Here is a 144,179-nt window from a genome sequence, read left to right on the forward strand (position 1 = left end):
GTTGGAGCATCAAAAGACTGCTATATATGATAAGTACTGCATCCAGATTTTTGGTGCAAACAGTGAATGGGGTGGAATGGCACAGCAAAAGCCCTACTTACTTAGCTGCCAGTATATCGGAGGAAATAAGGTCAAGGCAAATGAAAGTCAATTGGCATAAGCTGGTATGGCGCAAGCCACACATCCCAAAACATGCTATAATTGCTTGGATGGCCATGCAAAACAGGCTTCCAACTAAGGATAGGATGGCAAAGGGGGGTCCTAAACAGATGAGGTGTGTGTACTATGTAGGCAGGAGAAAGAAACCAGGGATCATATGTTTTTCTCTTGCAATTTTTCAAAGGAGGTTTAGAGGCAAGTATTGTGCCAATGCAACCTGCAGAGAAAAGTTGTTGGATGGGGCAATGAAATGCATTGGCTATAACTAGGCTCAAACGGAAGGCACTAATTTCTGTGGCAATGAAATGCATTGGCTATAACTAGGCTCAAACGGAAGGCACTAATTTCTGTAATCTTTCGATTGGCATGGGATTGGATATGGACAGAACAGAATAGGAAGATCTACGAGTCAGAGAAAACAGCAGAGAAGATGATACTGCGACAGATAAAAGATGTGGTCAGGTTACACTTAGTAGGACTTAAAAGTATTGTTTTGAATTATGTAAATCAAGAATTGTGCAAGATGGGAGCTAAGTAGGTATATGTTTGATCTGTAACTTGTTAGCAGGTTTACTGCTTCTTGTAACACTGTAGCAGGTTCCTCCTTTTTATATAATGAAAATGTTACTTATCCAAAAAAAAAAAAAAAACACTAATTCTGGTATAATACAACAACTTAATTAATAGTATTACTACTATGTAACACTGGCTTCAACTGACATAGATTGGGTATCAATGCAAGATGTTGTTAGAATCAAAACAATAGAGCATCTTCCATGAAAAAAATATGGTGAAATCGGCTGTCGCATGACTCGTATCTCAATCCCATGTGAGAACACCTTTTTTACAATACCAACGAAAACAACACCCAAAAAAACCTGGCAATGTCACGTTTCAAGATCCATCATTCAGGACCAGTTCTCCTGGCCAACAGGGTGGGAACTGAGAACTGAGAATCTTCATAAATACTCTGCTTTCACCCAAGTAAATTATACCCAGCAGGAGATGTTTTTCACATTTCTTCTATTTACCACTTGACCAAGGACCAGATGTCCAGATCTTTTCACACGTAATTGAGAAATAAAGATAATAAACCACGGAAACCTTTGTTTCAACACGTGATTGAGAAAGAAATTAAGATGACAAACCACGAAAACCTTTTGTTTCAACTGAATGAACGACGAAATTATTTAGCAAAAAGAAAAAAAAATTGAATGTCAAAATCATAATGATTAATTAATCAAAAAAACCTGTGCGCTGTGGCCTAAATACATAAACCGGGTATCTAGCTAGGCCTGGCGAAGAGTCTAAGTTCATGGTGTTGGGCTAAAAGCCTCCAATCCAATCACACTAACGGAAGCAAAATCAAACACACAAGAGATAATAATTTAACGTGGTTCAGTCCAACTGACTTACATCCACAGATGAGAAACAAGATCTACTAGTTGTAGAGAATTACAAACTTATATCAAATCATCAACCTCACTCAACAATCAATACTCATAAGACACTCCCAATCTCCTCTAGTCCTATGGAGTAATCTTAAATCCAAACAAACACAAACTCAAACCATTGTGCACCCTTTCAACATAACCAAACACATACCCATATGCTCCCATACACCATACCTATGTGGATCCTCTCAGTCTCCTCTAGTCCACTCACAAACAAACATACACACCCATAAGACGTAGAGTCCCAATACTCCTATAGGGTGTCTATCCCATAAAATCCTACAACTCTCTTACATCTTTTTTTCATACCTAACCCTGTAGAGACTTCACGTATTTATAACCATACAAACTTGTCCATTAAAAATCCCTCTCCTCTTAGAATTCTTCTCCTGTAAGTCAAACTTGCCTATTAAGAATCTCTTTTCTTTTAGAATTCTTCTCTTGCAAGTCAAACTTACCTATTAAAAATCTCCTTTCTCTTGGAATTCTTCTTTTGCAAGTCTTCTTGTCCATCAAGCAATATCTGACAAATCTCAAACAAATCTCTTATGGGATTTGAGTCAATATTCCCAACAATCTCCACCTTGACTCAAATTTCATCAATCATCTATCTTCATGCTAGACATGCTTGGCTCCACCTACAATGAAAGTCTCACAATCATCTTCTCTTCTCTTGTGTCTTCATGCTTCATACAAACTAATCCTCCAATCCTCAAAACACAAACTCAAACTTTTTTTTTGAATCACGCTCTTCTAAGCTTGCCTCTTCTCATGTCTCAAACCATGTTCTTCCCACATCTCAAACCTTCAGCTCTTCCCACGTCTTGAACTTTTGACTCTTCTCACGTTTCGAACCTTCAGCTCTTTTCATATCTTGAATCTTCAACTCTTCTCACGTTTCAAACCTTCAGCTCTGATACCACTTATTGGGGAACACCACAGCTCTGATACTATTTGTTGGGCTAAAAGCCTCCAATCCAATCATACCAGCGGAAGCGAAATCAAATAATAAATCAAACACACAAGAGATAATAATTTAACGTGGTTCAGTCCAACTGACCTACATCCACGGATGAGAAACAAGATCCACTAGTTGTAGAGAATTACAAACTTACATCAAATCATCAACCTCACTCAACAATCAATACTCATAAGACACTCTCAATCTCTTCTAGTCCTATAGAGTAATCTTAAACCCAAACAAACACAAACTCAAACCCTTGTGCACATTTTCAACATAACCAAATACATACCCATATGCTCCCATACACCATACCTATGTGGATCCTCTCAGTCTCCTCTAGTCCACTCACAAACAAACATACACACCCATAAGACGTAGAGCCCTAATACTCCTATAGGGTGTTTATCCCACAAAACCCTACAACTCTCTTACATCTTTTTCTCATACCTAACCTTGTAGAGACTTCACCTATTTATAATCATACAAACTTGCCCATTAAGAATCCCTCTCCTCTTAAAATTCTTCTCCTGTAAGTCAAACTTGCCTATTAAGAATTCTTTTTCTTTTAGAATTCTTCTCTTGCAAGTCAAACTTACCTATTAAAAATCTTCTTTCTTTTGGAATTCTTCTTTTGCAAGTCTTCTTGTCCATCAAGCAATATCTGACAAATCTCAAACAAATCTCTAACAAATCTCAAACAAATCTCTTATGGGATTTGAGTCAATATTTCTAACAATCTCCACCTTGACTCAAATTTCATCAATCATTTATCTTCATGCTAGACATGCTTGGCTCCACCTGCAATGAAAGTCTCACAATCATCTTCTCTTCTCTTGTGTCTTCACGCTTCATACAAACTAATCCTTCAATCCTCAAAACACAAACTCAAACTTTTTTTTGAATCACGCTCTTCTAAGCTTGCCTCTTCCCATGTCTCAAACCATGTTCTTCCCACATCTCGAACCTTCAGCTCTTCCCACGTCTTGAACTTTTGACTCTTCTCACGTTTCGAACCTTCAGCTCTTTCCATATCTTGAATCTTCAACTCTTCTTACGTTTCAAACCTTCAACTCTGATACCACTTGTTAGGGAACACCACAGCTCTGATACCATTTGTTGGGCTAAAAGCCTCTAATCCAATCACACTAGCGGAAGCGAAATCAAACAATAAATTAAACACACAAGAGACAATAATTTAACGTGGTTCAGTCCAACTGACCTACATCCACGAATGAGAAACAAGATCCACTAGTTGTAGAGAATTACAAACTTACATCAAATCATCAACCTCATTCAATAATCAATACTCATAAGACACTCTCAATCTCCTCTAGTCCTATGGAGTAATCTTAAACCCAAACAAACACAAACTCAAATCCTTGTGCACCCTTTCAACATAACCAAACACATACCCATATGCTCCCATACACCATACCTATGTGGATCCTCTCAGTCTCCTCTAGTCCACTCACAAACAAACATACACACCCATAAGACGTAGAGCCCCAATACTCTTATAGGGTGTCTATCCCACAAAATTCTACAACTCTTTTACATCTTTTTCTCATACCTAACCCTATAGAGACTTCAACTATTTATAACCATACAAATTTGCCCATTAAGAATCCCTCTCCTCTTAGAATTCTTCTCCTGTAAGTCAAACTTGCCTATTAAGAACCTTTTTTTTTTTAGAATCCTTCTCTTGCAAGTCAAACTTACCTATTAAGAATCTTCTTTCTCTTGAAATTCTTCTTTTGCAAGTCTTCTTGTCCATCAAGCAATATCTGACAAATCTCAAACAAATCTCAAACAAATCTCTTATGAGATTTGAGTCAATATTCTCAACACATAGACCCTCTAGCAGGGTTGCCCTGCCCTCGAGGCTGGGGCTCGAGCCTACCTCTGCAACGCTTGGTTATACTTCGGAACAAAAGGATAGAAAATTGCAAAAAAACCAAAAAAGAAAAAAAAAAGAGGGAAAAGACTGGAGCAATAAGAGAAGGAAGAGAAACACTTCAGCGCATAAAGTCTCCTACGTGACCGAGGAAACGGGAAGGACTAGAGATATTTCCCCGAAAAACAATTTAAGTGGATTTTACTTTTCTCCTCCTTTTCTTCGAAGAAGAAAACGAAAGGAGCTCTTTCTTTCCAAAAGGCTGCTTGTAGCTTGTAGTATATACTTCTAGCGTATCTTCCACGAACGTGACATTGCATTTATTGACCAAGAGGCAAAGACCAAATGCATCATTTAACTTATGTTGACTTGGCTCAATATATATTTCTGATGCTTCAGCTTACCAGCAAAGCCAAAGGTGTTAAAGAGTTCCTTGCAATTGTATTCCTCTCTTTTCCCCTTTGTTACCAATCTCATTTTCCCTTGTTTCTATTCTCAATTTTGTTACACAAGTATTCTCAAAGCTTGAAATGAAGGTTAGATTTTCATCTGTGCCGCTTGTTCTACTTTTGTTTTGTTTTTCAGCACAGCCAAACATAAAAGCATGATCTCTGATTTAGTTTTCTGAGCCTGCGTAGTGGTTTTAGCTAGAGTTCGGAGCCTTACTTTGATCTAAATATTAACAGTCAATGATTTTATTTTTGACAGAAAATTGTGCTGAAATTGGATTTACACGACAACGAATGCAAACAAAAAGCCATGCAGACAGCCGCTAGCCTTTCAGGTATTGTATTGAGTTGTAGTTTTCTGTTTTGACTCTGTTTAGTGGTAACAAACTTGGGGATTGAAATGAATTTTCCAAACATTATTAAAACAACCATAAAAAAAATGGATCCTAAAGCTAGCAAAATCTAACTTATTAATTTTACAGGGGTTGATTCAATTTCGTTTGACGCCAAGGACCAAAAATTGACAGTGACAGGAGACATTGATCCGGTGGTAGTGGTAATAGAACTAAGGAAGCTGTGTCACACAGATATAGTTACGGTTGGACCAGCAAAAGAGCCAGAGAAAAAGATACCGGAGATCAAGAAAGAGGAGCCGAAGAAGCCAGCAGAAGCCGAGAAAGATCCCCCGAAAGAACACCCCCATCCGTTGGCGTATCACCCTTCAACGTCCACAAACAATGATCCTCCAGTGCCTGAATATTACACCTGCGGTAAAACTGTTGAGTAAGATCCAGTTGGCTGCATAATCTGCTAATTGTTTTTTCATGGTGCTCCCATAAGATTTTCTGTTCGAGTTCAATTATATATAATTACATGTGATAATATTTTTAAGATGCTTTTCAGACGATGACATCTTATCAATTCATCATCACCTTTAGTCTACTTTACGTCAAGTTACCTTTATGTCTAGTTTACCTTTAATCAAAATCTATTTTATGTCATGAGTTATGTTTACTTTATATCATATAAGTGATGAGTCATCTTTACTTTATTAAAGTCACTTTAGCTTTATATAAAGTTGTTTGTAAAATTATAATCATGCTTTGTCTTATTAGGTTACTATTTATTTATTTTTTCATGTATAAATTATAAGTTTTTTCTCCTAGAAGGATCAAGTTTTAGTTTTCCTAAAAAGTCTTGTAAAAAATCTCTCTTTATAAAATATGTTTGGCTAAAAATCTCATTTTCTTTTGGTAATTCTTTTTTGCTTCTTTCATAGTTAAAGTTTTAGTTCCATGTTTCTTCAAGCTATCTATAATTTGTAGCGATACAAGTTAAATATGTTCTGTAGTTACCATAATATTATAGATTTTCTGCATAAAAAATTCTTATTAAGCTGTTAAACATACCATTGATCTACTTTCTTAGCTAAAGAAAAGTTATATTGAACCGAGATCATACTAAAAATAAGTTACTATAGTGAAAGACACATCTCCATAAAAGTCAAGCCACCAGCTCGACGTTAAGCCAAAATGGCGTCAAAGTTTTGAACACTAGCTAGAATATCTTAGTTACATGTCTGATCTACGGAACGTTTATGATTGGTATTATCTTGATAGGTTAATTGATACGCACGTTATTGAAAATAGTATCAAATAGTATTGTCACGACTCTACCACTCGGAGAGCTCGAAATTAAAGCCATCAGTTCCCAGAGCTTTGGCATTACTACCTGCCACTATGTTAGAAATGGTATCAGAGCTAGCTTGCCAGAATAGTGACAAAAAATTATGTTTCTAATTCTTGATTATTGAAGTTGGATAGGAAAAGCCAAAAGAGAATCTTACTTTTATGGATTTATCAAGTACTAGTAATTTTAGTCTCAACCTTCATTTTTTTAGATCTTGTTTTAGTTTGTCTTCTTTCCTTTTTCTTGTACTTAAAAAGTCTTTTTCTTCTAAGTTAAAATTTTTATATGAAGTAGATTATATCCCAAAAGAAACGAAAACCCAACAAACAGTTCTTCCCCTTGTAAATCCTTATACTATTTTCTCAAACTCCTCCATTTCTCTTAATAAATCTTTAAAAACACTTTTACAACTAAAATACCCAACTTCAAAAAAGTATGTTCAAGCCACAAACTTTGATCAATATATTCTTTCGGTAGGACCTTAAGAGCATTTTGTTACTCTTCAGATGTTAGAAGAATTTTTTTAATAGTGGTCAGAACAAGGATACACTTACATCCATTTTGGTGCTATCAGAATAGCCTTGACCTTCTACGGCAGAAATGGTATTCATGTATATACCAGAATGCCCTTGTTGGACACAAGATTAAAAAAATACAAGCATACAGTCCTTGGCATAGTCAAGACGACACTTAATGTAAGAACTATCTTCTTTACAGTCTTCCCAAATTATAACATGTCTCTTCATAATCCAACACAGTTAGATGCTTTAAAAGTTCAAGTCTAGATCGTAGGCATAAAGATAAAAGGACTCCAGGCAATCTTTCACTATCAGATGGTATATAGAGTTCAAGATCATGCCATTAACTTGCCTCTTTCTAACTTTAGTGATGCCGTTTTTGTAAAAATAGAAGCAACAGCAGGACTCTTAAACATGTTCACATTCCAAAGTAGATCTTCAATAAAGAACTTGTCACCTTTTTCCCAAGGACATGGACGATAAGTTATCAAAAGATTTGAAAGCAAAATGAACCAATTCAATATTTTGATCCAACTTACAAGACAAATTAGAATGGTACTGTCACAATTGAGTTTGATCATAGTAAAGAAAATGATGTTCCTTCTCAATAATCTTTTCAATACAATTCATGATGCAAAGATGTCAAGCTGATCCTTTTGATATTTTAGTTACACACTTTCAGTCCAATGAGAATCCCGTATATGCATACAGATCTCCATAAAGACATTGTTATTGGGACATAAATTGCCAATGCAAAGAATGTCAGATAAACATATACAGAAGCTTACTGGATAATGATGATAATGATATTCCAAATAAGCAAAAGAAGAAAAAGTTTTCCTAACAAAAACTCAAAGAATGATATGAGAATGGAGACCTTGAAGTTGATTTTCTTGGAAAGCTCGTAGGAAAATTTGACTATTATGTCATCTATCCTAGAAAAAAAAAATAATCCACCCAAATTTGCCCAAACCAAACCACACAAAAATCAAATTCTACCTAACCCTTACCTCAAATATCCAAGATGCAACCAAGCTACCCAAATTCATATTTTTTTTTTTCAAGAGTTTTACAAAGACTAATACAAACACATTTCAAAGATACTAAATCCCACTGATAGAAATGAATATGGGAACTAAAAATGTGTTTTTTGTGCTAAAGCAATTTTAAACTAGCAGATTGAGAATTCTCTCTAGCAGAATGCATACTTATATAGAATTAAACACAAGTTAGACCAAGTCAGTCATCACTTTGATCAGAGCTTTATTAATCTCTAAAATATTATTCTTGAAATTCAATCAAGGATAATAACTCTTGATCAAGAACTCAGATGCATGATTGAAACCAACACTAGATTCACTTATGTTTTCATTGAAATAGAGAAAAAAATGAAAAGCTTAAAGATTCAACTTGTAGATCTTCATAATCAGCTTCGTCAAAAATAACAATAATAATAAGCAGCTTCTAGCTACAATATCTTCACTCTACTCAACACTGGCATGCATGACACCCCTTACTAAGCCTATACCCCTCTTTCTCCTTTTCAACTATACAATCCTTCAACCTCACCCTCAAAACTTTTATTTACACCATCTCAGTATAAACCTCCCCTAACATTCATACCAACATCTTCACAATCAACACAATACTTTACTCCTATCTCAAATCAACCAGAATAACCCCCCTTTGGAATAATTGAATAATAGATTCACAGATTTTGATAAAAACAACCAGTTGATCCAAAATCAAAAAGAGTTGTAGAACAACCACTTCCTCAATCCCCAAAACCAAAACCAAGCTCAAGTTCTACACCTCCAAACCCTACACCTCAACTAGACCAAAAACTTGCACAACTCATGATCTCTCATACATAAACCTTTTCAAAAATACTTCATCAAATGTCATAAGACAATCTCCTTAAAGATATTTTTCTTGAAGATATTTTCCTTTTTATCTTTGAAATTGAATCTCATATGGAAAACTACCAAATCAGATGAAATAATTAAGTCAGATGATATTTATGATTCAGATGAGGTAGTGTTACCTCAGATCTTTATGATAGAATCAACTGTTGAAATTTCAGCTGATAATCCAGAAGTTCACAACCCTGATGTAATAGACACTAAACAACACCCTCCTCCACAACAATCATAAGTTTCTCTTTCGACATCAAAGTTTTCAGTCTTTGCTATCGATGATATTCCTCCTTCAAAATAGCCCTCGAGATTTTAAGAGTTTTTAGCATGGGGATTAGTTGAAATAAACTCCAATCCCACTGTTATGATGAACACGATCTTAATCATATTTATTTTTAGATTAGTTGAAACTCTGAAAAACTTTTAAGATAACATTGGTGAATACTGACAACTCCAATTTCTTCAATGCCCAACCATCACAGAAGTTGTATCTCAATTTACAACAATCTTTTGTAGCCAAGAAACTCACAGATTGAAAAAGATCATAAAACAATTCTTCAAACTAAAATGTTGTTCCTTCAATCCAAAGACCTTGACAGACACATCAGCAATTCTCTCAGTATTTCTATATACTTAGTGGATTTGATGATGTCAACTTGAAGTAAGCTTTTCTCAACTTTGTTCTAGAGAAACTTGCATAGTAAATAAAAACACAGTTGAATCTCAGATCTTTTGATGTTAGAACTATGAATTTTGGAGATATTTACAAGAAGATGTTGAAAGCTCTTGACAAGATTTACAAAGAGTACAGATACATCAAAACCTTGGTGAACAACTCTAAGAGGCTAGAGAAATCATGTTCTTATTCCTCAAGGCTCCAAATCAAATGTTCTTTCAAAGACTTCACATGTCTCTGAATCACGAGAAAAAAAAGTATTTCAAAAAGTTTAGACTTCCCAGAAACTCACATTTCTCTAGATCCAAAAAACTTTTCAGAAAAGCAAACAAGCCCGAAAGATTTCACAGATTCAAGTTTGCAAGAAAAAAAGAAAGATCTAAAGATCAAAAGTTTAAAATATTTTCTCTATGAAAAATCAAGACATTTTGTAAAGAATTACCTAAAGTTAGATAAAATATCAGTCAAGATGATACAAGATATTGCTAATATCTCTGGTATCAATCTCTCTGATGATGACTTAGAATTAATCTTCTCCTTTGATATTGAACATAATGAAATATCCCTGTTTATGATCAAGCAATTTAATAAAAAATCAAATTACTCATATGAATTCATAAATGATCAATGCTATGAGTACATGTCAATCCAAGAACTTAAAAAAATCCAAACCCTCTAACCTTTAAAATTGCCTTTAACTCCAGTTCAAATCCTCACTCACAAACATTCATCTCCCATAACAATCACAACTTTCTTTAACATTAGTGCAGCCCAAGCCATAGCGAATCCCCTTGTTTTACCCAAAAATCTTTAGACAAAACAAAAAACATTTTTCAAGATCGTTGATGAGAATGTATTCTCTACAAACTTTAAAAGCAACCATGTTACCATTCAAATTTTCTCAGGTTGTTAAATAACTCAAAAGATTTTAGGATCTTCACTTCCTTAGAAATACCTTGTTATTGATTTTGATCTCATAACCAGTATATCAGGCTTAAGACTTAGTGAAAAAGATGTAAAGTTTGAAAGTTATTTTAGACCTTGAAAAAACTTTCCCATTCTTTTTACCTTAACAGTTCAACAAGATGTTTTTCAGAAATTTAGATAGAAATTCATTCACTTATCCTGTACAGAAAATCATTCAAAATTCCTCTAGAAATGTGACCACCTTTTTTGGAAAAATCCTAAATTTTTCATTACCCTTCCCTTCAAAAAAGATGAAATGTCAATCCCATAAAAGCAAGTCATTCAGGCATGAACCCAGATCATTTCAAATTGACAACCCAAGAATGTTTCCTTCTCCAAGCTCAAGCATTAATTGAACCAACCTCTTCTCTATAGACATGTAAAGCGTTTTATGTCAACAAACGTTTAGAAGTTCGTGAAAAATTAAGATTAGTGATTAATTACAAGTCTCTTAACATTTTCCTTACAGATGATAAGTTGTCTCTTCCAGACAGAAAAACTGTGTTTGTAAATTTGGCAAATACAAAAGTCTTCTCCAAGTTTGACCTAAAAGTAAGATTTTGACAATTAAGTATACATCTACAAGATAAATATAAAACAATTTTTTGTATTTCTCAACACTATTTTCAGTGGACAGTTACACCTTTTGGATTAAAAGTTGCTTATTCACTATTCCAAAAAGTAGATATTTACTTTCATTCTTGATAATGCCTTGATTTACATTAATGATATCTTATTATTCTCTCCAGATGTCATATCTCATATTGTTTAACAATCTGTTGAAACTTATCCAATAGCTGTGTATGATATGTGACATTTGAAAAGAACAGTAAGATATCATTAATATAAATCAAAGCATTATCAAGAATGAAAATAAATATTCTCGTCATTGCTTTCTAGAACAGTGAAAGAGCAACTTTTATTTAAAAATATATTAATACATATTTATAAAAAATTATATAAATATACATGCTAAAAGTAAAAAAAATGAAAATAATTTTATTTTTATTATTTTAAAGTTATGGGTTTAGAATATTTATATTTATTAAATATTTTTAGAAATAAAAATAAATTTAAAATATTTATTAAATATAAATATAAAAATAAATATAATATACAAATTAATAAAAATTAAGAATCCTTTTTTCATTATGTACTTTATCTATTGACATCGCTGATATCATTTAATCTTGGCATCCTAGCATTTGATCTAATGACATAGATACCTACTAACCTTTCTTTAAAAAATTGAATTTAATTTCTCTTCCTTAATAAAAGGAAAACCGTTAAAATAATAAAAAATCTTAAAACTTTATCACTATTTTTAAAAAATTTATATGTTTATATTATATTCAAATAAATTTTTAAATTTTATTTTATATTTAAATACATTCTTTTTTAATTAAAAAATACATTCTTATTTTGTTTAAAAAAATAAATTCTTATTTCGGTTGAAAAGTTGACTTACTGACCGACATTATTAACTGATTTTTTTTTTGTTTATATGAAAATTGGCGTGACTTGATGATATAAAAAAAAATATCAGAACATATTTTTAACATAGATAAAAATTGAAAATTAAAAAATTCTTGAAAAATAAAAATATTTTAATTTTCATCCGTTCATCAACTTATATGTAAATAAAAAAAGCGAACTGATGTTGACAGTAATAAAAATACAAATTTCCTAATATACCGAAGGCTTATTCCTAATCCTCTTTGTTTTTATATATTCTTAATTTTATATGGGACCCTTCTCCTTATTCGATGAGAACTACTGCCGACAAGTTCAATGTATATTAAATATTTTGATTAAAATAACACTAATCATTTACATATGACAGATCCAATTTTTTTCTTGAATATTTATTTAATTTAATAATCTTAATAATGCAAGCTAAGTGTACGGCGGATAATAGGTAGTGGATTAAGTGCATTAAAAAAAGAAGAAGCGACATCATCAATAATGAAGATACTTAAATCTCAACAAAATAAAGTAGTTCCCAAAATACTTTTTTTGGACCCACATATTATTCAATGGAATGAGAAATTCCCATCTATAAATAAACAGTTACATGTTATTTTCAGAAACTCGTTATCATTGAAACCTACGAGCCATGTTTCAGCCTCTCACATGATTTTCTCGATACATGCTAGAATCAATTCACAGAAAAAAGGATCAGCTATATATACATTGATGAGAAAATGTTGAACGTATGAAGCCTGACAATATTGAAATTGTCGTGATGGAGTTAATTAAGTTCCACATTATTTTTATACCTGATGTGGGGATGGTGTAGGTTTGCCGGGGGAAGCACACAGAGTTGGGTTGGAGAGTGGTGACTGAACGTTTGATGAAATTGGTGAACAAAGTGCTGGAGAATGAGTCTTTGAAGAAAGTGAACTTCCATGACATGAAGAAATTGGGGATGGCATAGGACTTCTCCAGTGAAGTTGAGATGCTGTTGCTGCTCCGGGAGATCTTAATGGCGATCTTCGTGAAGGTTTCATGTTGATGGTGATTCTAAAGGGGAGATAAAGGAGTGTGAAAATTACATCCTGGAATTAATTATAACAAGTTAATGTCGATCAAATGAAATTAAAATTAGAAGCTTACTTGTTGTGAACGGCAACATACTCATCAGTTTCATCCAATATTTCCTCCTGCAAAAACCAAAAGTTGGTTTTAGAATATATTCCTGCAACTCTAATCGATAACAACAGCGAGCGATGAAACATATACTAAGAAAAACCTGCAGCAGTTCCTCCATAACATCCTCCAGTGTAATGATACCAAGAACTTCCTCATCTAAATTTGGAAATGATTCCAAATCTTCATTTGAGAGGGTTGTCTGTTCCCATTTCTTCATTCTCGGACGTAATTTCCTGCCTAGCTCCATGTTTAAAGTTGGACTTTGGATATCAATGACCGTAGATTTTGCAGAGGGTGAGCTTGAAGGAATACTAAGCTGCTCATTTCGATCATATTGATGCTGACCAATGCCTGAAAATAGGGTGATAATAAGCTTATATATATCATTTTTATTAGTATTGCATGGGTGAAAGTTTATCAAAAAAAAGAAATAAGTTTCTCCTGATCTATGAACTCTGAAATTATACCTTTCACCTCTGTCTTTCTCTTTTTAGAATTTGAGTGGATTTTTATATCGGGAATGCTAGATTTTGTTTTTGCAGTTTCTGCAGTCTCATTTATTATATCACTCTTGCACTTAACAACAACAGCCATGTGGCTGTGGCCTTCTTGAAATTGATTCAATATATCATAGAGAGGTAAGCGATCATGAACCCTGTAAAAGATTTAACAGTAAGAGAATTAGTTCATAGTAATGCCATCAGTTGTCACTTAAAGAACATTAGGAAAAAAACATACTGCAAACCAAATATCTCTTTAGCTTTTCTAGTTTTAATGTTGAGAAATCATAATAACCATATATAGTACAGCGAGCAGCAGAAAAAAATAAAGTAAAAAGTAACCTAGGAATGCTCCTAATAGAAAGATCCCTAATAGGGGTTTCATCTTCGGGACGGCACATGATCAGATTTTTCACCAGTATGAGGCCAATGATATTTGCTGGGCTCCCTGAGTAGATAGGTACACGACTATGCCCATTGCTTATTATTAGCCCCATCGTTTTCCTGTACCGTAGAAATACGTTGACAAGAGGGAAAAATAGATGGGATATCAGGGTAGAGAGATAGAAGATCATACTCGTGGAGTTTAAAATTTATGTCAAGTGAAAAAACGTCAGATAGGGGAGTCATAGCATCTTTGGCGGTTTTTTGTGTCATATCCAGAGCTCCAGAGATAATGGTTGTTTCATCATGCGTCAATTCTCCACCTCTCCCTGCCTAAAATAAGCATGAAATATTACCAATTAATTAGTTCTAGTTTTGGTAGCCTAAACCAATGTTTTCGGACATTAAAATTTGTGATCATTTGGAAGTTTTAATATAAGGAAACTAACCTCATTTCCAAGCATGTCTACCAGTGTCTTGAGCTCAGCTCGCCGAAGGAGTGCAGAATGCCTTTCCCCTAGCAGCAAATCTAGCAGCTGCTAGAACAGGGAAGCAAATATTTATTATTTTCATTAAAACTTCTTCATTCAGTTTCCAAAGGGTTTGAAAATTACCTTACTAATTGGGTAAGCTACAGGGAAGAGGACTAGTACAATGAACCGAACTAAAACTGAGAGTTTTGCTCCAACACTCAGACCATAGCGAGAACATACAGCTTGAGGAATGATCTGAACAAACATTTCTAGTATGTTATTTAAAGCTACCAACATAACAACTCACATTAATATTGTGCAGTAGACGGAAGGTTTACCTCACCAAACGCCAGTATGAGGGTAACTGATATCAATATAGCGCACCACTCGGATAGAAGGGAATCAAGGAAGATTGGAAGGGCCTTATTCAAGAACATAGAATTCAGAACTAATTAGTGTTTTGATAGACAGAAGAAATGTATAGGAGTAGATGGCGTAAACAAAATATATACCTCCATTGCCAAGGCATTGCCTATAAGGAGGGTGCATAAGAGTAGGTGCTGATTCTTAACGATAGGTAGAATTTTCTCTGCCATTTAAAATTATATATCTCTTTTGTTAGAAAAGTCAGGAGTGATTTGTGAGACTTAGGCAATGAATATGGAGATATATTAATTTCAGTAATTAATTAAAGAGTGGATTATAAATAACTTTAACCTGCATTCTTCCTGTCTCGAGGTTGACCTGCCTTGATGACAACCTCAAGATCAACAAGACTGAGGGACATGAGCCCCAGCGTAAGGCCAGACATTATGCCAGCAAATGATACAAGAACCATACAAATAACTAGATACACCCAGAACATAGACTCACAGCATGGCACATCATCTGCTGCCATTGTATTAAATGGATACCTTGATTTATAGATCAGGGTCGGATAACGGGGAGAAGACTATTAATATAACTGATCATTAGGAGAGCATAAATATGCTTAAACAGCGGCAATTAACCACAGTTGAATGTCCCAAAATTGGTTTAAATACAATGAGAAAGGCAGAAATGAAAGCGACTGCGGCGTCATGAGCTCCAAAACTCCGCCAACTGCCACATTACACGCGTACTCCACGCGAAGATGATTAATACTATATTAGAGACAGATGACGTACGATCAGTCTGCTATACAAAGTTAATTGTCAGATTAGTTAACCAATTAAGCCATAAAATTTGTACATAAATTCGTGGCTTATGACGCCACGACAACTTGAGCTCTCTCTAATTATTATTCTAAATGCAAAATAGGTGTAAGGGAGCAGGTGGACTAACAAGTAGTGCAAAAACGAAGAATACAAAACCTAGTTAAGAATGGATGATTTCAGCAAATGAACTGGCACTTAATATATAACACCCTTGATGTCGTAATGGAAACAAAAGAGCAGTTGAAAACCTTTGATAAAGAATTGGAAAAGTTATGGCGAAATGGCCTTTTCAATTCCATAAATGACCATGTTTGAATGTTTGCAATTTATAAGGGCTTCATGCTGTTGGTGTTGTTGCCCTTTCCATTCAAGGAAGGCTGCCTGTATTGCATTCTGCAGGTCCTGAAAATTTGTTCCTGCTTTTTTCTTGTTTTGGCTTGTCTTGCTGCTTTCATTGCAGCCAGAAGAAGCTACGGCAGAAACAACCATCGAAGTTTCCAAGGAATTTTATGCAAAATAAGTAGATAATTAAGGAGCTTACCGTTTTATAAGACTGAAGACAATTGTCAAAGTCACAAAGGAAAAGTTATGTTGTATAAAAATGTTATATCAGGTGGTGTGCTTTATATCTAGTTAGAAAGAAAAAAAAATCATAGATAAAATGAAGAATTGGCGATTCAAATTTGATGAAGAAAAGATAAACAAAATTTTATAAATTTACACATATTTGATCTGCAATGGCACATACAAGAATTGCTAGTCACTCGATTTTACTTGCTTAAAGTTCCTTTTATACTACAGAGGTTTAGGTCTTTAGTGATGTTTTTTTTCAACGTTTAACGGCTTTTATAAAAGCCACTAAATGACAGCATTTGCAAAAACACCATTAAGAGTGTTGGCTATACACTCGTCGAAAAAAATAGTAACGTTTTTTTATAAAATGCTACTATTTTAGTGACATTTGTATTTGAAAAATACCACTATTTTAATGACATTTATATCAGAAAAATATCGTTAATATGGTGGCGTTTGTATCATAAAACGTCACTAATATGCTAAATTATAATTTTGTCTTTTAACAACACAAAAGTCTTAAACAAACATAAACAATAAAAACATTTTGGCCTTTCACACATATTGATCATGAAAATCATTGATAGTCCATAATAAAGCAGCACTCGTATTGAAGTTTTTTTTTGTTTATGCATCATAGGTCTCAACTCCTTCCCATAATTGCTTTAACTCTTTAATAAGAGGTTGTAAGTGGGTGTCTATATCATTATCCGAACCTTTTTTTTCGAGAATTATCATAGACAAGATAAATGATTATTACTTCATGGCAATCCATGGTGGCAAATTTATGGAATCAATACAACTGGCCAAGTACTATAAGAAGTACTCATCATTTTAAACGGGTTGAATCCAACAGATGCTAGTTCAAGCATAACATTTCAAAAATCAGATACAAAGTCTGAAAACCTAAAATAAAATGATTTCCATGCCAAAGAATCTGTAGGATGCCTCAATGATCCATCATCCGTCCACTTCTCATGATGCCATCTCATAAAATCTGTAGTTTTTGAAGACATGAAGAGTTGTTGAAGTCTTGGTATTAATGAAAAATAGTGTAAAACCTTTACAGGCTTCTTTTTTACATAGATCTCTTCATTCTCATTCAACCTTTCATTGAGATTTTTATTCACCCAACGAGAAATACCACACAAATAACAAGATTTTTTATTTTTTCTATCACCCCAATAAAACATGCAATTATTGGGACAACTATGAATTTTTAATATCCAAAACCCAAACCTTTGATCATCTCTTTGATTCCTTACAAGATTAAGGGATTTTTGCAAAAGGAAACATTTTTTTCATAAACTCCAATAATAAAGTCAAAGAGTTTCTCCTCCATCCACATAAGCATTTCAAGTGAAAAAGATGAACACAGAAAGATAACCTTGAAAGCTTCGATCTCTCATAAAGTTTTTCATTCATATTCTCAGGTAACTAATAAAACTTTGATGCTTCTCCTCTAGGTTGTTGGTCACTTACACCTATCCAATGCTCACCATATTAATTCATTTCAACATTTGACTCATTAAATCCATAATTTTGGGGAGACGAATTAAGGAAATGTTGGTTATGAAAGTTAAAATCATCTCACAACATGCCTTCAATGGCATTTGCTATAAAGGACAAGTATGAATTTTTAATATCCAAAACTCAAACCTTTGATCATCTTCTTTGATTCCTTACAAGATTAAGGGATTTTTGTAAAAGGAAACACTTTTTTCATAAACTCCAATAATAAAGTCAAAGAGTTTTTTCCCTATCCACATAAGAATTTCAAGTGAAAAAGATGAACACAGAAAGATAACGTTGAGTGCTTTGATCTCTCATAAAGTTTTTCATTCATATTCTCAAGTAACTAATAAAACTTTGATGCTTCTTCTCTAGGTTGTTGGCCACTTACACCTATCCAATGCTCACCTATTCATTTCAACATTTGACTTATTAAATCCATAATTTTGGAGAGACGAATGAAGGAAATGTTGGTTATGAAAGTTAAAATCATCTCACAACATCCATTCAATGTCATTTGCTATAAAGGATCACGTTGGTGTTGGAGAGCCTTTGAAGTTGAAGAAAGTGAAAGATTTTGACGGTACAGACTCTCTATGAAAATATCAATTAATATATCTCGAGACAAATCTAATACAAATTAAATGTTTGAAAACAACTTCACTCATTTGCCAATCAATATTAGCACACTTCACACATAGGGATAATATCATATTATCTTCACTTGTATTTCAAATGCAAAATTAAAAAAAAATTTCACTCCATCTTGGTACTCTTGACTTAGTCTTAACTTTTGCATCCAACTCTTATCCATTTAGTATTTGCTGCATTATCAATTTACTGCATTATCAAACCAAATTTATATAAATAATTTATATGAAAATGAACATGTAAAATACTTAATTTTACTATGTTTTAAACTAAAAATAATAACAAGACCAATACTTACAGAAAATTAGAATTCCTTATTATAAAATGTTTTCTCAACTATCTAATATAAAGCACTTAAAACTCTATTGCTAACCCAGACATTAGCCTAGAGTATTTGTAGTTAGGGTTGAAATAAGGTAAAACTAGTTCAAATGAAACCCAGAAAAAAAAATGAAAGAGAAAGGGAAGTGGATAATGGGTTCCAAATGGGTATTTGAGGAATGTGGGTTTTGAAGAAAAATTTTAAACCAAAAAGAATATCACAAATTGCAAAAGCTGAAGGAATAGTAAAATGAAGTAAAAGCTAAAGTAAATAACTAAGGAATAGTCAAAATAGGGTTCCAAAAGACAAAGCTCGAATACAAAAAGGTGAAGAAAATGAAAAGTAAATTGTAGTTGGTTTGGAAAGAAAAATAGTAGATTAATGAAGATGAAGCTTGAAGTTAGGGATTGGATGCACTAAGTTTGGGGACAATTTTATTGGAGTTTGTAAGACACACACGTACACATCTAACAAATAGAGGTGTTTTCAACAAACAAATACCTTTAATAATCCATGCCTTCATTTAACCCCTCAAATTTTTTAAAGGAATTTATTGAAGGTATTTTTTTACAGAAAATACCTTCAATAATCCTTTATATTTTTATTAGGTAAATATCAGTGAAGGTAGTTTTCTACAAAAAATGCATTCAATAATCTTCTTAAATTTTGACAATGATATTATTATAGGCGTTTTTTACTAAAAACGTCTTCATTAATCCCTTAAAATTTTTTGAATAAATTTATTAAAGGTATTTTTTTGCAGAAAACACTTTCAATAATACCATCAATTTCTATAAGGAGAATATTAATGAAAGTGATTTTCTATCAAAAATACCTTTGATAATCCTCTTAAAATTTGATGAGTAGATTATTATAAGCATTTTTTACTACAAACACATTTACTAATTCCCTTAAATTTTTTGAAAAAATTTATTGAAGGTATTTTTTGCATAATATGCCTTCAATAATCCTATCTATTTTTATCAAAAAAATATCAGTGAAGGCAGTTTTCTACAAAAAAATGTTGTTTTCAATAATCCGTTAAAATTTTAACTATGAGATTATTATAGGCATTTTTTACTAAAAATGTCATCACTAATCCATTCAAATTTTTTAAAAAAATTTATTGAAGGCTTTTTTTGTATAGTACGCCTTCAATAATCCTCTTAAATTTTAATGAGGAGATTTTTGAAAGTATTTTTGATTAAAAACGCCTTCAATAATCTCCTCTTTAAAATTTTTTAAAAAAATTATTGAAGACATTTTTTTACAAAACGCCTTCAATAGTTTTCGTAATATTTTTTGACAGGATTATTGAAGGTGTTTTTTTGCATAAAATGCCTCTAATAAACAAGCTATTGAAAAAATGGATTGGATTATTGAATGTATTTTCTAAAAAAAAACACATTTAATAACTTCTTTTTAAAATTTTTTTGGAATTATTAAAGGCATCTTCTAGTAAAAATGCCTTTAATAAACTCATAGTCAAATTTTAAGGAGTTTATTGAAGGTATTTTTAGCAAAAAAAGCCTTCACTTATAATTTTTATATTCATTCCCCTGTCTTGAACTTCATAATCATAAATTATTATTATAGAGAACGATTAAAAGTTACATTAATCAACCAAATCAAACCCTCTAAATACTTTTAGTTTGACTTTTGGTTTCTTTGTCTCTATCATCGTCACCGACTTTCAACAACTCAATATCGCACACCTCTCAATTTAACAATATGTTTTTATTTTATTTGTTTATTATATTATTTATATTTTTCGATAGAGGTATTTTTTTTCAGTTTATTACTATTTACATCTGCATATATATTTTTATTCATTTCACCGTAACCTTAGTCATCCAAGCAACTTTCATTACATGTATAGTATTTTTGTGTAGCTTGGTTTAAATATTATGATTTGCTGAATGGTATTGTATTGGTTTGCTGAATGGTATTGTATGATATTGGTTTGCTGAATGATTTGCTGAATGGTGTTTCTAAACACATTACGAAATGGTGTTTCTGTAGTATGATATTGGTTGTATTTTATTACTTACAATGCGAAATTTAGAAAGATAATTTGGTGTATTTCGTATAATTATGATCAAAATTGCAAGTATTATGGACTTCGAACAACATACTTTTTCTTTTATTGAATATGCACAAGACACACCTGTAGGCCAAAAAAGAAAATGATGGGGATGAAATAAATAAATTAAAATGAGTGACACAAAAATCACATAAACTTCAATCAAAGTAGGTAGTTTGTATCTAATGGAGCTATCAAATTGGCTACTCATATTGGTGTTGTCATCTGTAGTAGCATTTCAATTATGTACCATAATTGATGATGAGTTCCTGATGATCTAAACTATGATATATGAGAGTCGATTGTGGTATATTTATTCAACTATTTCATAAAATTTGTTAAATGATCATTTAATTAAAATTAAATCTGTTCATACTAATTGTGTTAAATTATTAGGAACGGTTCGATGTCTCAATTGAGTGTAAAAAGCTTGTATTACAATCTACTGAGAAAGCATTTAGAGACTTTAAAAACATATTAACAACATAATATATTTTACAGCTCGCTAATCAAGGTGATGTATTAGCCGTTCTACCTACGTCATATGCAGATGTTATAAGTATTGAAGATTAAAGAATTTTTTTTCTAGATCGGCTATTGGAAGATTTTTCAATACGCAAACCCATTACAAAAAAAATTGTTTATAGGATTTTATGCAATATATTCAATATTTTCATATGTGATTTACGTAATTTCTTTTTTTTTGTAAAAAATAAAAGAAAACCAAAAGAACATTTAGGCCAAACAAATATATCACCATTGGACAACGAGAAAGGGACATGCAAATATCAAGTATGAGCTTGTAAGTATTCGCACATTTATTTTATACTCATAAATGAATATTTATGAACATTTATTTTATAGATTCTGATTTTTATATTGCGGTAATTTATTAGGAGTCAGCTAGCTTTGGCATCGAAGTTTTTAAATAGGATATGTGAAGACAAAGACATCTACAGAAGGATGGATCCTTTATAGATGAAACAACCGAAGAATTAGCTAAAAAGATTGTATGTATAACTGCTTATTAAATCACATATGATTGGTATTATGGTTAGATGCATAACTCTATACTAGCTTTTATAGATTTGTCGTTACGGCCCATCTTATTATTATCTTTTAGGATGATTATGCTGCTAAAGTTAAATTCGATGAACTGACAACCCAGTATGACGAAGATCCATTTTTTTAACATTAGGAGCTAAAGAAAGGCATGATCGAGTTCGTGGGGTTGGTAAATTTGTGTTGATGTTAAAGTTTTTCAGTAATTAACTCAAAATTCCTCGATGACAAATGCACAATATAAAACAATCATTGAGCAACAATAGCAATGACTTGATGACCAAGAGCAATGCCTCAATTAACAACAGTAACGACTTATTGCTTTAGAGGCGATGTTGGTAGCAATGCAACCTAGCATGCCTGTAAGCCAGTCGGATAGCATCCTCTACTTAAGACAAGCTTTCGTTGCAAGTCAGGCAAGGAACCCAACCTCCGCTACCAGCCATAAAGTATGATTTTGTTTATAAGTTTAATATTTATTTGTTTATTATATTTATTAATTTGGTTTTAATACTTATATATCATTATATATTATAGTAGGATGTTGAGACTCCGAGTATAACCCTTACTCAGGCTGCCATTGATGAGTTATCTAATTATTCGCTTGATCATTTATCTAGAGGAAACTGCATAACTGTTGAGTCCAAGGATGGGTTATTTGATCAACCATCATTTTTTTCCATTGGTGTGGATGAGTTTAACAAATTTTGTAACCTAGATGAAATATTAGCTACTGGTATTGTTGCTTATATGAGGTTAGCTTATAAATACAAATATGCAAACTCAATATATATTAATCTATATTACGGTGTATTACTAACTAGTTTTGTTTATTGTTATTATGTAAGCTTCCTATATAAAGAGGTCAAGGCAAGATAAACGACCTATAAATTCAGATTCGTTGACCTCAATGTCATTAGTGAGCAGAGTGGCACAGTCATTTTTCATACTAATCATGTGATTGAATGCATGAAAAAATGGGCTGATTATTATTTGCTCCTATATAATGATGCGTAAGTTATATTCATACAAATAATTATTCCAACCTTACTTGAATCTGAGATGATGCCCAATTTGAGTATATCATTCTTATTATTTTGTAGTCATCATTAGCAGCTTATTGTGATTGATACCAATTTCTTAATGCCATACTTACTTAATTTCACTCAACCAACGGTGATGCCTAACCCTGATATTAAAAATTTTATAAAGAGGTATTACATGTTATTATATTATATATCTTATGTTTCTTCATAAGTAATTTTATTTATGTATTAAGTAATTTATTTCTTTTTAATTTAAGGTAATATATGCATTTGATAAGAAGGCAAAGATAAAATGGGTGTCATTGTCGGTAAATATGAAATTTATTCTTTTATGTTGAGTTTGTGTAGATAAATGTTTCGTAAACCCACTAAATTTATTTTTTAGGTACTTCATCAACCTAGATATACTGAATGTGGATATTATGTCCTTCATTTTATAAGTGAGATATTTTTATATGATTTTATGACTATACTATTCAAGGTTAGTATAAATTTCATAAAGTCATTATATCTTTAAAAAAAAAGCTAAATTATGTTCTCGTTTATTAACATTTACTTTAGATATTTTTTTATTTTAGTGGAAGAGTAAAGAAAGTTTCATGGTAAATGAACTTGATGAAATTCATAAAGAGTGGTGTGAGTATATATTATCATTTATTGCTAAACCTTGAGGTTTTGTTGGTTGAGTGTAAATATATAAGGATCATTTGTTATAATGTTTTTAATATCCCATATTGAATGGATAATTTAAGTTTGTAGATTAACAACATTACCAGTTTTAAATTCGGATGTCTAGTCAATTTATTTAAATACTACAATGTTCTAATGTAAATTCTAAAATGTAATTCGTAGTATCACATATGTAAACCAAATATTTTCTAGGCATAAACCTACAACTGACTTCAAATGTTTTTTGAACATAAAACTACAATTGACTTCACATGTATAATTAAACCAAATATTTTTTTTGATGGGATTACTGAAGGCATTTTTAGCTAGAAAACGTCTTCAATAATCCCTCACAAAATGTTGAATGGGGTAATTGAATGCGTTTTTAGATAAAAACACCTACAATATTCCTAAGTTTATTGTAAGTATTTTTGACGAAAAATACCTTCAATAATCCTGAAACGAAATATTGAAGGCGATTTTGGCCATAAACGCCTTAAATAATGCTTTGAAAATTTTGGAAGGGAATATTGAAGGCATTTATGGCCAAAAATGCCTTTAATAAATCCTATCCAAATTTTGTTGAGGAGATTATTGAAAGTATTTTTGGACAAAAATACCTTCAATAATTCTCCTAAAATTTTTTTGTATGGAGTATTGAAGGTGTATTTAGACAAAAAAAATGCCTTCAATCATCCTTCAAAAATAATCCCTCGAAAAACCTAAAAAACACTAAAAGGAGAGACTGAACCTACGACTTTATGGTTAACAATCGTATACTTTAACCGACAACGCTACTCTAGTTTTGGCATATACATTGACGAGAAGATTTATTGAAGGCGTTTTTGGTAGAAAATGCCTTCAATAAGTGTCTTCATTTTTTTAGGGGATTATTCAAGATGTAGTTTACAAAAAAAAACACCTTCAATAATCACTTCAATTTTTTAGAGAGGATTATTCAAGGCGTTTTAATCAATAAAAGCCACTAATTTTTATCTTGGGTGACGTTTATAAGTACAAATGTTACTATTTGAATAGTTAGTGGTTTTTTGATAAAAAACGTTTTAAGTTTTATAAAAATACAAAAGCTAACGACGTTTGTAAGTGAAACGTCGCTATAAAATAGTCATTAATCTTCCATTTTCATGTAGTGTTAATAGTTGATAGGAGTCTCTCTCATCTTATTGTGGTTAAGTTTTATGACTAGAACTTATTGAAAAATTAAGTATTATTATTAGTAAATTTTTTAATTCTTGATTGGTATTTTAAATTTTGTTTAGGATGTTAGAGTTTGTTTAGTTTGTTAATGAATAAATTTAATTTGTGAAATAAATATACAATTCGTTAATAAATATTTCAATTTTAATAGTAGTGGAAGTTAATTTTTCCAAAAAAAAAAAAAGTTAAAAAAAAGATGATGAAATAGAGAATAATACTAAATTCTTGGCAAAAAAATGTACTGACTTAAGGTTAACATAATTTATTTTTAATGAAACAGGGGTAACATAATTAAAGAAACAAAAATTCTGAAACCAAAAATTTACTATAAATACGATAATAGTTGTAATAAATATTTTATTTACCTAGCATTTTTATAATTTTTAATTAAATATAACAATGCTAAATCATCAAAAAATTTTCATATCAATCCTAAGGTTTTACTATTTATACAACAAAAATGACATATAAAAGCGTATATATTAGTCTCTAAATGATTTAGAAACAATCTATTTATATGTTTTGAATACTTTAGTCACTAAATGTATTTAATAATTTATTAAAGATACACAAGGACATGCCTCTAATTGGACAAATTAAGATAAATATTATGTCTTTAAAATTTATTTATAGCTTCCATCTATTTTTCTCTAATTCAATCATTTGAAAACAAATTTATTGGCCTTTAATTATCACTTTTGGAAATATATACTTATATCTTTGGTTTTAGATTTGAAAGCAATTAAAATTGAATTTAAATTAGATATTTGAGGCAAAAAATTTTGTCAATAGTTATAAATAGCTACAACTATAATATTATTATACATATAATTTTGAGATTTCTACATTTGCCTCCAAATATATAGTTCTTTTTTTAATTATTATTGATTATATAAAAGATATTACATGATTTATACACACTCATATAGATATATAGATATATATATGTATATATTAATAGTTAAACATTTTGTTTTAAACACTAATCAAATAAAATTTAACCAAACTAAAAGATTGAAAAATAAACAACTAAAAAAGAAATTTAATTAATTAAAAAGACCCACCACAATGGATACATGGTACTTAAATTGTGATGTCAAATATTAAAAAAAAAAGTTACAAATAAAAAGTTTCAAGATATTGTTTATCCAAAGATTCTACCTCTCTAAACATACCAAATGCCCCATAACATAATACAACTATATTATTTCAAGCATTCAACTTGATTTCATGATCATAAGAGTTAATCTTTAATTTTAGTTACCTATTTTTAAAAGTATAAGCAAATAAAATTAGTATAAATCAAATTATAATTCTTTATAATATATTACATATATATAATTAATTTTCAAACCTCGATTACATTTTTTTAATCTAAAAAATAATAATAAACTATTTAGTTTACTAAACAAGAAGACCATGCAACAATTGTTCCAAGAGCATCTTTAACACTGTGTTTGGATTGAAGGGAGGGGAAAAAAAGGAAAGGAAAGGACAAAAGAAAAGTAATAGAAACAGAAAAAAAAAATTTTGTTTGGATAAATTTTTAATTTAAAGGAAAAAAAAAAGGTAAAAATCCAATAGCTTTTGATTTTCCTTATAATCCATACTTTTTTAATACCTCAATTTAAGAGAAAAGCTAGGAAAAAAAATTTTAAAAATTTTATTTTTATGAAAAGATTATTATATCTATATTTTTTATTAACACTACTTAAACCTAGCTATATTATGATCATCTAGCAATTTTTTAAATAAACTCAGTTAGCTCAGTTAGTGTAACAATGGTGAAACTGATATACAAGGTTGAGGCACATAAAAACCTAACAAGATCTTGTAGGTATACATTAATTTAGCAACAAAAAGCAACATAGGGAACACAATTGATTTCGTATCAAACACTAATATATAAAACTATTACATCCTCAATTCTCTCGACGAAGAGTTGGAGGCCCACCTCATACTTTTTCTTCATGTCATTTAATTACGACCCTTCCACAGGATCAATGGTGAAGGACCACTCGATCACACATCCATCTTGATGATCATGACCATCATCAACCCTAGGAACAATTTTTACCATCTCAACATATGAATTCAACCCAATATTTTAATAAGCTCAATTAAATTCTTCTTAGTGTAAAACAACAAAGGCATAAAATAGGGGATTTTTTAAATATCTTATAAAATGAGCTTATGGAACAACCAACTTTAACTTCTAATGCAAAATAATAAATGCAAATAGAATCACAAGTGACCTCAATATAAGACCCATCAATTCGCTTTAAATTTGGTGGTCAAACCATCAACTCATTTTAAATTTAGTGGTCAAACCATAAACAGATCATTTGTTTATACAAGATATATTTGTATATTATATACAACTTTATAGAAAGAAAGTTATAATTGAAAAAAATTATTATAATGAATTATTTCTTTTTCTTTTCACTATTATCTAAACAAAGGTTATTATGATTTTTTTCCTTTCTTTTTCTTTATTAATTTTAACAATCCAAACAAAGGGTATATATACCCTTCCTTTCTTATAAAAAACTTTCATTTCCTTTCCTTTATTAATATCTATCTAAATATAGCATAATGGTTTTGCAACTTCTATGGTTTTACTAAAGGTTCATCTTTATCTACAAGTACTTCAATATATATCTTAAAAAATTAGATCTTAATTGTTGCATTCTTACTTGACTAAACTAATATGACCTGTACCAACTAGTGTTTCTTTGACTACCTAATTGTGTGATTTTTAATGCCTTTCAATAAAACATATATTATTTCCTACAAAATAAAATTTTAATTCAAGTAAATAAGCTTATACTGTATTTGATGCACAAGATTATGATATGATAAGATGATATTATGAACATAATTAAATTAAATAATATTATTCTATTTTGTATTTAATATGTGCAAAGATTAAGATAGGATTTTATTTATTAGTCAAAATTATCCTTCTTCAAAATTTATACAATTTAAATTATTGATATAATGTTTAAATGTATAATGCTATCTTCACTTTGAGAAGATTTAATCATCTTATGCCAAAAGAATGACTAATCTTTTTGCAATTCTATCCCCTATTTTTCTAAATACAAACCAAATATGATATAAGATAATTATTATCTTATTAATCATCCTATGCACGAAACATGATCTTAGTGATTGATATAATTCTAATCACTTTTTTTAATGAAAGTGTTTGAAAATCATATAATTAAAAGTATAAGTGTAATAGTTACCTAACTTGATTCGTGAGTCATTGATGTTAAGTGATTATAATGCTATAGAATTGCAACGATAGTAAGAATTATGATGCCATATCAATAAAGAATAATATATGTATCAATTATTTAAGAAAATCAAACATACACAGTATAATTATTTATTGGTTACTTTACTTTGCTAAAACTAATCATACCTGAGATGACATAAAGGTATCCAAAATAAGAAAGGATAACAAGGTATAGGGAAAATGTGTTGGCAAAAATCTTATGGCTTCTCTAGTAGAGAATAATGAAGGAAATGAGTTTAAGAAAACTGTTAGGATCATGACAGCTTTGATACTAGTTGTTAGGCTAAAAAAACTCCAATCAATTAAACAATCAAGCGAACGGAAGTAAAATCAAATAATTAAGTAACCACACAAGAGATAATAATTAAATGTGGTTCAGCTCAACTGACCTATATCCCTGAATAAGAGAAAAAATTCACTAGTTGTAAAGAATTATAAACAAATATAAAATCAAACACTCACAATTAATACCAATTGACCCTTTAATTTTTTCTAGTCTTATAAAGTATTCTCAACCCAAATAAACATATACCCATGCGCACTTATGCATCTTATCTATATGGACCTTCTCATTCTCCTCTAGTCCACTCAAACATACACAATGATAAAGACCTTCTTAATTTTCTCTAAACTTATGAGGTGTCTACTTAATAAAACTCTATAATTTTTTTGCATCTTTTTCTCATACCTAACCCTATAGAGACCCCACTATTTATAAGCATAATAACTAGTCTATTAAGAATCTCTTTTTTCTTAAATTTTTTTTGCAAGCCTTCTTGTCCATCAAGTGATATCTAACAAATCACATCTTAAATAAATCTCTATCCAAATCTCTTATGGGATTTGAATCTTAACAATCTCCATTTTAACTCAAATTTCATCGATAATCAATTTTCATACTAGACGTGCTTGGCTCTATTTGTAATGAAAGTCTCGTAATAATTTCTCTTGTGTATCTTTAAACTTCACATAAATTGATTTATTAATACACGAACTCAAACTTTTTTCTTAAATCGAGTTCCTCTAGGTTTGTCTCTTCCCATATTTCAAACATATGTTTTGATACTAATTGTTAGGCCAAAAGGCTCCAATCTAATTAAATACTTAAGCCAATGAAAGCATAATCAAATAATCAATCAACCACACAAGAAAAAAAATTTAACGTGGTTAAGCCCAATCAACTTATGTCCACAAATAAGAAAAAAATCCATTAATTATAAAGAATGACAAATATACAAATCATAGTAATCAGCATTCACAATCAATACCTATGGACTCTCTTATTCTTCTCAATCCTATGAAGTATTTTTAACCTAAACAAACATATACCCACAAGCACCCATGCATCATACCTATGTAGATCCTTTCATTCTTTTTTAGTTCACTCAAACATATATACTTATAAAACCATTCTCAATCTCTTATAGTTTTATGAGGTGTCTATCTAATAAAATCTTACAACTCACTTACACATTTTTCTCATACTTAACCTTATAGAGACTTCACTATTTCTAAGCATAATAACTTACTTACTTATCAAGAATCTCTTTCTTTTTAAATTTTTTTTTACAGGTCTTCTTATACATCAAGTAATATCTAGCCAATCTCATGTCGAATAAATCTTTGTCCAACTCTCTTATGAGACTTGAGTCAATCCTAACTGTCGTAACAATTTTGAGACTGCCAGACGTAAAGAATTTTAAAATTGAGAAAAATGAAAAAGTCACCACCAATCTTTTTTAGGGTGCGATTGGTCACCCGAAAGATTATCTTTTTAATAAAACTATAAAGCGGGTTTAAAGTTTACTAAAAAGATAAATTTTAATCTACAAAAATCAAGTTAGATTCGAGAGTCGATTACGTGTGGGGAAGGATTAGCACCCCCACAACGCCCATAAATGGGTACCATTTAATCATGTACTATTTTTGATGTTGGGTGAAATGGTTTTGATTTGAAATTTAATAATAATCCCTTTTTATTATTTTAAAAGAAAAAAAAATTTATCAAAATTCTTTATTTGGGAGTATCGAGAAAATCTTTAAGTTAAAGAATTATTTTAAAATTCTCTAACATCTAGACAGAATTTTAAAGATAATACTTTTGATTGATATTTACCACGACATGCCTTGAAAATAAAAATAACATCAATTACAAAAGGTAATTATTGGTGATTCTCCAACATCTAGGCAGAGTATCAAAAATTATTTTCTTTAGAATGTTATCTTTATTTTGTATTAAAATTGCACATTTTTAAATGTAAGTAAATTAAATAAGAAAACATTTTGCATGAAAAAGTAAATAATGATATTATCAAATAACAAGTAGAAGTTAAAGATAGAGGAGGGCAACCAATAACAAATAAATGTATGTAAGCCAATAGATGCTGTGTATGATGATGGAATGCAAATTTAAAATTTGATTCTTAAATATAATGAGATCACCTTGACTCTCCAACATCTAGACAGAGCTTAGGTGCAACTATTTATATTTAAGATCCCATTTTATTATTATTCTTATTTATTACTCAGTTATTAACCCCATTGTTAAAGTGAATTAAGGATCCGTTTGAAAAACTTAATGGAATAAAATTTTTTAAATACCCCATCATCTAGGAGGCATTTGGGAACAAATTACTCAACTTGAGATTTTCACACGTATCCTTAGAGTTTTGAAATGTTTTGATTAAGGGTTTGGGTAGAGGTTGTAAAGGTTAGAGTTTTAAGATTTTGAAGATTCGATTTAGGGTTTTGGTTTGACTTTTAAGTGTTTTAGGGTTGAGAAGATCTTAGGGCTTGAATTTTAAGGTATGAAAGGTTTAGGGTTTTGATTTTAGGGTTTAGAAATTTTTTATTTAGGTTTTGAAAGTTTTGGGGTTTGGATTTTAGGGTTTTGAATTTAAAAGTTTAGATTTTAGGGTTTTGGATTTCAGGGGTTTGGATTTTAAGGTTTTAGATTTTAAGGGTTTAGAAATTTTGGGTTTTGATTTTAATTTATTTTTTAATTTTAAAACACGAACATTTAAAAAAACTCCAATATCTAGGCAGACTTTCGGAGCAAGTTTAATTTTTTTTATCATTTTTTTGAAAATTAATTAAAAAAAATCTCTCTTTTTTTATAAAAATTTATTAGTAAAAAAATCAATTTAATATTATTAATATTATTATTATTAAAAAAATTTTTATATAATTCCCCAACATCTAGGTAAAATTATATATATGTTTTATTCCCTCCAACATCTAAGCAGGGAAAATAAAAATATTCTATTATTATTATTATTTAGATTATTAATATTATTATTATTTTTTAAGCATTTTTAGTTTTTTTTAGTCATTTATCCTACTTTATTTTCATTTTATTATTATTAAAAACAATCAAATATTTATTCTAACAAATTCAAAATTTTATCATGCATAAATAAAAAATAAAACTTAAAATAACAAAAATAGTAATATATAAAAAATTTGAAAATTTTTTAAAAAATACTTGAACTGGATCGATCAACGGTTGGTTTGGTCAGCTCAGCAGTTTGATAGTTCAGATCGGTCCGAACTGGTTCACTAGCGGTTCGATGCCGATTCAACTGGATTGATTTTGAGCTGAAGTAAAAGCGGATCATTGGTCGGGTTATGCGGATCTCGGGTCAGATCCTGGTCCACATGCGAATCCTCCTTGGTCTAAACGACATCATTTTGAGTTTTGGCTTTCTATATAAAACCTAAAAATTTTTTCAATTCATTCTATCCCTCTTGCCAAAAAAAATTCAGAGCTCTTGGGAGAGCTCCCAGGGCTCTGTCAGCCTTCAATCATCGGCGTCTGTGTCGTCCTATTGACCGTCGCGCCTATCGTCGCCGACGTGCCATCGTCGATGGCTGAAAAACACGAAAACTCCCAAACGTTCACCTCAACATGATCTTTTAAGATCCAATGCCTGTTTTGCCAGAAACAACCCTGATCGACGTAGATTGAGACTTAAAGCTTTCGATATCCTCTTATTTTTTTTCTTTTTTTAAAATAAAATTGATAAATTTTTTTTTAGGTGGCTTGGTGCTAGGTTCCTCCCTGTAAGGAAGACTGTGTTTTTTATTTTCTTTTTTTTATTATTGGTAAGGGTTTTGTGTATGGTGCTTGGGTTTCTAGGTTTATGAGAGTTTAGGTTTTGGGGTATGAAAATTGGGGGTTTTTTGTTTTGGGTGTTTGGACGTAGGCAGAGACTCTGGGTTTGGGCAACTGATGCTTGAAGTTCTTCTCAATATGAGCTTTTAGGTTTTTTGGTTATCCGAAGCTTGGGGGTTTCAAGTGTGTTCGAAGGCAGGGTGTGTGGGCATAGGAGATGGAGTCCCTAAGGTCTTCTCGGTGTAAGGGCTTTAAAAGGGCTAGCCTTCTAGCTCTGGTCAAGGGGTTTCTGGTAAACATGGGGTGAACCGGGTTTGCAGGGTAAGGTGAGGGAATAGGACAGAGATGACAGTGGCTAGATGGGTGGGTGGCCAGTAGGGTCGTGCTGGTAGGGGTAGGTGGCCAATGGTACCGTGTAAGGCACCACTGCCACTTATTTCTTTTCTCTTTTTTTTAATAATTTTTAATTTAAATTAAACTAATAATAATAATATTATTATTATTATTAAACAAGAATTGAAGATAGTTAAATCCGAAAAAAATTGATGTCTACAACTGTCCCTCTTTACACATTACTGAGAATTAGGAATAGGGTAAAGACAAAGACAATGATTTTGTCCAAAATCAAATCGTGAATTTTCAAAAGTTTTTCTTTTTCTTTTTTTTTTTTTTTTTGGAATTGAACCATAAATCAAGTGATAACGAAAATGACCGAGACGACACCATAAGTCAAAAAATAAGAAAATGATCGAGATAACATCGCGAGTCAAAAAGTAAAGAGTCAACTGGGATGATATCGCAAGTCGAAATTATGCCCAAAAGTCTTAAAAATCATGTTCGGAGGTCTTACAGAATCGACTGGGACAACACCGCAAGTCAAAAAATAAAGAATCAATCAAAATAACACCGCAAATCGAAATTATGCCTAAAGGTTTTATAGAATCAATCGGGACAATACCGTAAGTCAAAAAATAAAAAAAAATTGATTGGGATAATACTGCGAATCAAAATTATGTCCAGAGGTCTTATAGAATCGATCGAGACAACACCATAAGTCAAAAAATAAAGAATCGATCAGGACAACATCGCGAATCAAGATTATGCCCAGAGGTCTTAGAAATCATATCCGAAGATCTTACAGAATCGACCGGGACAACACCGCAAGTCAAAAAATAAAAAATCGATCGAGACAACACTGCAAATCAAAATTATGCCCGGAGGTCTTACAGAATCGATCGAGATAACACCGCAAGTCAAAAAATAAAAAATCGATCAGGACAATACTACAAATCAAAATTATGCTCGATGGTCTTAAAGACTATACCCGAAGGTCTTACAAAATCAATAAGATAACATCGCGAGTCAAAAAATAAAAAATCGATTAAGACAACATCGTAAATCAAAATTATGCCTGGAGGTCTTAAAGATTATGCCTGGAGGTCTTAGAAATCATGCTCGAAGGTCTTACAGAATCGACTGGGACAACACCGCATGTTGAGAAATAAAGAATCGATCGGGATAACACCGCGAATCAAAATAATGCTTGGAGGTCTTAAAGATTATGCCTGGAGGTCTTAGAAATCATACCCGAAGATCTTTCAAAATCGATCGAGATAACATTGTAAGTTAAAAAATAAAAAATTGATTGGTATAACACCGCGAATTAAAATTATACTCGAAAATCTTACAGAATCGATCGGGATAACATCGTAAGTTAAAAAATAAAAAATCGATTGAGATAATATCGTGAATTAAAATTATGTCTGGAGATCTTACAGAATCAACTGGACAACACCACAAGTTAAAAAATAAAAAATCGATCGAGATAACATCGAGTATCAAAATTATGCCTGGAGGTCTTAAAAATTTACTTGGATGTCTTAGAAATCATGCCCAGAGGTCTTACAAAATCGATCGAGACAACATCACAAGTTGAAAAATAAAGAATCGATCAGGATAACATCGTAAATCAAAAATATGTCTGAAGGTCTTAAAGATTATGCTCGGAGATCTTAGAGATCATCTCCGGAGGTCTTACAAAATTGATTGGAATAACACTGCAAGTCAAAAAATAAAGAATCGATTGGGATAAATTGTGAATCAAAATTATGCCCGGAGGTCTTACAGAATCGACTAGGACAACACCGCAAGTCAAAAAATAAAGAATCGATCGGGAAAATATCGCGAATCAAAATTATTCTCGGAGGTTTTAAAAATTATGCTCAGAGGTCTTACAAAATCGATCGAGATAACGTTGTAAGTTGAAAAATATAGAATCGATCAGGACAACATCGTGAATCAAAATTATGCCTGGAGGTCTTATAGAATCGACTGGGACAACACCATAAATTGAAAAATAAAAAAATTGATCGGGATAACACCGCGAATTAAAATTATACTCTGAGGTCTTAGAAAGTAACATCTTTGAATGCTCCTTTAATCAGAGGTCTGTGATCTTTGAAATTTTAAAAATATTTTATCTGAAATTGTTAAAAGTTGTGCCCAGAGGCTTTAGAGATTACGCCCGGAGGTCTTACAAATCTCAAAATCTTTGAATGCTCCTCCTAATCAGAGGCAATGAAACTTTAAAATTTTGAAAATATTTTGTCCGAAGGTCTTGAAAGTTATGCCCAAAAGTATTAGAGATTATGCCTGGAAGTCTTACAAATCTCAAAATCTTTGAATGCTCTTCCTAATCAAAGGCAATGAAACTTTAAAAATTTAAAATTTTTTACCCAAAAATCTTGAAAGTTGTGCCCAAAGGCTTTAGAGATTACGTCCAGAGGTCTTACAAATCTTAAAATCTTTAAATGTTCCTCCCAATTAGAGGCAATGAAACTTTGAAAATTTAAAATTGAAATCTCCCAATCAAAGTTGATAAATGCAATCATTATACAAATGTCTATTCTCATCAAATGATGCTAATGGAAATGTCGATGTGAATACAAATGTCAATACAAATGCAAGGATATGAATGCTTGATACAAATATATTTGGCTTTTTCACAATGCAAGTGACAATGTTGTTTTCAGGTAAATGCCCTTACACATACATTTTCTTAGGGTGTAGATACCATGATGCAAATGCAATTTTTTTTTATGATGTGAATGCAAATGTCTCATACAAGTGCAAATGTAAATGATGCAAATGCAAATGTCTTTCTTGTGATGCAAATACAAATGTCCCTTTAATGATGCACGAGCAAGTCATGTAATTATGAATGTCTCTTTTTTTTTTATTTTTTATCCATAGGTCAAATGTCTTTCTAATGATGCTAGTGATGTAAATGAAAAAATTCTTTTTGCCTTTCTCCCTTTTTAAAAAAAAAATCTTTGTTCAAATTTTCAATGTTTAATTCTCATAAAAAATGATCTCGTATTATGTACAAAATGCTCAATAATCTTGAAATTTTTCAAAATTGATCAAAAAAATTACCTTACATAAAGTATCTTTGTAGTCAATAAAAAAATTTAAAACTCAAGACTTCTGAATTCTTTGAAAATTGATGACTACTATTTGGAGTACTTGTGGATGGGGGATAATTGACAATTTAACTCTTTTCACTAGTGGGCATATCTCATGGAAAGCTCGACGAGGGTTATAAAGATTTCTCTTAGGCTCACGAAAGAGTTGATTTTCTAAAATACTTTTCTTTTATTGAAAACGTGATACTGTAATATGAGTCAAAACTAGCCATTACTTTCCAAATAAGATTTGGAAAGAGGATAAGGCTTTTTTTTTTTTTTTTTGAAATGAAAGGTCTTTAACTAGTATTAGTCTTTCAAAAAGCTTTGTATTGAGATTCTTTTATTCTGAATAGAACTTTGAAACTCTAAAATTTATTTTGGGGCCACAAAAAATGACTTTAACTCTAAACTATCCTTTTAGGGTTTTCACCTTAGAGCTATATTTTTTATCAATTGGTGAAATCTAGCCAAATACCAACAAGTATATACAAACTTTCAAAGACATTGCTCTTCAATCCAAGTGTCCATATTTGATCAAAATAGACTTTTCAAGGTATGTAATGTAGGTCGGGGTTAGAGGTTTTGAAAGAATGGATAAATAGGCTCAAAATATATTATTGAGGGTAATTAGGCCAAAGATCCTAAAGAGCATTCTTTGATTTTCTTTCTTTGTTTTTTTCTCTTTTTTTTTTGAAACATATTGCTTTAATTTCAGCAACTTGATTTTTTTTTGCTAGGAATTCTCATTTTTAAGGTACATATTTTCTCCATTTTTTCTTCTCTATTTTTTTTAGATTTTTTTATTTTTTTATTTTTTTAATTCTAATTGAAGCTTTAGATTCTTATCTCCGAAGTTTCTTTGCCCTTCCTTGAAAATGCCTAACTTCATCTTTAGCTATTCACTCTCTTGAATTCTTAAGATTTCAATTGAAGCCTTACTCACTTTTAACCCAGACTTTCATCTTCGAAGGGTATGTTAGACGCTTTCAAAATTGGATATTTTTTTTGAAGTTGATCTTGAATATATCTGTATTTTACCCTTAACGTAGAAAATGATCCTTGGTTGGGGTTTATTTTAGAAAAAAAAATTTAATAGGCTCAAATGCGTAGCAAATGGATAATTTTTATGTATGAGAAAGATAAAGAAAGATGGTTATTCATCATTTCAAAAGTGATCATTTGGTTAAAAGAGCAAATCATTGAAAATGTCTTTTTTGTTGTTTTTTTTTATCTTTTTACTTTTTTTTTAATTTTCTTATGCCCCATCTTTTTTTTTTCACTCAAGGTTCTAATGATGATCAAGTCTATAGGATCGATCGCATAGTTCAAAAAGGCTTTTTGGGCTTTAAAATTTTTTTGGTATTTTTTGCTAAAAGAAAGAGAAAAGGTATAAAGATATGAAATAAATTGTCTTAGGTAGAAATGAATTCTTTTTTCTTTTTCTCAATGGGCCTTAAGATATGGAACAAAGGTTATTTAAAAAAAATTCAGGTATTTTTGTGTCTACAGTCATGGTAAAATTTTGACACACATTAAATTACCGATTGAAAATTTGAAAGAGTATCTAATTTTTTAAATTCAAAACGAACTTTCAAAATTAACCACTTTTATTTTTTGCCCAAGAAAAGATTATCGATCCTTTAAGATATGAATTCAAACTCACATTGCGTAAAAAGTTATGGTTGATGAATCTAATCATTTGAGTGATTAGGGGCATAAAAGTATTTGAAAAGGTGTAAAGGTATTTGAAGAGCTTTTTTCTAATAGTAATCACCATTTTCCTTAAGAATCCTTTCATTTTTATTGCAAAAGAAAACTTTTTTTTTCTCTTTTTTCTTTTTATTTTATTTTGTTTTGTTTTGTTTTTTTGTTTTTGTTTTTTGAAATCTTGAAAGTTACTTATGTGGAACTTTTTATTCAAACAAATGCATAAAGAGAAATTTTATAAAAAAAGATCCAAAACATTCAATTCTTTCAAAATAAGTTAGATAACTTCTAAGGACACCATGCACATGTCATACATAAAATAGTGAAAAGATTCAAAAGAAAATCATCCTATCTTGATTTTTTTAGAACATGAGACTTCTTTTTTCATCTTAACTCCTCACATTTGGCAATTGGATGGAGTCATTAACTTTCATTGTTCTATCACATCTTGAGTCAGAATACCATTCTTGATAAGATCTTCAACTTTTTTTAACTGTTTGTATTTTTCAGTTGAGTGACCAATTACCCTCATATGATAATCACATTTGCCATTGGGATCATAACTCTTTATCGATGGATTTGGTGTTATTTTTGAATGCATAAGAGTGAGATACCAACCTTTTATTAGTAAAGGCAAAAGGTGAGAAATAAGGATGGGTAATTTTTTTTAATCATTCATTGGTCTCTTTCGATTCTTTGTTGGTCGAGTGGTGGGTTCAAATATAGGGACAAGATCATTAATGATCATTTAAGGATGAAAATTTATTGGAAAGCCTAAATGCTGACTTGATTGGCAAAAATATAGGTTTTGAGATATATTGTTAGTAACAGAGTGATGAGGTTGATGAACAAAATAAGGATTGTATGGGGTAGAGCAATTGGGTAGATGCTCATCCATTGTGATTACTTGCACCTATCCTTCATTCTTTTATGATATACTTCTCTTTAATATTTGTTGCATTTTTTAACTTAATCCTACTATTCTTGATTGCATTCTCTATAATCTCGTCAGAAATCATCATGTCAAAAAATTTTTTGGAGACATTCCTAATCATTCTTTCATAATAGGGAGTGTTAAAAGAATTGACAAATAGAACAGTGATTTCTTTCTCTGACAAGGGTGGTTGTACTTGGGTTGCTATGTCTCTCCATCTGAATGAATATTTTTTAAAAGTTTCAGTTGACCTTTTCTTCACGTTTTGTAGGGATAACCTATCTGGCACCATATCTTCAATGTGCTTGTATTGTGCTAAGAAAGCCCTAGCCAAGTCATTCTAAGAGCAAATTTTATTTCGATACAACTGAGCATACCATCTTGCTGCAAGCCTAGTGAGACTATCTTGAAAGTAATGGATCAATAATTTATCATCATGAGTATGACCTATCATCTTTCGATAGTACATAGTGATGTGTGTTAAAGGGCATTTCATTCCATCATACTTCTCAAAATTTAGGATTTTAAATTTTGATGGAATAACAAGATCAGACACTAGACTAAGCTCGTTGGCGTCAACGTTTTCGTACACACCATGGCTTTCAATTACTTTTAATCTCTCTTCTAACAGATCGAATTTATCCTTCATCATCGTATCTCTTGATAGATCTAGTACCTTTTTTAATTTTTTTTATTCTTTAGGATCATTTACATTAGGCACAGCAGTAGAGTCGTGAAGAGTACGTCCAGGGTTGACATTTGTTTGAACTGAGGGTAACTAGACAGGAGTGTTAGTAAAACGTTGATGAGTTATTGGAGGTGCTTGAAGCATATGGGGGTCTTGAATATATGTGAACCTCGGTGGATACAATGGTGTTTCACCAGTTGTTTCCTCATTTGCCCTGTGTGTTTCAACAATTTTTTTTCCTTTTGTCAACTCTACTAACATCTATTTTAATTCTGTCAACTGTCTATCCATGTTCTGTTACATTTTCATAACTGTTTCTCTGATCTCTTTTTAGGCCTTTTCTACTCTGTCCACTTAACTTGCATATTCATTTTTTATGATTCTGGTACTGACTTGAGTGCTATAGGTGTGCAAACTTAATTGATCTCGTTTTCTAGGATAGCTATCTTTAAACCTTTTATTAATTATCAAAAGTCAGAAATGCATGACATGAATTTTATTATAAAAAATCTTTTGGCTTTGAAGGTTTAACAAAAGGATATTCATAATCATCATCTTTTATATTTAGCTAGCATAAAAATAATAAATTCAAATAGATGATGCATGATGTGCAAGTCAAATTTTATTATTATTAAGAAAAAAAACTTAAGTTCCATCCTATATTCTTGCTGGGTTATCTAAAGACATTCTTTCCTCCTCAAAAGTTTGGTGAAAGCATATTTACAACCATTGCTTTTTCACAAGCTCCTTTAGACAAACAATTATTAAAAATGGATAGAGGCATCAATTCATAAAAATTCAGGTCAAAAAAATTTTTCATTCATTCTCAAAAGTATCAAGTTTACACATCATGAACCATTCTAGGACTGGGGTCAAAAAGTGTTAGACCTACTCTCACTCTCCTTATCTCACCTAAAAAATCCAAAAAATTGACTATGACTGCTGGAAAGGATATCTCTGTGCCTAAATGCTTATTATTTTCATTCATCATCTTAGTCAATTTGACTACCGTCTACAGCACTACTTGCTATCTCAACATGGATCGATGAAGGATTCTTATGAATAATTGGCTTCATTTTGGCATCAAAACTTAGATATTTAACTTTCAGTAGTCCATGTACCTTATGTTTCAAAATCATACAGTCTTTTAGAAAATGACCTATAATGTTAAAATGATATTCACATCGAGCATTAGGGTTATACCATTTGAGAAAAGATGGTTTACGAGGTTTAACAGGGATAAGGGTAATGAAATAGTTTTCTAGGAGTAGTAGGTATAACTCTATGTAGGATATTGGTATTGGATCAATAGGAGCTTTTCCTTTGGTGTTGCCAGAGTTTTTCTGTCCTATGGTTTGTTTGCTTTGCTGAAAAGATGGTGGTATAGTTAGTCTTAAAGTGAATTGAAAAACTCTGGGTCAAAAATTAGGTTACGAAAGTGGTGATGGGATAGTATGCTAAATAAGCGATTGTGAAATATGAGGTGGTGAAAGTGGATTCAGGTGTGAAATTTTTGAAGGTTGCGTGAAATTTAGGGGCCTAATCCTAGGTGTTTGGAAATAAGGTTAGAAGTGGTTATAAGAAGGATTTAATTGCGTGTTAGACTCGAAATAGTTGGTGATGGTTGTTTGAAGCCAAGTGACTCATTCTTGGAAATCAAACTTTTGAGCTCGATCATTTGCATGGTTAGTTCACCCATTCCTCTCTTGAGTTCGCCCAAACTTTGATCACTGTTCAAATTACCTAATGCCTTAGTCTGTTATGAAAAAGTGGTCAAACTAACTGAAACCGATTGATCTTGACTTGATGAAAGTGACAATGATCTTTGAGGAAGAACAAACTCAACTCCACCATTACCGTTAACCATTTCTATCAATTAAGCCATGTGTTGTTTTATCTCTCGAAGCTCGAGCCATAATTCTTCTTGATTCAACTCCAAAGCACTAATCCTTGCTTTCAATTGATCTATCATTTTTACCATTCTAATTTCTACTAAGACAGATATTTTATTCTAGGACTTAGACCAAAAATTTTATACTATCACCCTTATTGAATGATGCCATAAAAATAATTTCTAACTTACATGACATACAAAGTATGTTTATGAATACATGAATATGATGACTAAAAAATGTCATGAAATGCATATATGCCTATGACAATGGATTTTTATATGTACAAGGACCCAAATGAAAATTTTCATCAACCATGAATGTGTATGCAAGAAATGTAATGTTATGTTGTAGGGATGGTGAGATATGAAATGCAATGCATGTTTCATAAGACCCTACTATTCATGAATCTATATGCATAAAATGCAATGACATATTTACATGAATGATGAGATGTATTCTTATGACTAATGCAACATACTTGTATGGAATGCATGAACCTATCAAGTGTATGTTATATTTTTACATGAAATGCAATACTTGTGTTATGCCAACCTAGTGAAACTGATACTACCTTTAAATATGTAATGAAATAGAGTGGGTGCACTAACTATTAAGATATGTATGGAAGGCATGTATCATTTATCATCATGTGCACAACATGGGATGCATGTACTATCTATTTATATGGATGGGATGAAATGCTCATAATATCCTATTATGATACGCATGGGATGGAATACATGTATTATTTGTTATAATGTATGAAATGTAAAAGATGAAACAAAATACAAAAAAAAAAAATTTAAGGAGGAAAAACAAAATAACTAGGACTTGAAAATTAATTTTTATTTGGCCAATAAACAAAGAATTTGAGAAAAATCTTTATTTTTTTTTTGAAAACTTTTTTTTTTTTTGCTTGTTGGATAATGCAAAAAAATTCATTTTATTCTAAAGTATTTTATGAAAATGTAAATTTTGGATAACTACCAAATGAATGAAATACATGTCAAATGGGGAAAAAAACCTTTAAGAAAATGCTTTTCTCTTATTTCTACAAAAATGCAATGCTTTATCCAAGGCTAATCCCCTAAGGTTCACTATATGCTGAGTGAGGATTTGTTTATCTAAAGGTTCTTAAATTTTTCCTCACTGACGTCCATACTAGACTAGTAAAGCACCACAATCCTCACCCATTACAGGTTACGAACGGAAATGATTCAATTTGAGTGAAAGTGTTTTCGCTAGCAAATGTAGAGGTTATCACCTCACGAGAACGTAACTACTTCACTTCCTCTTAAAAAGGATGGAGCTCAAGTTTAGAGCTCATACATGTAAATGCATATACAAAGTGTGTGCAGAATAAAGTATTAATCAAAATAACATAAATAAATCATAAACACAGAATCAAAATAATGTAATAAATAACATATAATTTATTTTATTTATTAACTTGTATGCATATATATTTTGAAAAATTAAAATAAAGGAAATTAAATTAAATATCAGATAAAACCAATTAAATCTAACTATTAAAAGCACATAATTAAAATTTTGGCCTGACTCTCAAAATCCTCAGTGGAGTCGTCAAGTTGTCATAATGGTTTTGGGACCACCAGACATAAAGAATTTTAAAATTGAGAAAAATGAGAAAGTCGTTACCAATCTTTTTTAGGGTGTGATTGGTCTCCCAAAAGATTATCTTTTCAATAAAACTATAAAGCGGGTTTAAAGTTTATCAAAAAATAAATTTCAGTCTACGAAAATCAAGTTGGATTCGGGAGTTGGTTACGTTTGAGAAATGATTAGCACTCCCACAACACCCATAAATTGGTACCATTTAATCATGCACTATTTCTGATGTTGGATGAAATGGTTTTGATTTGAAATTTAATAATAATCCCTTTTTATTATTTTAAAAGAAAGAAAATTAATTTATCAAAATTCTTTATTTAGGAGTATCGAAGAAATCTCTAAGTTAAAAAATTATTTTAAAATTCTTCAACATCTAGGTAGAATTTTAAAGATAATACTTTTGACTGATATTTACCACGACATCCCTTGAAAATGAAAATAACATCCTTTACAAAAGACAATTGTTGGTAACTCTCCAACATCTGGGTAAAGTATCAAAAATTATTTCCTTCGGAATGTTATCTTTATTTTGTATTAAAATTACACATTTTTAAAAGTAAATAAATTAAATAAGAAAACATTTTGTACGAAAAAGTAAATGATGATATTATTAGATAACAAGTAGAAATTAAAGACAGAGGAGTGCAAACAATAACAAATAAATGTATGTAAGCCAATAGATGCTGTGTATGATGATGAAATACAAATTTCAAATTGGATTCTTAAATATAATGAAACCACATTGACTCTCCAACATTTAGACAAAGCTTAGGTGCGACTATTTATATTTAAGATCTTCTTTTATTATTATTCTTATTTATTAATCAATTATTAACCCCATTGTTAAAATGAATTAAGGACCCGTTTGAAAAACTTAATGGAATAAATTTTCTTAAATACCCTATCATCTAGGCGACATTCAGGAACAAATTACTCAACTTGAGATTTTCACACGTATCCTTAGAGTTTCGGAATGTTTTGATTAAGCGCTTGGGTAGAGGTTTTAAAGGTTATGGTTTCAAGATTTTGAATATTCAAATTTTAGGGTTTTGGTTTGAGTTTTAAGGGTTTTAGGGTTTAGAAGGTCTTAAGGCTTGAATTTTAGGGTATCGAAAGTTTAGGGTTTTGATTTTAGGGTTTTGGTTTTAAAGTTTGATGTTTGGGGTTTTGATTTTAGGGTTTAGAAATTTTGGGTTTTGATTTTAATTTTTTTTTTTGAATTTTAAAATGCGAACATCTCTAAAAATCTCCAACATCTAGACAGACTTTCAGAGCAAGTTTAATTTTTTTTATCATTTTTTTGAAAATTAATTAAAAGAAATCTCTATTTTTTTATGAAAATTTATTATTAAACAAATTAATTTATTATTATTATTATTAAAAAAATTTATATAATTCTCTAACATCTAGGCAAAATTATATATATTTTTTATTCCATCCAACAACTAGGCAAAAAAAATAAAAATATTTTATTATTATTATTATTATTTAGATTATTAATAGTATTATTATTTAAGCATTTTTAGTATTTTTTTTAGTCATTATCCTATTTTATTTTCATTTTATTATTATTAAAAACAATCAAATATTTATTCTAACAAATTCAAAATTTTATCATGCATAAATAAAAAATAAAACTCAAAATAACAAAAATAGTAATATATAAAAAATTAGAAAATTAAAAAAAAATTGAGTAGGACCGATCAACAGTCCAGTCAATAGTCGGTCTGGTCGGCTCAGCAGTTTGGAGGTTCAGACCTGTCCGAACTGGTTCACTAGCGATTTGATGTCGGTTCAACTAGATGGATTTTGAACTGAGGCCTAAGCGGGTTACAGGTCGGGTTACGTGAATCTCGAGTCAGATCTGAGTCCATACGTGAATCCTTTTTTGTTTAAATGACGTCGTTTTTAGTTTTGGCTTTCTATATAAAACCATTTTTTTTCAGTTTAATTCTATCCCTTTTGCCAAAAAAAATTTAGAGCTCTTAAGAGAGCTCCTAGGGCTTTGCCTGCCTTTGGTCACTGGCGTCCGTGCTATCCTGTCAGTCGTCGATGGCCAAAAAATGTGAAAACTCTCAAACATTCACCTCAATGCAATCTTTTTAGATCCGGTGTCCGTTTTACCATAAACAGCCTCAATCGGCATAGATCGAGACTTAAAACTTTCGGTCTCCTCTTCTTTCTTTTTTTTTTTTTAAAACAAAATTGATGAAATTTTTTTTGCAAGTGGCTTGACGCTGGGTTCCTTCCACGATGAAGACTGTATTTTTTATTATTTTTTTTTTATGGATAAGGGTTTTGTGTATGGTGCTTGGGTTTTTGGGTTAATGAGAGTTTGGGTTTTGGGGTATGGAAACTGGAATTTTTTTTTTTTTTGGGTGTTTGGACGTAGGCAAAGACTTTGGGGTTTGGGTGTCTGATGCCTGCGGTTCTTCTCAATCTGAGCTTTTGGGTTTTCTGGGTATTCGAAGCTTGGGGGTTTCAGGTGTGTTCGAAGGCAGGGTGTCTGGGCATGGGAGATAGAGTCCCTAGGGTCTTCTCGATGTGAGGGCTTTAAAAAGAGGCTAGCCTTCTAGGTCTAGCCGAGGGGTTTCTGGTAAACTGGGGGTGAACAGGATTTGCAGGGTAAGGTAAGGGGACAAGACAAAGGCGATAATGACAAGAATAAATGCATTATTGTGTTTGTGTGTTCCCATATTTCTAGGAATAGTAGTGCCTTGTGTTATTCTTGAATAAAAAGAAAATCAAATGGGTTTGCAAATCGCTGGCTCATCTAGATTGTGAGTTCAATAAGGTGTCTTCCTAGTGTGGTGTTATGTCAGGTGAATTAGTTATGATGTTATTAATTAATTATCAAAAAAAGTTATTAAATAAAATATCACTAACGTAATAGATTTTTAAATTACAATAGCTACAACTTATCAAACTTTTTGGAGGCATAAAAATGTAACTATAGATTTGTAACATAAAAAAATAACATTGTTGAATAAACATAAGCATATAGTTTAGAGTACTAGAGCATGATATCAACTAAACCAAATATAACAAACAAAAAAGCACTCTTACCTAATGCTTATACTATTAAAAAATTATGATTTACATCTCTTGTGAGAGCAAGACCATACAAATTACAAGACCACATCACAAGCCTAATTTTTATTATAAATTATTAATGCAAAGTATTGGAGTTGTAGGACAAGCAAAGTCCGATACATGTTATAACAACTACAACTTTTGAGAAACAATAGTAATTATAGTTTAAATTTACTGATTTCATTATCAACACAAAAAGGTCCTAATTTGATAACACATGATAAATTTACAATCTTTAGAAAATAACATAGAAAAGATACAGTTCATATTCTATTTGAACAAATTGTATAAAAACTTGATTTTTAAAAAATAAAATTACCTTTTTTAAATGGAAAAAAAAATCCTAATTCTTTCTTTTTTGTTGCAACCTCAAAAAATTCTTCATTCATCCTTCGATTATTCCAAGTCTTCAATTGGTGAATACTAAAGCATAGATAAAAATACCTATGACTAGTCTGTAAGTTTTTTGTTGAAAAAGTCTAGTGTGGTTTTAAGAGAACATGTAATTGATTTTCCTATCCTTTAAGAGGGTATTTGGTTCACGGATTCTTAGATTTAAGAAAAAAGTGATTATGAAGGGGAATACATGATTCTTAGGTTTTATTGATTAAAAAATGTAAAATTTTTATGTTTGGTTTAGAAGAATGTAAGATTACTTATTAAAATTTTTTATTGTATTGTCTTTGATGATACATTAATAATACGAGACATTCATTACATGTGACATTTATAATATGTGACATGTGAATAACACATTGTCTTCATTGAAACTAAAAAATTTTGAAAAATAATTTTTTTGTATTTTCAACAAAAATAATATTTTTAATCATAGTTTTTGTCAATGAAAAATAATATTTTTATATTTTCAACAAAGATCATATTTTTAATCATAGTTTTTGTCAGGAATTTCAAAAGCACCGTGTCTTTGTTTAAAATATCGAAAAAATTTATGTTTTTTACATTAAAATGTAATGTTTGCTAACAAATATTACATTTTTCATTTGAAAAATGTAGTCCTTTGGTATTGTTGGTATTGTTGTGTATTTTATATATTTGAAAATTTTGTTTTGTTTTAGTTTCAATTTATTGAATTTCAAAACATGTTTGGATAAAATGTTTTTATTTTAGAAATGTGAAATCAAAAACTATTTCTAAAACAAAAACAGGTAAGAGAAAGTGGTTAAAGCGTTTAGACTCCATTTGTTATTAATAATATAATAATATTTAATAATATATTATTTAGTAATATAATATTTATTAATATATTATTATTTTTATATTATATTAATAATAAATTATTAATATAATATATTAATAATATAATAACTTATTAATATAATATATTATTAAAAATATATAATATATTATATTAATAAATAATATATTATATTAATAATATATTAATAAATATTATTTATTAATAATATATTAATAATATATTATATCTTTATATTAATAAACAAATAATATTGTATTATTAATATAATATTATTTATTAATATAATATTTATATAATAAAACTATTATTTTATTAATATATTATTTGTAACATCGTTGTAGTAGTTTAATTGTAATTTTTATAAATAGTGCTTATATAGCAATAGTGTCAAATTATTTTCAAAAAACTGAAAACACAATTTTTTTGTTTTTAATAATTTTCAAAACTTTGTTTTTAGTTTTCAAAAACAAAAAACAAAAACAACCTACCAAACATGTTTTGGTTTTCAATTTTCAAAAAAAATTGAAAATGAAAATAAAAAATAGAAAACAAAAACAAATGACCCTGTGGTTTTTGTTGAAATTTTAAAATTTTAAAAAATAAAATTTCTCATAATATATCAACAAGCAAAATATAAAAAATAAAATATAATGTTTTTCATAATATATTTTCAATAAAAATCACATTTTTAATCTTAAAATGTGATCTTTGTTGAAAATATAACAAATTTACGTTTTTAATAATAAAGATCACGTTTTTAATCTAAAAAAATGATATCTATTTAAAATATATTAAGAAAAAAATTGTTTTTATAATATTTTATAAAAATTACTACTATTCTAAAATAAATAATATTGTTTATATAATCCAAAAATGCACTTAAGTGAAGGTAAATGAGAAAATTTTTCACTTTTTCTTTGAAATCTAAAAAAACTTTAAGGAGAAGAGAGTTTTGATTCCTCATACTTCTTCTTTCTTGACATTATTAAAAAATTTTTAAAACTTCAAAAATCATATATTTGTAAACCGAATGAAAGAATCAAATTATAAAAAAATAAGATTCTAACAAAAAATTTTATTTTATCCATAAACAAATACCTTATAAGTGAAAAGACTAAGTTACTATATCTTGAAAAGAGATACTAGAAATGGTTAGATGTGATGGAAATCCCACCATATATTAATATTTATGACATATTATTTTGCCTTTAAAAATTTATAAATTAGTATGTAAAAATAAAATCTTAAAGGCATTGCATAAGTTGTATTTTTTTCATTCATTTTGTAATTAATATTTTTTACCATTAGCAACAACTTTTTAAAGGCAAAAAGACACTTTAAAAAGTTATTATAAATTATTATATTAATTATATTTTTTAATTAAAAATAATATTAATTAGAGTCACATAAGATCCATATGTCATTTGTCTTTGACATTTTTGATTTAAAAGCAATTAACCTTAATGCCTAAAAATAGTAATTATTTGACTAGATAGTTGGCCCTTATTTTGTCAAAAGACTTCTTTTAATATTTATAATTTTTATTGACCTAATTTTAAAATATAGTTTTAAATTAAATCATATTAAATAATAATTGTTAATTTTTTAAAAAATTATTTTTATATATTTCAATATATGTATTAATCTTAAAATAATCATATTTGGTTAATTAAATATATAAAAATTATTTATTTATAAATTATATAATACAAACATATTTGAAACTTTAATTTATATACAATTGTTAAAATATTTATATTTTATTATATAGCTTAATATATATATATATATATTTATGATATAAAAATATATTAATTTTTATGTTATAAAATTCTTTTTAAAAAAATTCTATATAGTTTTTATTGTTTAATTTATTTAATAAAATATTATTTTTTTTATTTTAACGCTTTGATTTATAAAAGTAATTGATAAATTTAATTCATGTAAAAAACTAAATAAGCAACAAAAAAATGAACTAGTAAATTTTTAATTTGTTATTGGATTTAATTCAAATTTTTTAAATACAAATAATAAATGTAAGAAATTAAGACATTTTTTTTATAAATAGTCCAATCTAATTGTTTAGATAAATTCTCTTTGAATAGGTCAACTTTCCAAAACTTTAATGGTACATTTGAACAAAAATTTTTGAAATTTTTAAAAATTTTGAAATATTAGTATTTTAAAATGCATCATTTAAAATAACAACATTTATAATTGCATTGTTTAGATAATTATTTTTTAGAAAAAAAATTTTAAATATTAGATTTTGATGAGATAAGAGTAATTATAATAGATAAATAATGATATATAAATAGAAAAAGCAAAATACTAAAAAAATATAATGAGTGTCATTATATTTGTAAAAATGTGTAGATATTACTAATAATATGAAAAAATTTAAAAATATATATAATGAGTTTTTGTAGTTAAAATTGAAGAAAAAAAAAGTTACACAAAAAAAGAAAATATGGTAAATGTTGATTTTTTATCATAAAACTAAAAAAATTTACAAATTCTATCTACTTAGATGGAATTTGAAAAGAGAATTTGAGTCTTCCAAAAATTTTCATTCAAATTTAAAAAATTTTGATAATTATATTTTTTATTTTGTCAAACAACATATTGGCCAAGATTGGATGGCGTTTAGGTGAAAGGGACAGTGAGTTATACAGTAGGGTGTTAAGGGCTAAATATTTAAAAGGGGTTAATTTTTTTTCAAGCCTTTAAAAAACTTAGTGCTTTTCATACTTGGAGAAGTATTATTTGGAGTAAGGAGTTGGTAATGCAAGGGTTTGGGAAACTTATATTCTATGGGAACCAAACCTCTTTTTGTGTGATAAGTGGTTGGGTGATCAGCCTCTCAAAACAAGATGTAACTGAGTTTTGTCAAGCATAGATGAATCGTAGTGTGTAAGTGATTTTGTGAATTCAAATGGGGATTGAGATTGGAGCAGGATTGCGGATATACTGGAGTCGGTTAAATATCAATTATGTGTGTTTTCATTGTCTTATGACAGGGAGGATCAGTTGTTTTGGTCTATAGCTTCGGATGGTATTTTTTCAGTATCTTCGACTTACAAGCTGTTATTAGATGACCTTCAGCCCAATGTTTAAAGTTGTGGAAATTAGATGTGCCTCCTCGTAGAAAAGATTTTTTGTGGTTAGTATTGCATAACAGGATACTAACAAGGGAGACGTGTATAGTTAGAGAGATTTCAACTTCAGCCTTCCGTCAAAGATATCAGAATTAGATTGAATAGTAACTACACTTACTTAGAGATTGCAAATTCTTAGGTATGTTAAGGCATTGTTGGATTGCGGGCTCTAACTTGGAACATTTTCTTTTTTTGTCCCTACAGAATTGGATCTTTTTTAATCTTGCTAGGAGTAATGTTGTGCATGATGGAATCCCTTGACCGATTTTGTTGGGTTGCTGGAATATTTGGAAATGAAGGAATAAATGCATATTTGAACAGGGATTTACTCTACCTGATTATACCACTAATATTGTTAGAGAAAGGTTAGGGAGTTTTTTGCTTACCATCAGATCAAACGACTTATGTTAATCAGGTCTCTCTTATTGCTTGGAAACTTCCTCCATTACTTTTATTAAAATTAACGTAGATGGTGCTGCTTCTTCTAATCCAGGTGATTTGGGTATTGGAGACATTGCACGATATTTAGATGGCTATCAAATATTTGGGTTTGTTAGAAAAATTGGATATGGTTCGATGCTTAAGGCCGAATTGTATGCAATTTAAATTTAGATGGACTAAAATTAGTTTGGGAGAGAGACTTTAGGAAAGTTATTATTGAATCATATATTTTGTTGACGGTTAATTTAAACATGTAAAAAAATCTCTTTTATTATGTTATTAATTAATATCAATAATTTTTAATTGTTTGATTTAGTGATTAAAATAATTTTTAAAAAAAATATCTAAATCAAAGTTCGAATCTCAATTTTTTTTCCCTCTTAATATAAGACTCTTGATTTAAAAAAAAATAAAATTAATGTCAACAGTTTATAAGTAGAAATTGGAAGTACAAAATTCAACAAATCTTCGAAGGAGTAAACTTTTATGCTGATTATTTGACTAATTAAACTTTTAGTCGAGGTGATAATCATTATGTGGTAATAACCTTAAGATTGTAATAGGTTCTACCACTCTTTGGGAACACGAAAAAAAAAAATCATTTCATTTTGAAATTCTCTTTATAAATAAAGTCTCTTGTCCAAACTTATCATAACACAAAATTCATAATCAAAATATTTTAAAAGTTTTTTGTTAAGGGCAAAATAATTATTCTATAGTTTTAGACAGGTGTTTATTAAGATCCTTTGAAAATTAGACATCTGTCAACTGTAATTAAGATATTACGGTATTAAAAGAAATTATAAAATGATAAACCGCCTTAAGCTTTGCAGTTTAAATTTATCAAGGGAAATTTGAAAAACAGAAAAGAAAAGAACGTTAGGGATTTTCTTTGAATAGACAAAGTGAAAGTCGGTGGTGTCATTGAAAAATTAAATTCCCGCTCAGTTAGCAGTGAAGGGAAAAAAGAAAAAGAAGAGAATGGCGAAGAAGGGAAATACGAGCACAATGGACGACGTCGACCGATTGTTCCAATGCTTCAAGTGCGGCATCTCTCCTCCTCGTAAGCTTCACTCCCTTTTTTTCTAATCTTTTCTTTTTTGTGAAATAAACCCCAAAATTACTTTGAAATCCAGTTGTTGATAATGATAAATGTGGAGCGTGATTCTTATCAAATTCTTGATGAGGGTTTGATTATATTTCTCGCATGAGTTCAAATATTCCGTGCTTTTCTTTTCTTCGCAATCTTAGTCATCATCGCATCGATATTAGTACTATGAATTCCTTCTGCTGTTAGTCCACTACAATTTTATGTGATTTTCATGTGTTATGCTAATTAAAGAAAAAAGGAAGAATAATAAGGAATCTTGTTCTGTTTTTTTTTTTTTTTTTGTTAGAATCTGCTGTAAGGGAAAGAAAAAGACGTAAAAGGAAGTTGAATCGAGAAAATTCAACAAGAAAGGTCTCATTGTCACCTTCCCTAGGATCATCCGAACAAGGAAAGGAAAATGCAATCAGTGCCGAACTTTCTGTTGAGAAGGTATGTAGTTTAAATTGCTTTTGTTCCATGTAAGTTTATATCTTACTGGTCATGCATGTTTTGGTTGAGCACAGCAAGGAACTAAGACCTAGATTGCCTGAAAAGAGACATTAGAAACATGGATTCACTTATTTGAACCAAGTTTGGCTTCGTTTGACTTAATAATGGAATTCTAAAGTTAGCTTCTCTGACTTGTACTTATTGTTACCTATTCATTATTTCTTCATTATCATCTGTAGACATTTACCAAATTTTATGTTTCCTTTAGTGTGTTTCAACAGCAATTAAGGCAGGAAAATTGAGCCGCAGGAAACAGATCTCTCCAGTTATATTTTACGGTTCCCCACATGGTGTTCCTCCAAAAAGACCACAGAGTTTGCTGCGCTTATTACGTGAAATTCGCATTGATCTCAGTGAACAAGAGAAGTCAAATTTAAGGTAGCTGTAGGAGTCCGTTTTATTACTTTTCTGATTCAAAAGCATCGGTGTATCCCTTTCCTTACTGCCCTTTTTGATTGACTTGGCTCTTGTTACTCATTTATTAGAACAGAAGTATGGGCTACATTTCCAAGACAGGATGAGGCAGTAAAGTTTGCTAAAGCACATGCAAATGCACATGTTTTTAGTTATCAAGACCACTACAGTGGGCAAAGGAGATATCTTGCTTCTACATATGAGGAGTTCTGGAAGAGGTCTTTACTATTGTTTCTTGCATGTTCAGACTTAATTACTTCATGAGATAATTTCTTTTTAAACTCTTTGCTTGTTGCAATCCTGTCTTTCCAGGTACAAAATTATGGAATCAAAACTTCGTCATCACTATGAAGTGATTCAGGAGGTAGAAACCTCTGCATATCTTCCCACAATTGAATTTGCATGTGTAATATTATTTCCACTTCAGTTTTCTGTTCTAGCCAGTTTCTGTTTATGCCTTTGTCTGTGCTTGAGTAGTAAAACCTGAAATTGTCCATGAGGAAACATCTAACCCTTCTTTTGGTCATTGGTTTTATTATTTTATTGATTGTTGCTGTGTTGTTTCTAGGGTTTGCCATGCCATCTGTACTTTGATTTGGAGTTCAATAAGAGAGACAATTTGGGAAGGGACGGAGATGAAATGGTTGATCTCTTGATTTCTGTCATTCTAGAAGCCTTACTTGAAAAATACTCTATCAATGGAAATCAGGATTGGGTGGTGGAGCTTGATTCCTCTACTGAAGGTACAGTTTTGTTCTAGGTCATAGGACTTTGTTCTCCTTGTCATTTTGTGATATCTTTGTACATTTGACAATATCAGCCAACATCATAAAAATATACACTAAATCATTTATTTCCAGGATGCATGCTTTCCTATTCATATTGGGGTTTGTTTCTTAATATTAATTCCTGTCTCTATAAACATTCAACTGCAGATAAGTTTTCTCGCCATTTGATCATGCGTATACCAAAGACTGCTTTTAAGGACAACTTGCATGTGGGTGCATTTGTTAAAGAGGTATGCCTTACTTAAAAATAACCATTTTTTTAATGTAATAAATAGCATTGTTGTGTTATCTCCAAGAGGGGAAACCGGCTATAGTTTCAATCTTCTTTTCTTTTGTTTGTTATGCGTCAAAATGTCAACCATTGCCACTAGTTGATGACTTTTACCAGATATGCTCACGGATAGCAAGTTCAAAGGAAAGGGATGAAAGGTTTGAAAAATTATTTGTGAAAAAAGATTCAACCTCTGCTGAATCACCTGGCCAACTTTTTGTGGACACTGCTGTCTATTCTAGAAATCGTTGCTTTCGCCTGGCTCTATCATCAAAAGCAGGAAAGACTTCCTTCCTTCTACCCACCGAGCGTTTCAAATGTAAGGATATGGTATGGTAATTTACTTGCTTGAGCCTTACAACTTATAATGCAGTGGGTTTAATTCATGACAAGGTATTCTGGTTCTTTGTGTTTTTTTTTTTTTTTTTTAGTGCATGTTGGAAAAGACGCTTCTTATATAGTACAGGCAACTTATTTCTATTATTCTAAAAATTTCTCAGTGACCATGCATATAGCAGAAATATGTGTAGTGTATTTATCCTTTTATGTCAGTGGAGTGGCATAATTGCTTGCAAAGTTTTTACAGTGAAAGTAACAGCTAAATTTTATCAAGATATTTTGTTTTCTCAATATCTTAATTAGTATTGTTTTCCTAAAGAAAGCATGGTCCCGCCAGTTTACCAGGGCTTAGATTTGTTGATTAAAGAGATATGTTTTCCACTCTTAACCTTACTTATCTGTTTTACTAATGTTCGATGCAAAATGTGCATTATTCCCAATTTTACTGCCATGGAAATGTTGAATGTACACTGGTGCTGTAAGATGACATGCCATGAAGAATTGCTAACCAAAATATTCATGTCCTTATCAGAAGCTAACTGCTAACCATTTATGAGATAGAGCTGTCTTCTGACATAACTTTTAAATGAAGATATTTTGTTGAACAACAGGGTGAGGAGGACATGATCATGGCATCCTTAATCTGCAACATGGACATTGATTGTGAGAAACTTTTGGTTTGCAAAATGGAATTAGATTGTGTAAAGACTCTGCATTTTGAGACAGAGGTAGATTTGAACTCTGCCTTAGGTTTCATCACTTTACTACCTTGTAGTTTAATTGTGTGTATTAATATACATATTATTCTATCTCACTTATGCAAATTCCAATATTTTTGGGTTTAAGAGGAATGCAAAACTTCAAAGCAATCAGCATGGTAGTATGGTACTAATTATAAATATGTGCAATTGGTTGTCACATCTCAGGACCCTGACATTTGGAATATTGTTATTTACGCTGAGTAGAAGCTTCTAAGTTCTCTTTCTCTCTGAATAGAAGAGGCTTTTACTTTTGTGTTAAAATATTATATTATATGTTCACGATCAAAATCTTCTGTTATGCAGGTAACTAGTAATTTTGGAAAATATTGCAAAGCTCTTCAAGAAAAAACTCACATTAGTGATGTTTCTACAACATGCCTAACGGGAAAGTCGCCCTTCCCATCTTTGGATGAATTTATAGAATCAATTGCCTCCACCGGTAATGTATCAGGTGGTATCATTTATTTTAACTTAAATAGCAAATGAATCAAGCATGTTTGATTTATATGGAGGATAATCTAAGCCCTGATTTAATGATACTCTGTTTCATTTTTACAGTACACTTACATTGATTCACCTTCCACATTTGAACAAGAACTAGCCAGAGATTTAAGTTATTCTGGTTGAAATGTTGTTGATATATTTATTGTGGATTTGAAACATGATTCCATATTATCTGGTTAACTAGAATTCCAATGCAGCAGAATTTGTTTTGAGGGTTGGGTTCTGTTTGGTTTGAGGGAGTTGATCTGACATTTTTTCCCTTGTTGCAATGTGTGGTTATATTATGCTTTGCTAGAGAGATTGTGATTGAGAGGAATTCAACTTTATTGTTTTCTTATGTTCATACATGACAAAAGTGTTATCAGTAATATCCATTTTTTATCCTCCGCTTTCATAACGCTTAACAAAACCTTGTTATTAATTTTCTTCATCAACTACTGACTTTCATGATAATTTGCTGCTGTTAAAGGGAAAATACGAAGCTGGTATTGGTTCTCTGAGTATGGATTAGTTGTCTACAGCATGTCAAGAAATCGATATTGTGAGCGAATTGGTAGAGAGCATAAGAGCAATCATGGTATGCTTATTTAGTTTTAATCCAATTGCTTCAAGATGATCACTTAATTGTCTTTATTAATTATGATTATTAGGTTTATCATGTATACATCATGGTACTTATCATACTTGTTTTATGTTCTTGATACCATACTTCATTAAAGACTTAACTTACCCAAATGTACCTTCCAAAACTATGATTAGAGTACCACCAAACCCCTAGAATATTAAAAGGTTACTGTTGAAATAACCTGCAGTTGATATATTTGGCTTGTACTGTTGAACTTCCTATTGAAAAACTAAAAAATAAAACTGCATGAAAAACTAAGAGTAAAACTGAATTTATATTGAAAAATTGCTCTTAAAGAATTAGACAAGTACCTTAGGTTTATATACAACTAACTAGTGGGTAAACTAGGAAATTAAATCTTTCTAAAACTGATTCTATAATTGAGGGATTGTTTATCCTAATTTTTTGTCTTTAATTTTAGGGATACAAATACTTAATTTTAAATATACAAATTACAAAATTACAACCAGCTGTAAATAAGTGTTTTCCCACAGTTCCCCTCAAGCTGGTGAATAGGTGTTTTTCATTCCCATTCCTAGCTTGGAAATAATTTCTTGAAATGTTGCACTGCTAAGACCTTTAGTCAACACATCTGCAAGTAGACCCTTGGTTGATACATACGATGTACAAATCAACCCATTGTCTAGTTTCTCCTTTATGAATGCCAGTTTACTTCAATGTGTTTTGTTCTGTCGTGTTGCACAGGATTGGGTGCAATGCTTATTGCAGACTTGTTATCACAGTAGAGTCTTATTGGTACATCCCACTTGATCTTCAAGTCTTCTAGGATAATCTTTAACCATAATAGTTAACAAATTCCTTGAGGCATTGCTCTGAACTTTGCTTCAACACTTGATCTTGCCATCATATTTCGTTTTTTACTCTTCTAAGTCACAAGATTACCACCTAGGAAAGTGCAGTAGCCTGAAGTGGATCTTCTATCAGTTATTAAACCTGCATAATCCGCATATGTGTATGCCTTTAGAACCAACCTCGAATTTCTTTTGAATAAGATACCTCTCCCAGAATTGGCCTTCAAATAGTGCAATACACGGTAGACAACTTGTAGGTGCACTTTTTTAGGACTATGCATAAATTGACTTATCACATTAACAACATATGCTATATCAAGTCTAGTATATGACAGATAAATGAGTCTTTCAACTAATCTTTGGTACATCTCTCTATATATAACAACATCTTCATTAGCTTCTCCAAATTTATGATTAGGATTTACATGGGTATTTACAGGTTTACATGCGAGCTTCTTAGTTTCTTTCGAAAGATTCATCATATATTTCTGTTGTGATATAAAAATACTATGCCGTGAGTGAGCTACTTTAATTCCTAGGAAGTATTTCTATCTCCCTAGCTCTTTTATCTCAAATTCTCTAGCCAAACACTGTTTTAGAGATTCTCTTTCTTTTTCATCATCTTCAATTACAATTATATCAACATACACTAATAGAACTGTGACCTTCCTTGAATCAGAGTGCTTCATAAATAATGTGTGATCTCCTTGACTTTACTTATATCCCATTGCTAGCATCACTTTGGAAAATATCTCAAACCAAACTCTAGGAGACTGTTTAAGGCCATATAAAGCCTTTTTCAGCTTGCATACTTTGTTTGCTTCTAGATGACCTCCAAATCTCAATGGAACCTTCATATATATTTCTTTTCCAAATCACCATGTAGAAAAGCATTCTTTACATCAAATTGTTGAAGCTGCCAATCGTAATTTGCAGCCAATGGTAACAAAATCCTAACTGTATTCATCTTGGCAATTGACGCAAAAGTTTCATGATGATCTATTCCATAAGTTTGAGTGTAGCCTTTAGCCACCAACCTGGTTTTATACTTTTCAATAGTACCATCCGCCTTATATTTTACAGTGAAAACCTATTTACACCCAACTGGATTTTTTCCTCTACCAATTCCCATGTCTTATTTTTTCTAAGGCTTCATTTCTATTTTCATGGCTTGCCTCAATTTCTCACTAGATAATGCCTTGGACAATGTAGTTGGAACAGAAATAGTGTTTAGGCTCACAAGGAAATTTTTGTGGAATGGTGATAATTTTTCAAATGACAAAATTAGAGATTGGGTATAGTGGATGCTTAATACATTCTCCGATTCTTTTCCTAATGGCAATAGGCAGATCATAATCACTAGTTATAGTTTTAGAAGATTCATGCTTATTTTGAGAAATATAGTCAAATATTGTAGTTACCTTATTTCCAGAGTTAGGATCAGGTTCTTGGATTTGCATCGATTCAGGATCTGAAACTTTCTTTCTTGAGTACACCTATAATTCCTTCAAAAAAATCACAAACAATATTATCCTTTGTCACATATTCAGTGTTTGGAATGTGTTTAGACTCAAATTCAATGTTTGACTTGCACTAAGAAAAAACAAGTTTAGACTGAAAAGAATTAATGGGTGAAAATATTGAAAAGGATGACAAGTTAAGCAAAAAAAAGTCTTTGTCCTTATCTTCCATGAATGAAGTCTCTCTCTGAAGATAAGGTTGAGTAAAAAATGGTTTGCTTTTTTTAAAAGTGACATTTGCAGATAGAGAATTTTTTTGGTAGGAGGATGATAGCACTTATACCTTTTCTAAGTTGATGAATATCCCACAAAAATGCACTTAATTGCTCTAGGATCCAACTTCCCCCTATTATGATTGTGAACATGAACAAATGATATACAATCAAATATCCTGGGTGTGAGGTTGTTTGTGGTATTAAAGTTGGGATAGAATTGTGTGAGTAGTTCCATAGGAGTTTTATATCCCAAAACCCTTGTAGGTAAACTATTTATAATATGTGTGGTAGTAAAAACAGCTTTTCCGTAGTAGGATTTGGGTACATTTGTTTGAAAAAGTAAAGCTCAAGTTGTGGTTAGTAAATGGCTATTTTTTCTCTCTGTTACTTCATTTTGCTGTGGAATATTAACACAAAATGACTCATGGATAATCCTTTTCTTTTGGAAATAGGTAGATAAACTCTAGTTGAAATAGTCTCTTGCATTATCAGACTTAAATCTCTTGATTTTCACTCCAAATTGATTTTGGATCATGTTTTGGAAGCTTAAATACACTATTCACATCTAATTTGGATTTAAGTAAAAATATCCAAGAGACCTTGGTACAATCATTTATGAAAGAAACAAACCACCTTACATTAGAAATATTAGGAATTGTAGAAGGATCCCATATGTCACTATGATCTAGTAAAAAAAAGTAAAACTTTTTTTATTGCTAATTGGAAAAAACACACATCTATGCTTTGCAAGTTCACAACTATCACTATGAAAATTTTCGACATTTAATCCTTTGAATAAAGAAGGAAACATGTTTTTCAAAGTTCCAAAAGAAGGATGTCCAAGACAAAAATGATAAAATCAGATTTTGTCTTTATTGAAAGATTTTTCAGAAAGAAATGACAAAGGTAAACTATTTCTAATATTAATTGTGTTGTTTGATGTCTCAAGATAATATAGTCCATCTTTTTCTTTAGCAAGTCCAATCTTCTTCCCCAAACTTTGGCCCTAAAATTCACAATAGGAGGGATAAAAAGTCATTTTGCAGTTTGTCTTTGGTAAGTTTTTGTATAGATATCAGATTAGTAGACAATCCAAGAACATGGAAAACATTTTTAAGAACAAACTAGTGATTAATTTGAATATCTCCTAATCCTGTCACTAAGTGAACAATCTGCAACAACAATTTTCTTATTACTAGGATATGGGGTATATATACTAAACTTCTGTGAGGAATGTGTCACATGGTCTGTGTCTTTTGAGTCAATGATCTAAGAACTCATAATAGGCTTAATCAAGAAGTTTAATTCATGAGAACCAGAGGCTTTACTTGAACTAGAGACCTTACCCAAAAAACATACCTAGTAAGCTTTTCAAGAGTTTTCGATGGGCTTCTTAGTTTCTCAATCTCCTCTCTGTCAACTTTCTTTGTCCTTAAGACTTCTGTAGTACTTTGGTGTTTTTACTAGTTGTCACTTTCTCAAATCGGGTAATAATGGCAGATCTTGCTATTTCTGGCATGCTTATATTTCTCAGGACTGAAACAAGTCTTAATAGTAAAAGTTTAACCAGAAACGATTCTAGGCAATGAAGGCCAAAGAAGGAAAAAATAAGATTGAAAGATTTAACAAGATTTGGCTATGAATGCCTAAAATAGAATTCAACAATGAAGGCTGAACAAATTTTCTTCCTAAGAAAAGCCTAAAGCTCTGATACCATGTTGAAAAACTAAAAAATAAAACTGTATGGAAAACTAAGAGTAAAACTGAATGTATATTGAATAACTGCTCTTAAAAGAATTATATAAGCACCTTAGGTTTATAAACAACTAATTAGTGGGTAAACTAGAAAACTAAATCTTCTTAAAACTGATCTTATAATTGAGGGACTATTTATCCTAATTTTCTATCTTTAATTCTCAGGATACAAATACTTAATTTTAGAGATACAAATTAAATATACACATTACAATATTACAATAAGTTGTAAATAAGTGTTTTCCCACACTTCCTATTATTTTAATTTAATTATGTAGATAACAAAGAGTCTAACATTCATCTCAATTGTTCTGCTTCAGTGATGTATGTTGTTGATATGAGAAGGGCAGCTTATTATCAGAAGTGTTATGATCCAGATTGCAAAGGTGTGTGAAACTTCTTGTTATTCTCATTAGTTTGCCCTCTATGCATGACTAACAATTTGCACTAATATTGTTGATGGTAGCAGGTTACCGATCTCCCTTGCGTCCAATACCAATGGACTGCATCCCTGGTCCTTCATTTTTCTTTGATTCTAGACAGATAGTTGATGATGATGGGTTAATACGTAACAATCTTGAATGCCAAGTCATCAATGATGAGGAAAGGGGTTTGCTTTACAGCAATGAAAGTGATTTAGACAACTGTACTAAAGATTCATGGTGGCTTGAGGCTATAAAAGTTGCAGACAATATTGAAAGTAAGCCAGAAAGATTGATGCTCAATGATGTGGTTAGTTTACTTAAACATCTACTTTTCTGCAGTTCCCTCATTATATTATCTGGATTCCTTGAAGGTTATGTTGCTGGTCTGCCTTATAATATTGAAGGAATGTTTATAAGAATCTTAGTTACTTATTTTCCTAAAACTACTTAAGTTTCCTCTAACTTTACCATCAGGAAAACGTGAATGATGAAGATGATGACTGGTGGATGGCAGCTGAAAGGACTGCAACCCAGGTTGAACTACGCACTTCAGCTAATTTAAGGATTGAAACAGATTATCTATAAGATATTCTAGCTTTCTGCCAATGGAAGATATTCCAACCAGCAGGCTGTTACACTACCCTAACAACAGCTCCATGTTAGGATTGTGGTGGAAGATGCAGAAATAATAAGGGTTTGTTCAGATGGTGTCCAAGTTGACTGAACATATATGCCAGCTTGTTGTATGAGGTCCATTGTACATGCAGTCTCTCTATCATCAATGAAATTTTGTTGTGTAACACTAGCTTCCTAATAAGAGCGAGTTGCCAGCCTAATAAATCAGATAGACAATCTGATTGGGGTATTCATTGTGGAGAATACAATGGGGGAGAGAAAAATGGAAGTGTTGGATCATGGAGTGATGGGAAATTATAGAGTGAAGAGATTCAGAGATGAAGATTGGGGAATTGGGTAGAACAGAAGTTTTAACTTTTGACACTTAACAACATCAGCTAATTATGAGCATTTAGAAGGAAATACAAGGAACAAAAGAGCTAATTGCTTCAAAAACTTCGCTCAAATTAATTGGACTATTAAAGTTCCAGCTTAGCAATAACTCAGATTTCACCAGCTAGAGGACTCGGGATCTGCTACGGTAGAACGTTTATCCTGTCCTTTGAATGAGGCTGATTCTAGTGGAGTAATACAAAGGGATTATGGTGACTAGACAAGTGCCAAGGGTAATTCATTTATTTTTTGCTGATGACTTTTGGAGCTAATATACCCGAGTGCCAGGCAATTCTGGAGATTTTAAAGCAGTATGAGAGGGCCTCGGGGCAGCTGGTGAATGTGGATGAGTCTGCTGCTCTTTTTTAGTTCGAACACACTGGTGGATGTGCAGGGTGAGGTTCAGACATGCCTTGTATTTCAGAAAAATTTGTCTTCGGACTGTTTATCTGGGATTGCCATTTATGATTGGTAGGGCATGGAAGATTGAATTTCAGAAGATAAAGGATAAGGTGTGAGAAGACTGGAAGGTTGGAAGGGTAAACCGTCTTATGCAGGGAAAGCAGTTTTGATTCAGGCGGTGGCTCAAAGCAATACCTATGTATTGTATGAGTTGTTTCAAGTTACGCAAGAGTTTCATGTATGAGCTTAACATGATTACTGCTGGTTTTTGGTGGGGTGATAACAATGCTAAAAAGAGCATTCGTTGGAGATGCTGGGATGATTTATGTTTATCCAAGTTGGATGGAGGGCTAGGACTTCAAGATTTTGAAGCTTTCAATCTTGTTCTTCTAGCCAAGCAATGTTGGAGATTGGTGCATAGTGATTCTAGTTTATTTTTTGAGGAAGATTTTGAAACTTTCAATCTTGTTCTAGCCAAGCATTGTTGGAGATTAGTTCAGAGTGATTCTCCTTTATGTTTTAAGGTTCTTAAAGCTAGGCAATTTACTAATTCAACTGTTTTAAATGCTGAGTTAGGAACGAATCCTTCTTTTATATGAAGTCTGTTGGCTGGTAGAGAAGTTTTAGTGGGAGGGCCTTCATTGGAGAGTGGAAGATGGAGCACAAGTAGATGTTTGGAATAGTAAGTGGCTTAATAAGCCACCGAGCAACCAACGTAGACGTCCAGATGATGCTAATGATTTGCTATTGGTGGCTGGCTTAATTACCACTAGGTGAGGAAATGGAATGCTGAAATGATACTTGAGTTATATTTCCCCGCGGATGATGAGGCCATCCTTCATTTACCTTTGAGTCGTAGGAGCTCATTGGATAAACTGATATGGACTGAATCTTTGCTGGATGAATTTTATAGGATAAGTAAGCATAATTTTTGGCTAGAAGGGTTTTGGGCAGGGATGTTCCTAGGCTGGCGCATCTATCCCTGGTTTGGAATTTAATTTGGAAAGCCAGAGTCATGCCCAAAATCAAATGTGCTTGCTCTGCAGAACACGGGGATTTTCAGTTGATAATGAGTCGTTTGTGGAGTTGATAATGAATCAGTGTGGCTGTTACCTTTCTTGGATAAGTGGAATGATTCTTCGGAATTCTGGTTGAACTTCCTGATAACGAAAAATCAGCATAATCAGTTGGAGTGCAGCCTTAATGTGTTTATGGTTGATTTGGTCAAACAGGAACAAATGCTACCACGATTCTGTTAGTAGTGTTCGTATAGCTATTATCAACTCAGCTTCTCGCATGGGCTAGCAATGAAATTCTTCAAATTAGTTGCTGTGAATGATAGGTGGATGGACGAGCCCATGCTGACTTGGAAACCACCTTCTGCTCAGGAGTGGAAGGTGAACATGGATGCCTCGTTTGATGCTCTGATGAGGGCATGGCTGGACTAGGAATGGAGTGGAGTAGTCCTCTTGAGTGCGAGTAGATCATGTTGCTTCTCCTCTTCATGCTGAAGCCATCCTTTTTGGTCTGGGTTTAGCAAGGGACCATGGATTTGATTCTCTTATGGTCGAGAGTGAGTGATGCACAAGTGGCTATTGTAGAAATTCTCAAGGCTGGCAACTCATTTTGGCAAAGGTATTGGTATGGTCTTCAACATGTAAGGGTGGGTACTACTATTTAGAGTAGTTTGACCCGCAACTCCCGATCATTTTTTTTTAAAAGCAAAGTCTTGGTCGCCTCTTCTCGGGTTCTTCCACCAGCTTCTCTTCCTCTCCTTCCAAATTATCTCCAATGGCATCGAAACCAAACCCAATCAATAGTGAAAACCCCCAAAACACTAACGCAAATCTCAGCAGCAGCATCAATTCCCCAATCTTCATCTCCGAATCTCTTCACTCCATAGTTTCCCACCACTCGTTGATCCGACACTTTCATTCTTCTCTTCCCACTGTCTCCTCCACAATCAATAACCCAATCCGCCAAAATTACCCCCTCTCACCATCCTCCTCTCTTCTCCTCATGCCCTCCTGGTCCTCATCCCCATCTCTTCCCTACATAGGTGTCAAGCTCGTCACGTATTTCCCACAAAACTCAACCGTAAACTTACCTTGTGTGCATGCTAATTACGTGCTCTTCAACTCAACTACCGGGCAACCATTGGCATCTGTGGATGGAACCGTATTGACCCTTTACAGAACTGCATGTGTATCAGGCTTGGCTTCAAAAATATTGGCAAGAAATGACAGCAAAGTCCTTGTCATGATTGGTGCAGGCAATTTGGCACCTCATTTGATCAAAGCCCATTTAGCAGCTAATCCCAGTTTGCAAAAGGTGATAATTTGGAACAGAACGATTGAGAAAGCCACTGACTTGGCTGAGAATCTGCGAGGAAGGGATGAATATAATGGGGTTTGTTTCGAGAGCAATGAGTCACTGGAGGAAATCATTGAATTGGGAGATATTGTTAGCTGTGCTACAAATTCTGAAGTGCCGCTTGTTAAAGGTGAGAGATTGAAGGCAGGGGCGCATTTGGATTTGGTTGGGTCGTTTACGCATACAATGAAGGAATGTGATGATGAGGCAATAAGGAGAGGGAGAGTTTATGTTGACAATGAGGCGGCTCTGATGGAGGCAGGGGAACTGGTGGGTGCTTTCGAGAGAGGGGTTATTGGGAAGGAAGATGTTGGGGGAAATTTGGTGGAGTTGATTAAAGGAGAGAGGGTTGGGAGGAGGAATTCTGAGGATATTACTGTGTTTAAATCTGTTGGTTCTGCTGTTGTGGACATTCTGGCAGCACAATTGGTCTACGAAACTTACCTCAAGAACAGAGGTTAGACTTAGACATGTCCTTGTCCGGCTTCATTTATTTTCATCGTGTGTTCAATAGCAATGAACCTTGTCAACTGCTACAAATGAATAATCTAGCTTTTACATTTTAAACTAATTCATATCTGCCATTTAACCTTAGATGTTTGAAGATTCTATCATTTTGCTTGATTGGAAACCTGTTTTTGAATTGGCTTCTAGAGAAGGAGCCTTTAGTTCCATACACTTTTCTGCTTGATCGTAGGTAGATTAAATTACATTTCCATCAAGGAAAAATGATTGAAGAAAAGAATACACCAATAATCATTACCGCATTAACAAATACATTCGATAGCAGACTGCAAGGTTTTTTCCTTTTCTTCTTTGAGCCTGCCATATACAAGAAACCGTCCAGAACTAAGCTGGACATCCTCTATTTGACAACTTTTAGCATTCATTTTGAGGAGCCTGTTTTCTTTTTATGTGGCTTTTGATGGCTCCTCGGGAACAACAAATCGTTAAGTTGTCTCTCAGCACTATACTCTGAAGTGGCCTGCAAAGTGCAATTCAATTCAAACAAAGGTGGCAAGATTATTAGTTATGGAAACTTGATTTTAAGCACTGCTGGCATATTGTACATCAATAATGATTTTAAAAAAGAACAAAGAAAAAAGGCAAGGGATATATAACTAATATACCCGGGTGTTAAATGCAAATCTTAAGGTTTCAATTTGGGTTCCAGAGCAAACTCTCACGATAAATCCAAGGGAATCCACACTGATTATAGCTACCTCCTACAATGGATAGCAAAGAAAATGAATAATCATTTAAAACATCAATAAAATGTCTTAGCTAACGCAAAAATAATATCAAGGCCAGACAGGTTTCTCATGGTATAACGTTTCCTTCCAACTTAAATGGTGATGGACAGGTAATTGGGGTATATTAGGGCAATGACTCCTTTTTCTTAGAGGAGACATTGCAAAATAGTCAAATAGCGTGGCTGTAGCTCAACAAAAATCTAGACAGCAGACTTGCACATACCAAATTGATTTCATAACCTTTATTTTTATTTACTTATTTTTTATTTTTTTACCTCGACTTGAATACCCTTGCTTCTCCAACAGAGTAATTTGAGTGCTTGTATGGTCTTCTCTCCAGCAGCTTTTAGGCGAGATATAATTTTGGCAGCTGTGTGTGCAATAGCATCAGGTTGAGCTTGCTTGAAGTCTTCTAATTCAACATCTGTCTGGACAAGCAGAAGAAATCAATTATTGTCCCGAAATTTTATATGGAGGAAAAAGGCCAAAAAGAAAACTAAAAAAAGAAGAAAATATTACTCCTACTAGCAATAGCAAAGACAGGCCAGAAAAAGCATCTGATTTGTCACAAAGTAGTTGATGCAACAGGTGCTATGAAAATAAGAGGTTGTATCATAGAAAAACCTTTAATATTGCCGAAAAGGCAATTGACCTATCTGTCTTAACTAAAAATTTTGTTGGCAGAATTCTGGACTTTGTAGCACTTAATTATTCCATGGAATGATCTTTCTATGTTGCAAAATATATGAGGAGACGGAGACCATCCAGCTACAAAAGAATGTCTCTTCATTACAGCAACAAACAATGCATCTCAATCAGCAACTTGATTATTCTAGCTGAGAACTAACCCAGTATTTAAGAACATAACTGTGGATGCTATCTCATGCACGTAAAAAAGGATATTCACACGTTAATTAAACCAAATTTACAGAAGAAAAGAGATGAAAACGATAGAACATGAAAGCCTTTTACAAACCTGATGTCCATGTGCTGTAATTAGCTGAATTTTAATCATCTCTAATTTATAAAACGAAGACCCATTTATTGAGATTTCATTTTTCTCTGATTCTTCTGATGTTGAACTATCTCCCGATGACCCTAATTCATTTCTGTGACCATTAATTATACTAAGTTCTTCTATTTTGTCTCCCACAACTTTCTCAACCTGATTTGTATCAGAACTACGAGACTGATTGGCAGACATATGCTTCTGAATTTCAGAATGTTCTTCAATGAAGGCAGGCCTTAGAAGGCCTTGGATAGCTAAACCATCCGAAGGTTGCTCCATCCAGTCTACAGGATCATCTGAAGCAACCTACAAAACAGAAATAAAGATAAAAACCATTGGGACAATGTTATGGTACTTAAACTCAAACTTAATACATGTTATTAAATGCTATGTTGCCATGAACGTGGATTTTACTTCATGTCATCTTCCTAGCACTGCTTGTACACTAATTTGCCTTTATTATCAACATACAGTGTCATTACCTCAGTCAACTTTTGGGCAAAGTACATTGGATGGGACGAACGCATAGTCTCCAATTTTGCCCAGTCTCCAAGTGTCCCATCAGAGTCATCTTGATCATCTTCATCTTCAAGAGCAGCAACCCAATCCTACAAAAAAAAAATTAATATATACAGTAGACAGGTTAGCGAAAACATCTCGTATAAAAAGCAAATTTCATGTATAAGTTAAATTTGAAAGGAAAATGGAGAAAAAGGGATAGGGTCAAACCTCATCATAATCTTCTTCAACATCGTCATCCTCATCCTCATCTTCATCAATATCTTCGATATCACTATCTTCATCCTCAATTTCCTCAATTCCAAAATCAACTTCTGATGGACCTGATAACTTGATTTCCTTCATGATTTCCGTAGTATCAAAGCCTATTATGACTTGCTGTATTATATAAACTACATAAGCTTTAAGGAACACAGCAGCAAACAAGACAATTCTTAGCTGACCTTTTCTCATATACAACTAAAAATTATTATTCTTATAAAATTCAAATTTACTTAAAATGAAGCCCATTTGCTGATTAGAATGATGTGTTCATTAACATGTCAAATCAATGATTTTAAATACCGTATGCACCACATTTCTCAAGAAATCTTAGTTATGAATGGGTTATACAGACAAATGATACTAATGTCAAATTAGAAAAGAGAAAACTGTGTGCAAGATCTAAGCACCATCTTGAGACATGCATGCAGGCATTTCAGCATATGCACAAATCATGCATTGGCAAGTTTGTCAGCAAGAAAATGTTGCATACCACAAAGTTATTTTCCACAGTAAGACCTTGCAAAATATCTTCATCACTTTTCACTTGAAAGTATATATCTGCAAGGCATCAGAGCAAAACTTCAATTTGCTAGTTGAGGCTGTCAAGCTCAAATACCTGAAACGAGAATAGTCAACTTACTTCCATGTTCGTCGGCTACATAAGGCAAGTCTGGCCACATAATATTTTCATGAACTTCACCATGAATCATTGCCGTAAACATAAGTGTTGCTTTACTATTCACCTGAAAATGACATACTACAGCCAACATTAGCCTGTTCTGGCTGAAAAGCAGGAATCAAAAGCATAAGAGGACATCTTCCAAATGTTAACCAAACCAAAATGCATCTAATTTACTTTCCTTCAAGAATAACACACAAGAATACCATATACAAACATATTAATTACACTAAAAGCCATTCCTGTGGAAGTTGATTCTGTAATCAACAATTAATGCAATATACCTCGATGATGGTCCTAGAGGTTTCTGCAGCTGTGAGTGTAGCATCATCTCTATTTTTAGATGTCGACTCACCAATCTCCTCAAATGGATGGTAATGTGGCCTTCCATTCTGCTTGGTAGGATCGGATGGTGAACCTAAATGCTCTGTTGTCGCTCGAATGTTATTCTTTATGAGAGTCCTTCTCGAAAGGAAAGCACTATTTAGTCTTTGAAATCTATTCCTGCATACAACTCATAAGCCTTAACATTCATAACTACTATCTTAATCTCCAGAAACATTTTACAAAATACACGAAAAATTGAAAAATCCAAAGGAAAAACACTAATTTTTCCCCTTTTAGGATTAGAATTCAATCAATTTATGATATTTCATAGATAATGCATCATTCCACCGTTCCTTTCTCTTGAAGAATAAAAATGAGTTACTTAGGATAAAATTTTAAAATCACAGCAAACGATGAAATTTCTAACAAGTAATTACTAAAAAAAGGAAAATATAAATTAAACTTAGTACCACGTTACGTCGAAGATGCCACGGCGAAACAGCCGGCGAGAGGTGACGTGGCAACTAGTAACCTCATCGGAGCTGCACGTAGGACGATAATCTACTCAAACAGTACATGCACAACATATGCAAAACGGTTAAGTCTCCGTTTGACTGCCAAGAAATTGCAAGAAAGCTTTAAAATAAAAACTAAACATTTCAAGCCCTTCGTTGCAGCTGACTTGAGTTGAGCTGCTTAAGTAACTCGGTCAGCTTTTCTAAGAAGCCGAAAACAGCATAAAAAGGTCATGATTTTCGAAAAGGCAAAAGAAAAAGGAGAAGGATAGGGGGAGGGAGTTACGGTGTAAGGTGGATGAGGAGCAGAAATTTGTGGCGGCGGGAAATCGGACGGCCATAGCTGATTCAATCATCATCATCATTTCAAAAATTAATTGGGTTTTTTGTTTCTCTCTCCGGAAATGCGAGTGCGCGATCTTTGTGATGCACAGGCGTCCTCTCTCTTCGAAGAGCTAACGTGAGAAGATGAGGTATGTGGGTGGAGTTCGTCTGCGGCAAATGAGATTTTGTATTTTTGCAATCGTACACGTGGAGAAATATAAATGGATGTAAATAATGTTCTGTGAGAGAAAAAGACATATAAACTCCGAGAAACGGAAATGACGCCATTTTGTTGTTGCTTGGATAATTAGGAAATCAGAAGAAAAAAATCTTCTGTTTACGACATTGACACACTCTCTCGGGTCTCAAACATTGAAATTTGTTGTCTCAACCCTCAAACTCGCTAACCGGTATGCCTCTGTTGTCAGTTTCTCTCTTTTGAGTAATTTGTTTGGTTGCTGAGAAAATACTGGAATAGACAATTTAAGCATTTTGTAGCTTTTAAAAGCAAGAAAATTTCTTTGTTAATGTTAACTAATGCTCTCTCTCTCTCTCTCTCTGGTTTTGCATTATGTCAGGATGCTTCGCTGTAGATATGCTCTGCCAATTATTACTAAAAGATTGGAATCAGTGAAAATTACCCAGAGCCCAAGGAATACCGTGGTACGTTTTCAAGTGGATTTTTTTTTATATAAATTTTGCTCCTTTTGAGCGCTAAAGAGAGAAGGAGAAGATGTACGGAATGTGAAATTTTTAAAATTTTTTTATGGAAGTTTTGATGAATTAGTAATTCTCAAATAATTTTCAGGTATGCGCTGCAAAAGGTCCAAGACCTCGGTATCCTCGGGTATGGAAATCAAGGAAGAGAATTGGGACTGTCTCAAAATCAGCAAAACTTGTTACTTGTGTAAGCTCTTCTTTGCTTTACTATCTTAGCTTTTATAAGTTAAATATTACCAAAAATAAATATAGTTGTAGGTTGCTGATTCTGAAATGGGTGAGTTAAGCTGATTTTTCATGGTAAAATGGACAGGAATTTGATTCTTTTTATAGCCATCTTGAGATTATAATCATCTATTATTGGCCATGCATATTTAGGTAATGGAACTGTCAAATGTCAAGGAGGAAGTTTACGGGGCTCTCGACTCGTTCATTGCATGGGAACTAGAGTTCCCTCTAATTACAGTGAAGAAAGCATTGAAGATCCTTCAGAATGAACAAGAATGGAAGAGAATAATTCAGGTAATGTCCGTCATTTCTTATTCCTTTCTTTTTCTCTTTAACTTTTATCTTTGCTTTGGCTTTCTACCTAAAATAGAGCTACTTCTAAGAAAGTGAGGTTGCATTTGCAGGTGATAAAGTGGATGTTAAGCAAAGGTCAAGGAAGAACGATGGGAACCTATTTCACCTTACTGAATGCTTTAGCAGAGGATGGGAGACTTGATGAGGCTGAAGACCTGTGGGGAAAACTATTTTCTGATAATTTAGAAAGCACACCGCGTATTTTCTTTGATAAAATGATTTCAATTTACCATCACAGGGGCATGCATGAGAAGATGTTTGAGGTATTGTAATGTCATCTCATTCAAGACTCTCTTATTTCAATGGTGTGCTTTATCATAATTTGAATGTATAGGTTAGGCATTTCTTCTATCTTTCAATGATTTCTCCAACTAAGCAATATACTGCTTCTAATTACCATCCCAAGTCTGGTTTATGCTCCCTTAAAAATCAGTGTAGCACAATTTAGATGGTTAGTGAAAATGAAAATGATGTGATATTGGAACACCTTAGGGTAGAAATCTCGTTGGTCCGGTAATTTCAAATCTGACACCTCTTCCTGTTTTTGATGAGCTTCTTTGTCAATATGGGTACAGAGCAGTGCATGGAGTCATTTTCCTCTTGTTTTTACATCTTCTATTGACCTAAAATGATAATCAGTTTGATTTTAGGTACTAGTTAAATATACACTTATATTGTAATTTTTTAATTAGTTTAAGTTTTGTTGGGTTGGCGCTTTTGCTTTATATTATTTGTCTCTGGTTTTCAGTTCATCTTTTATTTTATGCTTTCAACTTTTTATTGGAAAAAACAAAATGTAAAAAGCAAAAGCATGAAGCAAAGAGAGCCTTAGTAATTTAAGTTTTAGATACGTTACAACCCTCTCAGTAGTTTTTTATAATGGATGCTCTAAACTTCTCTACATCGTACTAATGTAACTTGTAGCTGTACTATTGTAGGTATTTGCTGACATGGAAGAGCTTGGTGTCAAACCAAGTGTATCAGTTGTTTCAATGGTTGGAAATGTCTTCCTACAATTGGGCATGTTGGACAAGTATGACAAGTTAAAAAAGAAATATCCACCACCAAAATGGGAATATAGATACATCAAAGGAAAGTGTGTCAAAATTCAAGTAAAGCAGCTACAGGAATTTGATAAAATTGTCAAAGGTGTCACTGAGGACAAGGAAACTGAAAAGAATTTGAGTTTATTGGACGAGGAAGCTGACGCAAGTTCAAATGCATTTGCTACTGAAGCTAACATAACTTCTTGATTGATCAAATAGTCTTACATCCAGCACAGCCGTTGGCCTTCATAGTGAAATGCAATATATTCGATCTCAGGAGCAAGTTAAGGAAGGTTGTATGACAAGAATGAACAATCCTTTCTTATGTCATGTTATGTTATTTTGTATCAGCACGATCCTTATCGGGACTAGGTTAGGTCTGGGATTCATGTAAACTAAGCAAGTTGTGGGATCGTAAGAACTTTTTTTTTTTTTTTTGGGCATCTGGACAAATTAAAATATTTGACAAATTGAAGATTGAATATATGATACAAAGGTTGTAACCTTGCTTTCTTGCTGGTGATTCATGGTTGATATGGATGCTATCTTTTGTATGTCAAATTGAAGTGTAAACACCATTGCTGAATGACTCTTAATTTACTTGATACAGAAATTTATTTAGAGGGTGAGTTAAAAAATATTGCAACGTACGGAGAGTTTGGTCAAGCCTTCCGCTTTAAAAATTAAAACACATTTGGTAGCCATGGCGTGTAAAAGGAGGCAACACCAGGGGAAATAAGGCTGATGATAAGGGTGTCATAACTTGTGTCATGCTTCACAACACACCAGCTAATCAGACTGACCCCTTCTATTCTGTGTTATGATTGTACCTTGTTAGCCATTTGGAATGAAAATTTGAACTCGACAGGCTTAAATAGGTTAAACTCACACGTTTATGGTATCAAAACTATGAATCTCTGCCAACTAATGAGCAAAATATTGGTATCTATCCTTGTAATGGTCGTTAAGTTATTCACCAACTTTTAAAAAGTACAAAAAGAAAAAAGAGGGTGGCCGATTCTTCTAATTGATGAATGCAATTATTTGTTTCATTCCTCATCTGTGCCTGAACCTTCAGAGCTTGAGCCTTTCTCATGCATGGTGCCATTAGCCACAGGACCCTTCTTTTTTGTATCCTTGTCATCTTCCTCATCTTCACTGTACTCGCTCTCATAATCATCATACTCCTCCTCATTCGCCTCTTCCTCTTCAACTCCATCCTCAACAAGAGGTCCTTCTTCTGAAACATGAACACCACGGGTGCCTGCCCGAGTTCTTTTGAGAATTTTAATCTTCAAGTTTGTCTTTTTATCACAGCCTATCCAGGAGTCACACAAACAGTAACAAGTCAGATTGTAATTCCCTTCCATTGGGGCTGGCAATTTGCCCATCACCAATCTGGAGCCACCTCGAACCTTCTCTACAGCTTTTTTAACCGCTTCACTTGTCTCCTTAACACTTGCTCCTGAAACCTCCATTGTCTCCTGAATTGTTTTTGAAGCAGCAGTTATTGCTGCAGCTTCATCCATGAAGCTCACCTTTTGGGAAAACCACACATTGTTTGAGACAGTATCCGCAAGTAAAAACCAGAAATTTTCTTCCTTGGGTAATGGGAAATGGGGGGCATGGGGAAGAGCACCAGTCAAGCCATTCCCACGCTCGAGTGTTATCCAAGCTTGAACTGTCACAATGTCCCCCTCTTGTATACCCTCTTCACCCTCAGTCTCACATGTAACTTCAATTGTCAAGGACGGCATCATTTCCAATACCATCTCAACATCTTGTACTTCAGCAGGAGAAAATCCAGCTGCTTGATTTAGAAGTTCAGCGCGATCCTCCATGATCATTTCTCGAAGTTCTTGAAATGTTCTCACTTTCTGCAATTGAAAATCAAGAACTCTTAACCAAGAGATCAAATGGAAATAACGAAAAATAAATATGTAAATAAATTGCGGTAGGGGCTTAAGAAAAAGAAAACCTCAAAGGAACTATCTCTGTTTGTTTGAACAGATACTCCCTGCTTAAGTCTAATTAAGGAAAGTCACAAAGATCATTTGAAGCTCCCAAAATGAGCAGAATCTTCCTATATATTTATCATTTTGCACCACTCAAATCCTGTTTTTTAAAGCCCAAGCAGATAGGTGTCTCAAAGTAATCCAAGTTATACAGAACAAGTAAGAATGTTTCCTTTGTAGTTTGTACCGTAAACTAAAGTAGGATTCTAGAATGTATCACCATTTCAAATGCGAAACTTAGATTTAGAAGATTTTATCAAAATTTTGGGCTATATTTAGCCAAGTACAACAAGTATTTAATAGCCAAAAATATATAAAGTGACTGCACCAAAGCTCATTACATTAAATTTCCTACGTAGGCCATCATAGAAATTTGGCTCCTTATTGACAGCTAGAAGGTGAAATGTTAAACAGCAGCATGCATTCTTGCTGACATTTTCTTACTTACCTTGCGAGCTATCCTTTTTATGACAGCCTCACTAAAATGCGGCAGCTGCAAGAAAGATGCAACACCTTCAGTAGATCCTCCAGTTGTCTTTCTTGCACTGAGTGGAACAGCCTGTGTTAAATCAATAAATAACACCAAGCATTAATATGGACTAAAAAACAGGGCAATTCCAGCATATTGGCATCTGTCACCAAGAAAGATAACAAACAATCAAAAATTAAAAATTATTATGGATTTATTTATTATTATCTCATAAAGTAATTTTAGTAAGCAAGAACATTAAAAACCTTAGAAGCTATAATGTTATCGGCTTACGCCAAGAAAATCAAGAGGAATTGAGCAGGATGGAGGGAAGTGTTTGTTCAAAGAAAAAAGGGGAGGACATACAAAGACCAACTTTAATTATTTCAAAAAAAGTATGGAGTTAAATACTGTATTCAGAATTTTAATAGATCATGATAAAAAACTGGCTTATGTATAACTCAAAAACATAGAAATGACTATATGATAACCAGTAGCTAATTTTCCCCAAATAAGCACCTGAATAATACATTGAGAAAGCTCAACAACTCCGACAGCTGGCCTCAGCCATCCATGACCCTGGGCAGTACGAGGTATAACTGCCATCTGGAATAGAGGATACAGAATTAATAACAGAGATTACACATTAAAGCTATACGTAAATGAGAGCAATTTGGACAAAGAAAAGAGCATAAGGGTAGAATAAAATGAGCTAACAGGCTAATGCATGAGAACATGGTACTTATGGGCAACACCCCATAAGTAAACATGCCCATTTTATCTTTCATACAAATCTAATACTTCAATACGATTGCTTGTAGCACTAATTGTTTGCAATAGTTTTTCATTTAGCTTCTTGCACATTAGTCTATAATTTGATTGTATCATTCACACCGGAATCTGTCCTTTTTTGGCCTACTTTTTTAAATTTAATCATATGTTCTTAGCATCTAAAACTGCTAGACAATGCAAGGGGGTGGTTTAGACCTTTCAAATGACATTGGCATGTTGTGCACATAACAACATGAATTCTATTCAACTCATTTAATTAAACAAAGAGTAGTTTATATGAGCCAAATCTTACTGAGGAAAAACACTTATTTACAACTAGTTGTAATCTTGTAATTTGTATATTTATTTTTGTATCTCTAGAATAAAGTATTTGTATCCCTAGAATTAAGGACAATGATAAACAATCCTTCCATCATAGGATCAATTTTTAGGAAGATTTAGTTTCCTAGTTTAATCCCTAGTTAGTTGTATATAAACTAAGGTTCTTATATAATCCTTAATTAGCAGTTTTTCAATATACATTCAGTTTTTACTCTTAGTTTTCCACAATTTTAATTCTAAGTTTTTTACATGGTATCAAAGCTTTAGGCTCTTTTTGGGAAGCAAAATTTTTCAGCCTTCATTGCTAACTTCTATTTTAGGCCTTCATTGCCGAACCCTGTTTAGGCCTTAATTGCCGAACCCTGTTTAGGCCTTCATTGCCGAACCCTGTTAAGGCCTTCGTAGCCATTTTATTTTTCCCTTCTTTAGCCTTCATTGCTAAGAGTCATTTCTAATTATATCTTAAGACTTGTTTCAATTCAAAGAAAGATATCACTACCACCCAATTTGAAGAAGTGTCAACTGGGAAAATCATCGTAGTATTACAGATGTCTCGAAAACAAAGAGAATTGGATAGAGAAGAGATTGAAAAGCTGAGAAAGCTATTGAAAACCCTTGAAAAGCTTACTGTGGTATGTTCCTTGGGTAAGGTCTCTAGTTCAGGTAAAGCTTCTGGTTCTCATGGATTAAATGTCTCGATTAAGTCTATTACGAGTTCTTAGGTCATTGACTCAGGAGCCACAAACTATAAGACATATTCCTCACAAAAATTTAGTACATACACCCTGTGTTCTAATAATAAGAAAATTATTGTTGCAAATGGTTCACTTACTACAGTGGCAGGATTAGGAGATGTTCAAATTAATCCCTCGTTTGTTCTTAAAAACGTTCTTCATATTCCTAGATTGTCTACTAATTTGATATCTGTACAAAAACTTACCAGAAATATGAACTGCAAAGTGATTTTTTATCCCTCTTATTGTGAATTTCAGGACCAGAGTTTGGGGAAGAGGATTGGACTTGCTAAGAAGAAGGCTATACGATCTTGAGACATCAAACAACACAAGTAATATCAAGAATAGTTTACCTTTGTCATTTCTTTTTGAAAAATCTTCCACTAAAGAAAAAATCTGACTTTATCATTTTCTTCTTGGACATCCTTCTTTTGGAACTTTGAGAAACATGTTTCCTTCTTTGTTCAAAGGATTAAACGTCAAAGATTTTCATTGTGATGTTTGTGAACTTGCAAAGCACAGACGTGTATTTTCTAATTAGTAACAAAAGAAGTTCTACTCCTTTTTACTTTATTCATAGTGACATTTGGGCTTCCTCTACAATTCCTAATATTTCTGATGCAAGATGATTTGTTTCATTCATAGATGATTGCACCAAGGTTTCTTGGGTTTTTTTTACTAAAATCCAAATCAGATGTGAATAGTGTATTTTTAAGCTTCCAAAACATGATCCAAAATCAATTTGGAGTGAGAATCAAGAAATTTAGGTCTGATAATGCAAGAGACTATTTCAACCAGAGTCTATCCACCTATTTCCAAAATGAAGGGATTATCCATGAGTCATCTTGTATTAATACTCCACAGTAGAATGGAGTGACAGAGAGGAAAAACAGCCATTTACTAGCCACAACCCGAGCCTTCCCTTTTCAAGCAAATGTACCCAAATCTTACTGGGGGAAAGCTGTTCTCACTACCACACACATTATAAATAGGTTACCTTCAAGGGTTTTGGGATTTAAAACTCCTATAAAACTATTTTCACAATTCTATCTCAACCTCAATACCACAAACAACCTTACACCAAAGATATTTGGTTGCACATCATTTGTTCATGTTCACAGTTTTGTTCATGTTCACAGTCATAATGGGGGAAAGTTGGATCCAAGAGCAATTAAATGTATCTTTGTGAGGTATTAATCAACTCAGAAAGGGTATAAGTGCTATCATCCTCCTACTAAAAAATTCTATGTGTCGCAGATGTCACTTTTGAAGAAAGTAAACCATTTTTTACTCAATCTTATCTTCAGGGGGAGACTTCATTCATGGAAGATAATGATAAAGACTTTTTTTTGCTTGATTTGTCCTCATTTTCAACATTTTCACCCATTAATTCTTCTGAGTTGAAACATGTGCCTACTGAGCCCAAGTCAAACACTGAATTTGAGTCTAAACCCATTCCAAACACAGAAGATGTGACAAAGGATAATATTGTTCTTGATTCTATGAAGGAATTACAAGTGTACTCAAGAAGGAAAGTTCCAGATCCTAAACTAGTGCCAGTCCAAGAACCTGATCCTAACTTCAAAAATGAGGTAACTACAGTTTTTTACTTTGTTTCTCAAAATGAGCATGAATCTCCTAAAACTATAACTAGTGATTATGATTTGCCTATTGACATTAGGAAAGGAACCAAAGAATGTACTAAGCATCCACTATACCCAATCTCTAATCCTGTGTCATTTGAAAAATTCTCACCATCCCACAAAAATTTTCTTGTGAGCCTAAACACTATTTTTGTTCTAACTACATTATCCGAGGCATTATCTAGTGAAAAATGGAGGCAAGCCATGAAAATAGAAATTGAGGCCTTAAAGAAAAATAAGACATGGGCACTGGTAGAGTTGCCTAAAGAAAAAAATCCAGTAGGGTGTAAATGGGTTTTCACTGTAAAATACAAGGCAGATGGTACTGTTGAAAGGTATAAAGCCAGGTTAGTGGCTAACGGCTACATTCAAACCCATGGAGTGGATTATCAGGAAACCTTTGCTCCAATTGCCAAGATGAATACAGTTAGGATTGTGTTATCATTGGTTGCAAATTATAATTGGCAACTTCAACAATTTGATGTAAAGAATGCTTTTTTACATGGTGATCTGGAAGAAGAAATATATATGAAGGTTGCACCAGGATTTGGAGGTCATCTAGAAGCAAACAAAGTATGTAAGCTAAAATAGGCTTTATATGGCCTTACACAGTCTCCTAAGGCCTGGTTCGAGAGATTTACCAAAGTGATGCTAACAATGTGATATAAACAGAGTCAAGGAGATCACACATTGTTTATCAAGCACTCTGATTCAGGAAGAGTCACAGTTCTATTAGTGTATGTTGATGATATAATTGTAATTGGAGATGATGAAAAAGAGAGAATCTTTAAAATAGTGTTTGGCTAGAGAATTTGAGATAAAAGAGCTAGGGAGATTGAAGTACTTCCTAGGAATTGAAGTAGCTCACTCACAGCATGGTATTTTCATCTCACAACAGAAATATGTGATGGATCTTCTGAAGGAAACTAGGAAGCTGGCATGTAAACCTACAAATGCCCCTATAGATCCTAATCATAAAATTGGAGAAGTTAATGAAAATGCTGTTGTAGATGGAGAGATGTATCAAAGATTAGTTGGAAGACTCATTTATCTCTCACATACTAAACCTGATATAGCATATGCTGTGAGTGTGGTAAGTCAATTTATGCATAGTCCTAAAAAAGTGCCCTTACTGGCTGTTTACAGTGTATTGCACTATTTGAAGGCCAATCCTGGGAGAGGTATCTTATTCAAAAGAAATTCGGGACTAGTTCTAGAAGCATATATAAATGCTGATTATGCAGGTTTAGTAACTGATAGAAGATCCACCTCATGCTACTGCACTTTCTTAAGTGGTAATCTTGTGACTTGGAGTAAAAAACAGAATGTGATTGCAAGATCAAGTGCTGAAGCAGAGTTCAGAGCAATGGCTCAAGAAATTTGTGAACTACTATGGTTAAAGATTATCCTAGAAGACTTGAAGATCAAGTGGGATGGACCAATGAGACTCTACTATGATAACAAGTCTGCAATAAGCATTGCACACAATCCTGTGCAACATGATAGAACAAAACACATTGAAGTAGGCCGGCATTTCATAAAGGAGAAACTAGACAGTGGGTTGATTTGTACACCTTATGTATCAACCAAGGGTCAACTTGCAGATGTGTTGACTAAAGGTCTCAGCAGTGCAACATTTCAAGAAATTATTTCCATGCTGGGAATGGAAAACACCTATTCACCAGCTTGAGGGGGAGTGTGGGAAAACACTCATTTACAGCTGGTTGTAATCTTGTAATCTGTATATTTATTTTTGTATCTCTAGAATTAAGTATTTGTATCCCTGGAATTAAGGAAAATGATAGACAATCCCTCAATCATAGGATCAATTTTTAAGAAGATTTAGTTTCCTAGTTTAACCCTTAGTTAGTTGTATAATTCTTAATGAGCAGTTTTTCAATATACATTCAGTTTTTACTCTAAGTTTTCCACATAGTTTTATTTCTGAGTTTCCCACACTTACAATTTCTTATCTTGAAGTATTTAAGGATTTCCATGTATCCATAGAGAGAGTTTTGGCAACATAGTAATTAGATGAAGCACAAACTGCATATTTATCTTTTCACTTGAGAATTGAGTTTGCAAGAAAAAAACTATAGCATATAAGGTGTACAACAGGTTCACAAGATGTGAAATGGTATGAAGACTAGTCCTAGAAGTCTACTCAGAGATGATAGATAGATGCAGATATGACCTTCAGTAGTTCTTCAAGGAGTCGAGGTGCAAGTTCTAGCATGAGCTTAAAATCACCAAGCAGAGCTGGAGATAAGGCTGCTGATTCACGGGTTAATTGTGCCTGAATCAACAACTCAGTCTGGATAAAAAATGAGACAAAAGCAATCATAAAAAACTCCATCAAAAATCATAAAAAAAAAAATACATTCTAAATTCTAAATGCAAATAAACCTCCGTGCATAAATTACCTTCACTATAGCAGGATGCTGTTTCCAAAATTTAGCTTGCTCTTGCTTAATGTTCTTAAGGTCCAGATTCAACTCACTCCTGACTGACATAAACAGCTTCTTGAGAGGTTCATCATCAGTCCTACGAACTGGAATTTCCATATATTCAGCCGCCTTAGTGAAGACTTCCATAACTTTGCTGTAAACGAGGTAAGAAAATAAATCAAATCATTTTGCAAAACAATTATTCAAACAACTCCACAATTGTATACAGTGAAGGGATGAAAAAAATGTGATTCAATTATACATCAAGAAGGTTAATAACTATAGGTATTGCATTTCATAAAGACACTAGAATCAAGGAATTCAGCAATCTCGGAAATGGCACCCCATACATCACTTTTTTTTTAAACCCCTCAATATGCCAATAACTTCACAAGCTCAAGGTAAGACATGGTTATACAAGTATGATATGGAAATGCCTCATTAATACAAGTGCAAATGTAACTAGACATGAAATAAAGAGGGAGGGTTAGCATTATTTCCTAATTATAGCACCCATCCTAAAAAAAAGGAACTCACAAAAGGAAAACAGCTCTTGCTCGCATGGATAACATTAACTGCATTCTTTTTTTTATTACTATCATAGATCATGGAGTGCACGTACATCTGATACCAATTAATTCACTATTGGGGTAGTAATTAGTGATGATAAATATTTTTGAATGAGACAAGTACCTTGGGGCCAAAGAAGGTTTCATGAAGTAATAGTAAGTGGATAGAGTTTGATGCATGACATAGTTTCCGGTATACTTTGATGACCTTGAGAGATATATGACAGCAATCACCAAAGGCAAGAGAATACAAACACCAACAATCCAGAGTAAAAGTATGCCACCAGATGCCCCATCTATGTCTAGCAAGAACTGAGGAAGTGCAATGCCCATTTGGAAACCCTGCGTGAAAAAGATACGGCTTTGTCTTAACTCTTAAAGAGGGCTAATTATATTAATAACTAGAATTAAAATAAACTGCTGCTTGTTCTAGAAGATAAAAGATTAGTTACTTGTCTTCCATCTGGATGACCATATTTCTCAAAATTTTCACGGGATATTGGATCTGTGAGAGCCTGATAAGCCTTGGCTATGTACTCCACAAAATACTTGTGAGCCTCTGAAAAATTAATATAAATGCAATTATTAGTAAGCAAACATTATCATTCAAATGTCTTATTTTTCTTGCTAACCTACAGGTCATATGTGAGATTTCATACAACTGAATAACTAAAACACCTTCAACCTGGATCTGGATTTTTATCTGGATGGTATTGAACAGAAAGTCTCCTATATGCCTTCCTTATTTCAGAGTCTGAAGCTCCAGGCTCTAATCCAAGTATACTGAAAGGCTCAAACACTTGAATCTGAATAAAAAGAAAGAGTGGTTCACTTAGCGTAACTCATAGCCAAGCATCTAGAATTTAGGCATCACAAGAGATAAAACTGAATGATGAAAATAGCAACAGAAGATGGCAACAATTCTAACAGCGGAATAACAGTCAAAGAATACAATATATGATTCATACTCTAACTAAATGTGTTTTTACCTCTTGGCTAATGTTTTTAATGTAATAAACCAGGAATATCATGATGATCCAGAGCAGCACCAGACTCAAATTACTACATGTTGAGAAGTTCGAGATCTGCAAGAAAAACATCAATAATTCGAAACATGAACACAGTCTAGATGGCAACGAAGTACAAAACTCCTCATAAATTGAAAATTAAAGAATAAATTAAAGGGACCACAAAAGGACTGACCCGCTTAAATATGGATTTGCGATACTTCCCTGAGCGAGAGCATTCTGCACACTGGCAATGAATGACCTTCGTTTTTTTGGATGCCGCTCGGCACAACTTCAGTATCGTATAAGGCACTAAAGGCAGTGCCATTATTGTTAAAATAAAAATCGGAAACAATGCATTATTCTCTTCTGAAGCAGCCATGGCGACCTTCTACCTTAAACAAAATTTTAGTCAGTTATTGCACAAATAAAAAAAGCAACTCTAGCATAATCTACATTTCTATGGTCGCACAAAAAAAAAAAAAAAAGAAGAGCTAGTATGATTAATTTTAAATAAAATTACTGCGAAGAAAGCTTAAATTACATAGAAATATTCGTAAATATCATTTTTTTTAATATAATAAAATCAGGCTAGGTCCTGGACCCCAGTTTCAATTATTGGGGGAAATTTGAAAAACCCTAATTATCAACTGATAAAACTGGTAGGTAAAAAATTAAGCCAAAGGAGGAGTAAAGCTGTTCACTGCCAAAGTCGATAAACAACTATTAACTCAAACCTCAAGAAAAAAAAAAAAAGAAAAAACGAAAAACTAAATAAAAAAGAACTGACATCTGAAATTGGAATGAAAATTTAAGAAAGTTGATCTAATTCGGATAAAAAATCTGGCTGCAATTGATCATTCGTGGTTATTAAAAATTCAAAAAAAAGTGGAAGTTTAAAATATCTGCACAAATTCAACAGAAAATGAAAGGGAAAAAAGGAAATTATGTGACCTCGTAAAAAGAATATTCAGACCCCGATCTGCTTCGGAGACGAATGTGTACGATGGCGCCAATCTGAGTACTAAAGAACAAAAAAAAGTGTGCGCGAGAGAGAGCAACGCTCTCGGGTTTTGTAGTTATTTTTTTATCCGAAAACGTATTGTTTTCCCATTTTAGCCTTAAGATAACTCACTATCTGAGGTTATAATTGTCATATTAAACGTTTTTAAGGAATAGAAGTAATGAATATCCCTTCTCTCTCTCAACTATCTCGAGTGTGTTGACTCTCGACAACATCTCAAAGGTGTGCTCTCTTGTATCTCTCCTTGAAGTTTGAACCACACCGAGCCAATCGACGAACAGAAGCTAGCGAGACAAAGCCATGGCGTCACCAACGGAGCCCCAAAGAGTGGTGGCCCCGCCTTCGTTGGCCAAGCCTTTTGCATGTGTGATCTTTCTGTACTGGTCCTATGGCTGTTTCAACTCACTTCTATATTCCCTTTATTTCTAAGAGATCTTTACTCTTTACCTTAATTAATCTGTATTCTCTTCTTCTTTTTTTATTTTACTTAGTTTTAAAATGATAGAATTTGACAAATTCTCTTTAAAAAATAGTACATTTTTTGCTGAATATAATTATTTGAATTTTGGATGTTATTCTGTAAATGTAAGTCTTTGTTATGTACTGTAAATGCTTATAAGAGATTGGTTCTGTTTTGCATAAATTTAAAGTCTTTTCTCTGTATTTATGTAGAGAACACGGTACTGGCTTAAGAAGATATTTGCAAACATTACTAAGAGAAAAAAGAATTGCCCTGTTTTTCGTTTTTTCATGGATATAGGCGATGTGGGTATGGTTTTTTGCGTCTCAGCTTAGCTATTGTTAATCAGTTTAGCCAAGCTTCTTTTGGTTGGAAAGAACTAGATGTCTGACATGATGTATTTTTTTTTTTTTTAGTTACTTATGTCAAACACCTTAATATTCCTAGTGGAGTGGTGGGCACTTTTTGTCTTGGTTTGGCATATGAGCATTTCAAGGTAAAGTTAAATTGATTCAATTGGAGCATCTTCATGTCTATTGAATGTGAATTCTTGCTGGATTACCTCATAAATATATATATATATATATATTTTGTACAAAAGAGGTTGTAGCTGGAGGATAAGAGAAAGGGTTTGCAGGAACTAGGATTTGAGTCCCAAACCTGCTAGATGCTAACTCTTAAGAACTTTAAAAGTATGGTTATCAAGTGTCTAATCATGTTACATCTTGTTACATTTCTGTGATATTCTTCCCATTTGTTCTTCTATTTACGTGCTTGAGGACGTTATAAATCATATATGCTATTTCTCTAGCTTTCTCTAAAGCATATTGATGAATGCAATGACCATTTTTCTTCTGATTTTTCATGTTGTTCCTTGTTATATAATGTTTAAAAGTTACTGTCTGTGAAATAAGAATGTCCTGGTGAATGAATGATCTTGTGGGAAATTGACAAAGATTTACCCGTAATAAAGTGCATATAGGGGATGTAATTTATGCGGTTATCCTGAATGGGTTGGATATGCTTTGGTTGATTGGAGTATTATAATGTATGACTTTGCATATTTTGCTGGATCTGCTAATCAAAATTTTTCCATACTGCAACTTATTTGTGAATTTACATTTTATGATGTTGTTTCACAGGCTAATTTTAACATTTATCATGATACTCTTGTGCAGGAAAAGCCTCACTTATTTCAGTTTGTTCCAATGAGAAACAGGTACTATTGAATTGTTAGCATAAACCATATAAAAATTGTTTTTATTCTCCTCAACCATTTAGTTCTTATGGTAGGTTGACATTTTCTGCTTTCACAAGTAAAGGCAGCCAACAGGCTTCTTAAGACAATCCCATAAAATGGTGAAATGAGAAAGGTTGATGGTATTCCTGTTTTTGGTGCTCAAAACTTGGATATTGCTATAGCTACTAAAGAAGGGATTAAGTGGTGTGTTCTTCAATTCTCTACTTTGTATCAATTGAAAGAGTTTTGTTTATTTTATCGCATAGAGTTTTCTTCTACTTCTCATCTAGGAATGCAAATATGTTAAAATTTTGTTAGTCTATTTGATGCTTGTCTAGCCCACTGTTTCTTCCATCAGGTATACTCCGTACTTCTTTGATAAAAATATGCTGAATAATATTCCCAAAGAGTCTGTTGATCAGCATTTCCATGCTTTAATTCAAACTCGGCAAATGCAATGTCGCCATGATGTAATTGATGATAACTTGGCTGCATTAGTGATTGAAGAAATCGGAGATAGCATGTGGGAGCCTCCAGAGGTACAGGATTTTTCCTCCTAAGTTTTGCATTACATTGAAAGTTAAACGGTAATGATTAAAGCAAATTGACTGTGGGGATTATGAAATATTTCAAGTGTTATGGATTTTGGAGACCTTGTGGGATCAGTGGGATAATGAAATATTAAAAGGTGTTATCAGTCTTTTTTTTACCTTATTTTCAAATTCTGGAACCTTGTGAGAAATAGATATTGTCATCACAGGATTTAGAGTAGTATTTGCAAAAATCATGTGGGACTTTCTCTTCTTTTTTTTTTCCTACTACCATCGCTTGTTATTATACCATAAGGACAATCAAAATAGACTTTCAAGAGAAATAGGAGACAATGTTGGATGCACCTAGTTTCGTATTGTCTTTAACGGTAAAAGTGGGGTTATTATTTGTTTGAATGCAGCGTTGCCCTTATCTCCCAGGTTCAAGTAGTTTTGGATGAGATTGGTCATCCTGCCATACCTTTGAGTGTCATTTCAATGGCTGCTGAGATTTAGCTTCTATATGCTGTTGAGAAAGGTTACGAAAAGCCACTGGCATTCAACCAAAATTTCCTTATATGGTTGATTCATTTGAGAGAACGTAAACCATATATCTTTTTGACTTTCATTGTCATGCATTGATGTTAAGCATTTACAATAGTGATGTATGTTTGCCTTAACTTCTTGAACAACCAAAAATTTTCATTGGAAATAGAATGTGTTTACAGTTTTCCAAATTAACCAGTCATGTTCCTTGGTGAGGTTCTTGAATGGTTAAATAAAGTTAACTTTTCACAAAGCATTGCACTAGTTGCAATCTTTGATCATGTGCTCAGCAGCTGGAAACAGGTCTTGTATATCATTTTCTTGATTGGTAAACTTGTCCTTGTAACTTGTAAGTACATCAGAATTAGGCAGTCAATCCTTTTATATTCGTTTTTTTTTATTTTAATTTTGAAATGTCAAAAATAAATTGGAGCTAGGTCTTATTGTTGCAGTTTTGAAGGAATTTTTTCCCTGTTGCGGGAGTGCTGCTTCTTTTTTTAGAGCCTCTGAGTCAGCCACATGCCTTTCCAACCCTGAAACCGATAGCAGCACTTCAGAGCCCAAATCAGTTGATGATCTTAAAGCTGACAATGGACAGAGACAAGATTTCAGGTTTCCTTTTGGAGATTGGTTTAATCATCCATGGTTGAAACAAGTAGGGAAACCTAATCAGAGATCAGATGCAAGGTGCCCACCATAATGATTGTTCAAATAAATGTCTTTATTATTTCATTCTTGCCTGTTAGACTGATCTTCTTTTGCTCTTTCAGAATGGAAAGCCCATCAAAGGAATGCAGAAAGCAAAACTTTCAAGGTAAACCCTTTCTTCCAAAGGTTACAATGGTTGGCATCTCGACAGTAGATGAACAGATGAGCAAATCTAATTTGAAGAAGACTCTGGCACAGTTGGAGAAGACAGATTAGGGAAATAGCACTGGTAGTGGCATTAACTAGTTAAAAGTTGAAGATTTTTTTGAGATCCACTATTTGTTGCAAATGTAGGTGACCTCTATTCGGGCTTAGCAAAGACAGGTTTGGCACAACGGATTCGAGGAGGAAACAACTGAGAGAGCCTCGTTAACTATGATGCTTATATGGCACGAAGCTATTTATGACCAGAGTAAACTTGTAAACTTAGCAATGTATTTATTTATTTACTATTTATTTATTTTTTGACAAATCTCGTTGCAAGTCTAAGTAGGTAGATGCACCATGTTGCATTCACATAAGGGCTGTATGTAAAGAAATTAGTTAACGGGGTGTAGGTGATCATTTGATTGAGCTTGTAGCATCTGTATGGCTTGTAATTTTGAAAATCGATTCCTTGTATAACAGAATAAGCATTATTACCTTTTCCTCTGAGCTTCACATTGAGCCTGCAATGAAATGTGAAAGTCAAGTTTTTGTTTTGATTTGCACAAACTTTCATGTAAATCCTGAAGCCATTTTTTAGTTTCATTTGATTTTTGGTTAATTATGGAACGCATCTTTTAATAGGGAACTTGTTTCCCAACAAAAATTGTGTTTAGGTAAGATGTGCATTTTCCTTAAATGCGTAGTAAATAATAAAAAAAAAAAAGTGAAATTTTTTTAGCAAATTAAAGCGTTGGAGTTTAAATATTTCTGTTCATCCTTAAAGCGCTCGGGTTTGTGATTTTACTGACTAGTGGTAAATGGCGTTGTTCTAGAATTTTAAGGTTGTGAATCGGATGGCTCTTGTCCACTTAATTTCAAGCATAGAAGATCAAATTATTTGGACAGCTTCTTCTCCATCTGGTGTGTTTTCAGTGAGCTCAGCATATAATTTGATCAATAAGACGAGTGGGGTTGATCATATGTGGAGTCGAATTTGGAAATTGAACTTGCTGCCCAACATTAAATTTTTTATTTGGTTAGTGGCGCATGACAAGATACTTACTAAGGAAGCTTGCCTCAACAGGAGGATTTCAAATGGTAACACTTACTAGTGCCCGCGTTATGATTGTGAGTTTGAAACAGTCTTGCATCTATTGCGAGATTGTAAGCAATCTATTTCTACTAGGTGGTTGATTCACTCTCCTATTGATCACTTTAGTTCTTTATTTTTGCATGATTGGCTCAAGTATAATTTTAACAGGCAAATACGTTTTGGTGGAGAATAATGTGCCTTGGACAATCTGCCCTGGGTTTGTGATCTAGCTTCGAAACAGGTGTGTTTTTTTAGAATGACTTTCAATGGCTCTCTGAGGCCCTTTTTTTTTTTTTTTTTCCCATAGTAGCAAGTGTTGGTGAATTTATGAGATACAGGGTCTTGAAATATGTTGTACTCCAACAAATTAAACATATTGCTTGGAAGGTTCCTCCTCCGACTTAACGTGGATGCTTATGCTATTAACAATCCAGGTAATTTGGTTGTCGGTGGGCTAGTACTGTAATGGTTTTTGGCTTTTGTGGTTTTAACTAAAAAAAATTGTTTGGTAGTATCCTTAAGGCAGAAGAAGTATATGCAATTTTCACTGGTTTGCAAATGGCATGAAAATATGGTTGGAGGAGTAGTTTTGAGATATGATTCTCTTATAGTTGTTGCCAAAAATAAACTAAAAATTTCAGCCAAATGATACTCTATAACGAGTTGTTTTATCTGCTGGAAATTGGTGGTTAGGGATTGACTTTTTCAAGTTATTAATGTTGCTTTGGTATTGAATTATAATTTATTAATTCATTATTGAGTAATTTGATTGTATAATTAAATTATAATTTATTAATTATTTATTTAACAATGTAATAATTGATTATTCAATTAATTATATAAATATAATACTTAATTATTAATGTAATTTCAGGAAAAAAAAATTATATTGTGTAAATGTTGACCAAGCACAAAGTGGTACTTTAAGTTGATGGAAATGCTCATTCCTAATGCTTTATGTTAATACAAGAGGTATGATATGTGCATTACTAGAATTGGCTCTTGTATTATCTAAATGGTTCTAACCCTTCCACTCCACACCTGGTTTATCCCTGTTGCTTGTCACTTGTCAAATTAATAACCCACCAAATACACAAGAAGCAATTACAAGGTAAACTATTGGCCCAAAAACCGTTAAAAGAGGAAGATTATGAAATTTGAGGTAGATTTCTTATGTGTTTGACCAGAGCAAACAGGACAAGGGACAAGGACAACATACAATTACAACCACCCCCAAATGAAATAAAAAAAAAAAAGCCCATAAAACCGGGATCTAAATCTCTTTCCATTGATGATTTGCTCCTCTTTTTGACTCAAAATATTTTTTAGATCATTACTTGATAGGCTTTCTTGCTCATGGACTGGGTCCGCAACAGAGAAATTTTGGTTATGGTGACCACAAACAAGTTGTAATCTATTCCATTTCTGGCAAAGAAAACCTCCATCATATAAATGATGGACAAGGCACATACGAAGGCTAAAAATGTTTCATAGTGTTCTTACTTCTCTCACGTGTCATAATCATAGACAAAAAGAAGAAGATGAAGGAAAAGACGTGCTGACATTGTTGACTTCTCCTTCTTTGCCTTTGGGTGCCCCTCCTCCCTCTTTCTCTCTATCTGTCAAAGCAAACAGGGACTGAGAAAAGGGAGAGGAGATGAACTACAATGAAGGCAAAAAAAATGGTGATAGTGGGGATTATAAGTTGCATACAGATAGTGATCTTTTTGCTTTTTCTAGTCACAATGTAAAGGTCTTCCTGCCAAACCCATAAAAGCTTAAAGCCCCCCCCCCCCCCCTCTCTTCCCCTATATGCATCTTTCCTTCCAATCTTTTCATTCTCCATTTCTTTCACCATCTTCCTTTTTTCCATCAGCTGCCAAACCCACCATGTCAACAAGGTTGCTATGGTTGCATGATCCATGATAAACAACAGTCAAATCATGTATGTCATATCTAGCTCCATAAAAAGGCATATAAAGCTATATTTTCATAGTTTTTTTCTTTTTCATTTTTCAATCTAATCTAAATCCAACTGAAAGTAGACCAAGAGAATTTAGTCAAAGAGTATATAGAGTCTTTGCGCATATAATGATACTTAAAACTCACTACCTATTGTCAATGTCTAATCCTAGTAATGTGCCAAAAATCTGTTCTATTATTAGTTAGAGAAAATGGTAGTCCACTTTTAAATTTCCATTTTCAAATCATAAGTGCTTTATATATTAGAGAACATAGGAAAGAACTAATGAGTAATGAGAAATTTTATCTCCAATTTACAATGTCTTGCAAAGTTCCCATCCTCAACCATTTGAATCAAGTCTACATGTTTTCAAATAAATTTGTTGTTAAAATAGAAGTTAGAAACACTTTATAAAAAATTAAAGCATTATTAGTATATTCATGTAGAAAATTAAGAATAAGGTCAAACAATTGGAAATGAGTTTTTTTTTTTTTTTTTTGATTACTTAAGTAAATGGTAGAAGAATAGAAATAAAAGAAAATTAAATAATAAATGATTCATATAAAAAATAATAATTTAATATGACTCGATATTTAATTTACCTACATCTAAGAATGAAAAAAAATACTAATCGCAAACAATTATAAATACATTAACATTCAATAAATCAAACTATCAAACTTTCAATTAGATGTGATGACATGACCAACTTAGACCAAATTAACCATCAAAATTCTTGTCTCAAACTTAACCCAATCTAGTATACTCAAAAAATTCAAATTTTCAAAATAATAATATATTAAAATATTAACACTTTAAAATTATCATTTTAAAATTTAAGTCAATATTTCAAACAAAAGTTGCCCATAGTCAAATCGAGTTTAAATATAATATTAATAAACACCTTATATATTTGTCCAAATCTTTCTCGACCAATAATTCAAATCTTAAATTTTACTTTGATCCGTCCAAATTTATAAATAGAATAACTTAGACCCTCACAAATAAATTTGTTTTCAAAAAATAAAAAACATTGATTTTTTATTTAATTTGTAGTATATTTGTTTTTATCTTTAATTAAATTTTAAAATATGAATAATTTAACATAATTTATATTTACACTATAATATTATATATTTATTTTTATATTTATAAATATAATATAAAAAATAATATATTATATAATTTAATATGAGTCGGATCATACTCTAACCTTGAATATTAGAGACAAGGTAAGGCTCAACTTATTCTTTAAATAAACCTCACTCTTTTCGTTCAATCCATTTAGTTGACTTAATATATTGGCACAAATTCTCCCAAATATGAGACAGACTTCCAAACTTGCAAATTTGTGTACGTAACCCTACTTTTGAACAGCTATTTTAATCACTCTAAATTAAGATTTTTAGACCTCTCTTTCATAAAAGAAAAAAAAAGTAATAATAATAAATGAAAAGTTAATAGATCAAAAATACTTCTGAATTATAATTAAAAATTTATTTAAATTTTTAATATTTTATTACAATCAATCGAGCACTTAATATTTTATTTCAACTCAATTTAAACTCTTAATTGAATAAAATTTAATCATATGATAAACTTGAATCAATCAATTTTGAAATTATAATCAATTGAACTTTTAAAATATTTTAAAGAGAGAAGAGAAGAGAAAAAAAAATTATTTTTTTTAATTTTTACATTTATTAATTACATTACGTAATAAATTTTTATCTATTTTATTGATATCATACGAAATTTTATTTTAGTTGACAAAAAAATTAATGATGTTAATTTTTTATCTAAATAAAAGCTTAATTAGATACAAAAAAATATTAATTGATTATAATAAAAATAAAGATTTAAATAATTTTTTAATTATAATGCATGAATTTTTTAATAAATTTAACCCAAAAAAATGAAAAAAAAAATTTATTGAGCTCTTCCTCTCTACTGAGTTAAAGTGAAGGAAGGCAAGCAACGGGTTTGCATTAGAAGGATAATATTGTGGGTGTGGTCCCTTATCATCATCACTATATTTAATTGTAACTTATAAAGCAAATTAAAACACCCCTTCCCCTATTTGCATGTTTGTTAATTATTCTTACCCAAGTTCCCCTCTCTCTCTCTCAATCGCCCATTTGCGAATCACAATTTGGCTACTCATACTTCATTGGCTACAGCCAAAAACTAAAAGGAATCTAATTTGTGATTTAAAGTTTTTCTTTCTTCTTTTAAGACAAAACCCTTCTATTCAAAAGGTTTTTTTTTTTTTTTTTTCCTTTTTACTTCCTACCGAAAAGGAGGAAGGAAAACAGAATATTATTACGTACGGATATTCCTTGTTCTTGCTTCCCCAAGTATATATTCTCTTCTAGTTTCTTATGTTATTCTGTCTCTTCTTTTTTTTTTTAATAGACAGCTACCTTAAAATAATTGTGGATAGCTATTTTATCGGTGGTTGGATTCTTTTTAACGCGGTTTTGTTATTCTCTTCTCTATTTGTAACAAAAAAAAAAAAAACCTTAAAAAATAATTATTTTCCCATTCATCGTACTCTTTATATTACTATTGTAAATCATCAAAATTCAAGATTATAATGGTTTAACTCTTACAAATCATTATGTTTTTGTGCCTTGGTTTCTATTTTCAGTTCGTTTAAGCCAATTCATTGAATTTATAATTACTTACTTTTACTATTACACTTCCTAAAAATGGTTATGTCTGTACGAAATTTTAATGGTGATTGGATTGACCTTCTTTTTTCTTCTCATGAAATATAAAAATTATCAGCACAAAAACTAATATCAAATAATTATTTATAAATTATTTATATTTATCACCACGTGTCTTACAAGTTAATACTTATTTTTTATTTATATTTAAATAATATATTAATATATAATTGTATATTGTAAATATTTAAAAATAATAAAATGCATATTAATAAATAAAATTTTTATTTCTCAAAAATAATAATAAAGCTTTTTATCTAACACATTTTAATTTGATAAAAAAAAAGGGTAATTTGAGTTAAAAAATCAAGCACCAATCACTTGAATCAAATCTTCGAGTATTTTTATTTTTATTTTTTGAAATAAATGACACTTAAACATTTGATTTAGTATCACTCATTAAAAAAAAAAATTGTTTTGAATAAAAATAGTATCAGTTTTTATATACCGTATCACTTGTCAAATGAAAATTTTAAATTTCGTAAACAAAATTAAAATATTATCACATGTTTCATTATTTATTATATAATTTATTAATATTTTTAAAAAAGATATCATCTTGACATGATAATTCTCTAACTTTATTAGTAAAGTTTAAAAGTAGGTATTATAACATTAAATTTTTTTTATAAAGATAACTTTCATTAAAAATCAACAAAAGAAAATCAACAATTTTGTAATTTACTAATAAAATATTATATTTTTAATTTTAGTAAATAGATTCCATTATTGATAATTTTAAATAAAATTAAATGTCATGAATGACCCATAAATTATAATAAAGTGATTGATGTGATATTTAAATTTAAAAAATTTTTAATATGATATCTTAATTATAAATTTATTAATTAATATAATATTTAAAATATTATTTATCCATTAATCATATTAATCAATAAATTTATAATATTTAAATATCACATTAAAAATTTTATTATAATTTAAAAATGATCTATGATATTAACATTTTTAAATATAAATTCAAATACATAAATAAATAAATAAAATAAGTACGTAATATCATGTGCCAATGAGGGACCGGTCACGTGCTCTGCCACATTGGTGGTATGACGCAAGAGGCACTCTTGATGTAAAAACAAGTGTCCAGCCATATTGCCTAGCGGGGAATGATGGGGCAGCCGCCCCAATCAAAGCGTTTCAGCACTTGACATTTGATGAAGCCACGTCATTCAAGTTTTATAATTTAACTGGTTACTTGTTTAGGCAGTTAATTGTCAGATAATTATTTTTTTATCGTGAAATTTAATTTGGAGTTTGTGAAAATCAAAATACTCTTATCTAAATCAGTTTTTTTTTTTAAATACCATCATTTTTTTAAATTACAGTTTTTTGGAATGCTTTAAATTTAACACTTTTTTCATAATTAGTTTTATATCTTTATTACATAGAAAATTAAATATATTAATATTAACACCATTTTGTTCATTAATTTTTTTTGAAAATTTGTAAAGAAATTTATTTTGCAAATTCAATATTTTTAATATATTTAATTAATTAAAGTAAGAAATTAAGCACAATCCACCCAAGTACATACTTTAAAAAAGTAGACAAAACTTGTTAAATTAAACTTAAAAATAAATGAGTTACTAAATTAAGTATAAAAAAAGAAACCATGAAAATATATAAAAATATTTTTTCCTTTGCCATAAGAAATTAAAAAAAAATACTTTTCTGCTATCACTCAAACTTTATAAACATTTAAAAAGTAAAAAAGTATAATAGCTTTATCTAAGGGTTACGTTACTTGCTAGAATCATAGGATTGTCTTGACTTAAGATCAAGTTTTGAATAGTATTTTTAAAAACTTAAATATATTAAAATATTAATATAATATATTTTATTAATAGTTAATTTTAATTAAAAACATATTAAAATATTAATACAGAAATATTTTATTAATATTTATAAATTAATTTAATAGGAATTGTCCTGCAAATTAAAGATTACCAAGTTAGTAAAAAAATAGAGAAAATCTTATAAATAAAAACCATATAGGATAAAAGCATACCTCAAAAATATATCCATATATAAAATGTGTTGGCCTATAAAAAATGGTAATTATATGCTACCAAGAAATTATAGTTTTGTTACCTTGTATTTATTTAAATAGTAAAGGTTGAATCTAAAAAATATATTTTAAATTGAAATGGAAATAAAAGCAGAAGTCTATCTCTACATTTTTTTTTTTTTTTTGGATTAAAGCGCTATGTGGAGTGTTGCCGTGGGCAGCGAAATACATGTTTTGTCCTTTTCTTCTCGCAATTAGATTTTTTTATCTTGTTTCCACGTGAAGATACGCGACTTGCATTAGCAAATAACCGGTTTGGAATTATAAAAATTGCATAAAATGGCTTCGTCGATTGTGAAGTGGTGAAGCGCGGTGTTTGGGATGACTGTCCCTGGAGTTCTCCATTGCCTCAAAGATTCCTTATTAGCAACTTTGTAATGTGGAAACAGCGCACACCTTATCATTACCTTCTTTGAAAATGACTAACGTAAACGGCGGGGAAGAAAAAGAAAACTCGGTACTTTTTAGTTTTTATTCACTCAGTTCCGCCGAATCAGTCACCGTTAAAAATGCAAAGATTCCCAGCACAAACTGAGCGAAGCAAAGCATCCCATTAAGAAAGAAAAAGGATCCAACCAAAATTTAACGGTGCAGGATCCCTCATGAAAGAAGTTTGCACAAAATGCAAGCAACAGAGGAACAACTTCTTTATTTATTTATTTATTTATTATTTTTTATGCGGGTGGGGGGGCCCACCAAATCACAGACAACGTGCCACGTTATGATTGGCCAATGGCCAGGGGAGGTGGACCAGTCTCTCCATGAGGGTGCATGCAGCGTGCCAAACAATTGCTTTTGCATTGAATTCTCATTTTCCATAACGAAAAGAGAGGCCCAGGCGGTGAGCCATGTCGTGACTGTTTGAGTGGGATTCCAAGGAGGGATAAGGATTTTTGTGGATCGGCGGACCCCGCCCTATGTTGCTATCCTCCACCACCCCTCTAAAATTCCCATTTTCACACCCGCCGCGCCAAGAGAGTGGCTCACGACGACGTTTGCAAGGATGCGTACTGCAAATGCTGCAGCCTCCAAATTTTACGAATTGTAACGTGGAAACACGCAAACATCACGCTCCTCACCATTGCGTGAATTGCACACAATATAATGCGCAAATAAATGCAAAGTTCGTAGCAATCCAAACTGTAGTAGTAGTATTATTTTTTTGTTCTTATTAAAATATCTTGCTTCATTTAATTTAACTTATATATTATATTTAAAATTCAGTGGGCACTCAATGATGAATCAAATGTTGCGTTCTCAATATGGAGTAGGGTACAACCTAATGTACCCAAACGAAAACTAGGGTAGTACCCAAATTCATTTATTAAATTAAAATGTATTGAATCTAGAGACAGAGGAATAAGAAAAAGACACCTGCCATGCACCTAAAATTTCCTTTAATTGGTGGTATCAAATATAAATTCAACATTTGCCAAATTATATTTAATTAGAATGAACTATTTATCGTGGAAAAGAAAAATCAAAATTTATTGATATTGATATGACTTTTCATGTAATGCATTCACAAATATTCATAAAAGTTAATAAAAATACTTTAATAAAATGATAAAATAAAAATTCATTTAATTTTAATGAAATTTTTTCTCATTTCGACCATCAAATACAGTAATAACTCATCCTAAAATCATGGATTGAAAAACTTCAAATTTTAATACCCGTTTTTTAAAAAATCAAAGAAATTCGATCCCACTGAAAGACGTTCAAAGACAATATTCCCAAGAGCGAAGTGTGGGGGTGATTTACACGCTCATGAAGAGTGCGTGATGATTCCCAATCCTTTTCGCTAAGGAGTATCCAATTAGATTTCGAGTATAAAGTGAACAAGACAGAGCGTGTAGGATAATTTGGGAAGCATAGGAAGCATCGTCCTTACAATTGCCACATTGCTATGGCCCCCCTTTTGACATTTTCACAAAGTCAAAGAAAAAGCAAAACCCACGAACCCCAAAAGAAAGAAAGAAAAAAAAAAAAAAGAAAATCCACTATTTTTTTTCCCTCCCCTTTTCCAAAATGGAATACACATTTTTTATTCTCGCAAGTATAAATAATTAACAATTATCAGTGCACCATCATTCCTCTCTCTTCTTACTCTGTCTAATTGTCTTATGCTCTTTTTTCTCCTTTTCTCTATTATTTTTTTTCTTTCTTTCACACCCGAAAGAAAGTCAGCGCCGTCCTGCCTTCTCTGCCTGCGTTTCCTTTCGCCCAATTTGCTTAAGAAAACGCTGAGTTGAGATTAGGTGTTTGAAAGTTTCTAGCTTGATTTGGGCTGCTGAAAAAATGGCTGAGGACTGGGATCTTTATGCAGTGGTGAGGAGTTGTACGTCTGCAGCCGCCAATACCACCACCACAGCAAGCAATAATGAGAATAGTAGCAGCTGGAATGAGAACCCTTACCCTTTGGCTTGCTTGGCTTCTTTGACGTTTGAGGAAGAAGATGACCCGTTTTCATTTCCTAATCTTTCACAGCTTAGGAAAAGTGTTTCTTTGCAAGATTCTTACAAGCCCTTTTTGCCATACGCCTACCCCACCACCATCAGCACTAATCTAGGTATAGATCCCAGCTCTTCAAGTTCTGTTCCTGGAGGATCTAGTGGCCAACATCATCAGCAGGAACAACCCACCAGCAGCAGCATCGGGATTAGCTCTCCATTGACTCTCACCTCCGCTCCTATTTTTGCTTTTGGTCAATCTGGAAACCAGCAACAACCACACCATGTACAGGAACAACCACAATCGCAGCAACAAATTAATCCATTACACCGACAGCAGCAGCTGCAACAACGGATTCAACCGCAGCAAGTTCAAAGGCCTACTGCTGTCCTTCCTTTACGGAACCTGCAATCCTTGGCTCCAAGATCAAGAAAGAGGTAAACGGCCGGGTATTGTTTGTTTGTGTTAATTTTTCTGGTTAAAAGATTGAAACTTTGCAGAACTTCCTTAGCTAAAAGTTGCCCATTTTTTCTCGTTTTGCAGGAAGAACCAGCAGAAGAGAACCGTATGCCATGTAACAGCAGATAATTTGTCATCAGATCCGTGGGCATGGCGTAAATACGGACAGAAGCCCATCAAAGGCTCTCCCTATCCAAGGTTAATTAATTCATTTCCGTACCCTTCAATGTTAATTTCTTTCGTTACTTTTCCTTTTCCTTTTTAATATTATCAAAATCCTACTATTATATATGCCAAACATAGTCTAACGATGAATTTTGGTTTCCTTCAGAAACTACTACAGGTGCAGCAGCTCAAAAGGGTGCTCAGCCAGAAAACAAGTGGAGCGTAGCAATTTGGATCCCAACATCTTTATTGTTAGCTACACAGGCGACCACACCCACCCTAGGCCCACTCACCGGAACTCTCTCGCTGGCAGTACTCGAAACAAGCTATCAACCAATCAAAAGGCCGCAAGCAAAGATTCTGCCCCGGAAACCTTGCCCAGTACTACTGTTTCTTGCTCCTCTCCTCGCTCCGCCACAAGCCTCTCTCCCACAACCCCACTTTCAGCTCCTGAAGACGCCGCCGCCGACGTGCACAATAGGGGTGATAATGGAGGTGAAGAAGAAAGCGTTGACATGACTCTTGAAACGGCTCCGGATGGAGAAAGCGATGAAGATGATCTTCTGATCCCCAACGTGCATGTAGATGAAGATCTCTTCAAGGGATTGGAAGAACTCGTTGGAAGTGATGGGACCGGCAGTACTAGTAGTGGATTAGGACGACCCAGCCCGGCCTTTGGTGATAGCTTCTCTTCTTGGGGTACCGGTAACTCCACCGGAGCCACCGCTGGTGGTGGCTGCTAGACTGATTTCATTTTTATTGTTGTTATTATTAGTATTATTTTTTTGTATACTACGTAGTATAAAATTTTTTTGATTGGATACAGAGAAATAGGAAGACTCCAAGTTTATGTAACTTAATATTTCCCTTTTATTACCTCTCTCCAAAAGATAAATACAGAAGAGAAAGCATATTTTCCACACCTATCAATTTCGTTTATGTAACATCATAAGAAATATTCTGTTCATGCAGTTTTATTTTAAGGTCAAACGTCATTACTAGAAGTTACATCCAAGTGATGTTATATATTCTAATTCCGCTACAATGATGATATATACTCTCCTTTTTTTTTTTCTTAGGAAATACTCTTATATATGATTATAAACCATAGATAATCCAATTTGTTGAGTTTGATCGATCAGCATATGATTTTGGACCAATTGATAGGCTATGTTACTTGGATTTGGTGGGGTGTTAGATTTGAGTATATATTCATAACAAATATATTCATTTCTTAAAAGTTATATATATATATATATATATTTGAATGGGTTGAATTTTCATATTCATATAATCATATATATATATGTTTATATATGTATTTGACACAAATATTTCAATTAAAATGAAAAGTTTGAAAGCAACATAATGATAGGCACGATCAGAAAATCTCATCTCAGTAATTAGGTTCTAATTGCATGGTCGAAGCCAGCTTTGATCCAGTACACGTTGGGAAAGAACCTAGTTATTGCCTGCTTTTTGCTTAATTACAATAAAATAGACCAAGGGACATTATAATTATCACTAATCATCACAATAATTAATTGTAAAAGCTATTTTTTTAGGAATCCATACATTCTGTTTGATAGAACAATATATACCATCCTTTCAAGATAATAATGCCCCTGAATAATCTCCCAAAACCAGGAATGATTTTGGATACGACAAGTCATTTAAATTAAGAAGACTTCATATTTTAATATGTCTTATAATCATACTTTATATATATATATATATATGATGACGATGATACTGGTTTTTATTGATGATTATTTTTAATGTTTCAATAAGCAATTTTCCTTAAAAAACTTAACAACATAAAAACAATATAGATCGGTGATTATTCAATATTGTAAACTTTTACAGTGAGTGTCGTTTTATTGACGAAACCCCTAAAAATTAAGTAATTTTGACGTCATCCAAATGAACCTAACACTGAAGAATTACGACAACAATTCTAATAACACAGCTAGCAGCCTCCTTGACTATTATATAATTAGCATATCGTTGTATCCTCTGAATGCGATTTTCTAGTATTTATTTAGGATTATTAAATTGTAACTAAAAAAAAAGAATCCAGGATTATTAAATTGGCAGTGAAGATGTAAAAGGACAGTTGTGGGAACCGCAAAAGAAAGGGTTTCATCATTCGGGAGTTCAGACCGTGAAACCGTGAAACCTTGTCAACCCGTTGGGTGGGAATGGGATGCCTTTATCACGAGACAAAAGGCAAGATCCCTTTCCTGTCGGTTCACACAATGGACTTTGCTAGTGGGTTCCAAGGTCAACTAAATTTTATTTATATATACAAGAATTGGTCAAACTTATTTTATTTACTTCCTATAATAAACAAAGTAGTATTTGGGTTTGTTTTTATGAAAAAAAAAGTTATAACTTTAGAATAAAAAGGAATTATAAATATTTATATTTATATTTTATATTTATTAAATATTATTTTTTAAAAAATAATTATATGAATCAATTCAAATCAAATAAATAATGTTCATAATATATGTCAGAGTTTATAATTATTGAATTTTTAGGATCCTAGAAATTGTATATGATGGTAATATGAGGTGAGATAGCTCAAAGAATCTAATGATGTAAAAGATGGGGCTGCAAGTTGTTAGGCCAATCTTATCTTAATCAAGTTATTTGATGGAAGAATGTGACTAACGGCAGTCTTTGCCCTTATAGCAACCCTATGGGTTAAGGTCATCTTCTTTCTCCAATATAAAATGGGGACATATCAAAATTTTTTTTTTTTTAAAGACTGGGCATGAATCATGACGTAAGAACTTGGTCTTAGTTTTCCTCCTACATCTAATATTATTTATTCAGAGTTAGCAATATTTAGATCTTATTTATATTAATTTTTTAAAGTTTTAGAGATTTAAGTTTTAAGGATGTATTTGGTATATAATATTATGATAAAATATGATAAGATAATATTATGAATAAGATAAAATAAATAACGTTATTCTATCTTGTATTTTATATATGTAAGGAATAAAATAAGATAATATTTATTGATTAAAATTATCATTCTTCAAAATATGTAAAACTTAAATTATTAATGCAATTTTTAAGAATATAATAGGAAATATAAATTTACTCTTATGGATTAAAAATAATACTTTTCACTTTAAGGAGGATTAAATTATCTTATACTAAGAGGGTAATTAATCCTTCTAACAATTTTACCCCTTTCTTTATACATAAATTAAATATAATATAGGATGATTGTTATCTTATCTCATATATCCATCATCTTATGCACCAAACATGATTTAAATGTATTATAATTTTATAATGAATTTATCTAGTTAGTTATTTGTTAGTTTTGATGATTATATTGTTTGTTTGATTTAATTTATTCATTTTTTTATATGTTAATTAGTTATAATTATATTATTTTTGTATTAATAATGTTTGTACCGAGCTCCAACCTCAAGGTGTTCTTAAAAAAATAAAAGAGAAAGACGATTAGAGGCAAATGAGGGTGTGTTCCTTGTGTTTGCACTTCGACGCACAAGTCAAAAAGAGTGAGATAAAAAAGGAAGTAGGAATGAGAGAAATGAAGTTGAATGAAATTGCCTTAATAGTGCCTGGACCTTCATATTTATAGGTAAGTTGTAGGGGACCACTAAGGGACAATAAGGATAGTGCTGAGTTGATGTGGCATTGAGCATGTCAGACTGACTTGACATGTCAGGGTAGCACAAATGACAAAAATACCCTTGGTTTTTTGCTGAAGGCTTCTAACACTCTATCCTCAACATTCTATCCCTTGGTTGTTTGCTGAAAGCTTCTAACCTTTTTGACCATCAAATGCCCTTAACACTCTATCCTCCCACCAAGTAGTCTGAGTGTCAGATTATTGAATGTATGATCGACACCCTTAGTGTAGGGCAAATTGGCAAAAGGAGATGACCTGAAAGTTTGATTCTTCGAAACTTCTGAATGTATGATTGACGCCCTTAGTGTAAGGCAGATTGGTAAAAAAAGATGATCTGAAAGTTTGATTCTTCGAAATCGAAGTTATAGAAATAGGTCAATCTTAAGGGATGACCAGCCTTGAACCATGGTCTAACCTTGTAATTATCTGATCTCGTGTGTGCATCTTAGGTTGAGTATATAGTCGACTTAAAGGTTATCGAAATGATAATTGCTCAGAATGATTCGAGGTTAGTGCTCGAGTTCATTTAGTCATTGTGAGACTTGTATTTTATTTCAAAAGCTTGGATTTGAGCCTCTACTTTAAACTTTAATGGTGAACCAGGCTCTCGATTTACCTCGAAGAGTTATTTGATTTAACCAGTCAAATAAAAAGTTCGTCCAATTAGGCCAGTCTAACAATATTAAATAAGGAGAAAGGCAGTCTAAGTAGAAAATTTTAAAAAAGAAAGATGAAAAGACATATTCCCATTTTTACTCCAACACATGGTATAACATATGCCATTTATTTGATATGCAACGCGTCTATATAAAGAGCTATTGGGGCTTCAGTTTTCTATCTTTTTATTTTTTGGCTCTTAATCTGATCTGAACTTTTCAATCTCAAAAGCTTTTTGGCCTTTAGAGTTTTTTCACTCTTTCTTCAGTACGTATTCTTAACCATGTCTTTTAGTATGAGTTATAGGAAGGTCGAAAGTTATCAAATAAAACCTAAGAAAGGTCAACGTGGGCAAGACGATAATGATTTGATTTTATCATTCATTGGGAACCATAGTTATGAAAAAATGACCTTCTGATTTAATTCAATGTCTAAGGAAGGGCAATGGTGAAACAAAAAAATGCTCGCAAGGGGAATGGGTCTTGAGCATAGAGGAACTATGTGCTCAGATAGACTTCAACCTATAAAATCCACCACTTTTCTCTATTTTTCAAGTCCATCAATATTTTATGGCTGACCATATTTCATTTTTTATTGTTCCCCTTTCTGGGGTTTGGTCACATCAATTTTTTTTTGCTTTTACTCTTCTTCAATCAATGCTCTCATTGTTACTTTAATTTTACGCTAGCCAATTCTTGTTGAGATCTTTTCCTTTCCTAAGGAGTCTCTACCTTATCCCTTTTCTCTCAGAGTTGAGTTACTTTCAGCCACAGTTCCACCTCAGAATCTTGATTTTTTTATGAGTTAGAGTTTTTTTATGATGAATATTCTAAAAAAAAAAGTTTCAAAGAGAAACAAAAAAAAGGAATACCTCGATCGAAGAAAGTGGTGATAATGAAAAGAGTACTGTAAAGTAAGATGAACTAGCTGAAATTCTTGTATATATTCTTTATGACCTCAATGTGTCCCTAAGGACGTGATAGCTAACTAAAAGGTAAGGTAAATCTTAAAAACTATCTTAACATTTATTCAAGTCATCACGTCCGTGCTCTGGCTGTGACTTTCTTTTTTCCCAAAAAAAAGGTATAGTATAATAATACTAAACTCTTTAGATCAGATCACTAATAAACTGGAGCCACATTAGCTCTATGTGTATTGAAATTTCTTCATGGCCGGTATGAAGTTTTCACTTCATCTTTTATTTATTTTAATTTTTAATTCTTACAATTTGATTACCACTCAACTCATTTCTAACTCTATACGGTACACAGTTACCTTCATCATTCTTTATCAATATTTAAATATTTTTCCCTCTATTTAAATATTTTTTTTAAAAAAAAATTACTTGTAGGTGGTATAACATAATAGCTTAGTCCAATAAAAAATTAGTTGTCGATTGCCTGAGCTAAATAAAAAATTAAAAGTTGCTTTTCTTTTACCTTGAGAGGCAAAAAATAAATAACAATGGTGAGTATAAGGTTGAGGTTCTTCTCAAGGTTGAGACTTGAGAAATAAAAAGTACGTTGGTGCTGTCATAAATGTATCGGTAGCTTTTTTCGTCATAGATTTATTAGATCAAAATAAAATTTTAGAATACACTTATAGAGGGAGGTCATCATTAATGCCCACAAGCTGACCTTCTCATAAGTAATAAACGAGATGAAGTATTAGGGTAAGTTTAAGGTAACCTCATAGAATTTTATTTTAGCTTGATTTTTTTAATTTTACAGAGATGGTTAGCAATGACAATTTGGACTTCGGGTTGTACTAGTATGCCTTCAAGCTCAAAAAGGGGCAAAAAAATTCAGCTCAAAGTCCCATCTCTCGAGGGAGACAAAGTCATTAATACCTTACTACATCACTCTCCGTAGCTCAAAAAACAAAAGCTAAGACTGGCCTAGATTTATCTTCAATGTCAATATCAACACCTCTTTCTTCTTCTCTTTTTGCCAAAAAATCATAAATAGAGGTCTCATCTTTTACCCTCGAGAATCTTAAGGCTAGGCTATCAAGGCCTAACTCAGAGAAAATCTTTACCAATTTTAAGTACACTTTTGCTAATGACCTAATCACCAACCTAACCATGGTAAAAAAATTCAGCAAAGTCATGATTCCTTATCTTGGTAAAATTGATTGACTTTAACTCGATTTTATCAGTATTTTTTATTTTGTTAAGTTTGAGGTCATTCTATGTAGTTCAACAAAAATTCTCCCTCAACCCTTGGATAACACTAGTGAAGCCCTATACCATGCTTACCTCGTGATAGCCCACCTACTGAAGGTTGAAAAAAATATGGCTATTTTAGCTTAGGAGCACAAAAAGAGCTCACAAAAAAGAAGTTGGGTAAAAAAAAATTGATGACCTGATAGTAAAGCTAGAGGTCGTCCTAATTGACAAAGTCTTAATTGACTTAATGAGGGAACAAGCTAAGCTTAAACTCAATGATGCTCAAGTTGAGATAGTTAAGTTGAGGTCCAAGCTCGAGGGCAAGAAAAAAAGAAAGGAAAACCTGAAGAAGAAGGTCGTAGAAAAGTTTAAGACTTCTAATGAATGCCTCTAAATGAATGAGGAGTTTTTTAAAAAAAATGTGCTCGGTGCTTTCTAGCTAGCCAAGGATAATGTGCAGTTTAAATTTTTCATCCTCAACCTCGACCTCTCTGATATTGATATGAACAATATCATATCAAAGTCTCATCCAAATCAACTTGAAAAGGATAAAAAAAAAAGAAAAATAAGATGATGATGAGGCCTTGAAGATGAGCTGGAGATAACTCTGGGGTTTGAGTATGAGGTTAAAAGGCTAAGAAAGGTGAGGTCGACGCTGTTGCTTTTGCTAATAAGGATACTGCTCCTACTATTGCTCCTATCGATGTTGTTGATGCATAATTCTTTTAACTTTTTATTTTTGATTTTTGTAAATTTTTGTTAATGTAAGAGGTCAGTTTTTTGTAATGATCTTATATAAGGATGATCTGCTGACATCATTTATTGGTAATTTTATAACAATTAATCAATACAACTTTTTATTTAGATTAGTGTAAACTTCAGCTCAACTCAGCTTTATTATTGTAATTTTTTCTTTATTCATGCAAGTTTAAGCATGGTTAATCAAAAAAATTTTAACTTGATTAATTGAACTGAGGATTTTTGTAATTCATTGGATTAAATTAACTTAAAAAATTCATCAAAGTTTTAGGTTAGATTTGGTTAGATCAGTAGGTGTAAGCTCATTGGACATAATTTGATTTCTGTATTCAAGTACAAAATATAAGTATAAGCTTAGTATACTAATAATAGACCTTTAAATTATCTGCATTCCATGTCTTTGGGATGATGTCACCATTTAGGTCCTGTAGTTTGTAAGTCGTGTCATGAACGACCTTTTTAACAACATATGATCATTTTCAAGTTAGGGTTAATTTGTCACCTTGGTCATCTATTTCTAAAGCTTCTACTTTTTTAAGTATCAGGTCACCCTTCCCGATATGCTTACATTAGATCTTTTTATGATAATAATTGGCCATTTTTTATTGATAAATTACTATTCATGTTAAGGCTATGTCCCTCTATTCTTTGATGAGGTCGAGGTTAACCCTAAGCATTTCTTCATTTTTCTCTTCTGACTCTAATTTAACTTTTAAGCTTAAAAGGTCAATCTTAACATGTATCACAGCCTCTGTTCTAAATGCCAAATGGAATGAGGTTTCACCAGTCTGTATCTTCATGGTTATCATTAGGGCTTATAGTATCTTTGGTAGCTTGTCGGCTTACTTTCCCTTTACTGCATCGAGTTTCTTATTTAGAGCCTATAATATTATTTTATTCGTAGCTTCAGCCTACTTGTTGGACTGAATGTGGGCAACTGACGTAAACCTGAGGTTGATGTAAAAGTTTGAACACCATTCTTTGAACTTCGAGTTTTCAAATTGTTTGCCATTGTCCGTTATTATAGATAGAGGTAAACCAAATTTACAAACTATATTTTTTCATACAAATTTCTTAATCTAGGCCTTTATAGTGGTAGCCAAGGTCTTGGCTTCAGGTCATTTCATGAAGTAATCTACCGTTACTAAGATGAAACTTTTTTTACTTATGATTAAGGTGAAAGATCCAAGGACATCTATTTTTCATTGCATGAAAGACACAGACTGATGATAGAAGTAAGCTCGATAGAGGGAAAATGTTGTACATAAGCGAATCTCTGATATTTGTTTAATCTATTTACTAGTTCGATTGCATCTCTTCTTATGGTGGGCCAATAATAGCTTTGCGTAAACACTTTGTAGGCCAATGGTCTAGGTTCGAGGTGATTTTCACATATTCCTTCATGAATTTCTCGTAGGATGTAGTTTATTTTTTTTTCATCGACACATCTTAAGTAAGGTAGGCTGAAAATTTTTTTGTATAATTTTTTTTAATCATTGTGTATTGATGGGCCTTTCTTATCAAGCCTTAGCTTGAATTCTTTCCTTAGGTAGTGCTCTTGTGGTCAAGTACACTTTGATTGGCATTATCCAGGTTTTTTTTCTTAGTGATCTGTCCTATAAACTTATCTTTAGTACTTTTATATGTCAACTCTTCTACTAGAATTTGGTTTGGACTTTTCATTATTATTATTATTAAAGCCAATTTCAACAAGAAGTTTACTAGTGAATTCTTTGACCTCAGTATCTTTTTCACCTCAGTTTTTTTGAAGCTAGCCACCAAGCCCAATGCTTTGTTGAGGTATTTTTTAATCTTATTTTTTTGAGCTCTGAACTCTTTATTTATTTAACCGACCACTAGTTGGGAGTCGCTATACGTGATTATATTTTAAATGTTTAGTTTGATTGTCAACTTTAAACCAGCTATCAATCCCTCATATTTCATCTTATTGTTGGATGTCTTGAACATAAATCTCAAGGCATATGGGTATTGTAACTCTTTTGGGCTTATCAGAATAAGACTGACTCCTCCGCTGTGGCTTATGGTTGATCCATCAACATTGAGTTTCTAATCATCTTTATTCAAAAATTTTTCATTTTTTCTCAGATTATCTTTTAGGGTGTATTAAGGTAAGTTTTATGAAAAAGTTTGCTATTACTTGTGATTTTAAAATTAACCTAGGTAATATTTGTAGGTCGAATTAGTTGAGCTCCATCATTTATTTAATTAGCCTTTCTAACATTTTAAGCTTCTATAAGACCTATTTTAGTGGCTGGTCAGTTAGCACGTGAATTGTGTAGGCTTGAAAATATGATTTAAGTTTTTTGGTCGAGGTGACAATGGTGTAAGCTAGCTTTTTATGTCGCTGTAGTTAGTATCTAGCCCTATCAATACCTTGCTTACAAAATAAATCCATCTTTGTTTCCCTTATTTTTCTCATATTAGGATCGAGTTGATAACTTAGTCTGTGTTAGTTAAGTATAAGTACAAGATTTTATCGAGTCTTAGCTTGGACAAAATATGTGGAGAGGATAAAAACTTTTTGAGTCCTTTAAAAATTTTTTGACATTGAGGAGTCTACCTAAAATTAGAGACGTTCTTGAGGATTTTGAAAAATGACAAACATTGTTCTGTTAACCTAGACATTAATCAGCTTGGGATGGTTATTCTACCAGTTAACCTTTCTATTTTTTTTATTGAGATTCGAGCCTTCATGTTTAGGATCGCCTGAACCTTTTTTGGGTTTACCTTTATCCTCATTTTATTGATCATATAATTGAAAAACTTATCATACAGGACCCCAAAAACACATTTGTTCAAGTTAAGCCTCATATTATACTTTATCAAGGTGTTGAAGGTCTCTTTGAGCTCTTTCAAATGTTCAGTAGAGCTCTTACTCTTGACGATCATGTTGTCCATATATACTTTTATGTTACGATCGATATGATTTTTAAACACTTTGTTTACCAAACTTTGGTAGGTTACTCCTATATGCATTAATTTAAATGGCATTATTTTATAATAGTAAAAGCTTTTCTCAATAATAAAGGCTATCTTTTCTTTATTGTACTTTAGCATTTTGATTTGATTGTAACCAAAATAGGCATCCATAAAATTGAAGAGGCCATACTCAGTACTATCATCCACTAGCCGATCTATACTAGAGAGAAAAAAATTATTTTTCGGGCAAGCTTTGTTCAGTTTGATAAAGCTAACGCACATGTTTTTTTTTTCTTGTGCTTTTTACCATGATCATGTTGGCTATCCATTCAGTTTAGTATACCTCCATGATAAAGCCTGCTTGTAATAATATATCGACCTCTTTTTCGATAGCTTGTTGTTTAATTAAGGCAAAGATTCTCTTTCTTTTATCGAATTGGTTTTACTTTAAGATTAGTGTACAATCTATGAATAATCACGACAGTATCAATCCTAGGCATATCAAATGGTGTCCAAGCAAACAGGTTAATATTATTTTTTATGAGTTGAATTAACTGATCCTTATGTTAAAGTTTAACTTTAATTTGTATATGTTTTCCAGGGATGTTATCCTAAAATAAAGTTGTTAGAGGTTTTTAGTTTGCTTAGGTCGATTTTCATTCGAGTTCAATATTTGATCAATTATCTCTTTTTGTTCAATTAGATCAGGATTATTTCTTATGAAAATAAATATTGACATGATGATTAGTATATTGTGGATAACTTGTTAAATATATATGTAGTGAAATTGGTATGTATTTTTTATTTCATACTATATTTTGGCTGATGTATTAGCTCAGTCCAAATGACAAGTGGTTACTTACGTTGGTTTAAAAGCTCGAATGTCTTTGGAGTGACCTTAAAAAATTTTAAAAATAGAACAAAATTTTTTTATTAGAGCTTAAAAGTTTGAAGCGGCTTGAGAGCGCACTCTATTAGGTTGGTCTTATGTTTTGTGCTCTCACTAATAACTTTTGGCTTCTTGTTAATTTTTTATGGTTGCTCTTATTTACTTTTGACCTCAATTTCTATTGACCTGCCAATTTGCTTTACAATCTTATCCTTCATTATTGTAACATAACACTGTTGTGCTATGGACTGGTCTCTCGAACCTCTTTAACCCTGTTAGATGTTAGGAATTTCATTTTCAAATAAAGAAATGAGCCTAAAAGCCATATAACAGACTAGCTAGGTTGATCCAATATCATGTCATAAGTTGATGAGATGTTTGTAACTATAAATTCTATAACCAATGTGATAGTTTTTGGTTCAGTCCTTAAGGGGATCAAAAGCTTGATGGTTCTTTTTACTAGTACCTACTCATTCCCAAACCCCATAAATGTTATGGTGATTGACTTCAATTGATCTTTACTAATTCTTATTTTTATCATGCAACCATAGTACCGACATCGGTTGAACTCTCATTATCAAATAGGATTCTTTTGACTACATAATTATACACAAGGCCATGATTACTATAACATCATTGTGTGAGTGTTAGATTCTTTTAAAATCTTTTGAGCTAAATGAGATAAACTCATCTATTCAATTTTTTTCTTTTTTTGCCTAGGTGCTTACTGCCATAACCATGCCTAGATTAAATATTTTCTTGGTTGAGGTAGAGCTAACTCCAAATGATCATATTAATTACCTCGATAATTAGCTTGTTATTATCAGTTTGGCCTCATCTTCTCATTTTTTTTTCACATTTTTTCTTGGTCCTATATGGGTTCTCTTTCGTATTATCTATAATATATTCTAGGCTAGCCTTGTCTTCGTTATTTTACAAACTTTCTTAGTTCACCTCTCCTTATCAAGGCTTTAATCTCATTTTTCAAGTCGATACAATTTTAGTGTTATGACTTATGTCCCTATGAAATGTGCATCTTTTAATCAAATCTCTCATCGTGTTTTGTCTCAATGACTTTGGCCATCTAAGGTCAAGGTTTCTTTCAATTTACATAAGAATCTTTTCTCGGAAGGTATTTAGTGTAACGTAACTTCTTTCTCCATTGGGTTTTCAACCTTATGTCCTCTCCTTCTTGGGAGAAGATCGTAGAAATCTTTACCTTCTTACAACCAAGAAAGAGAGATGAGTTTCTATCACCTCAACTGTCAAAAAAGGGGATGAACCTCTCTCATCTTAGTTAGTTTTCATTATAGCTTTAGCGTTTATGTATTTCTCGACTATTAGTAGGACATCGATCAGAGTTTTAGGCAATTTTAGTAATAAAATTAACTTTAAGTGGTATTCTTTATCATGGAATCCACTTGTCAGAGTAGCTACGATCACTATTTGTTTCAAGTTTTTAATTTATAAATCTTCTACATTAAAACACATGATTAGCTCTTTAAAGATTTATTTTGACCTTGGTGGATTGACATTAAACTTAGAGTCATCTTTTTCACTCTTCGACTACTCACAAACCTGGATAGGAAAGAATGGTTGAGTTTTTTGAATGTAGTAGTCGACCTCAGTTTCAGGCTACTGTACTAAGATCGAGCTATGCCCTTTAGTGTAGTAGCTAGGCCTTTGCACATTAGAGCTTCGTTTGCATCCTACATCATCATGTTAATCCTATAAAGTTCCAAATAATTGAAAAAATTAAAAATATTGTTGTATTCCAAGGTTGGCATTTTAAATCCTTTGGAAGGCATAGCTCTATCAATTTTTTCGATGAAGTACAAGGTTTCTAAGAACTTAAACTCATCCTTAAAGGTTATTGATTTTGTTTTAAGCTCTTTTTTCATGACCTGCATTTGAGCTTCTAAATCTCTGTTCAGTTAGGGTTTAAAGTTTGTTAGTTTAAATTTTTGGGTTGTAGCTTGTGTTGAATTGTAGTTGGGGTAATGGTGAGTTGGGGTTGTGTGCTCTTTTTCTTTAAAGGCTGAGAAGCTTTCACCCATTCGTAGCTCGATTGTCTGATAGTGGCTCTTCGACTAAAGGTGATTAGGTTAGGCATTTTTGAAACTTAGTGTGGGGTTATGGTTTATAACATCTATTTAAGAGCATGTATCTATTCGATCAAGGCTTGGAATTGTTTCATGGTTGGGTTCACTTATGGGTGGGCTGGTCGAATGGAATGCTTGCTATGATTGGTTTCCATTTCGGCTAGGACAATTATCTTTCCTTTTTCTAAGGTTCTCTTCCTTGGTGGCATCGCTTTATGCTCAACTAATGAAAAAAAAGAGCCCTTACCTAAAGCACTAAATGTTTGTATCGAGCTTCGACCTTAGGGTGTTTCTGGAAAGACAGAAAAGAAGGGATATTAAAGGCAAAGATAGGGTATGTTCCCTACGTTTGCACTCTGTCACACAAATCAGAAAGAGTGAGGTCAGAAAAAAAGTAGGAAGGAGAGAAAAGAAGTTGAATGAACTTGCCTTAATAGTGTCTGAACCTTCATATTTATAAATAAGCTATAAGGGACCATTAAAAAATAATAAGAATAGTGCTGAGCTAATGTGGCATTGAATATGTTAGACCGACCTAACATACCTAGTGACACAAAAAATAGAAATACCCTTAGTTATCTGCTAAAAACGTCTAAAAAAATAAAAGATTATTATATCTTTTTGACTATCAAATGCTCTTAACAAATAACTTCATCCAAAAAGAAAGAATATGTATTGTTCATTTATGAGAGATAGAATTTGAATTTTGTCTGATATGATCCATATAAATTATAAATTGACTAGACTTTATTGAATTCTTGAATAAATATTTTTAGTTAGTTTTTTTTTTTTGTGATTTCTTTCAAAATTATTTTTTTTTCCAGATTTAATAATAATTTACGTTATTTTTCCAAAATTTTACCTAGGAAAAGTCATGCTATATGACTCATATATGACCTTGTACTATACATATATATATATTTAAATACATTTCACTATATATTATTAAAGTTTTGTTTCAACTTTGCATTGTTGCACGTATGGATGACAACATGTTAGATTGGGATGAGTATTTGTTTGTCTCGAACTCAACTTGATATGATGTTATATAAAATTGTATCCGATTTGATTTGAAACTAATAACATATTATTTTTTAAAATATAAAATATTATTATTTTTAATATATATAAAATTAAATAAATATATATAAATATAAAATTAATTAATTAATTAAAATAATATTTTTTTAATATATATAGGGTAAGATAAGGTCAAGTTTGCTTAAAATCTAATTCTGACTTTGACCCTGATTTTTTCTTTCTATCACCCGATCTGATCTAATATGATACCTGATTTTGTAAAAAAAAATTGGCCCTAAGAAATTGGGTCGGGTCAGAATCCTTCAGATATAAATTAAACTATCTTCCCTAATTGCACGAATGTATTATTTTAATTCCAAATATTCTATCCTTAGGAATACATATTACTTAATACAATATATATACATGAAGAAATTATAATGGATTGCTCCAAGGAAACTATTACACACTCAACTGACCAGTACGACATCAGTCTTAATTATTGTGAAAACGTGATCGAATCAAATAAACTTACTAATTACTATCTTTTTGGAATTATATGTCGCATATAAAAAAATTATTTGAAATTTAAGATTTAATTCAATTAATTAATATAATTATTTATAAAAAAATAATATTTAATAACTTTAAGTTTAAATTTTAAAATTTATATTTTTTATTTCAAGATTTGATCTTTGTAAAAAACAATTATTAAAGCAGGGGTGGTTAGTAATGGTAACTTGAGGGTGCCTTAGTCACCCAAAATTTTGAAACTCCCTTTAACATGTATATATATTTATATTAAATACATCTAAATAGGCCATCGATTAAAAAAATATTAATTTTATTAATTTTATATTTTATAAATTAAAATTTATATATTGTTATTTAAGAGACTTTAAATTACATTTATATTTGTTCATTTATTATAAAAATTATTATTTGTAAATTTTTAAAATTGATAAATTGGTCACAAATTTTAAATCACAATCAAATTAATTTTTCAACTTTATCAACAAGATTTAAGTTTTCAATAAATCACCAACTATATTTTTCCTTTTTTTTTATTTTTTAGTACAAGGAGATTGAAGTTTAGATGATTTAAGAAAAGGGATTGGGAGATTTAACTAACTGCAACTCCTTTTCTTCATATAATTTTTATTTTTATTTTTACTTTAGACCTCTATCACATGTTCTTGTAATTCTTTTTTCAACAAAAAGATCACATTTGAGCTATATTACAAAAGGACAAAAAAATCAAGCACTCTCAAAATTTCATATTTATTCTTTTAAAAGTGTATTTAGTTTTTTTTTTAATTTTGATAAAATTTTTAATGATTGATTTATTCATACTTTTTTGTTTCACTTTTAAATTATCAAAAAATTAAAAAAATTCTATGTAATTAGTAATTTAGTAGTTAATTGTAAATTATGTTGCTGTTAAAAGTATAATTTTGTTATAGTAATATTTTTGTTTTATAATTTATGCTCTTATCATGTTTTTATTAGTATATTATTTGTATATACATATTAGTAAGTATGATAAAATGTGTCTTAAGAAAAAAAAACTATATTATATATTATTAGTTGGTCCTCTTTAAATTATATGTTAAGATCTGCCACTATATTAGAAACACATTTTAAGAAAAAATTGTCAAATTATGAAAGTGATTTCTATATTTTAATGAAATTTAAATTTTAATCCTTCTATTATAATTTATAAAAATGCAGTTCTCGTATTCTATAGATTTGCTAATATTAGTCTAATTACTAATTTTGTCAATTTTTTGCCTTTAAAAATTGTTGACAGGATCATTGACTTAATGATATAGATGTTGATTTTGCCAATATGGCATTGACTTTGTTGATATAGCGTTGACTTTGCTAACATGGCAAAATGAATAAACAAAATCAGTTATCAAATAATGCAAATGATTCATGTACTCGTATGAAATTTTAAATTTAGATTTTTTAGTGTAATTCAAGATTCATCATCAAACAAGTTGAATTTGATAATCTATAATCAATCACTTTCCATTAATTTAAAATTGATAATGTTGCTCATGTGACCGATAATTTTTTTAGAAAATTATCTCAAAATTTAACATAAATCCTAATTTTTTTAAATTTGAAAAAAAATAAAAAAATCCCAAAATATGATTGTTAGACTTTTTCTATTTTTTTAAAAACATTAAATTTACTTTTTCAAATTTTAATTTTTAAAAATCATATTTATTAAAATTTTTAACCATTGTATTTAAATTTTTTAAAAAATAAAATTTTGAATTATTTAGAACATTTTTAATTTTATTTTTTTAATATTTTAATTTAAAAAATAATATTTCTTGAATTTTTTAAATCTCATATTTCATTTTTTTTACAAAAGAATTTCATTTTTAGAAATTTTAAATATTTTATTTAAAAAATAATATTTTTAATTTTTTAAAAAATAAGAATTTCAAAAATTAAAAATTTATAAAATTTCAAAATATTAAATTTAATTTTTTTTCAATATTTCAATTTTTCTAAAAATCATTTTTAAACAAAAAATTAGATAATTCTATTAGATAAAAAAGTTTAAATTTGAAAAAATAAGAAAAATTTGAAACAATGACTTTTTCTAAAAAAAATTAAAATATTGAAAAAATTACATTTAGTATTTTCAAAAATATAAAATATTGAAATATTGAAAATTTTTAAAAATAAAATTTGATTTTATAAAAATATTCAAAAAATATGATTTCTTAAAAATTAATTTATTGGAAAAAATTAAATTTTATATTTTAAAAAAATTTGAAAAATTCTAAAAATTGAAAAATATTTTTTAATAAATTGAAATATGATTTTTTGAAAAATAAAAAAATAATATTTTTTAAAAAATGAAAATATTAGAAAAAATAAATTTAATATTTCTTTAAAATCAGGAAAATTTCTAAATAATTTGTAAATTTAAATTTTTTAAAATTAAAACCATATTTTAAACATTTTCAATAAATATTTTTATAAAAATTAAAATATTGGAGAAATTGAATTTAAATTTAAAAAAAAAATTATAAAAGCCTAAAAATTATATATTTTAACTTTTTTTTATTTTTTGGTTTTTCAAAGTTTTTCTTTCAAAATTTTTTAGGACTTTTAATTTTCACATTTTATTTTTTAAAAGATAGCGACTATATCAACAAAGTTAATATATAAGCATTGATTGCATTAGTAATTAGATTAATATTATCAAATTTAATTTATACGACAAAGAGATTTTTTTAAAATTATAATAAAAGGATGACCATTTAAATTTCTTGTGAATACATAAATCATTTACATAATTTGATAACTAATTTCATTAATCTATGTTACCACATCAATAAAATAAATGCTTATTTCATTAAGTCAATAGCTATATTTATACTTTTAATGATAAAATTTTGATAAGATTAATGATTGAATTAAGATTATTAAATCAAAATAATATTAGAATTATATTTCTATAAATGATAATAACTGGACTAAATTTTAAATTTTGTTAGATTATGATAACTTTGATCGAAAAAATCATAAGCTCTTTCTTACGAATATTTGGGCCCTTTGAGTTTCTTATCTTCATACTTTTCATCATTATGGGCTAGTGTTGTTTTTCCGCCCAATTTCCCGGACTCCGGAGTCCAAAAGCACCAGGACAGGAACGACGTCGGCTTATCCATCATAAGCTAATCCCAAATCGAAAGGCGAAACAATCCGCTTGTTGGCCCACACAAAAAAAAAAAACGTCGGCCGAGATTTATTAGTCCTATGAGTTCGCCACACACGATTCAACCACCATCCAACTCAACTCAATAACACCCTCGCAGTCTCCGAGTCCCCGTTCTTTATTCCAACAAAAGAGCGACAGTGAAGTAAACAGACGCCTCACAGAAGAGGAGTGATCCAGTGCTCCGCCAGACTCAGACAGAAAACAAAAAACTAAAAATGTTCCTGCGATTGATCTCGCGGCCGTTGATGGCAAAGGTGAAAGAGACGACGGGGATCGTGGGATTAGACGTGGTTCCCAATGCCAGGGAAGTCCTGATCGGTCTTTACAACAAGACCCTTAGGGAGATCCAGGCCGTACCCGAGGACGAGGGTTACCGTAAGGCAGTGGAGAGCTTCACACGCCACCGTCTCAAGGTCTGCCAGGAGGAAGAAGACTGGGAAATGATCGAGAAGCGCCTCGGATGCGGCCAGGTCGAGGAGCTCATCGAGGAAGCGCGTGACGAGCTCACTCTCATCGGGAAGATGATCGGTTCGTACCATTTCATTTCTTTTTTGCCATATATGTTTAATTTTTCAGGTATATGTCGTTTTAGGGTTTTAGAATGCGAAAACTTTAAAGTTGGAGACTTTGAGTCTGAAGAAGCTCAAGCTCATCGATATATCAGCCATAGGGTCAGATATGTTCTTTATCTTAATGATTGGTTCAGTCTTTCTTTGAGCAAATCTGGGTCAATTAAAGCTGGTTATTGTATTGCTCGACCAAGGCTGCCTAGAGGAAATCAGAAAACATTTTAACAACAAGCTTGTCCGAGAATTGCTGGACCATAATTTAATAACGGGGATGGGAATAAATTTTATGGTGAAAGCACTATAGAAATCAACTTGGTACCAGCTGAGGCTACTAAGGTTGTGGGGGGGGGGGGCGGACTCAAAAGGGGTTACCGGGTTAGGGAAGAGGATACATTAACACATACATTAATAAAAAGACCAATATTCGTTTCTATCCATGCAGTGAATTTCATGTTCACCAATCACCTAAATCTATAAACTTTATTTAAATATGAATCCTTACTTCCTTAGTGTTACTCTGATGTCTTCACGCGTTCTTATGATTGCGTTGCTTGTGCTTCTGCATTGCATGTCTAGTGGTTGTTTTGCATCTGATTATCCGCTGCATAGATTTAGTTTCTGGTATCTTATACTACTTCGTAAGATAGAAAGGTGTGTTTTTAGTCACAGTTGTCAAGGATTCTGGTCTACTCCATTTCTGGGTATTTTCTGTTCTTTCGAATATTTTGGTGCCAAACTTTTTCACTAGTTTGGTAGTAGATGACACTTTCATGGTTGTTTGATTTGCTTTGAGCTGTTGTCATGTTTTAGTAAAGCTTCCCTCTGTTGCCAGCTTTGATTAAATGTAAATTGCAAGAAAATTTATGATACTTTGCATTTTCTTAGTAATGATATGCATTCTATATTGTCTTGGATTACAGAGTGGGATCCTTGGGGTGTTCCCGACGACTATGAATGTGAGGTAATCGAAAATGATGCTCCAATTCCCAAGCATGTTCCTCAACACCGACCTGGTCCTCTCCCTGAGGAGTTCTACAAGACGCTAGATGCTGTTTCTAAAAAGGATGAGCCTAAAGTCACCTCTGGGGACCCACAGATAAAGGAGTAGCATGCTGCAGGGCACTTGGCTGGAAGCACTCAGGGTTTCAGAGTCGAGATTGCAATTTTCTTCTCATTCTCTTTTTTTGTTTGTCAATCTTGCATTGTGCCGTTTTCATTGATGGAATAGAGTATTAACCTAAGACGAAGGCTGGAACCATTCAGTTGCTAATAATGTTGATATGCCAGCGGTCATATAAGTTTTTTTGTTCTGTCAGCTGTTTCCTGAATTCCTGACTTATAAATAATATAAATATATATATATATATATATATATAGTGGTAATGGCGTGGTAACCATGATCATTATGTGCAGGTTTAGATGCGAAAGGAAAAGAAAATTTATTGGAAAAGTTTTTGCTGATTAATATTTTTTATTCAAGTTTAGATGAATTTATTAACACCCAAAGGTCATGTATGATGGATAGAATGATGAATAAGATGATAATTATTTTATATCATATTTAATTTGTATTTAATGAAAGAAATAAGGTTGTAAGTAAGATTAATTATTTTTTTAATATAAAATAATTTAATTTTTTTAAAATGAAAAAAATTATTTTTAGTTTATAAAATTAATATTAATAATTTAAATTATATAAATTAAAAAACAATTTTGATTAATAAATAAAATTATTTTATCTTAATTTTAGAACTTATAAATGATACTATTTAATATAGTTTTATTTATAATATTATCTTATTTTATTTTATCATAATTTTATTAATGATACACATAAAAAACACCCAGAGGAAATACATCTGGCGTCTTGAGCGTTCTTTGCAAGAGAAAAGTGACTAAATGACATCGGGCGGTGACGGAAGTGTAAAAGCACTGTACTCAATTTGCAAGAATTGTGAATGAAACTATGAATACAGAACAGCTTGAGATCTTTGTCCACGGGACCAGGCAGGAAACAACATAAAGTTCTTTCATTCTTCAAAACTAACTGCCCTTGCATGAGCACTCTCCCTTTCCAAAGGAATGCAAACGGTTACCCTCTCTTACAATTATTTCCTTACCGACCAGACGAGTCACAAATTTTATAAAGTCATGGCAGTCTCTGCAAATACTACTGTTCTTAATTATATGTATCGGAGTCTTGGAAGGGGTATTTAGAAGACCAAATGCAACTGCTAACTTCTCACTGTGATAATTGGAATCCCCAGTTCTCATGCCTTGATATAGATATCCATGATTCTTAAACTCAGCCTCAAACGATTCTATTTTCTCATAAATTTCATTTATCTGTGGATGTGATCTTTCTCCTGCAACAAAGAGATGAACTTTGTTCCTGATTCCCACCCAGCTATGGCTAGGATTTTTCCTCAATCGTTTTTCTCTCATCACATTGCGAGTCTTCTCACCTAAGTCATGTCGACCAGAGTCCTCGTACAAGTTTGCTAGCAGTATATAGAATGCTGGATCAGATGGGTCAAGTTCAAGGCCTCGTCTTGCCATATCTTCAGCCAGAGGTATATTACTATGTGCTTTGCAGGCTCGCAGTAATGTCTTGTAGATCACAGCATTTGCTTTAAAGGGCATAGTTTGTATAACTTCCATAGCCTCCTCTAGGCGCCCACCTTGACCCAGCATATCGACTAAGTGAACATAGTGGTCCAGCTGTGGCACTACATCATATATTTCTGACATGGACTGAAAATACTCAAGACCAAGGTCAACTAATTTACCATTATTGCAAGCAGAGAGCACTAATACGAATGTAACAACATCGGGTCTAACTCCCGCTAACCTCATATCGTCAAAAGCAGAGAGAGCAGAAGAAATGAACCCATTGGATTGCAATCCAGAAATCAACCCATTCCATGAAAAAATATCTGGCACTGTAATCTCCCCAAAAGCTCTTTGTGCATCACGTATGCATCCACATTTGCCATACAAGTCAACCAGGCCATTTGATGCTGAAATCCACCTGCCCAAACCAGATTTTACAGAATGACAGTGAAGTTGCTTTCCGGTCACCACCATGCCCAAGTTGGCTGCCGCAGATAAGAAGCTGGCCATACTGAATTTATCAAGCTTGATATCATCGTTATACATATTAGTGATAATGTGCAATACCAACTCATGATGACCCATTTGATTCATTCTTGAGGCTAAACTAGTATATGTGATTGCATCTCTATGATTCATCATATGAACTATTTGCCATGCATCATCTAGCATCCCCACTCCAGCATAAAAATCTATAAGAGCATTCTGAACGACTATGTCTTTATATAAATTTGTCTTTATAACAAGTCCATGTAGCATTAGTGTCTGAGGAAGCGATTTTGCTGCATTTAAGGAGCCAATAATGCTAGAGATGGTAAAAGAATTTGGTTTCACTCCTGTGGCTCGCATCTCCATAAATAAGTGAATAGAATCTCGGTGAAAACCATGTTCAGCAAAACCTGCAATCAAAGAGGTCCAAGAAATGACATTTGGTAAGCTGATTCCTCCAAATACTCCCAAGGCATCTTCTATTTTATCGGAGCATTTCGCATACATGTTGACAAGCGCATTTCCAACAGAAACATCATCGTCCAAACCAGCCACTACCACCCTGGAGTGAATCTGTTGTCCAAGTTCTAGAGACAACATTAATGAGGAAACGTTCAAGATGCTTGAAAATGTAAAATTATTCGGTAAGATTCCAGATATCCTCATCTTGCAAAATGCAGCTATAGCCTTTTGAAACATGAAGTTTTGTGCAAACCCAGAAATAACAGCAGTGCATAACAGAGTATCATATTCAGATGTCAGATTTGAGACCTTTATAGCATCTTCCATCCTTTGAAATCTTGAGTACATATCAACTAAGGCCGTTTTCAACATCACATTCAGCTTAGCTCCCCACAACAACATATGGGCATGAACCAACTTTCCGTAATTTAAACCAAGGACACTGCATGCAGCTAAAAGTTTCACAAAAGTAAATTCATTTGGAGGAACTCCAGCCTCAACCATATCGATATAGAGTAGCAAAGCCTGATTCCATCTCTGAGCTTGAACAAATGAAGAGATCATCATTGTCCAAGAAACAGTATCATGATTTCCCTTGTTAATAAACAACTTATAAGCTTCACCAGTAAAATCAAATTTGGAGTAAAAATCAATTAAACCACTAACCAAAATTGGGTTCTGATCAAACCCTTGCTTTATCATATAAGCTTGAATACAAGTTCCATACTCAAACTCTCCCAAAGCAGAACATGATCGTAGCACACTTGACAACGTAAACTCATTCGGGCATTGTCCATAAATTAGCATAGAATCGAAAAAAGAAAGGGCTACATCATGGTTTCCACTCTTGACATAAGCTGTTAGCATTCCAGTCCAAGACACGACGTCTTTATACGGCATTTCGTCGAAGAAGTGGCGTGCTTTGTCCACTTCAAAGCATTTGGCATAAAGAGACAAAAGGTTGTTGTTCAAATACAAATGGTCTTGAAGACCCAGTTTTATTATAGGACTGTGAACAGATATACCTTCTCTGAAAGAATTGGAGTTGCAAAATGAGAGGACCCTCGAACAGGTTTCTTCCAACCGAGTTACTTCGTTTCGGTTAACAATCCTGCTGGCCGTCCTGCAAAGCATTTATTTTTATCTCAATAACCTCCAGATCGGTTTGAGGCCAGGGTAATGTATATTCCTCTGTCGCAAAGCATAAGCATCAATACGAATTGATGGAATAGGAGTAAATTTTTTTTTTGGGCTTTATATCATAAATTCCAAGTTCAGTTAAAATAATCTGCGGTGGTACCTTGACATTATAATAGACCAATCTAAAATTATAAAAACTTGACTCAGGTTTCAAGTTAGGGACAAAACAGTACAAAGATGTTGGCACTCGAGGGCGTTCGAAATTTTGTTATAATAGAATTAATTAATTAAATTGATTTAATTCGATTAATTAATCTATTATCCAATTAATTTTGATTATCAAAAATAATTTTGAAGAAATTTTAATTTTTAGTTAATTCAATTTAAAAATTAAATTAATCAAATTTTAAATTAAAATATAATAAATTTTATATATAAAATTATCAATTTCATTTTAAGTTATTAAAATTTTTAATTTAATATTTTGGTGTTGGAATATTTTTATTGAATGATTTTATTTAATTTATTTTACAAATAAAAAATTAAGAATTTATAATATAATATAATATATTTTATTATTCAATTAATCAAAAAATTAATCTAACTAAGCGAACAAACATTTTTAAAAACTCTACATTAATCTTTTTAAGCGGACACCTAAAACCAAAAATCACACAACTATTGTAGTTGCAAATATTTCTTTCAAGGGTAATCAAGTGTTAATTTTTAGAAACCATAGTGATAAGATTTAAGGGCGCACGTTAAAGAAATGCTCTCGACTCACGTTAGTAGATTTCTTCTAAGTTAAAAATTTTCTCACCCAATTAATGCACTTTCTTGCGTAACCATCAATTTTCTTGGCCAAATTGTTGCAAATCTTTTGTCAATCTGTTCATTTTCTCTCGTTGTTCTGTTGTTGATGAGAGATTCAAATATTGCTGGTGATTGATGGCCACTAAACAATTTGCAAATTGAAACTACCTTGGACCTGGAAGGATTGATGGTTAATGATTGAGATTATACAGTAGTAAATCACAAATTTGAGCAAAGGAATGTTATGGATTGGCAGAGTCTGTTCTTAGCTTCTACTGATCAGACTTTGCAATTTTTTCCTCCTTGGTGGATGGGAAAGTGCTGGTCAAACCAACTGATTATGCGTTTGAAGAAATGGATCACCAATGGCGAAACTCACTGGTGGCATCGTTCATTGGTAAGGTTCCTAACTTCAGTCATTTTGAGAGACTCGTAATCATGTTGTGGGGAAAAGAAGGGCTGGTTCACATCAAAGCCAGCAGGGAGTAACTTATTCATTCAGCAATTTTCCTCTAAGCAAGAAAGGGATAGAGTAGTGAGTCAGGGCCATGGCATATTCAAAGTGAGCCTATAATCGTTCGAAAATGGGAGCCAGGGATGAAAATCTTAAAAAGTTTAAGATGAATAGATTGCCTGTATGGATACACCTCAGTAACATGCCATTGGATCTTTACACAAAGAAAGCGTTGAGCTACATAGTTAGCGCTTGGTACTCCGTTATATATGGATAGAATAACAACCAAATTTGAGAAGTTGGCTTATGCAAAAATATGTGTGCAAATGACGGCCACGGTGGATATTCCTAGGTTATTGATGTTATGCTTCGAGATGGTTCAGTTGCTTCTATTGTAATGGAAGTTTCGTGGTAGCCTCCAAGGTGTCAACATTGTTGCATTTTTTGGCATAATGATAAAACCTGTTTGAATAGGCCAGTGGTTGCAGAGACTAAGGTGTTGCAACCAAAGAGGCAAGGGAGAAATTCAGGTGATGTAATGGACAAAGAGGAAAAGAAGGTGGAACATGTGACTATTCCAGAAAAGGATATGATCCAAGTGTAGGTGGAGCTGGGTATAAAGCTAAAAGAGCAGACACAAGTTACAAAGTCAGGCTTTGCAAATAAATTTACCATATTGGACATTATTGAGGAAGAGGACAGAGGAACTAAGGTGATGCATAATACGGTTGAGGCAAGTATGCAGGACCAAAAGGAAGATTCATCTACCTTCAGTTCACCAAGAAAAATGAGGGCTGTTACAGCTGGAGTGCCTAATCTGATGAAGCAACTGAAAAATAAAAAGAAAGGTTCTATAGAAAAAAGGAAAAATAAGCATGTAAAGGTGGACAGTTCAACCTTTGGAGGTAATGTTTCCTTATTTTCTACATGAATAAACTTAGTTGGAATGTCTAGGGGCTAAATGCCTATCTGAAACAAAAATAAGTTATGAGTACGATTAGAAGAATAAAAGCAGATGTTGCTTGTCTATTAGAAACTAAAATAAAACAACAAAACATGTAGTAAGTCTTTAATGACCACTCTGCTGGCTGGTCAATGTATCATAATTATGGTAATGCTTATAATGGTTGAACTTGGCTTCTATGGAAAGCTGAGCTAAATGTGGAGTTTGTTGATACTACCGATCAGAGCATTACATGTTACATCATGTATGGTGCCTAAAAGTTTTGCCTTATCTATAATTGCAATACTGAAGGTGAAAGAAAAAGATTATGGGAGCATCTGACAATAATTCAAAGCACAATTACAAGCTGCCTGTGGATCCTAGTTGGGGATTTTAATGTGATAGCCCACCCAAGTGAAAGCTCAGATTATGATGGATCATAGGGTTCTAGCTCTATCCCAAGAGAATTTCAAGCGTTGCTTCAGAAGATAGATGTGTTGGATCATCCATATGATGGACCACTTTACACTTGGAGTGATCATACACTTTCTAGGAAGCTGGACAGAATGTTGATTAATGGCTCATGGCTCATTCAAATGCTTGACTAACTGTAGAGTTCCTTTCCCCTGAGGTTTCTAATCATTGTTTAGCGTGGAAACGGTTGAAAGTACCTAGAAAATTACCGCCAAAACTGTTCAAGTTCTTCAACTTTTGGACTAAGCACTCACAGTTTCTAAGTCTAGTGGATGAGTCCTGGGGAGCATATGTCAGAGGGAGTCTTATGGCTGTGTTGCAGTGGAAGTTAAAAAGATTGAAGTTGGTATTAAAGGGATTCAACTTTTCCCAATTTGGTGATATAGCAAAGAGAACTGAGAAGAATAGGGAGGAGCTTGTGGCTATCCAAATTAAGGCTTTAAATCAACCTTAAAAGCTGAACTAGAGAAAAAGAGGAAGCTGTCACAAGAACTGCATGACCTGCTAGGAATTGAGGAGAGCCTATGGACGCCAAAGTCAGACTTTAGTAGATTCAAAAGGGAGATCACAAAACAGGTTTTTTTTCATAAAGTAGTGGTAACCAGGTAGAAAAGGAACGTTATAAGAGTGTTGTATGATAAGGATGGAAAAAGGCTGAAAAGTTTTGAACAAATCTCAGACGAGGCTGTGGGATTTTTCAAACAGTTGCCGGGGACAGTGGATGCCAATGTAGAGGAGTGCTTGAGGGAGTTATTGGCTACCATAATTCGAGTCTCATTGACTGTTGAATAGAGGAATGTGCTATCACGATATGTAACCAGGGAAGAAATCAAGGAAGCCATTTTCTTACACACAGTGAAAAGGCACCTGGCCCTAATGGTTACAGTGCTCATTTTTTCAAAGTAGCTTGGAGTATTATGGGGAATGATGTCTTTGAAGCTATATTATACTTCTTTCAAATAAATAACTTGCTTCCTGCCTTTAATGCCACAATCCTTGCTTTAGTGCCAAAGTGCCAATCTTTCAAATAAATAACTTGCTTCCTGCCTTTAATTCCACAATCCTTGCTTTAGTGCCAAAGTGCCAATCTCCAGTAAATACCTCAGACTATAGGCTAATATCTTGTTGCTTTGTAATTTACAAAAGCATTATAAGGATTTTGGCAGCAAGAATGCAATAGTTTCTGCCTACTCTCATTAGTGGCAGTTAGAGTGCATTCATCAGAGAGAAAAGTATAACATATAACATACTTATGGTACAAAAACTGGAGAAGGGATACAGTAGGAGAATTTTCTCACCTAGGTGTGCTGTAAAATTTGATCTCAGAAAAGCATTTGACTCTATTAGATAGAATTTACTGACAAAGGTGTTTCAGGCAATAGGATTTCCAGAAAGGTATGTTGGGTAGATTACAAGCTACCACACCATTCTAATGTTTTCTTTGTCCATCAATGGTGGAGTAGTTGGGTGCTTTAAGGGTGCCAAGGCAGTTAGATAGAATGACCCTATGTCGCCCTAGTTGTTTGTCATTGCCATGAATGTTCTCTCAAAGCCGTTGGATGCTACAATCTTACATGGAATACTTTCTTATCATCCAAAGTGTAAGCAAGTTCAGTTGACGCATCTATGTTTTGTTGATGACTTGCTTATATTCACAAAAGGAAAGTTAGATTCGATGGTGGGAATTCGAAATGTGTTGCGTTGTTTTATACAGTCTCTAGACTTCAACTAAATTGTACGAAGATTGAATTGTTTTGCACTGGCATCCCGAGGGCTGAGCTTGATGAAATTCTATAAGTCACAAGCTTCAAGATAGGCACGTTACCTATCAGGTGTCTTGGTGTTTCATTGGTAAATCATAAGCTCACTATGAAGGACTGTAGGCCATTAATAGAAAAAATCTCAACCAAAATAGGCAGCTAGGCAGTGAAACATCTTTCTTACGCTGGCAGGCTTCAACTGATCCAGTTTGTTATACATAGTATGTACAACTACTGGTGCAGGCAGTTCGTTCTTTCCAAGAAGGTCATAAAGCATATCAGTCAGCTTTGCACCAGATACTTTTGGAAAGGCTAGGTAAGTCCTGCTACTGGAGCATAAGTTAGCTAGCAGGCAGTATACAAGCCTAAATCTTATGGTGTACTAAGGTTTAGAGACATTGGAAGTTGGAGCCAAGCATGTATTCTGAAGTTGTTGTAGTCCATCTTTACCCAACCAAGCTCCTTGTAAATTGCATGGCTGCAGAGATATGTATTGAAGGAAATAAGCATCTGAGAGATTCAGATCACTCGAAGCTTAAGTTAGAGCACGAAGAACGTGTTGCTGATGAGGGTATTGTCACTAAGTTCCTAGTACAGACTAATAATGGACTAGTTGGGCGTTAAAAAGGAATTGGGTATTCTACTGCTGCTGTTTGGGAAGAAATACAGGCAAGGGAAGAGAAAGTGAGATGGCTCAAGCTGGATGGCAACCCTCAACTGGTTCCCAACAAAAAATAGACTAATTGCATGGGGTATCTCTACAGGTGGGGCTTGTTTGCTATGCAAGCAGGAAATGGAGAATTGGGATCACATGTTTTTTAGTTGCAGGTATTCAGAAAATGTGTGGAAGTGGGTACTGGAATTGTGCAGCTTGAGAAAAGAAGTTACTAGCTAGGAGAATGAATTATAGTGGGCAATAAAAAAGCTAATGGGAAAGTCTCTGATATCAGTCATTCTCATTTTAGCATGGGAAGCTTGCAACAAGAGAGTTTACAGGGCAGAGGAGCATGAGGGGTAATCGATTATGAAACAGATAAAGGAAGCAGTTCAAATGAGATTAGCTGGACTAAAGAGCATTGCTTATGATAATGTAAATAAAGAATTATGTGAAAAATGGGAGTTAGGTAAAGATACGTTTGAATTGTAAATAGTTGAAGGATATGGCTGTAACTTTATAACAGTTTACTATTTCTTGGATAATGAATACACTATTTTTCCAAAAAAATTATTTCTATTTCAAGACTAACCAGATTTCTTGTAGACATTAGTAACAGTAAAATTACTTTTTCTTCTTCCCATATAACACCAAAGAATTTTGTTATTTTACCCAAGAGAACAAGAATATTTTGAGATGGTGTTTGGTTAAGGAGAATTTGAGATTTTTTTTCAGAATCTTGCTTATAAAAATGTGATTTTCACATTTGGTTCACAGGCATTTAATTCCTAAGAATAATTTTAGATTTTTAATAGTATCCAAATGTCTTAGAATTAAAAATTTACCTCTTGTTGTAATTTTTTAAGATTTCAAGAGAAAAATTAATTTTATCTCACATTTGACTTTAATGGTAATTTTTTGGGTTTAGTTTACCCTTGAAAATCAATGTAGTTTAGATACTTTTAATTACGTTTTTTGTTTTGAAACATAGCCTTTAGAACTAAGACCATATTTTTTATATAAAAAACATAGTTTTTGAAGAAAGCAAAGACTACATTTTAAAATAAGAAACGTATTCTATGTTAAATAACAAAGCACTTTTTTAAATAATACAAAACCACGTTTTTGAACAAAGATCACGGTTTTATGTTAGAAACGTACTTTTTAAGAATATAAAGATCATGTAGTTTACATAAGAAATGGAGTCTTTGATAAATAACAAAAAGCACTTTTTTAAATAATGAAAACTACATTTCTTATGTAAAAAACATAGTTAGAAATGCAATCTTTGTTAAATAACAAAAAGCACTTTTTTAAATTACTAGGATCATATTTTTTATGTTCGAAATATCGTCTTAAATAAGACTAAGACTACATTTTTGACATAAGAAACATCATCTTTGTTAAAAAGCACTTTTTTAAATAACTAAGACTTATTTATAAACAAAACACAAAGATTGCAATTCTAGGATTATAAACATACTTTTTTTGAATTTTTTTCCATTTCAAAGATGACATTTTTCAAGGAGAAAATGTCATCTTTATATCAAATATTATGTTTGGATATTTCTAAATGTTGTCTTTGATTAAATACTATGTTTGTATATTTTCGAGCCAAATATTGTGTTTCTAGGATTATAATCATAGCTTTTGTGACTTTTTTTTTTTTTTTCATTTCAAAGACAACAGCTTTCAAGGTGAAAATATCATTTTTATATTAAAGACTATGTTTATAAATTTATAAACATAATTGTTGATCAAACACTGCTTTTGTATATTTTCAAGTCAAAAACTATGTTTTTGACATAAGAAATGTCATCTTTAACTAAATAACATCGTTTAACTAAATGAAATTACTTCATTTACATGTATTAAACATTGCATTTAAGGTCATATAAATGTAGTGTTTGATATAAACACTGCATTTTATATAAGAATAACATAATTTTTTATATATTTTACTTTTTATTTTTTTAATAACAAAAATGTAGTATTAAATTATATTTGACTTCATATTATTTCAGTCAAAGATTGCATTTATATTTAACAAAAACGTTGTCTTTGTTATGTAACGAAGGAATGATAGGAATCTATATTTTCCTGAAGATCATTTTTTCTCCTAGAATCTAAGATTTTGTGATCCAAAATTTATTTCCCAAAAACTTGTTTTCCAACTACAAAATTTATTGTATTATCACTTTTATGAAGTCATTTTAATTTGATTTTGACATGAAAAAGCTCTATTATGTCTTAGGTTTCTCTGTAAAGTATGAAACCCCACTATTTTTCCTAAGTTTTCATTAATTTTGAGAAATTATAGTAAGTAAGGGTATAATAAATGGTGAGTAGCGGATCGGTTTGGTTTTGAAAATAAAAAATCAGATTAATTGATATTTTTAAAAAAATAATTGAAATTGATCAACCTTTTGTTAATAACAAAAAATAACTGAACTGAGTCTTCCACCACTTGGCCTAGTGGCTATAAAGGTTTTACGAGGATATAAAGGTCTTGGTTTCAAGTTAGGATTCTTTCTCCCTTGCAAAAGCTACACCCTCCCCAGAACAAAAAAAAAAAAAAAAGGAATTGAAATAGATTAATCAATTCAATCGAAAAACTAAAATTTTCCATTATAGGACAATCGATTGATCAATAAGAGAAGTCAATAGCTACGTAATTTTTTTGAATAATCAACTTAATAATTTAATAAATTTAGTAAAAGAATTGATTAATTTGACTAATTCAATTATTAATTTTAAACATAAAATATTGATCGAACTAACTTATAAAATTATTTCTTTAATCTATCATTATCAAAACCGAATATATCAAACTAATTTGATCAAATTTAGTCGATTTTGATCAATGTCGATTAGAATAAACTTCTTCCCACCCCTAATAACTTATGTAATGTATTGAATAAAATTTCTCTTTTCATTGTTGAAATCCAATTTTGTCTGAGTTGATTCAAATTTGTTTGATTTTTAGATTTGATTTTAACATTTTTATTTAGGCCTACTTAAGCATTTTAATTAGATTTATCTGATCATGCTTGATTGGGTTTTGTTTCAGATTAATCATTTTTTGATATTTTTGCATGGATTCAAGCCTAATTCAATTTCATTATTGGGTCAATTTTGAATTTGAATGCTTAATTTTAAAGCTTATTTTCATTTTTATAAAAAATAATTAAATTAATTGACTTAAAAAAAAGATTTTTGGGGTAAGGGTTGGCCGCCATGGTAGCTTTCCCTCCCAAGATGCTAGATTCTCTTCCATTCATCCCTATCCCAAATTTTCTATTCCCAACTCTTTGATTTTCCTATCTTGTTTTACCTATTCACTTCTAATCTCAATTCAGTAAACATTCTAAACCTAAGCTTACTTTCATTTCACATGCCACAACGATCTAAAATTATGAATTTTCATAACAACTTAAGCTGCATTCATCTCCCACATCACAAAAGTCCAAAATTTTGAATTTTTTAAAATGAAAGTAGCAAGCTTTTTAAAAGAGACTGGTTGCTATTAAAATGGACAAGAGAACAACAAAAATAATAGGACCTGAACCTCTCTTTTGATAGAGCCACTACCCATTCAGCCTCCTTTCTTCAATAGCCATCATTGTTCAACCTAACCAATAGCCATAACTATACCTCCATTATTTTCATTTACCACTGCTAAGCCTCTTCCAAATCAAAAGCCACCATCTACCATCAACCTCCATTCTTATCGAACAACCTACATCCATTACCCCTATCAAACCAACTTTTAGTGACCCAACATAGACCCAATTCACCACCAAATAAAACCCCAAAATCAAAACCAAAAGTTCACAACCAAAAAAACTACACAGAGGCAACAAAAAAATTTTTTGGACTCAGCCTACAATCAAACACCTATAAGCCCCTCCATCGCCACAATCTAATCCCAAAAAAATCAACCACAAATTTTCATTATCTACCATAAAACCCCTAAACCTCCATCAACTTACACCACTATAGTCGACCACCAACATTAACTCCATTTTAATTAAAAAACACCTAAACCCAGCTTAAAAATTCCAACCACTTCCTACCACCCATTCAACATCCATTAAATTCCACTACCAACATCTCCAACATACCATGCTCTTACGTAAACAACAACCAAATACACCAAAAAAAATATAACACAAAAAAAAAAATCCCTTGGATTTGGGGAGAAGTAGCATTGAAAAAACTTTAAAAAATCTTAAAAAATGCCAAAAGGTTTTTGGTTTTGGGGTATTTATGTGTTTCGGGACTTGGTTTTTTGTAAGGAGAAAGCTTAAGACTAGGAGAGGTACATAGTTACAAATGGTAGTGTTAGGAGAAATGGAACAGGAGTTTTTTTTTTTTTAAGTTGAGGCTGCATGTTTGGGTTTAGATCTAGGGAGTTTGAGCTGGATTTTGAAAAAACCAACTAAAGATTATGGAGAAAAGATGAAGAAAAGAATCTATAAGTGAAACTTGAAAGTGAAAAGGTGCTAGTCGATTGTGGTGTGTGGTAGCGATACGATGGTGGCTTGTCAAATTTTGAAAATCAAGAGGGCTGTTGGGTTTGTGATTAAAGGAATGAAGGTTCTGGATTTTTTTTTTTAAGGAACAAAAGATATAATGAATGAAAAAAAAAAACACTTTGGATTTTATAGGTTAAAAAAAAAGGAAAGAAAAAAGGAATGTGAACCAGGTCGACCTAACCCAATCCACCTCGGGACCCGATCAAGCTTACGACCCATTCTAGAAAAAACCACCAAACCAGCTGGCCTATTTTAGATTTAGCTTGGAAAATTTTAGACCTTCCTCTTCATCGGGTCAAACCCAATAGTTTCGTAAATCTTTTAGTTTTTTTTTTATTTTTTTATGTTCTTCTAATTACGTGTATATTTATATTAAACCTTAAATGGCCAAATGGGTATATGTAGGGGTAAGTAATTGGTCGTTCGGTTTGAAAAAAATCAATAATTGACTTAATCGACTTTCATTTAACAAATAATCAAACCGATAGAATATTATTAAATAACTGACCATAACCGAACCAATCAAAATCAGTTCGATCAGTTCGATTAAATAATCAATTTTTTTGTCATTTTTTTCTATTATAAATAATTATTTAACCACAAATTCAATTTAATAAAATTCAAACTCAAGTATCATTCAAACTAAATGACTAAAGAATTTAATAATTTCAATAATATTTTATAAGAAAAAAATAAATAAAAATATTTATCTCAATTTTTTTTTACTTTTACTTATTAGAAAGTCAGTTAATTTGGTCAGTTCGATTATTAATTCTAAAAATTAAAAATCGATCGAATTAACTAATTTAATTGATTTAAAAAATCAATTATAACTAAAATTGAATAAATCGAACCGATTTAATAGAATTCACTCAATTTTGGTCGGTCTTGTCGGTTCAAACTGACTTTTGCTCACCTATAGTTGCATGTTTTAAGATAAGTAGTGTCACTTTGATTAAATGATGAAAATAATAATAAAAAAAGAAATATGATACAAAATTAAAATATTTGAAAATTTTTCAAAGTTGTAAATTTATTTTTATTATTTGTATCATGTAAAAATTATTGCATTATGTGCATTTTAAAAAAAATGAATGTGAATTTTCAACAATAGGATTCTAAAGAAGATTGAGTAGTAATTCTCAAGAATAATTTTCAATATAAAAAATTCTCATTTGCTCTTTTTTACAAAAAAAACAATGAATTAATTTTTATATAATATAATAATATTACAAATTGATTCATAAATATAATGTTTTATGCATATATTATGATTTTAAAAAATAAACAAAAATCTCTGATAATTAGAACTTAAAAAAGTCTAAGTAGTGATTTTTTAAGAATTTTTATGTAAAAAAATTTATCTAAAATCCCACTAATATACCAGAGCATTTAGAATAATTCTTGATGAAGATTTTTCATTTTTTAATAAATAGAATAAGAAATGAATTTTTAGAAATATTATTTGGATTAAATTATAAATATCATATATTTACTATATGCATGGTAAATATAAATATTGAAGATAAATATGAATCATCGAAAATGAAATTCTTAAGAAGCTTGAGTAGCAATTCTTGATAATTCCTTAAATGAGAAAGTTTCCCTTAACATTTGTCATAACATATAGATATGAAAATCTATAGCTAGACCTAATAAAAGAATAAAATGAGTCACCACCAATCTTTTTTAACTAGGTGTGATTGACCACCTAATGAATCTACCCTTTTAAAAAACTCTTAAGCTTGACTAAAGGTCTCTAAAAGAATAAGTTTGGGTCTATAAATTAAAACAAGGTTTAGTAGTTCGGTTACATATGGAGAAGGTTATAGCACCTCCACATGCCCATCCGAAAGATGGTACCATTTTATTTAAAATTTATTATAAGGTTTTGTTTTTAATGGTCTTAAATTTTTATATTGAAATATTAAAAATAATTCTTAAGATTCTCCATCAATCTGTTAAAATTTTTCAAAATACTTCATCACCTTAAGAGTATTTAAGAATTCCATTTGTTTTATTCAAAGGTTCTATCATAGGCAAAAGATTTAATTATTTTTATTTTTATATTTTTTATTGAAAATATATCTAATTATTCTACCATTTGGGCTAAATTAGAAATATTTTCTCTTTTTAATTTCTAAATTTTTCACCATTTGGGCTTATTTATAAATTTTTTTATCTTTGGAAAGAAAATAATATGACAATTATTTTGGATTGAAATTTGATTTAAATTTTTTTCACAATTTGGGATAAATTTAAAAAAATTTCTTACCTAGAGATTTATTAGGAATTTGCCATTTGAAATTTCTAAGAATCTCATCATTGGGTAATTATCAAATATTTTCAACCAAAATTTTTTTATTTGGAATGGAATACAATTACTTTTATTGAAATTTCCTCTAAATTATTCCATTATTTGAGATAAATATAGAGAGATTTCTCACCTAGAGATTTCTTAAGAAAATTTTCGTTTGAAATTTTTAAGAATCTCATCATTGGGTAATTTTTATATAATTTCAAAATTTTTATTAATATTTTTTTATTTTAGTTTTTTATTTGAAAATAAATATTAATTATTGTTGTTGAAACTTTATCTAAATTATTTCACCATTTGGGATAAATTAGAGAAAAATTTCTCACCTAAGAATTTTATATAAATTTATCATTTAAAATTTTTAAAAATTTTATCATTGGATAATTAATATTTAATTCAAAAAATTTTATTTTATATTTTTGTTATTTTCCCTAAACTTTAATCATACAAAATAATAAATAAATAAATAAATAAATAAATAAATAAATAAAAAAATACCAAAAATAGAAACGGCTTGACTCGACAGCTTCGACGTGGCTCGGCTTCAAGCATAGAATTCGACTCAAGGGACGCGGCTTGGCTCAACTCGGTTGAAGGAGTGGGCTAGAATGCGGGTCAACAGAAGTGAATTACATGTGGGTCAGGTCGCTCGAATAAAAATACATAGATCCTAATAGGTTTTTTAATGCCAAAACGACATCGTTTTGATGGGATATAAATAGCAAGAATCATCTCTTTCTATTTCAGATCTCCTTTCCCTTCTTTCTCTTTACAACCTGAAGAACTCTAATTGAATCTTTATCGGATTCTAAAAATCTCGTTAAAATATGGGTTGGTTCGCCAGAAGTTCACCAAAAAATTCAATCTTCGTTGAAATCTTTAATCGAATTTCGGAAAACCTATCAAAAAATTCAATCGACACTGAAAAAGTCATCGAAAAATTCAACCGGTGTGAAAAAATTTATTGAAAACTAAAAAGTTTTTAGATTTTTTCAAAAATCTTCAAATTTTTTTCTATTTTTGCTAATCTTTTTGCTATATATTTTTTACCTTTTATGTGTGTGATTTGCCTTTTCTGTGTGTGATCTCCTTGATCTCTGTATTTTGTGTTTCTGTCCTCTTTGTGATTTGTGATCTGTGTATTTGTAGGACTAGGTAGAAGAGTTCCTGTTTGATTATGATTCACTTTTTGATCAGATTTTTGTATTAACATTTATTCCTTACAGATTGAATCCATATACAATTCTACCAACCTTATTCATGATCAAAATTATTCTTTTATTTTTTAACCTTTTTTTTTTTATTATTACTATTATCTTATTATCTTAAAAATCAAAGATAAATCAAATAAAAAAATTAGAGATAAAAAAAAATAGCAATCAACAAAAAGATAAACCTAAAAATAAATAAATAAGTAAATAGATAAATAATAAATAAATAAGTAAAATATAAAATAATGAATGATTAGGCTTGGAAATCTGGAGCCTATTGAACCAGGCCCAATAGGCTTGGGTCTGGACCAATTAGGATATCTACAGCTATTCCTTTTTGCACAATTCTTGTGCAACAGAAATTATACAAAGACGTAGATACCTCTTATACCTAAATAATCAGTTTGACACACTTTTTTTTTTATAATCAGATACCCAAACTTGGTGAATGACACAAAACTCCACTAAGCAGAGGCTCATAACTTTTGAAAAAATAAATACGACTCCTCTAAACAGAGGCTCGACGACATTGAAAAAGTAAATAAAGCTGCTCTAATCAAAGGCTAAACAATTTTTGAAAAAATAAATACAACTCTTTTAAACAAAGGCTAAACGATTTTGAAAAAGTAAATAAAACTCTTATAATCAAAGACTCAACAACTTTTGAAAAAATAAATAGGGGTCCTCTAAAATAGAGGCTCAACAACTTTTGGAAAAATAAATATGACTCATTTAAACAAAGGCTTAACAACTTTGAAAAAATAAATAAAGCTCCTTTAATTAGAGGCTCAACAACTTTTAAAAAATAAATTTTCTTGACAAGCATGTCCAGAGGAGTCATAGATTGTGTCTAATGGAAACTCAAAGATTCACAATTTGAGTTCGAAATTCAAAAGTTTGCAATTTAAAGATTCATAAGAAATTTCAAGAACTTTTCAGCTTTGCAAGAATTCACCAAAATTTGATTATCAAAATTTCAGTTTCATAAGAATTTGATTCATAAAATTTCATATATGCAAGGTTTTCAGCTTTGTAAGAATTCATATTTGCAAGATTTCAAGATTCGCATTTGTGAAATTCACATTCAAAATTTCAATTTAGGGGTTTGCATACAAATTGCGAGGCTCACATCATTTAAGTATTCGAATTCTGGAGATTCACATTTGAATTCTGGTGATTCACACCCAAAAGTTCAAAACTTTAGGTATTCACTTCCCAAATGTCAAATATTTTGATTGAAAAATTTCTTATTTAAAAATTTCAGGATTTCATCCTAAATTTTCAAAACTTCTCATTTGAATTCAAAGATTCACATTCAATAAATCTTAGAGTTTCATATCTAAGTTTAAAGGTTCTCATTCAAAAATTTAAAGATTCGCATCCAAAAAGTTGAGTTCAAAAATTCACATTTGATAAATCTTAGAGTTTTACATCTAAGTTCTAAGGTTCTCATTTGAGTTTTTTTTAAAGATTCTCATTTAAAACTAAAAAATTCTCATTTGAAACTAAAAAAATCTCATTTGATGATTTATAATTTTATCTTAAGAGACTTCATCAAAAGATTTAAAATTTTTTTTCCAAATAACTTTCAAACTTTTATCAAAGTCAAAATTTTGTATGTAATGAATGTCATGATCAATGATGCAAACACAACAATCTGAATTCTCACAATAATGTAGATGCCATACTCTAAGTCATAATTCAAATGTTTGTTGGCTAATGCATGTCCAAACAAAGTTTTAAATATTTACTGAATTATGTGAATGTATTGCTCAAATGATGATGCAAACATAATGCATGTAATACAGATAAATGTCATGAAATTCTAATTAATTATGGTAATATGGTTCTTAAGACTCCTCCATCTTATATTTTTCTTTTTTAGCTGCTTAGTACGAGTTATCTTAGAATAAATTCTATCAACTGATCCACATCATTTGCATCATTTGATAGCAACTCACAGGTTTTTCAGTACTAGCAATTTCAGCATAAATTTCATACACTGATCTACATCATTTTCATCGTTTGATCGTAACTCACAAGTTTCTCAGCACTAGCAAATTCAACATAAATTTCATCCACTAATCCACATCATTTTCATCACTTGATCAAAACTCTCAAGTTATGTCAACCAATCTATCACTATATTCATCACTTGGTTATCACAGATGTCTTTTCAAATTATCTTTTTAGGTTTCTTTCATTTTGCCCTATCATCCTAAATTTCCTTTCAAAAGAATGCAAGAATCTTTTATCAATATTATCGTTCATTCATCATTATTTCTATTCTTGACAAATATAATACATCAGACATTTTTTCGATTTATTATGGGGGTAAGAGAGTACAAAGTGAATAGGGAGAAAGGTAATCAATACAAAAACTAGTCTAGTATAAAAATAAATGGGGAAAAAAATAGGTTCAATGCATGTCATTGGGATGAATGGTATATCCAAATAATGAATATTCAAACAATTTTGAACATTAATCTAGGATTCTTTTTCAAAAACTCATTCCATTGACTGTTGAAATCATTTTGAACTCATCAAACTTTACCTCGGCTTTGGAGGATCTTCGGATTAATCTTTTATATATTGAACTATCATCTGACTCTCAACTCAAATATTTTTCTACTAAAATTGCCCTATTAGATTTTCAATTTGAGAATTCATTTTCTCTCTTTTTGCATTTTTTTCTTTCATCATTTTATTTTTCATTTCTCTTTTTCTTTTTTTTTTAATTTTTTTAATTTCTTTATTTTTATTTTTTCATTTTCATTTTTTCCCACACATCTATCTCTAAAACACATAGCATGATTCCATGGTTCCATCATAAGTATGCCTTAGCTTAACATATGATCATTCAAATCGAGCATTCACACTTGATCAAAATGGACTTTTAAAAGTTGTAATGTAGGCTATGGTGAGAGGTCATGAAAAAATAGATAAAATAGGCCCAAAAATATGTGTTTAAAGGGTTCAAAACCAAATGATCATTTCTCATTATTTGATACAACTTGGCATTTTACCCTACATCATTTCATTACATTTTTCTTCATCTTATTCCTCGCAAAAGGATTCTCATTACTTTACCCCAATTCATTTGTGGCATTTAATTTTTTTTTTACTTTGTTTTTTTTTTATTTTTTTATTTTTTTCTCTTTCTATCATTGAGACCTTTTGCTTCTTTTTTTTTTTAAAATTACCCTCTAGTATGAAAATTGATTCTTGGTTAGAGTTCTTTAAAAAGAAAATCATAATAGGCTCAAAAGGGGTAGCGATATATGGTTTCATGAATGGTAAAAAAAAAAAACTATCATTTTTCATCTCAAACATGAATGTTTTCTTTGAAGATCATCTATTAAACAAAAATAAGCCCATGAATCTTTATAAAAGACTGTTAATATTCAAGACATATCTATTTCTTATCTGTTAGTAGTATATTTCTTTTGCTCAAATAGTCTCTTTAGATCAATGTGAATGAGTTTTTAAAATTAAATCTCAAAATTATTGTTATCATTGCCTAAACATTTATCATTTGAAGTTTAAGAATGGGAATAAAAATATATGAAAATAACACAGTATGGAATAATGGTTGGATAAAAGAAAAAATGTAATGAAATACGTCATACTTGCTTTTTATTAAAATAATAAAAAATAAAATCTTATTGCATAAAAGAATTCCTAACATTACTTTGAAAGAAAATTCGAAATGACAAACAACATCCAAGCTTAACATTTTTTTCCTTTTCAAAATTATGCCCCTATGTGATCAAGTGAAAGATTTTTCTTGACATCTGACCTTTTGATTCGTTGCAGCTTTTTAAGTTTTCACACTTGTTCTTGATCTTCATTTGAAGCATTAATATTATGATTGGGCAATGGATTGTCACTAGCATTAGGCATTATTATCCCTCTTATATCAAAGTTTATCATTTCATCATTGATCAAATGTTGCACCATTTGCTTTAGGTAGTGTAATTTTTAGTGAAATAATCAACAATTCCATAATGGTAGTCATAGTGAACTGTAGGATCATATCACTTTGGATAATGTGACTTGAGCAGCTCTAGACGATTGGGGGTAATCAAGTGGTTGTTATAGAACTTTCGATATAACTCTATATAAGTCATGGAGATTAGATCAAATATAGGTTTTTCTCAAGTAATTCATAGCTCTCGTGGACCACTTGTTAGGTTAGCAGAACAAATCTGGGATTTTGTAAGAGGTTGAATGTTAAGGCTATATATGAGAGCTTGAGGGCTAAAAATGGATTGGTATGTTGATGGATAAGATGGTTGTAAAGAATTTTGATATGAGTAGGGTGAGGTATCACAGCAGGATAATACGAGAATAATCTTATGGTGGATAGGGTTGATATCCCTTGAACTATCTATCTAAGAACACGACTTAAGCTTTAGTCTCTTTCTTTTTTAGCACCTTCTTGGTTTATCCTTATTCCAACTTGTCATTTTTAATGACATTCTCAATGCTTTCATCTAAGATCACCATGTTAGCAAAATTTTTTGTGGCATTCTCTATCATTTTTTCATAATAAAGAGATTTTAAAGAGCTGACGAACAACACTGTGATTTCTTTCTCAGTCAAAAGAGGCTACACCTAAGTAACTATGTCCTTCTACTTCTGGGCATACTCTTTGAATGATTCAATCATTTTTTTAAAAATATTTTACAAAGACAAGTGATCATGAGCTAAGTTTATGATATGTCAATACTGACTAATGAAGTTATGAGCCATATTATTTTAGGACTGAATATGGGTTCTATCTAAGTGAACATAGCACCTAGCAGTAGAGCTCATAAGGTTATCTTCAAAAATATGCATTAATAATTTTTTATTATTAGCATGAGTAGCCATTTTTAGATAGTACATAATAATATAGGTCTTCGAACACTTGGTATCATCATATTTTTCAAGCTCCAAAACCTTGAACTTTAAAGGAATAATGACATTTAGGACTAAACAGAGCCCAGCAACATTTACAAAACCATAAAAATCGATTTTTTCTATGGCTCATAATCTTTCTTTTAACAAGTTTATTTTTTGTGAGGCTTTTAAAGTCTCTTTCTCCCTAGGCTTTAGTTTTTCTTTCTCTTTTAAATAGTTTAAGTTGGGGATTGGTACTAGTTCTACTACTTTTTCAGTAAAGATAGGATTTATATAACTTTAGTACTACTTTGGGTTTGAAGTTAATGGCATTCCAAGATATGTATATCTTACAGAATATGTGAACTGTTGTGATGATAGGTCTTGTATGGATTGGGCTTGATGCGACCCAAAACTAGAAGGGTACAAAGGGTCATCCACCTCTTGTGATGGATGGTCCTGTTAGCTAGTATTTCTTTCTATTCCTTTTATTTTGTTTAACTTATTCAAAACATCTAATATTTTACTCAACTCACCTTTAAGCTTTTCTTGAGCTTTCTCTATCCTCTCGAGATGATTGAAATTTTTTTGTTTCATTTGTTTGGCTCAAGCTCTTGTATTGTATTGGTGAGTTGATTGTGTGTGATTCTTGGTTGGTGGAGCTATCCTTAAACCTTGAGTACCGCAATTATGTATTATGTTATGCTTTATGTTTGGTATGTTAATGCATAAATAAAATTACAGAGTATTTCACTAACCATTACGAAGATTACCATCTCACGAGAGCGTAGGTACTTTAGTCCCTCTTAAGATGGACGGAGCTCGAGTATAGAGCTAATGTAATGAGAATGCATGTGATAGTGTGTGTGAAGGAACATATAGGTTTCGAAACCCCTATAAATAAAATAAAAGAAAAAAAAAAGAAAAAACGTAGTAACAAAAAACATAATCATTAATAAACAATTAGACCAAAGGATAGGACAAATTTAAAATTATTATGGCCTGACTTTCTATAGCATCCCCAATAAAGTCAACAAACTATTGTAACATATAGATCTAAAATTCTATTGCTAGACTTAACAAAAAAAGTTACTACCAATCCTTTTTTAACTAGGTGTGATTAGTCACTTAATGAATATACCATTTTAAGAAACTCCTAAACGTGACTAAGGGTTCTTAAAAGAATAGGTTTAGGTCTGCAAACTAGAACAAAGTTCGAGACTTTGGTTACATATAGAGAAAGTTATAACACGCCCACATGCCCATCCGAATGATGGTACCATTTTATTTTAAATTTATCCCAAGGTTTTTATTCTACTAATCTTAAAATTTTATATTGAAATATTAAAATTAATTTTAAAGATTCTTCATTAATCTGATAGAATTTTTAAAAATACTTTCTCACCTCAAGAATATTTAAGAATCTTATTTGTTTTCTTGAATAGGCTCAACCATAAGCAAAAGATTTAATTATTTTTTTTATATTTTTATTAAAAATATATCTAATTATTCCACCATTTGGATCAAATTAGAAATATCTTCTTTTTTTAATTTCTAAATTTTCACCATTTGGGCTTATTTAAAAAAAAAAATTTTATCTTTGGAAAAAAAATAATGTGACAATTATTTTTTATTGAAATTTTATTTAAGTTTTTTTCACCATTTGGGACAAATTTAAAGAAAATTTTCACCTAGAGATTTTTTAAGAATTTACCATTTGAAATTTTTAATAATCTCATCAATGGGTAATGATCAAATATTTTCAACCAAATTTTTTTTATTTGGAAAGGAATACAATTACTTTTATTGAAATTTTCTCTAAATTATTCTATCATTTGGGATAAATTTAGAGAAGTTTCTCACCTAGAGATTTCTTAAGAAATTTTTCATCTGAAATTTTTAAGAATCTCATCCTTGAGTAATTTGTATTTAATTTCAAAATTTTTATTAATATTTTTTTATTTTATTTTTTTGGTTTTTTTATTTGAAATAAATATTAATTATTGTTGTTGAAACTTTATTTAAATTATTCCACAATTTGGGATAAATTTAGAGAAAAATTTTTCACCTAAGAATTTTATAAAAATTTATTATTTAAAATTTCTAAAAAATTTCATTATTGGATAATTAATATTTAATTTCAAAAATTTTATTTTATATTTCTATTATTTTCTCTAAAATTTAATCATACAAAATAATAAAAAAAATAAATAACTAAATAAATAAAAAATACAAAAAATAGAAATGGATCGGCTCAATAGCTTGGGCGCGACTAGGCTTTAAGCATAGAATTTGACTTTAGGGATACGGCTCGAGGCTAGGCTCGGCTTAGCTGAAGGAGTGGGCTGGAGCGTGGGTCAGTAGAAGCGAATTATGCGTGGGTCGGGTCACCCAAATAAAACATAGATTTTGATGGGTTTCTTAACGTCAAAATGACGTCAATTTGATAAGGTATAAATAGCAAGAATCTTCTCTTTCTGCTTCACATCTCTCTTCCTTTATATCTTTTTTTTTATTTTTTTCTCTCATTCTCTCTTTACAACCTAAAGAACTCGATTGAATCTTCACTAGATTATGAAAATCTCATTGGAATTTGGGTTGGTTCATCGAAAATTCACCAAAAAATTAACCTTCTTCGGAATCTTCAATTAGATTCTAGAAAACCTGTTGAAAAATTTAATCAGCATAAAAAAAGTCACTGAAAAATTCAACCAACATTGAAAAATTTATCAAAAACTGGAAAATTTTTAGATTTTCTAGAAATCTTCAAATTTTTTTTATTTTTACTGATCTTTTTATTTTTTGCTGTTTATTTTTTATATTTTTTATTTGTGATCTACCTTTTTATATGTGATATCCCTAATCTTTGTATTCTATGTTTCTATCCCTTTTGCGATCTATGATCTGTGTATTTATAAGACCAGGCAAAAAAGTTCTCATTTGGTTATAATTCACTTTTTAATCAGATTTTCATATTAACATTTATCCCTTACAGATTGAATCCATATGCAATTCTGTCAAAACATATTCATGGCCAAAATTATTCTTTTATTTTTTAACCTTTTTTATTATTGTTACTATTATCCTATTATCTTAAAAATTGAAGATAAATCAAATAAAAAAATAAAAAATCAAAGCTAAAAAAAATAGTAATCAACAAAAGGATAAACCTAAAAATAAATAAATAAACAAGTAAATAGATAAATAATAAATAAACAAATAAAATATAAAATGATGAATGATTGGGCTTAAAAATTTGGACCCTATTGAACCAAGCCCAATGGGCTTAGGTCTGGACAAATTATGGTGTCTACAATATTGCCAAAGTATTGGAATATTTTTGAAAATTTTTCAATACATAAGGTTTTTATTTAACTTTCAATCAAAATATCTTAAAAAAAAAAAAAAACACCAAAAGATTTTTGTTACAATAAGATAAATCAAGGAAATCATTTTTAAATATCAAAATTAAGACCTTTTTTTGTGAAAATTAAAGGATAACATATAGTTAATTGGTGTCATTTTTAAATGGGTGCTATAAAGGTGCTAATTTTTTCCCACGAGTAATCGTACTCTCAAATTTAGTTTTGATTTTTATAGACTAAAAATTATCTTTTTAATAGATTTTAATTAATTTAAAATTTTATTAAAAAAAACTTTTTAAGTGGCCAATTACACTTAGTAAAAAAATATTGATAGCAACTCCCCTTGTTTTTGAGATTTTTAAAATTTTCATCTAACGACCATAAAACCATTACAATTGCTTGACGACTTTATTAGGAACATTTTTTTTTAGAGTCAAGCTAAAATTAATTATGTGTTATCCTTAACTTTTATTTAATGGCCTTAATTGATTTTATCTTTAATTTTTTTATTTTAATTTTTTAAGATAATAATAATAATAATAATAATAATAATAATAATAATAATAATAATAATGTTAGCCTTGAATTGATCCTTATTTTAAAATGATAAAACATTAAGCTAAATAAGATTGATCAAGATTTTGAAAAGATTTATTTAGTACATATTATTTTGATACTAAATAAACAATATGATTTTCAAAGTTTAAACAAACCTTTCTTTATGTTTTCTTATTTCTCAAATCAAAACTATCTTTAAACATTATTTATTTGAGCTTAAATGAAAGTTCAATTGTTGTTTTTAAAGAGAACATATTCATTTTGGACTTAATACAAATTTGATAATATTGGTTTTAAAAAATAGATTAACTTAAGAAAGTTGTTTTACAAGAATAAAGTTTTCCAACATTGAACTTGTTTTATTTTTCTATATTAATTCACAAAGCTTTAATATTTGAATTTTATATGGTTGTAAATCTCTTTAAGTCTACTTTCTAATGGATCAAACAAAATCAAAATCCAAAATTTTTAAGAAAAGATTTTGAATTTTTATTAAACATTTTGTAGTTATCTAAAAAATGCACAACAGATAGATTTGAAAATTCACTATAATTTGTATACAATGAATTAGGTGATGAATTTTACATGGATAGAAAACCCTTTAAGTCTAGTTTCTAAATCTTTAAACGGTTTTTTATTTGAATTTTTATAACTCAAAATATTATCAAATTAGTGAGTAGAGTGCAAACAGGAGATAACCATCCAATTTTGACAGGATCGATCCCCTCAGGGAGGGGATCGATTGATTTTTTACCTAGAATGTAGGTTTGTATTTTTGGTTGAAGAAGGGATCGATCACCCCTTTAAACCAATCAATCCCCTCAAGAAAATAAATGATCAAGTAGGCTTTTTCAAGCCATGAATTGGTTTTAAAACATGAACCAATCGATCCCATCATGGAAGGGATCAATCGGGTTTGGGCATAATCACTCAAGCAGCTACTTTTTCATGCTTCCAATGGGCATTTTCTTCTTCCAAGCTTCCCCAATGACTAGTTTTTCAATTTCTTTATATATTAGTCATTCTAATATACCAAGAAGGGTGATGAATTAAGAGAGAAAAAGTTAACAAGCTATATTTTCATTTTCTCAAATAATTAAGAGTTGTTAGAGCTTTAAAGTCTATAATTTTGTATTTGTTGTATCCAAATCATTGTTGTTGTTCATTCATCAAATTTCTTTGTACTTCATTAGCCAAACACTCAACCTTGAGAGGTATTTTAGTTTGAAAAAATTATTTGGGTTATCTTATAAGCAAAATATGAGATATCCTCTTGATATTTTAAGAGTAAAGGTCGCTATCTAAGTTTTAACAAAAAGATAGAGATTTAGTACAAGATAGGTTTGTATCTTGTAAGAATTTTTCTTCAATTAGTAGATAAAAGCTTTGGTGTAGATAACCAAGAAAGATGATGTAGGTGCCCCATGGAGAAAGATCGCACCTCTATAAATTTTTGTGTTTGATTTCTCTTTTCCTATCTCTTTATTTTGATTATAGTTTATATTTGCTTATAGTTCATCAATTCATTGTTATTTGCATCATATTTTGATATTGGTTTTTATTTTCATTCAATTGTTTTGAAATCACTGTTTAGAAAGAATTTGAAGAAATTCAATTCATCCCTTTTTTGGATCACCA

The 144,179-nt window shown here is 31.5% G+C and overlaps 9 protein-coding genes and 1 pseudogene across 32 annotated transcripts; 6 read left to right on the forward strand and 4 right to left on the reverse strand.

Moving 5' to 3' along the window:
- Positions 1 to 12,087: 12,087 nt before the first annotated feature.
- LOC111291203 (DUF21 domain-containing protein At5g52790-like) lies at positions 12,088 to 15,794 on the reverse strand (annotated as a pseudogene). Its single transcript, XR_016346284.1, has 10 exons — positions 15,412 to 15,794; positions 15,207 to 15,283; positions 15,033 to 15,116; positions 14,836 to 14,949; positions 14,671 to 14,757; positions 14,180 to 14,554; positions 13,805 to 13,992; positions 13,438 to 13,688; positions 13,302 to 13,348; positions 12,088 to 13,208 (listed from the first exon to the last, which is right to left on the reverse strand). The product of XR_016346284.1 is annotated as a DUF21 domain-containing protein At5g52790-like (transcript).
- Positions 15,795 to 51,514: 35,720 nt separating this feature from the next.
- LOC111289546 (DNA primase) lies at positions 51,515 to 61,505 on the forward strand. Of its 3 annotated transcripts, none has more exons than XM_022880674.2 (14): positions 51,515 to 51,741; positions 52,076 to 52,218; positions 52,487 to 52,656; positions 52,764 to 52,910; positions 53,005 to 53,056; positions 53,261 to 53,435; positions 53,628 to 53,710; positions 53,869 to 54,081; positions 54,702 to 54,818; positions 55,155 to 55,302; positions 55,825 to 55,932; positions 60,603 to 60,668; positions 60,752 to 61,014; positions 61,182 to 61,505. In XM_022880674.2, the coding sequence occupies exons 1-14, from the start codon at positions 51,660 to 51,662 to the stop codon at positions 61,290 to 61,292; spliced, it is 1,878 nt and encodes a 625-aa protein (XP_022736409.2). In that variant the 5' UTR covers positions 51,515 to 51,659; the 3' UTR covers positions 61,293 to 61,505. The 3 variants fall into 3 exon arrangements, with proteins under 3 accessions (XP_022736409.2, XP_022736410.2, XP_022736412.2); XM_022880675.2 differs by having other exon boundaries at positions 51,534 to 51,741; positions 55,155 to 55,290; positions 61,182 to 61,434; XM_022880677.2 differs by lacking the exon at positions 54,702 to 54,818 and having other exon boundaries at positions 51,534 to 51,741; positions 61,182 to 61,434.
- Positions 61,506 to 63,793: 2,288 nt separating this feature from the next.
- LOC111289549 (NAD(P)-binding Rossmann-fold superfamily protein) lies at positions 63,794 to 65,061 on the forward strand. Its single transcript, XM_022880684.2, has one exon. It carries the CDS (start codon positions 63,909 to 63,911, stop codon positions 64,950 to 64,952), a length of 1,044 nt encoding a protein of 347 aa, XP_022736419.1. The 5' UTR covers positions 63,794 to 63,908; the 3' UTR covers positions 64,953 to 65,061.
- On the forward strand, positions 64,879 to 72,251 carry LOC111289550 (pentatricopeptide repeat-containing protein At4g21190-like). 2 transcript variants are annotated; one of them, XM_022880685.2, is made up of 7 exons: positions 69,511 to 69,529; positions 69,692 to 69,790; positions 69,959 to 70,043; positions 70,189 to 70,287; positions 70,479 to 70,622; positions 70,733 to 70,945; positions 71,621 to 72,251. In XM_022880685.2, the coding sequence occupies exons 1-7, from the start codon at positions 69,525 to 69,527 to the stop codon at positions 71,933 to 71,935; spliced, it is 960 nt and encodes a 319-aa protein (XP_022736420.2). In that variant the 5' UTR covers positions 69,511 to 69,524; the 3' UTR covers positions 71,936 to 72,251. The 2 variants fall into 2 exon arrangements, with proteins under 2 accessions (XP_089624029.1, XP_022736420.2); XM_089767903.1 differs by lacking the exons at positions 69,511 to 69,529; positions 69,692 to 69,790 and adding an exon at positions 64,879 to 64,947.
- LOC111289548 (uncharacterized protein At3g49140-like) lies at positions 65,191 to 69,498 on the reverse strand. Its single transcript, XM_022880680.2, is given in 12 exon segments — positions 65,191 to 65,402; positions 65,404 to 65,475; positions 65,621 to 65,716; positions 66,019 to 66,171; positions 66,720 to 67,058; positions 67,235 to 67,360; positions 67,482 to 67,649; positions 68,026 to 68,093; positions 68,176 to 68,278; positions 68,499 to 68,718; positions 69,012 to 69,102; positions 69,343 to 69,498. Coding segments are annotated over 12 exon segments (1,548 nt in total). The 5' UTR covers positions 69,422 to 69,498; the 3' UTR covers positions 65,191 to 65,369.
- A 352-nt stretch (positions 72,252 to 72,603) lies between the features above and the next one.
- On the reverse strand, positions 72,604 to 82,772 carry LOC111289545 (dnaJ protein ERDJ2A-like). 7 transcript variants are annotated; one of them, XM_022880672.2, is made up of 11 exons: positions 82,680 to 82,772; positions 81,922 to 82,113; positions 81,708 to 81,803; positions 81,404 to 81,524; positions 81,171 to 81,277; positions 80,843 to 81,060; positions 80,126 to 80,303; positions 79,897 to 80,016; positions 74,732 to 74,818; positions 74,192 to 74,302; positions 72,604 to 73,605 (listed from the first exon to the last, which is right to left on the reverse strand). In XM_022880672.2, the coding sequence occupies exons 2-11, from the start codon at positions 82,105 to 82,107 to the stop codon at positions 72,778 to 72,780; spliced, it is 2,052 nt and encodes a 683-aa protein (XP_022736407.2). In that variant the 5' UTR covers positions 82,108 to 82,113; positions 82,680 to 82,772; the 3' UTR covers positions 72,604 to 72,777. The 7 variants fall into 7 exon arrangements, with proteins under 7 accessions (XP_022736407.2, XP_089624025.1, XP_022736405.2 ...); XM_089767899.1 differs by having other exon boundaries at positions 79,897 to 79,998; positions 81,922 to 82,116; XM_022880670.2 differs by having other exon boundaries at positions 81,922 to 82,116.
- Positions 82,773 to 82,905: 133 nt separating this feature from the next.
- Positions 82,906 to 86,937, forward strand: LOC111290460 (uncharacterized). 14 transcript variants are annotated; one of them, XM_089767911.1, is made up of 7 exons: positions 82,932 to 83,126; positions 83,422 to 83,518; positions 83,626 to 83,705; positions 84,388 to 84,428; positions 84,503 to 84,988; positions 85,978 to 86,212; positions 86,296 to 86,937. In XM_089767911.1, exons 1-5 carry the CDS (start codon positions 83,112 to 83,114, stop codon positions 84,549 to 84,551), a joined length of 282 nt encoding a protein of 93 aa, XP_089624037.1. In that variant the 5' UTR covers positions 82,932 to 83,111; the 3' UTR covers positions 84,552 to 84,988; positions 85,978 to 86,212; positions 86,296 to 86,937. The 14 variants fall into 14 exon arrangements, with proteins under 14 accessions (XP_089624030.1, XP_089624033.1, XP_089624034.1 ...); XM_089767904.1 differs by lacking the exons at positions 85,978 to 86,212; positions 86,296 to 86,937 and having other exon boundaries at positions 82,906 to 83,109; positions 84,491 to 84,653; positions 84,808 to 84,945; XM_089767907.1 differs by lacking the exons at positions 85,978 to 86,212; positions 86,296 to 86,937 and having other exon boundaries at positions 82,906 to 83,109; positions 84,532 to 84,653; positions 84,808 to 84,945.
- Positions 86,938 to 96,349: 9,412 nt separating this feature from the next.
- On the forward strand, positions 96,350 to 98,257 carry WRKY27 (WRKY DNA-binding protein 27). The gene is made up of 3 exons (XM_022881807.2): positions 96,350 to 97,148; positions 97,255 to 97,368; positions 97,502 to 98,257. Exons 1-3 carry the CDS (start codon positions 96,559 to 96,561, stop codon positions 98,076 to 98,078), a joined length of 1,281 nt encoding a protein of 426 aa, XP_022737542.2. The 5' UTR covers positions 96,350 to 96,558; the 3' UTR covers positions 98,079 to 98,257.
- A 17,099-nt stretch (positions 98,258 to 115,356) lies between these two features.
- Positions 115,357 to 117,175, forward strand: LOC111289785 (NADH-ubiquinone oxidoreductase-like protein). Its single transcript, XM_022881103.2, has 2 exons — positions 115,357 to 115,824; positions 116,786 to 117,175. The coding sequence occupies exons 1-2, from the start codon at positions 115,512 to 115,514 to the stop codon at positions 116,971 to 116,973; spliced, it is 501 nt and encodes a 166-aa protein (XP_022736838.2). The 5' UTR covers positions 115,357 to 115,511; the 3' UTR covers positions 116,974 to 117,175.
- Positions 117,176 to 117,665: 490 nt separating this feature from the next.
- Positions 117,666 to 120,862, reverse strand: LOC111291238 (Pentatricopeptide repeat (PPR) superfamily protein). Its single transcript, XM_022882881.2, has one exon. The coding sequence runs from the start codon at positions 120,561 to 120,563 to the stop codon at positions 117,909 to 117,911; it is 2,655 nt and encodes an 884-aa protein (XP_022738616.1). The 5' UTR covers positions 120,564 to 120,862; the 3' UTR covers positions 117,666 to 117,908.
- Between the last annotated feature and the right edge of the window lie 23,317 nt (positions 120,863 to 144,179).

The sequence above is a fragment of the Durio zibethinus genome, chromosome 11 (genome assembly GCF_047325235.1).
Source record: "Durio zibethinus cultivar Kanyao isolate XHJ-2024 chromosome 11, ASM4732523v1, whole genome shotgun sequence".
Classification (NCBI taxonomy): Eukaryota; Viridiplantae; Streptophyta; class Magnoliopsida; order Malvales; family Malvaceae; genus Durio; species Durio zibethinus.

Bases quoted from the DNA above. Each gene is read 5' to 3' on its own strand.
- LOC111289546 (XM_022880674.2), top strand. From the start codon at position 51,660: ATGGCGAAGAAGGGAAATACGAGCACAATGGACGACGTCGACCGATTG. The intron at 53,711-53,868 runs GTATGCCTTACT...GACTTTTACCAG, and splicing joins TGGGTGCATTTGTTAAAGAG to ATATGCTCACGGATAGCAAG. The intron at 54,082-54,701 runs GTATGGTAATTT...GTTGAACAACAG, and splicing joins GTTTCAAATGTAAGGATATG to GGTGAGGAGGACATGATCAT.
- LOC111289549 (XM_022880684.2), top strand. From the start codon at position 63,909: ATGGCATCGAAACCAAACCCAATCAATAGTGAAAACCCCCAAAACACT.
- LOC111289550 (XM_022880685.2), top strand. The intron at 69,791-69,958 runs GTATGCCTCTGT...GCATTATGTCAG, and splicing joins ACCCTCAAACTCGCTAACCG to GATGCTTCGCTGTAGATATG. The intron at 70,623-70,732 runs GTAATGTCCGTC...TTGCATTTGCAG, and splicing joins AATGGAAGAGAATAATTCAG to GTGATAAAGTGGATGTTAAG.
- LOC111289545 (XM_022880672.2), bottom strand. From the start codon at position 82,107: ATGGCTGCTTCAGAAGAGAATAATGCATTGTTTCCGATTTTTATTTTA. The intron at 81,278-81,403 runs GTTGAAGGTGTT...TTAATTTTTCAG, and splicing joins AGATAAAAATCCAGATCCAG to AGGCTCACAAGTATTTTGTG. The intron at 80,304-80,842 runs GTACTTGTCTCA...CCTCGTTTACAG, and splicing joins AAACCTTCTTTGGCCCCAAG to CAAAGTTATGGAAGTCTTCA.
- LOC111290460 (XM_089767904.1), top strand. From the start codon at position 83,050: ATGGCGTCACCAACGGAGCCCCAAAGAGTGGTGGCCCCGCCTTCGTTG. The intron at 83,110-83,421 runs GCATGTGTGATC...GTATTTATGTAG, and splicing joins CTTCGTTGGCCAAGCCTTTT to AGAACACGGTACTGGCTTAA. The intron at 84,429-84,490 runs GTACTATTGAAT...TCAACCATTTAG, and splicing joins TTTGTTCCAATGAGAAACAG to TTCTTATGGTAGGTTGACAT.
- WRKY27 (XM_022881807.2), top strand. From the start codon at position 96,559: ATGGCTGAGGACTGGGATCTTTATGCAGTGGTGAGGAGTTGTACGTCT. The intron at 97,149-97,254 runs GTAAACGGCCGG...CTCGTTTTGCAG, and splicing joins GCTCCAAGATCAAGAAAGAG to GAAGAACCAGCAGAAGAGAA. The intron at 97,369-97,501 runs GTTAATTAATTC...GGTTTCCTTCAG, and splicing joins AAAGGCTCTCCCTATCCAAG to AAACTACTACAGGTGCAGCA.
- LOC111289785 (XM_022881103.2), top strand. From the start codon at position 115,512: ATGTTCCTGCGATTGATCTCGCGGCCGTTGATGGCAAAGGTGAAAGAG. The intron at 115,825-116,785 runs GTTCGTACCATT...CTTGGATTACAG, and splicing joins TCTCATCGGGAAGATGATCG to AGTGGGATCCTTGGGGTGTT.
- LOC111291238 (XM_022882881.2), bottom strand. From the start codon at position 120,563: ATGCTTTGCAGGACGGCCAGCAGGATTGTTAACCGAAACGAAGTAACT.